The 122,555-nt window shown below is 41.7% G+C and overlaps 2 protein-coding genes across 4 annotated transcripts; both read left to right on the top strand.

The window, feature by feature from the left end:
* The first annotated feature begins 4,700 nt into the window (after positions 1–4,700).
* On the top strand, positions 4,701–49,547 carry PIK3AP1 (phosphoinositide-3-kinase adaptor protein 1). Of its 2 annotated transcripts, XM_074874752.1 has the most exons (17): positions 4,701–4,831; positions 10,722–11,138; positions 26,276–26,424; positions 27,246–27,390; positions 28,892–29,034; positions 30,166–30,298; positions 31,052–31,248; positions 33,515–33,704; positions 39,837–39,932; positions 41,367–41,546; positions 42,347–42,409; positions 43,381–43,586; positions 44,844–44,916; positions 45,258–45,413; positions 47,155–47,225; positions 47,412–47,521; positions 48,604–49,547. In XM_074874752.1, exons 1-17 carry the CDS (start codon positions 4,819–4,821, stop codon positions 48,656–48,658), a joined length of 2,397 nt encoding a protein of 798 aa, XP_074730853.1. In that variant the 5' UTR covers positions 4,701–4,818; the 3' UTR covers positions 48,659–49,547. The 2 variants fall into 2 exon arrangements, with proteins under 2 accessions (XP_074730853.1, XP_074730854.1); XM_074874753.1 differs by lacking the exons at positions 4,701–4,831; positions 10,722–11,138 and adding an exon at positions 22,951–23,063.
* A 4,445-nt stretch (positions 49,548–53,992) lies between these two features.
* On the top strand, positions 53,993–107,068 carry TM9SF3 (transmembrane 9 superfamily member 3). 2 transcript variants are annotated; one of them, XM_074874770.1, is made up of 15 exons: positions 53,993–54,202; positions 63,827–64,022; positions 73,037–73,159; positions 77,573–77,733; positions 80,519–80,596; positions 81,559–81,690; positions 82,187–82,353; positions 85,048–85,142; positions 87,100–87,230; positions 96,591–96,730; positions 98,314–98,382; positions 98,476–98,622; positions 99,052–99,135; positions 99,244–99,320; positions 103,821–107,068. In XM_074874770.1, exons 1-15 carry the CDS (start codon positions 53,993–53,995, stop codon positions 103,886–103,888), a joined length of 1,878 nt encoding a protein of 625 aa, XP_074730871.1. In that variant the 3' UTR covers positions 103,889–107,068. The 2 variants fall into 2 exon arrangements, with proteins under 2 accessions (XP_074730871.1, XP_074730872.1); XM_074874771.1 differs by lacking the exon at positions 53,993–54,202 and adding an exon at positions 54,560–54,690.
* Positions 107,069–122,555: the final 15,487 nt, after the last annotated feature.

The following is a 122,555-nucleotide window of genomic DNA, read 5'->3' as shown; positions in this document are numbered from 1 at the left end:
CGCCGCGGCTGGGCTAAGGCAACAGGCGGGGCGGAAGGTGCTTGTGGTGCAGAGGCAGGTTTAGGGCCCACAGCGGAGAGGAGGTGGGAACCCGGGACAGTTTCTGCAAGGAGACTTAGGACATATGACGGTTGGAGGGGGAAGACTTCAGTCCGCTTAAACTCTTCTCCCCCTTCGCCCCCCATCAGTCTACTCATAGTTGTAATCCATTTTAAGTATGATCACTGAAAGGAGAATGGTAGGGACCAGAAGAAGCCAGGCTGCTCCATAGAGGAGAACAAACTGGTAGCTGTAGGCAACCTGAGTGCTGTCAGTGACCTCACCGACAGGGTGCAGGCTCACATAGCTTAAACATGGTAGGGAGAGCCAGATGTTGGCAACAAGATTCACTGGCAGTCCCGAGAAAGGTGAGCTATGAGTCAGGTCTAGCGAGAATCTATTCGGGAGCAAAGGAGAATGGTGCCAGAGGAAGGGCTAGGGTAAAAGTAACACTGTGGGTCTAAAGGGACCAGAGAGGGTCAGAGAGGGAAGGGACAGTAAGGTTACTTACAACAGAAGTCTGAAGGCCCTCAGTGAGGTAGGGTCAGAGATCAGGCTTAAAACAAGCATACCTATGAAATAGGATAGACAAGTACTGGAGGCCCAGGCCTGAGCTTAAATAGAGCTCCTGAGCCTATGGGCAAAGGGTGGGTGTGGAAGCCCCGGGTGAGGCTGCTGAGGACAAGCATGGCCTGTTAGTGTACTCAGGATCCTGATAAGGAGGAGATTTCATTCAGCTGTTGTATATTGGAGCGGCTTTAAATTAGTCATTTCTCCACTGAACTTTGTGAAATAGAGGATTTGCTCTGATGGATGTAGTGCTCTCTGTTCTTGTTGTCTTTGTGATGGGGCTTTTAAAAAATTGTCTTCAATGGAGTGTACTATAAAGCCTATAAGGGTAAAGAAAGAAGAGAGTCCTGTGCTAAAAGTCCTGAGTTAGGGCTGCTAGGGTCAAACAAGCAGCTGCAGTAGTAGGTAGGTAGTGTTATGCTCTTTACGTTTCCACTACCTAGCCCTCTGTTCTTAACCATCTCCAAATACAGCTGTGCCCTGCAGTGCAGGGGTTCTGTTCCCCTTGTGTGCAGTTAGGTAGTGCTTGCTGAACACCCCTGTGGGCAGGCTCTGTGCCCAGCAGAGCTCGCCTGTTACTGCTGTCTCTGGAAGGTGCCACGTTTGCACTGCTGGGGAAATAAAAGCAGCTCTTGTAGTGGTAGACTGTACTGTAAGATTCTGTCATTTTATACAGGTGCTGTTGCCTGTAGTGTAGAAAAGGCACGTCCAGCTGAGGGCTTGTTAAATATGTGTACTTTGTTTTCAGATGCCCCTGGTCTGCCCTGCCTCTGTTATGTGTGGAATAACTCAGGGCTGCATTGCAGAAAGGAAACTGTTTCCAGGAACCAGTATTTCTCTCAGTTCTTGTAGCTTCCATCCACAGTAAGCTACATCTGCAAGCTTCATCTGCAAAGCTCAGCATAAGTTCTGTGCTTTTGTCTGCGTAAGAAAGGAAGAGACGCAGCCATTGCTGGTAAACCATCCTTATTTTAAGTCCTGCTGTCTGAAGTAACTGCTGTGAGGAACCAGGGAAATTACTAGCTGTGTTTGCTTCACTGGCTCACTTTGCTTCTCACCCGATTAGTAAGCATCTCCCTCTCGTGCCAGGCCTTTGCTAGTTAGGTCTGTTCCCAGATGCTGTGTGACTGCTGCTCTTCAGAGGTGTGTGGCTGTCTAGGTGTGTTCCCCTGTGTTGTGCCTGCAACTGTCCAGATGACCTGGTAGGGCAGTAACCGTGCAAGGAAAGCTATTTCATTCTTGTATTCCCCAAGGCAGTAGTGGGAAATCCTGGAATCTAAAAACCAAGCAAATTGCAACTGTTTTATGCTACTGCTTGTGAATTCCTTTGCTCCCTTCACCTACTCGTCAGGTCTTTTCAGTCCTTCCCCTTGGCTGGTGTATCTCTTTGGGTAAAGCTGCAGGGAGAGCTGTTCACCTCAGAGCATTCCTGTCAGAGTTCTGTGGTTTTCCCATTCTTTTTATGTCCAAGAAAAGTGAAGAGAGATGGCATGGGTATTCAAACACTTACTGAATCCTTTCCTTGTTACCCCTCAAAAGTACCTAGCAAAAAAGCAATGGCTCCAGAAGGAGCAATCTAGTCCTTCTCTTTGGACAGGGATAAGACAGACCCTTGAGAATAATGCTGCAAATACAACTGTGTTCACATGCTGCAGTGAATTGAAGGGAGGAATGTTGACTTGTAAAGTCAATTTTGAGCCAGGGAGGATGAAAGGCGCTCTCTATTTTGTTCTTAATTCATTACAAGCTAACTCCCTTCGGCCAGCCTAATGTTCAAGGGTGTGAAGGGGCTTTTGCCTCAATTTGTCATCTAAGTTTTTAGGTGGAGGGTGCTGTAAAGGTTGCTGAAACAACATGCTAGCAGTTATTTTACTTAAGCTTCTTTGGGGAGGCACATTAATTTAACTTTAGTGACTTAGGAAGTTTAAACCCTAAAGAGGTTTCCTGTGGGCTTTGCATTGATTAAATAAAATACATAGTGTGCTAAGTGACACTGCTACATATGGAGAAGCCCCATGGGTTCCCACAAAGCAGGAAGCTGACTCTGCTAGCCCTTTGATATTGCAAGGCTTTAAAAAAAAAGAATTTAAAAGCTCATTCCAAGGAGCATGTTGAAATCCTCATCTAACATCAGAGAGATGATTTTGTTTTTAACTTTTTATTCTGAACGTTAGAAGATAAACAGCTTTACAAGGGAAATAATGTGGAAAAATCATTATAAAATCATATATGTGGTTATCCATCTGTTTTACTAGTTCTTAATATATGTGTATTGTTCCATAATAGTCAAAGAATTTGGCTAGAGACTCTAGTTTCCAGCTAGTGAATTTTTGTCCCTCACATAAATCCCAATTAGATTCTATATTTGCATGCTTCTCCAGCGCCCAGGTGGTTTTTATTCTATTGTACATTTTTCAGGATGATTCCAATGGGAAAGTGCTGGTTTCTTCTCTGCATACCTGGAGTTTCTCATAAAGCTGTATCATCAGGAAGTCTTTTTTTATCCTACTACTTTATTATTGTGGGAGCAAACACTGTGTTTTTGGAAGACAGGCTGTGGCACACAGTTTGTAAGCTTAAAGTCAGTTTTGGGAAAAGAAAGGTTTGGAGGTAACAGGAGAGTTTGATAGGAGTTGATTAGTAGGGAACAGTTGGTTCCTTATTGTTTGTAACCAGCTCTGTTCTAACTCTTAAGTGTTTGTGACATTAAGTAAGCTGCACACAGAATGTCCTCTGACTGCTTGGGAGTGACTGTCCTGACTGGGAAACCAGCTGTACGGAGTTTGCTTTTGCTTTGCGACAGACTTCACTGGTTCTCAGCAAAGATGTTTCTGAATGCAAATCAGTGCAAGTTTGCAAAAGAATCGACTTATTTAGGCAGAATCTGTTGCTTTGTCTTCAGAGACAAAATTAAATTGAGTCCTACTGTCTGAACTCCGGCAGTGTCCTTCCACTGCTTATTTTCTCTGTACTCAAACATGAGCGTAGTCATATGGAATCTGGTAAACTGAGGTTAAAAGACAGCATCTTCTAGAGGAAAACACAGAACATGAAGTGGCTTCATTCCATGTGGAACAACTTGTTTTTCCCCAAGGGAAAAATAAAACTCCTTGCTCGTGGAAGACAGAAGTCGAAGCCTAAGTTAGGGGTGTGCACAAAGCAGGTCTCGCTTGTTCTCCACAACCGTTGCTCTAAGTGATTAAGGATGTGGAGTTTCTGTATCACCATAACGCATCACCTTTCCTCATTGTAGCGCTCTTTTCCCCGGCCTCCTATGGAATACGAGATTGGAGCCAGCTGGAAAAGGGAATGGCCCTCCTAGGGCAGGAGAATCCCGCTGTTACCGAAAATCCAGAATAAAGAACTTATCAACACCAATTTGATGCAGATAAGCAGACACTTCTTTATTGACGGCCGGGCGCGCAGGGGAGTATTCTCACCAACAACGCGCGCCAAGCACTGAAATCACTCATCTTATATAGAACTTTTCATATACAATTTCCAAGGACACAGTTTCATACACAAACACAATTCCCAAGGACACAGTTTCATACACAAACACAGTTTCCTTGGCAAGTACTTGTAAGCTGTTACGGTTGTTTCCCCAAGTTTCTATTAATCCTAGACTTTGACAACTACTTGTATTCTCCTGGTCCTATCTATATATTATAAATCAACTTGCAGATCAGTTTGTATTTGGTTACTTAGGTTCCAAACGTTTCTACTAAATGATTATGACCAATCTCTTCGGCCTTGGTATGGGACTGTATAGGTGACTCTAAAGCAGCAATTGGTTGCCAACACAAACCACAACAAAAATTTTACTAAATATTTCTTATGATTTTATATTTCTATTAAATCAAACACAATTTCTTCTACTTATTGGTAAATCAATAACACCGCCGCGTACCTGGAAGGCGATGCGGGGCCGAACGCAGCCGCCCTGTGCCGGGCGCTGCCGAGGGCGTCGCGGGCCGCCCCCCGCGCCGCCGCTGCCGAGCGCCCTCCCGTCCCGGCCAGGCCGCCCCTCGCTGCCGAGCGCCGTCCCGCCCCGGGCAGGCGGGCGGTGGCGGGGCGGGAGGCGGGGCCGGGCGGCGGGACGGAGCGCCCGGACGGGGTCGAGGAAGTGGCCGCGGGAGGGACACGCCGCTCCGCTCCGCCGGCGATGTGAGGGAAGGGGAGCAGCCCCCTCCCCGCCAGCCCCGGTCCATGGCGGCCTCCGGTAGGTGCCGCGGCTGCTCGCCCCGGGAGCCGGGGGCAGCGGCGGGGGCAGGCTGGGGCCGGGCGGGCGCTGTTCCCCACTCAGCCCGGCGAGCCCAGGCTCTCCGCGGCAGCCCAGCCCGGCAGCGAGCTGTCCCGCGTGTTTGGTGCCGGTAAGCGGGGAGGCAGCGGAGCGCGGCTCCCTGCCCGCGGCTCCCTGCCCGCGGCTCCCTGCCCGCGGCTCCCTGCCCGCGGCTCCCTGCCCGCGGCTCCCTGCCCGCGGCTCCCTGCCCGCTCCCGCCTGCGGGCCGGTGCTGCTGCGCCGCTCTGCTCGCCCCTGGCGCGCCGCTGCTGGGGAAAGGAGAAGGAGGGTCCCTTCCCCGAGGTGAGGGGAGCCCCGGGGCTCTTCAGAGCAGCGCTGGCTCCTCTGTTCGCAGCCAGGTTGCTGAGCTTTCTGACTTTTCTTGCTTGAGCTCAGGGCAGGTGCTGGCAGAGCTCTCCCGTGTCTTGAGCGCGCTTCGGGTTGGCAGCTCAGCTAGCTCTGAGGGAGGGTATTCTGTGGAGAAATCTGTCCCTGCTCAGCCTTTACCACCTAGATGTTTTTCTGTGATGTTTTGTAGGGAAGTCAGTTCTTCCTAAATACTGCTTTATCCCCCTGTATTTGCATACTTCCTTTTTGGCTATGACTTGATGCCCCTTGCCACAGTGGCAGAGGATCACAAATCAAACTGAGCTAGGTTGCCATCAATGAAAATGTTACAGCTAATGTATATGCAGGCTGGTTAGAATAGAGCTGGGAACTCCAGGGGGAGAGGGGTTTAGCCCATATTGTGTAAGTCTTGCTAGTGCCCAATTTGCAAGTTCCCCTCCCTGCAGGGAAGTATACGTGTTTTATCTAAAAAAGGAAAAACGTGCCATTTTCAGGGTGTGAAGTAACGTTAGTGTTTCACTGAGCGTATCTCCTTGTGATGTAAAAATAAGCTAAACGGAGGCCTCAGGGGACTCGTGGGCAAAACTACTTTTCTCCTTATAAACAGAAGGTGATTTCACAGACACTCTTAAAAGTAAAACAACTTTAGGTTCACATATCATAATGCAAATCTATTGTTCCTATCACTGAAATTTGGTTCACAAAACTTATCTACTTTGATTCTATTTCCTCTTGCTTGTCTGCAGCACTTTAAATAAAGCAAACGTTTTCTTATTCCGAAGTGAGAGGTCTCACTAGGATGTTAATAATTATTGCATGTGATCACTGTTACTTTGTTATGCATTCCAGCTGGGCAAAGAATGCATTCGTTTCCTCATACATCACTTAAATACACACACTTCAGACACTGAAATATGAAAAGTGCTGAGGACTTCTGTTAATGGCTCACCAGCAGCTTCTAACACCTCTTAGAAGCACTCTGTCTTTTAAGAACTTGATTATTGAGACACCTTGGGTTGGGTTTCATTTATATCATAGGCAATTGTCTTTCAGAGGAAGTGAATCCCCCTCTATGAAGGATTGGTGTTTTAGATTGCCATATTTGTGTGTCCTCCATACACACAAATCCCAAAGTAAACTGAGAACAGGCTATGTAGCACTTTTTCATTTAGTCAGAATTTGAGGTGGGTTTGATCTAGCAGATGAAAATAGATCTGCTTGCTACTGCATATGGTCATCTGAGTTCGAGTAAAGGATTTGTCAGTCAGCTTTTTACCCAGTTTGTGGACAATGAGAAGTCATGATCTACTTAGGGATGTGAAAGATGACACAGGAAAGCTGTGTATTAGTAGAGGTCCTGAATTTTCTTTATGGGACCCACAAGAACAATAGAAAATTATTTATGATCTGTAAACTGAAAAAGGTCAAACCTTTTGGCTTGTAGAATGAAATAATAGGTAATAATAGTTGACAACATCTGATTCAAATTTGGGAAGTGTTAAGTGGGAAAGATGTAGTCTTACCCAGAGCTGATATGCCAGCTTCTCGCAGTATTCTTTCCCCATTTCACTGGTAATCAGAACCTTACAATATGGCCATAAGCGACTATCCCATGTTTGCTCTGAACTCAGAGACTGTCACCTCACTATTCCCAAACATGGTCCAAAGATGAGCCTGATTTGTTTGCTTCTCAGAGAGGGACTATGAAGGCATGATATACTCTATCACTATAGGATACTTTTATTTTCTTGCCATGGGTCTTGTGTGATTTTGACAGAATTGCTTCATCCACTTCCATTCTGCATTCACTTTATAAGCTAGGGAAAGCTTTGTATCATGTTCTGTCTCCATGCTATTTAGTCTGTGGGCCTTCCACCTGAATTAAAGGTCTTAGGCATTTCTACAGTACTAGTTTGTAAACTCATCAGTCTTTTATCATTGCTGTATAATGGAGTGTGCAACTAAGCACTGATGAGACAGAGCTGGAAAGGAGTCCAAAGGTTATGGTTTATCATTGCAAACTGCAACAGAACCGCACCTGGATGTATTTCTATGAAATAAATAGCTCAACATGACCTGCAATATTATTTATAGTGCTGACATTTTGTAAACAGAGGCAAAAGTGACTTTTACACCCTAAGTTTAGGAATGCAAAAATGAGGTATTTTTAAAATTTAAACTAGATTACACTTGAGAGTGTGAGAGGTTTTTGGAACGGTCGGCTGGCACAAATCTTTCTTCATCTTGCTATTGCTTACACTGTTCATATCTTTTGTACTTGAACTGAAGGCTTCCTTGTGTTTGTTTTTCCAAAACCAGCCTGTCAAATGCATTGTCACGGCATCCATCTAAGGTCAGGGTTTATAGAAATAAAATGTGTGGTGTTCACCTAGGGATTTTCTTATATGTGCACAATGTAAGGCAGAGTATACATTGTGCTTTAAAGTGTGCTCTGTGAGTTTTTCTGTAACTGATGTGTGAAGAGTTGGGGGAAAAACACCCCGAAACATTCTGTATTCTCCATTTATTACGCTTTTCCCTGAGGACTGGACAGTAGTTGGTGCTGCAAAGGGAGGTATTTGGTTAGAAAAATAATAGCACGATCCAGGAAAGTGAATCTTGTGTCATCCACCTTTTAAAAGGGAATGTTGCAATTGAAACTATTTCTAGATTTTTGTTTTCTTTGGGACAGTCCCATTGCTGACTTAAGCTTATTTAGCCCTTCAAGACCCACTTCCAGTATTTTTGCTTATGAACATAGAGAGTTTCCTTGGCTCTAAAAGTGGAGTCAGTAACTTTATATCTCAGTTCTCCTTTTAAATGCATTGTTCCTCAGTTTATCATAGAAGTGTAAAAGGCTACAGGAGTTGAGGTAAGAGGGCCTGAGGAGAGCTGGCCCAGCTCTGTTAAGGGGAATGCCGTGCTGGTAGAGCAGTGCTATCTAGCGAATCAGTACCTTTTCTAAACACTAGGTGAAGTTCCCTCCTACTGGGTGCAGAGGCTACACTGCTCTGGGTGATGTTGTCTCTGGGAATATAAATGCTGACAGGGAACTTGCAGAGAGGCTGTCAAGTTTGTGGTTTTTGCCTACGTATCGGAGAAGGGAGGCTTCTTGGATACTTAGTGCCCCTACAGGCAATGCATGTTTAAAATCAATGGCTCCCCCACCCTCTGTCCTTTCCAAGCACAGCTGCTTCCTTTCATTGAAAGACTGGAGAGGGGCCTGTTTGCTAACAGGTTGAGTTACAGAAGCTGTGCTCTTTTTAAAAATGCATGGTAGGATTAGGTGTTCTGTTTTACGGAACATTAAAATGCCCTGGAAGCTGCTGCCACTTTTCCCAGAGTCCAGAGGTGGGACTTCTCCCAGAGAGTGCCAAGGTAGGACTTTAGGAGCCCTGGGCACACCTCAGAGAGTCGCTGCAGTGTCTCTCCGATCTGATGAGCTTGGGCTCAGCTGGCTGTGCTGCGTGCGTGGGCTCTGTTCTTGGCAGACAGTTGTGCTGCCCTTTCCCACTGTATTGCATGTAAATCAACACGTGGCACTGGAAGCAGAAGTCTCTGGTACTCCTCCCTTTCTAGAATAAAACAACTGACCTCCTGAATTCTGCATGGTTTTCCTGTTTCTGCTCATGTGATTCTGTCATCTTTGTCAGGTGGTGTTCAGCCAGAAGCAATATTTTGGTGATAGTGGTGTTCTCACTGGTGTGAAAGCCATCTTTTTTCACAGTAGTTCTGCACTCTTAGCTTAAAGGTCCCAAGGCTTTGGGTCTGTTTGTCTGCTTTATGAGTTTGCTGGATCCCCTCCATGGAGAATGCTGTCTCCTACAGTTTCCTACCTGCAGCCTCCATCTGGGGTTCAGGAGCTGTATTCACACAGAAACATGCAGCCGTCCTAGTGAATGCTGCTGAACTGCAGTGTCTGTGTTCTCCATGGCTAGGACATCATCCTTTCACTGCTAGAGACTTTTCATTTATGCAGGTAACTATAACGCTATTGGTTGAGTACAGAGCTCATCTCTGCACTTCTCAACTCTACGACTTCTGCTCAACTGCAGTTTAAAGTTGGTCATTATATGGTTTAGAGCTGGGGTACCGTAGCCCAGACATCATTTCAGCCTTCATTTCTTAATTAAGGTCTGGGGAAGGTGAGAGAATGGAGTCTTTGGCGGCTGTTGAATTTTAATGAGATGACTGCAAAACCATCCTGTTCAATTCTGGTAAATTCACTCTCTTCAGATGCTCTTTTTGATGTGCCAAATTTTAGGCATTGCCTTCTACTTTAATTAGAAAAATCTGCTTTTGTTTGCTTGCTTCTGGATGGAGATGGGCTGCAATGTTGACACTTTTGAAGAGTCAAACTGGAGTTAGAGGAAGACAATTTACTAATAAGATTTGAAATGCACAGCACTGAAATTTACCATGGGACCAGAGCCGTAATCCTCGAATTTGGGTAAACTTCTTCACAGGTTAATGAAGATTAAATTTAGATTTGGTGGGAGACCATTGCATCATGTGATACTGGTTCAATTTGCATGTGATCTTCTTTGCAAGCTGGAAACAGTTTTAAAAGTGTTTTCATTCCAGAGCCCAGAAATACAGGTGTGTAGGTAGGAGCTGTCTCTAGAGAATTATAGAGTAAGTCACCTTTGGTGAGCGTATTTTGGGCTGTGTTATGGCCACCACTATTGTATTAGTTCTTTCCCTCTGAAGAGAGAGGCTTTGTCGTGCCAAAATGGTTGTGAAACCTTTGTATGACAGTGCTGGGGGAAGGACCCTTAACACAGGCTTGCAAACTCTCTGAAGCCTGAATGATAGAATTGCTGTGCTGCAAGCACTGGGGCTGGTGTACCCTTCAGTTGCAGGCATACTTAGCAGGCAGTTTACTTTCTGGTGCAATGAGAGCAAATGTCTAACACCATGGAAGACATAGTGACTTCCTGTAAGCGTTGTGGGACCTCATTTAAATAAAGGCCTTTCTTGTTTTACGTGTGCTATGTTTAGTGTATACTCTGCTTAAGCATGTAATGATCTGCAGTTGTGTTGCAGAGACCCTGTAGTTGCCTAAAATTATTTCACTTCACGTGCAAAGGTGAGCTCCCCTTTTCAAGCTAGTTTGTTTTGGAGGTCAGGTTTTTATGGGTTTTTTTCCTATCAACATGTTTTAAATCTGTAAATCTCCACATGTGGTTTGTTTCACTTGAAACTGCTTAGGAAATCCCCTTCTTCATAGGAAGGTTTTTGAGAATGAAAAAACTACTTGAATTTTAGTGGGGTAAGTGCAAGAGGAGTTCAGCCGCCCTTAGAACTGCTCTGTGGCTTGTGAACACCTCACTTTGGATATATCTACCATTCTTGTGAAGTGCTTTGGAGCTTCTGACATGAATTATAGGGACAGCCCTGTGGGTTTTTTGCTGCAAAGCTGTGGGTCAGTTCTTGCTTTGAATTTAATCCTCCTCCCTGTGATCATCTTGCACCTGTACAGAAACCCCTGGAGGATATGATGTGCTGATTGTGTACGCAAGTGACGCCACTGAATGGTGTCAGTATCTCCAGAACCTCTTCCTCTTTACTCGGCATGTTCGAAAGCATCGGATTCTGAGCTACCAGCTGGAAGGCGAGTCTGCCATCTCCCACCAGGAGCTGGACCTGTTCAACAGAAGTCGGAGCATCATCCTTTTGCTATCTGCTGAGCTGGTGCAGAGTTTTTATCTCCCTCCTGTCCTGCAGAGCCTTCAGGAAGCTTTATGGCCCCCGTGCAAAGTAGTGAAGCTGTTCTGCGGTGTCACGGACTGTGATGACTATGTGACCTTTTTCAAGGATTGGTCTCAGTGGCAGGAACTCACAAATGATGATGAGCCTGATGCTTACCTTGCAGCTGTCAAGAAGGCGATTTCAGAAGGTAAGGTAGCAGCTGTGGAGTTGTGCTTCTCGGTGAGGAGTTGGAGGAGGAAGATGCGTGATATTGTTTATCCTTATTTTAACATTGGTAACATGTTTTACTGAAATAGAAAACTAAAGCGAATTGCACAACCCTTGTAAACTAGGAAGTTTTGCAAGCCAATTTTTCTATGCCTGGTCAATTGGTCCCTAATTCATGATAGATTACCAGTGACTCATAGAGAACTTCTGAATTTGGAGGTTATCTTAGGTGCCTGGTTTTGAATGCAAATCAAAAATAAAAACTGAATATCTTTAACGTTCTGCCTGTAAATATTGTGCCCTGCATAAAGTTTGCATCTCCCTTTCAAACACCCCTAAAACATTTTGGTTTCCTGATGGATAACCTAGGGCTAAGGTAGCCTGGCTCCTTTGCTTTCAGTCTGGAAGAAGAGAGAGAACAGTGGCTGAGCTTTTATACTCTGAAAAATAAAACTGACCAGAGATTAAACTAGTTTTTCTGACACTTTCTGGCAAGAGTAAAAGTTTAGTGACTGTTTTCCTCCAAACCTCACAGCACCAATGTTTTATTGATTTTTAAATATGATATTCAAACTTAGGGAGGTTTAAACAACATCTCTCTGGATTACTGGTGTTAATGGTTTTACTTAGCACGTCTCAAGGACTGTCAGAGTTATTTTAGGCTGGAGTAGGAGTAAGTTCTGGTGTAGCTGGAGAGTGTGTGAGAGTACAAAAGGATGCCAATCCTGAAATCTCTTCCCAGCGCCAGCTCTTGCTAGTCTCTTCTGACTTGCTGCATTCTGAGTGCACAAAGCACAACATGGGGGAGAAGAAAGACTCCTGCTTCCTGGTCTGCGGGTGGAGCAGGAAGCGCCAGTGTCTCTGTCCTTCATTAGATGGACTTGCTGTAGTGGGAGGTTTCGCATAGCCAGGTGGATCCCTACTAGTGAGAGGCTTTCATCCATCTTGCTTGTTTTGGGCACATTAAAAATCTAAGAGAATTTGAGGTGGAGGGAAGGAGACAGGCGTGGGAATGGGTCAGCTAGAAACCACTCTATCAACTGCTTCTCTCTCTAGAGAGAGAAGCTGTGTTTGTCAAAGGGAAGCACCCAAAGTCTGATTTTTATGCTGGGAAAGCATATCTGTTGGCAGTGGTGCACTGAATGCAGAGCCTTGTTAACTAAAGAGCAGCCTCCATTCTCTTTGATGTTGGATACAGTCAGTGGATTGTATTAAGCTGACCTGGCTCTCTTCCTCCACTTGAACAAGTGGCTCTCCACAGGTGAGCTAGCTCTCTCTGCATACAGCTGGCTGCCCCTTGGCACTCTGGGGGCTGTGCCTGGGGCTTGGGTACTGGATCTTCCCAGCACTTCTCAGAACCCACTCTGTGAGAGGGCAGAGGTGAGTCATGCCGGTAGCGCTATGCTGTCTGAGCAGCCAGGGAAGTACGGCTTGTCTGCCTTGCTGTTTAGTGAGCTAGCTGCCATACATCTATGGCAAAACTTCTTTGGGGTAAGGTACTACAGTCTGACTTTTCACAGTTGGACGTAGAGTCCTTCTGCAGCGGTGTCATTGCTGCTGAAAGTTAGCATGTGCTGATAAAACCTGTGCTTCAGCTTTATGTAAATGGTGTTTTGAAAGGGAGATTGTGCTTTGGATTTTTGTTGTTACTACATAACAAAAAAATCCACTTATTTTCTGTTTTCTCACTTGAACTTCAGCATACATTGGTCTCAAACTGACTGCAGTATATCTTGAAAATATTTGACTGAGAGAAAAAATGAGATAAAACCAAACTCTTTGCTGTGGAGTCTGCTGTAGCATTTTCCAAATTGTTTGGTACACAAAGATTCAGAATTTCTGGACTTCTGTTACTGTTATGGGAGCCCTACATGATGTGAGCTGTCAGCTGCATGCAAGAGTTATGTCAGGCTGTTTCTTTGTGTACATCAAAGCAGTTGCCAAGGTAAGCCATCTGCTGTCACTCTGACTTGTGAAGGGAGAACTTACTTAAGATATGCTGGTTTCATGGCAAAAGTATTTGGATGAATGTATCAGATCCTACCTCTGTGTGGGAATAAAATTACTAGGTGACCCCTTCCATAGTGTGATTCTACAGACCAAGGTTTGTGAATGGCCTCAAATGCAAATGTTCTGATGCTTCCTCTGAAGAGAAGACAACCCCAGGTGTACATAGTTCCCTTTTTGGGTGAAACTGTGAAAACTTTCTTCTTGGTTGGTAATAAAAAATTAGCATCTGCTTTATAGTTTGCTTGCAGCTAACCCCAGCATGAGAACTTAAAGAGTGTTTGTGACAGCAGACCTCTCCCATAAACACAGCCTGCGCTCTTCTCCCAGGACTTCATTTTTAGAATTTTAGATGAAGGCTTTGAAGTCAGGAGCTCTTAGAAGGTCTCAGTTAAGTCCATTCTCTACAGCAGACTGTGAACGTTTCCTAAGGCAGCTCTCAATTCCTACAGCACTTAGCAGAGAAAGTTTATGCCCATATTTGAAATTACTTGCCCGGGTGTATTCCCCTGAGAAGTACTTCTCTCGACACTCATTCACCAGTACTTCTAACAGCAGTGTCAGCACACATTGAAAAATGAAGCCTGATGCAAGAGTGACTGAGCTTCAGCTTCCTTACAGCTGAATCCTGAGCTAGTGGAGCATATGACACAGGACATGGTGAGGGCAAATACCTTTCCAGAGCCTTCACACTGGCCCTGCTCAGGCTATGCTGTTGCCTCTAGTGCAGCTGTTAGGCTGTGGTTTTAGTGCATCATGGGAACATGACACCCCCAGACATCACACGCTGAAAGCTATTTTAAATTTTATTAGTTTAGTACAAATTCAGAAATGAGGAAGCACACATCTAGCCTTGTTGAGAACTGTGTGCTGACACTGACTCTTGCTCTCTTGTAAATCGGGCATTTTTACTTCTACAGTTTCTCAGTCCTGGCAACCTGTGGAGGGCATGAAGGTTTCTGTTTGCAGACACTCTGTTATCTGTGGGGAAGTTTTTCAGGCTATGCAATAACTGTGCTAAGGACCTGGAAATGCTCAGGATGGCACTGTACAAGCCAGCTCAGGGCGACAGGGTATAGTCACCAGTCAGGGTGCAGTGACCAGCCTGCTACTTAAGCCCTGCTTAAGGGCTACTTAAGCCCTACTTAAGTCTGGCTTGTGATACTACACCATGCTGTGCTGTGTGCACTGGGCAGCTGGGATTCTGTGCCACACAGCTGGAGTCAGCAACCTTTCTCTTCCTCCTGTGTCCTCAAAGCTCAGTTGACATCTGTTTTGTATTATGCACATTTCAACTTCTCCAGTTTATTTCAGCCCCTACCTATGGTATCCTCAAAATTTTCAAATTTTCTGCTCTAAAAGTTGATGTTTCAAAAGCATTTACTAATTAATCAATGTCTTTGAACTTTCTATACCCAAGTTAACTCTTGCAGGGAAAAAAACAAGGAAGTTGACATCTGCCTGGGATTGCTAAGGTGATAAGTGAATGTAACAGCAGCTGTGAACTGTGCTGTTGAAGGACAAGTGTAGCCTTGGCTGAACAGAGCTCTCATGCAATGAAATGGACACCAAAGAAAGATCAGTACCAGCAAACTTCTTGCAAAATAGGAGGGTCAGAAGTAGGTGTAAGGAAATATGTGGTAAATATGGAGGACAGTGGGCAGTTAGAAGGAAGATGAGAATTTTGCTGGAGCCTTGTAGATGAGGAAGAGCTGGACTGTTACTCCACCTAGTGAGGGGCTCATCAAGAGATGCCAGAGACCAAGAAAGTGAGCTTCTGTTGGGAGGGAAATGACATAACAGAAACCGCATAAGCTGTTATTCTCCCTTCTGTACATGTCAAGGAATTGAATTAACTCCCTGGCTTTCTTCTGTTGCACTGGTGAAACCATGAGTGAAACTTGAGAGCATATCACAGAATCGTTCAGGTTGGAAGGAACCTCTTGAGATCATCTAGTCCAACCTCCCTCCTTAAGCATGGTCAGATCAAGCAGGTTGCCTAAGACCATGTCCAGTGAGGTTTTGAATTTCTCTGCAGGTGGAGACTCCACAACCTCTTTAAGCAACCCGTTCCAGTGTTTGACCACCCTCAAAGTAATCAAGTGTTTTCCTGTGTTCAGATGGAATTTCATGTGTTTTGGCTTGTGCCCATTGCCTCTTGTCCTGTCAGTGGGCACTATGAAGAAGAGTCTGGCTCCTTTTTCATTCCATCCCATCAGGTAAACATTGATAAGATCTCCCTAAGTCTTCTTTTCTCCAGGCTGAAGTTCCACCTCTTGCAGCCTCTCCTCGTATGGAAGATGCTGTGATCCCCTAATCATATTTGTGGTCCTGTGCTGGACTCAAGCTGTAAAGATAAAGTAACGTTGGAATAGGCTACTCAGAGTTTGAAGTCAGATTGGACAGATGCATAAGATGTTTTCAAGTGTGTCTCAACCCAGTGGGGTAAAGTGGTAGTATGCGGGAGATTCCTTTCAGCCTGACACTTCTGTCATTACTTGATTGCTAACTTTTGGTCATCACTGCCATTTAGGGCTAGAGTCCTAAATTCACAATGAATTTTTAAGTTTGGCAGGAGCTTCTCCTGTTACTTTGAGGGTAAATGATAAATGATCTGTTCAGTGATGCTACATGAATTCCTATTTATTATGTATCTTGAGATTTTCTGCCAAAAGGCAGGTTTTTCCTGGAGTAGATGGCCAATAGTCTTTCTGTGGAAGGGTGTCAGAGTTTGTTCACTTGATTGTTCAGACAAGTTTGATATTAGGCCTTGATGCACTTATGACCTTCTGCTTTACTGTGTAACTATTTCAGGACACAAGAACAATGAAATTCCGTGTTATCTGGTGTGTTACCCTTATACTCAAGATGTCCTGAGGAACGACAAAGCAAATATCATAACTTAGAAGAGTAGTCTGTGGCTTTTGTGAATAAATTTGAACACTCTTTCCTTTCTTTCCACCCCCCCTTAAATGTATGTTAACTCACATTGAATACTTTTAAGGGCAACTTTTCAGTAGAAACCACAGAAGCCCCAGACAGTAACAAAGCTGCACACTTCAGCATAGGACAGTGGTAATCTTATCTCAGGTGCCTACTACAATTCATTGAGGTGAGGGTGAGGGTGCTTTGTACTGTACAGTGGCATTGGAAACTATTCCTCTGACAGTAGCAGCTACTGTATCTGTTGTGCTTTGTCTGTTTCTGGCAGGTAGCACTTCAGTCAGGACTACTCTGTCAGCCTCACACTGAGACTTGCAGTAGTGGAGGGGATGCTATAAACTGAGAACTGCAACCTCCCTCTGCACAGGTCTATTCTGTCCTGAATGAGAACATGTTCCTACAGGAGGGAGCGCTGTTGTGTGATTTCCAGTGCCTGTGAAGTTTGCTGTTGCGTGTGGAGGCAAAACAAGACCTGAATGCTATAGCATTCTTCCCTGTGCTGCTTGTTAAATCTCATAAAGCATGGCCATTGAGGAGCATTGGATTCAGAAAGTAATCCTGCTAGAAAGAGGCATGACATGGCCAAGTACTTTATGGGAAAGTTGTGCCACCCCCTTAAAGGATACATCCTGGAAATAAAGCAGCCAAAAAGAGTTCTGTGAGTTAATTTGACATCCTTGGTCATCTTCTTAGAGAAGGATCATGAAGCTCTGTCAGACCAATGTCTTTATGAAACTACCTCCTTAATCTTTGGCCTTACAGTGAATGGTGCTTTGGGACCTGTTATATTGCTAGAGAGCTAATACTATATCTCTGAGGCTCCAGCTTGTGAGCGAACCCCAGTTCATGCAGCTCTAACTTACTGTGATGTTCCCCTAGCCCTGCTGGAATCTCTTTACTTGTCTGTAGGAGATTCTAGCATTGTATTTTCCTCACCACCTGATCTCTTCAAGCCCTCATATTGTAGTCCCACATCCTCACAATGTTCCTGAAGAGTTTCCAGTCCCATGCATGCAATTGCCACTCTCTGCAAGATCCATTTTGGCCCTTAGGAAGTTCTAGAAACTGCAGATTGGATGTGAATGCATGTGCTGAGTTTGTGATCTCTGCTTGCATCTTCAGAGTCTGTTTGGATATCAGAAGCAAGCTAGAGGTATGAAGGGACATGAATCGATGTACAGACCTAAAGGGACAGAGAAGTGTGGAGCTGGGGACCATTTGATGTTTACTTCTGGCTCTCAGTGCTCTGTGGAGGAATATGTTGAGTAGTCCTATCTCAGAGAATTACATCCAGCATTTATTTCTGCCAGTGTATTGGAGTGGCCTTGAAGACATGAGGTAGCATGATTATCTGCTGTACTGCAGTCCTCCCTCAATCCTTTTTTCTTTCCCTCTTTGAAGAGGTAAAATTAAGTGAATTCTTAAAACTGTGTTTTTCTCTGTTATATTGTGTTGAAATAGAAGATATGCTTCTTTGACCCTGCTCTTTGGAGAGGAACAGGTGAGGTATTAGTCAGCCCTCTGGGTGCAAGGAGAGCCTGCTTCGTTATATGGGAGCTCTGCAGCCTGTTTGGTTCTCACTGCCTGTCAAGGAGAGGAAACTCTGATGCTCTTGCACAGGAGTTAAGGTTGAAAGAACATCCTTGCAGATGCTAGTATGGTTATAAATGACTGATGCTGGAAACGCAGAGACTTCAGAGAGCTGGTTAAAGCAATCAGAGAAACCTTAGCTAAGTCCCCAAGTGATATTGAGATGAATGTCCTTATCCATCTGTAGCAAACAGGACTAAGCAGTTGAAATAGTCTTCCCAGCTGCAGGATGGATGCATTGTGTGTCATCAGAGTGCTTTATAAAGTCCCAGTTTACACCCATTAAAAGCATTATCATGGCTCATCTTTCATGACAGTATGAGATTCAAGCAGTGCTAGCATAGGTGCACACTAGCTTTCTAGACAGAGACAATGAAATGATAGCCTGGACCTAGTAAAGTACAGAAACTGGTGTGGTTAGGAAGCGTTGGGCTATAATAGACTTCATGCACATCACACATAGTAATCCTATTTCTCTGTAGTTTATATTTCTGATGAAGCAGCCCCACAGGTTGCTTTAAGGTAGTGACTAAGCCTAATTCAAAGTATCTGCCAATGTGAATTGTAAGACTTTAGAACACCTGCTTAAAATAAGAGCCCAGTGACCATCACTGATGGCTTCCTCCAAGTTTGGAACCACTGAAGTAATTTCTGCACAATCTTTGCAGAAGTATGTGGTCAAACCAAAGGTGCTTTACAGAGCAGGTCTGAAAAGATGTGTGGGGCAGACTTCAGGTTGTTTCAAAGACCTTTGTTGTGCACTTGGACAGTTGTTTTGCTTCTAGGGTTGCATTTTGTAGAATTTTTATGACTGTTATTACCACAGAAAAATGTCAATGCATTTTCCAAAAGTGACTTGAAAATAACAGTGGATCTTGAGTTTCCCAGGGCAAAGTTTTATCGGTGGCATAGGCTGACCTTAGCATGGACTGCTGCAAAAGAGAGTGGTCTGCCTCATTCTTCACCTTTCGTCTGGCTGGATGATCTGGTGTGGTGTTGGACTGCAACGGTGATATTCCAAGAGAGACTATCTGAAGGAAGAGGGAGGCAAGACTGCTGTTTCAGTAGTAATGTGTCCTTAGATCTACTGAAGCCACTTGTAGAACCATGCCCTCAGTCAAACAGTGATCTACTGGTGGGATGTTTGCGAAGTGTCTACCCAGCTCTCTTAGGTGGAATTCCAGATTTGTGGGCTTTTTTGTGGATAGCCTATTCTGTCATGCAAGTTCTATGCCTTGTGCTTAAATTGAAGCAAGGAGTTACTGCAAGAGGGGAGATAGCCAAGTTGGATGTTCATGTTTCTTGCATGTGGTTGCTCAGGAAGACTTGAATCAGTGACAGATGTAATGTGATTCTTGGCACCCGCAAAAATCGTCAGCCATGCATATACTTTTTCAGTATGTGTGGTTTCCTCCTGGCACAGGTTGTTGAAGTGAACTATTCCAGCCCCTCTTCCTTGAGATTTTCGCCATGTGTACAGTGTCTGTTGTCTGGGCGGCCAGAACTCTGCATCTTCCTCAGAAGCTCTTTCCCATCTCTGTCCTGCTCCCTTGCACCCCAGCTAGTTCTTTAGGTTTATACACTTAATCCTGTCACAAGTTGACCACTAGGCCTGTGGGACCCTCAGGCTGTGAGCTCAAAGAATTATAATGAGTTGGCTTGCAGTTTCTGAACCACAATAGCCAGACATGCTTTTAGCTTGAGGCACGCATAGTGTGTACGTGTTTGCTTGAACCTTAGTGAAAGAACTACAAGCTAAGTACTCTTTGCATTTCTAGCACCCTCTAGACATTGTCACATAAACTCTGTTATCTCTGTGTTATAAGGCGAACTCTGCATTTCACTCCTGAACTGACAGCTACTATCTTTGCAGTAGGTATGAGTGAAATGTATAAATGTTACTCATCATCTTGAAGTTCAGGGACTGGCAGCTTAGTTTACACCCCCGTTGTCAGCTGCTGAAGCAGAGATCCTGGTCCGGCATTGCACTGATGCAGCCAAACACGTGCTCTTTTCCACTGGTTCTGCTGCATGGGCCATAGCCTCTGGTGAAAATGAAGACAAGAAGGGGAAAGAGGGCTGTGATGGGTGGAGTTGTATTTTAAACTGCTATAGCCCTTTCTGTTGTGAACATCTGCCCCCAGACAAATGAACAGATTTTTAAATTTTTTTTTTTTTTTTGCAGCTCAGCAGACTCATTAACATAGGATAACTCTCCGGAGTGAGGTGTGCGTTTGAGCTGAAACAGTCTTTTCTGGACAAGTAACAGCGCTGTAGGGACAGTGTTGGTACTCATGTGCTTTGTTAGGTAATGGAAGAAGACATTTCTTCTCCAGGACTGTGCAAGGTCATCTAATGAGGTTTCTAAGAGCAGAATCTGGCACAATCTCAGAACAGTATTCTGAGAGGTCTGTATTTGGGGGACGTCTGTCTGTTACTGGGGTTGGAGGGAAACCGTGCTGGATTCAGACTGCGTGCTTTCCCTGAGGTCTTGCATGTTGCAGCTGTAAGAGTCACTGATATCTCAGGTGCATCCAGTTCTTCACATTAAAGGTCCTGCTCTCAGCTCAGGGCAGCTAGTGAATGAATGAGAGCTGTAAGTTTGAAAGAATTTTGCAGGTGGTCACAAATTGCAATTTCCTCTTTAATCTGTGATAGGATTACTGAGTGTTGTCTTGTCATGCTGGGGAAATTGCTGAGCTTCTGTGAAACTTTCCCATGCTTAGATCTTTGTGAATGGTGTCTTGATGCAACCTGTAGCATTACAGAGGAAGAGTGTACCTTCCTGAGCTACTGAGGACTGCAGACCAGTGATCCCAAACTGAACTATTAGAGCCTAGCCAGCATCATCTGCAGTCAAGGCAGAGGAGGCTGAGGAGCGTTGCTGGGGCAGATGAAGTGTGTTAAGCAGTTTCCCAGCTGTTACCTGTGTGGCACTGTATCCATGACAAGAATTCCAGAGGCGTGTTAATCCAGTTCCCATTTCCATCTGCTGCTATGCAGGAAGGAATTTCCATCTGGAATTCCTACCTGCACTTCTGCACATCAGGAAATGTCATGTGAGGTGCAATGGTTATATGCATCAGTCTGATCACAGTTGCTTCACAGCTGGCTTTGCCTCCTCAGTCCCATTTTGCATCTGACGTTAATAATGAGTGCCAGGAATAATTAAAAGCTGAGCCCAGCCCAAGCAGCCAATTGGAAGTTACTGGTGACATTTGTCCCGAAACTGGAATATTTCCCACAAGAAGGTACCTTTGATTGTGTGGGTTAGCTTCCTGTTCTCTGCCAATTCCCCATCTGCTTGAGGTTTTTATTTTACCACTCATTTCTAGTGTCTGGTATTTTTTCATATTTTTTTCTTCTTGCTTTCTCTTCTGTGTCCTCTACACTCTTGTGGCTTTTCAGACTTTCCTTTCTTAACCTCACTGTCTCAGAACTATGTGCCAAGTTTCCTGTTCCCATACCATACTGATCCCAAGTATGGTATTTATTGGCCACTTTCCCATCCCTACCTTCCAGTATTTACAGGAGTGACATGGAGTTGCCCTTGGCATTGTAAACAACTTTTGGTGACTCGGCTTTCTCCAAATCCTTTTTGTTTCAAAGATGAAATTAAAAAATAACTTGGAAGCAGCATTTGGGAACACTGAACCAAGAAAAGTGAATAGATTCATTCACTTAGGTTAAATTTTCATGAAGATCATGAAAGCCTCTTGCACTCGGCTGCAGTTACATGTCTGTAGTTCTAAAATAGAACGAAGGAAACCCGTTGCCTGAAGTTCGAATGAGATGTGCTTTATAGAGGAACTGTGGAGTAATGTATGTTTTTGAGTATTAAGGATATACATTGTCTTAGTAGGTTACGAAGGTAAACACAACTTACCTTCTGGCTTCTCACAATTTGCTGAAACACTGGTCCTGTCAACAGATCTCTTAATAACCCAGTTGTGTTCTTTATAAGGATACAGCTTCCCTAAGAGATGCACAGGTGTGTGTGCGCACACTGGTTCAAGCAAAACTTGGCATAGTAAAATACAGCTTGTTTTCTTGATGAAGGATGAGAACTAGTTTATTGTAACTTCCAACTTTACAGTACAAATGAAATGTGACCACTTTCTTTGTAGAACTGAAAATCTGGTTTTAGGTGTTATGCTTGTAGATGAGCTGCTTGGGGGTGAGGGGTTTGGAGAGAAAGGGAGATGTCCCATACTTTATTTGTGCTGTATGGACAGTTTTACAAAGTCTTACATTTTCCTGTTTCTTCTTCTCACGTGCTGCTTTTCTGCATGCTTCTCTCCACTCTGTTGAAAGGGGAAATGTTGCTACAGTATAACCTGGTTTTGAGGGATTATCAGAAGATGTTTCACTGCTGAGCGTGTATCTCTTTGGTAAAGCAGGGGCTCTGAGGTTAGCATGATGAAAGGTAACTTCCCCTGCTTTCCCTGACTACTTTTGTCAGTGCTCTGCCTGCTTCTCGCAAATGCAGCTGGAGTTGCTCTGGGAGATTTAATGTCCTTGTTTGCACTTGGGAAGGGAAGCTGGCCAGCTGCAAGCTTTAGGTGATAGCAGGAGCTCTCCTTTGAGGGCCTTCCCCCTTGCTCTGGGTGTACTGAGGTGAAAGACCGAGGCCTTGTGAAAGCTAGTTGTCTAGTCTGGTGAGCTGGTCAATGGATGGGTGGGAAGTGCTCACAGATGCCAGTGAGGGGTTAGTCTGCATATGCAGAACCTATAGGGACAAGCTGTTGCCCAGTCGTGCCATTTGCATTCATATCTGGATGACAGAGTGGTCTGGACAGGCTGCTGACTCCTTCCGAGTGTTCACATATCCTGTGGTGTAAGGGCTGACTTCTGAGAAGCCACAGCTGTCGGCTCCATGCCGATAGCCTGCCAGCTTAGCCACGAGGAAATGGATGACAGAGCAAGCTGCCTGCACTGTACAGCAACAAGTCAAAGTAACTGGCTGTTTCGTATTAGTTTCTAAAGCTGCTAAATGGCTCGTGAAGCCCATGGCCATGCCTGTGTTTTCCCTGGGCTTTTCCCAGGGGTGAGTTTCTGCAGGGCAGCTGTGCGGGGAGCTGGGCAGGGCAGGTGAGAAGGGGCCAGCACAGGGCCGCTCTCTGTAGCTCAGCTACTGACACTTCCTGGAGCGGGGCACATTCTTCAAGGGGAAATGTGGTTGGGTTTCTTGGACCGCATCTCCTCCCCTTGCTGCTATTCTCACAAGTATTTCACAGACTCTCAAGCGTGGCCTGAGGTAGCCTTCGTTTAAAGGGGAACAGAAGGGCCCTCAAGTCAAGGCAGAGCCGTTTATAACCACGAGCTGTTGGCCTGCAGCAGCTGCTCATGGAGAAGCTCAATTCAGGTATTCACTTAACTTTCTAATGAGTCTGTTGATCTCCTCAGTGATGGCCTCTCTAGTCTGGGTATCATTACAATGATGTAATTGCAGAATCTGTATATGCAAATGGATTGTCATTACTCAAGTGTCTTAGTGAGTGGGAAGCCTGATCTAACAACACGTCCCTTTAGAGCATGGATATTATCGAATGTAATGGGATGGTTTCTTCTTCTAGTGCTTGCATGTTCACAAGTCAGTAGCATGTGACTGGAACTTGCAAGATGACCACAGCATCACTTCACTGCTTATGTGGGAAATTGGTAATTTGTAATTTCAGAATTTTCTGACTGAAAAAACAGATGAATAATTCATACCCGAAACTCCGGTGCCTGTTCCGTCAGCTGTTAATCCTGTTACTGATTAACATTGCTTGCTTCTTCCCGTATTACCTAACAGCTCTGTTCTTACATATGACCTCTGGGCAGTCAACTCTGTTACAAGTATGCAGAAGTGCAAGACAGGATCAGGCAATGTCAGAACTTCTTAAAAGCTCAAGTTATTCTTTATCTGCTAATTTGTTTCTCGTGTCAAATAACATCAGTAAACCAGAGAGACTGGGGGCCTTGCTCTCTCCTTTCTCCTCTCTTATCCTTGCTTACTGTAGATGTTGTAGCTGAGATCCAAAGCTTTAGGTTTCATTTTCCTCTGAATGCTTTCATTTTCCTCTGAAATGGACCATCTGTTGGGCCAGTGAGGTACTAATTACCACGCTAATGGTTCCATATTGGGGTGGGGATGATGTCCTTAGTATCAGGATGCTGGCAAGTGTCAGCTCTCATGTGTTGCAGGAACATTAGTGCTTTGCTGTAATTTGGTCATCGTTGGCTCTCTCTTATCTGCAGTGAGCTTAGTCTTTCTGATTTAGTCATGTTGGAAATAATCAACAGAGATTACAGAGACACTATTCTAGTAACAGTTGCCTCTTCTCCTCCCCAAAAGACACGGTGTCTTGCTCTGCATGTGCCAAACACTTGATGTGATAGCTATCATGGAGGGATGTGGGACCAGTGCGTTATTTTCTCCTGTGCAGCTGGGCAGTCTGGCATTCCCAGGTGGGAGTAGTCCACTTTTCCCAAAGAGAAGGGTTCCCAAAACTGTGGTCTGGTTCTTGCAGCTGATGACTTAGGAGAGTATCAATTAAAATATTGAGTTAAGGAATTAAAAACCTCAGTCCATTTTCTGTAATTCTTACTACCACTGTCTGAAAATCCAGAAGATCTCCTTCAGTATATAGCTTTGTGTCAGTGTAGTTTCCTAGTCAAACCTGCAGATCTGTGTTGGTGCAGTGTTAAAATCTATTTGCTAAATTACATGTACTGTTCTAAGTTTGTTTAGGAAATGTCGATGTTAGTGGTGATGCCTTACTTGAACTTTACAAAGCTGCAGATTTTTGGCTCTACTCTTTCTACAGCAAACATTAAAGCAGCAATCTACTTACACTCATGTGAGTAGGCTTACTTGCCATGTGGAGTGATTCACATACTTAGTTAAGCATATGTGCACCACTATTTGTAACAAAAATTTCAGCTGAATGATTCGCTAAAATTATGTGGCTTAAACTGTCTCCTGAAAGCAAAGTTGCATTCATATAATTCATAAAATACCATTTAAATGTATAGAAAATATTAAAAAGAAATAATGTGCATGACAATTTCAAGTATTCTAAGTCGTTGGTAATAATAATAACGAAGTCTAGATTTAAATTCCTGACTGTCTTCCAGCTTCACTGTTTGAAGCTAGCAGGACACGAACTCCTAATAGAAGCCTGCATTAATAACTTTGGCTCTCTTGATTTGTGGAAACTTGAGGCACCCAGAGGTTGGGGGATTCTGAGTAAAATCTGGACTGTTGGCAGCTTCACTGTATGGATGCCACAGGTTAGACAATGCAGTTGGTCACTTAAGTCTTCCTCATCAGGACTGAGCATTTTGAATAGAACATTTCTTACTAAGGTAAAAACTCTGCCAGCCCAAGTCTGATATTTTATCTAGTAAATAATTTATACTGCTCTTTATAAATGTGTTTTACAGTAAGTAGTAAATAACAAATAACTTCCAAAATGTTGTCTTAAATCCTTGACTGCTCCGCAGTTTCCCAAGGTTTGGAAAATTTTGGCCATGGGAGACAGAGTTTTAAGAATTCATGCTAGTCTAACAATGGGAAGTCATTGACTTTCACCCTGTGTTTTGGGAGATAGGAGCAAAAAGGTGTGAATTGTGTGAATCAAGAGGTAGAAACTAGATACAAAAGTGTTCTCTACTGAGTAGATACAAAATTGTCTGTTGTTTCCTTTCTCTATTTGGGGAAAGTATTTCCTGGCAGGGGTAGGAGACCTGTAATCTATTTTAATTCTTGCTAGGTTTTTTTGCAGCCAGTGATCTCAATTCAGTTCGTTTGCTCTTCTGTCAATATCCATGCTGTTACTGGGTAACAGGAATGAGAACATCGTTTTGTACACACACGTTGTTTTGTACACACAGATTGTAAGTTTACTTCTACTCTTGGGTCTGTTTGGGTAGAGTACTGTTATTCTTCAATGCAAAGGCTCCAGTACGCTTCAGTTTCACTCTTGTATAGATACAGGAGCTTATAGGTCTTGCTTGAGGAACAGGATCTCTTCAGACTACTGCCCCATGTTGTATTTTGTTGACACAATAATGAATTTGGGAGGTGGGGTAAGCAACATAAGCAGGATCCAGAAAACTAAAGATACTACTGAAATGAAAGAAAAGTTGGTTTTCTTAATTTACTTTAGGAGAGGAAGACTGAAGGCTGCTGCCCATGCTACAATGTACGCAGAGCGCAGCTGGAGTCAGATGAGTCTAGTTGCCAGTAATTCTTATATTAGACATTAACATACTAATTTTCCTATCTAACATGAGAAGGGGCTATCCATCTCAGCAGAGTGGCGTTGTTTGTTTCATAAGCACATTCAGTGCTACTCCAGCACTTTTGTGTCTTTGTGAATGTTTCCCAGCAATCCTTGTAGGGGAAAAGAAGAGGAAGCTCTGTAGTTTCTCTTTCTTCAACTAGATCCCCTTTTCTGAACATTACTTTGAGAAGAATAGCAAGTTACACCCCACCTCCTCCCTGGTTGTTTCTCAGGATGGATGTGTATGATACACATTTTCAGCAAAGGGGAGTGATGTAACAGGACTCTGTATGCTTTGTTTTAGACTCAGGCTGTGACTCTGTGACTGATACAGAAACAGAAGACGAGAAGAACCCAGTTTACTCCCACAGACTTGCCATGAGTGAAGAACATGGATCATCCAAGAGCACTGGGGACCATCTGGTGGTGCAGCCTGACCGCATACAGTGTGGGGTACTGTATGTCCACTCCTTGGGCTACTTTCTCACTGTAGGCTGGTGCAACCCATTACACTGCTCTGTAATGGACAGCTTTATGGGCCTGGAAATTAGTCCCTAATTCCTTCTCTGACACCTTCCCTTTCAGACCCCTGTCCTCAGTGTCTCTGTTTCATGAGCTTGGTTTCCTAGGCCCAGAAATAGCTTGGTAACATGCAGTGCCCAGTGTTATCTAGGCTGCAATGTCACTTATTGGCAGATAGTCTCATTAACATAGCTGCTTGTCTTGTGTGCTGCGAGGCAGGTTCACACTCTTGACTTCCCATCTTCCATTGTGGTGAGATTTAGGGGAGTAAGGTAATTTCAATGAACCAATTAACTCCACAGCCTGGATGTAGTCTAATATGACAGTTCTGGTGCATGTCCTGCAAGTGACTCCAAAGAGCTTGGATCATGGCTTCCTGTCTGAAAACCTGCATTTCTTAGTATGACATCCCCTCAGATGGAAAAAGTCTAAGCTTCTTCCTTTGTTCTGTTTAGAATGGGGCTGTGTTGCTTGAGGGAAGAGACTGATAGATAGTTGAAACTAAGTCATTTTATAAATCTGCAGTTTATCAGCTTAATGCATGTATCTATGCTGGTGCAGGCTGTAACAGAAGCCACCTACCCAGTTACTCCATGACTGGAAGATGCTCTGAAAACTGTTCAGGACCATGAAAATGGCAGATGATAATTTATGTGTTAGTTGCAATGGCAGCAAAATCCCTAGAAAAGGGACTTAACAAAGTAAGTGTTCTTACGTTGTGAACATGCATGTTGTAATGCTTTTTCTCTTAGGTGCAGACAACAGTTTATATTATCATGAAATGCAAGCTCGATGGTGAAGTGAAAACTGAAGTTGAATTCTCTCCAGAGAATGCGTCGTCTGTGCGTGTTCTGGCTGAGATGGAGAACGAGTACACAATCTCTGTGGAGGCTCCAAGTAAGCTGGGCTGAGATATTCCCCCGCCACAAATTGCTTCCTTTCTATCTCAACCTGCCTGTCCTGAGAAGTGCCAGAGAGATAAAGGTAAAGGTTGTGATGCAGGAAAACCTGAGGCCAGGAAACCTTGAACTTGCATTCTCATCTGTGATACTTTTGTGATGAGGAACCGAGATAGACTGCTGCTTGGGGACTCTGTTTTCCCCTCAGCAGCGGCAGGGTTGCAGTGTGGAAACACCTTACTGGGAGTTCTGAGAGCAGATTGCAGCTTGTAAAGCGCTTTGAACTTAACTGTGTGTTAAAACGACCACCACATTAGCGTTGGCAGGGCACCAAGAGAGGGTAAGTGCCAGTAAATAATTGCATGACTATAACAGCATGTGCTCAATGTGTGATGATCTCTCTGTGAACAGTGGCTTCCCTTTTAATTTAGATATGTTCTGTCACTCTAGATATTTACATTTACAAACCTTGGTTGTCTAAACTTTAGGTTCACTAAACTTTAGGGGCAAGATTTTGGAGCCTTACAGATTGATAGTAGTTTCCCAGCATGACTTTATTTAGTCTACTTTGGTCTGTCCTCTTGAAGATTCATTGTGCCAGCTCTGAGAATAGTCTAATAGTCATTATAGCAACTTCTGTAAAGTCAGTGAGGTGGATTGATTTCAAGAAGGTGACATCACCCACACAAAAATGTTCAACTTAATCTGTCTTAAATCAAGATTTGTAATTTAAACATGGACCTGGAAACTACCTTGCACTTTGAATTATAACCATGACCTTCACACTGATGGAGTGTACAACTATGTAAGCTCTGCAGTTTGTAACAGTAAAAGGAATATATTTTTAAGTCCTTTCATGTATGACTAACTATTTCATAATTTCCTGAGTTGTTTAACAACCAAGCATATATACAGGGAAAGATTAATTTCAGTAGGATTCAAAATATTTGTGTTTGAAAGTTCAGACCTATGCACACTGGACAAAGAAGATCCCAAGGTGCGGGTAGGAGATAAATCCTGTGCATGGGTAAAGTTGCAAAGCTGTAATTCTTTTAAGTTGATTTTGTTCAGAGACTAGTGAGGCTGACAGGGGTTGCAAAATCCCTAATGACTTTTCTGGTTTCTCTTCCCTTCTTCCCCAGCTCTCATATTTTATGGCATGGTTTAGAGACTGCTCCAGAGAAAGACAGAGTGGAGAGATGTGAGGCTTTCTAGTTTGAGGTGGTGTACTTTTAACATTAGTGGTCCAGACTACTGTTAGCAGAGGATCTATCAGGTCACAGGTGATGTGCATTGACATAGCTATAAAGAAGGTAGTTCCAAAGTACTTTCCTATCTAGTGTTCAGACCAACATCATCTCCTTTTTTTCATGACTTCATGGTTTTGGTGTCCAGCTGGCAGTATCTCCAAACTCCTCCCTCCTATCCTCAGGGTATTTGATTCAGACTCATTCCCATTGTTTATTCATAACGGTGATTTATTCTCTTTCTTTTCAAAGATTTAACCTCCGGGACAGTGCCTCTGCAGATATATTCAGGGGACTTGATGGTGGGAGAAACAAGCATCGTCTATCATACCGACATGGAGGAAATCAGCCGTCTGTTGGCTAATGCAGCCAACCCAGTACAGTTCATGTGCCAGGTAGTGACTCTAGCAAACAGCTGCTTTGGAAACCAGCTCTTTCAGAGGCTAGACAAGTGGACATAAGCAAAAGTGCTTGTTGTGAAGTAGCTCTTCTGAATGAAGAAATGCAAAGTTATTTAGGAATTTTCACGTAACCTTGACATCCCCTTTTAGTGAAAGCATGGATGCTTTTTCTGTTTCTGGAGCAAATAGCTGGCTAAGGTGACTCAGGGTATCCAACTAACACATGCAGTCAATCAATACTCACATTTAGACCTTGACGTCTTGAAAAGATTGGGATGACAGAACTTGATATAACAGAAAGTACCATAATGAAATAAATTGTTTGGAAATTTGTACCTAAGGGTTCTTGGAAAACATGTGAAAAGGTAGCAAAGATTCATACTAGCTGAATGAAGTAATGTAAAATTTGTTTATTCTTAGCACTTATTTCTTTAAAGTCACTCCTCAGTTCTCATATCATATTTTGCACAGTTGAGATATCTGAACACTATTAAGGGGTAAAGCTTGCCCAAGCAAGTTCTCCAGATGTGTTGTCTTTGCTGCCTGCCTGCATGTCCCTGATCAGCCACGTGTAGTGGAAGCCTACAGAGTAGTGGTGTTAGTCACCAGCATACCTGGGGCAGGGGAGACTGTCTTTCCCTTTCTTTTTAGTTGAAGTTGTGGAGCCGTTGGTACTGGGCTGTACCTCTACTTGGGGAATAGGCCTGCTTCCCAGTCTTTGGCTAAGAACCAGTCCAAAAGCCAAACCCAGTGTATACTCAAAGCAATTCAAAATGGACTAGCTCATACTTAGAGCAGGAGTGGCACTTCATTGGAACAGTTTCAGAAGTAAGATTATACCTGTCAAGGAAGTAGGAAGTAACAGTTTTCTGTGCTTTCAGTTGCATAAGTGACTTTGTTATTGTACTCTGTCTTGTGGAGTGTATGGTTCTCATCTGCTCAGATTAATGGTGCTCTGTTTCTGGACCAGGAAGCTATTCATGTTCTTTGCTTGACTTGAACACTGCTACCTTCAGTGTTTATGCCTACTGTTTTTTCATATGTGCTAAATAAACACCTTATAAATCTCACCTAAACTGAATCTCCAGACTCCCCTGAGCAAAATCACTTTCCCTTTATCTCTAGGCCTTTAAAATTGTGCCATACAGCATAGAAGCACTGGACAAACTGTTGACTGAGTCACTCAAGAAGAACATTCCTGCCAGTGGCTTACATCTGTTTGGAATCAACCAGCTGGAAGAAGAAGATATGACAACAAGTAAGTTGAAAGATTTTTGTTTTCTTTTTAAACTTCATCTGTATCAGTTTTTTTACCTTGGAGCGCCTTAAAACTGCAGTGTGTGGTACCTGCAGTGTGTGGCACCTGGTTGTCTCAAAAATCTTGGATCTCAGCTAGGAAGCTAAATTTCTGATGATGCCTGTAGAAGGGGGATTGCTGTTTTGGTTGGGTGAGCCTTTTTTTATTATATGCATCAGTCTCACTTCCTTGCACTGTGACAGATGCAGCTATGAAAACAGCTTGAAACACAACAAAAGTGAAAAAAATGATGCTCCCCAAAATGTCTCTTTTATTTGCTCCCTTGTTCTTCTCCCAGTCCCATGTGGCATTTCTCCCCAGCCCAGTCCTTTTCCACCACCCCTATGACTCTGCTCTAAGGTGCACAGTGGGCACTCAGCGGTTGGATTGGTGTGGCACCAAGACATGGTTGCCTTACAGCAGCTGGATCCTACTGGAATGATGATCTAAGAGGTCCTTGCAAACCTGTATCCTACATACATTAAGCTGTTACAGTGCCTGATAATCCAGTAAAGGTCATAGGACTTCAGCCTGGATATGTGCTAGATACCTCAGTTAATTTGTGCAGAGTTAGTTCTGTTTTGAAACTGTATATATACTTTTCAGGGCTTTCACACCTGCTTTGATCTGTGTGTTTGCTAGGAATTTTGTTTCTCACTGGCTCTTTTGCTGCTAGAGACAAGCTTAGATTCTAACAGGCTCCTGTTCTCACAGATCAGAGGGATGAGGAGTTGCCAACACTTCTTCACTTTTCTGCAAGATATGGGCTGAAGAACCTCACCGCCTTGCTGCTTACATGCCCTGGAGCACTGCAGGCCTACAGTGTAGCCAACAAATATGGCCACTATCCGAACACCATAGCAGAAAAGCATGGCTTTAAGGACCTCCGCCAATTCATTGATGAATATGTGGTAAGAGGAAGCAGCAGTCCTGCATTGTCCCACAGCAGGTGTGGGCAGTTGCACCAAGCTTGGCACTTAATGTGGGAGCAGGACTGATGGGGTAATAAAGGGTGCAATGTGGAGTGGTAGGGTGTAGAAGACAGACATTCAGCCACACTGAAAGCTTCCAGGCTGGAGGGCTGGGTACATCTCTGGAGTTGGGGGAGTTCTTGGAGCTTTTGCACAGAGCAAATAAGATGGAAGCAGAGACTGCCATGCTGGGTTTCCTTATCCATCCATCTAATGAAGTTTCTGCAGGGATGTGGTTGGTACCTGGGGTACTCTTCTAACCTCTCATCTTGCAAAAACTATAGCCCCTTCATCCCACTTACTTTGGGGAGTAATACGGGAGCAGAATAAGTTTGGGAAGGTACAATCTGAGGTGCTCTCTGAGTAGTCGTACTACAGTCTGGATTGCTTATTAGCTCATTCCCAGATGATCTGTGTAGTCTGCCTGTTCCACTTGAAATCCATTTCTTCCTGCATTAGGATAGCTGTCTGTTCCCTACTTGTTCTCTCTGGTAGCCCAATTCATAATTCAGTTCTCTTTGAGTTAACGCCATCCCCAGAAGAGGACTCTGATTTTTCCAGATTATGACATGGACCTGACTCCATCTTCACCAGGCCGTTGTTTCTGTGGGGTCCTTTGGTGTGCATGGGGTTTATCCTTTCTTTTCTGTTTGAGTTGTTGCCAGCCTGTATGCTTCAAAATAACAAGCAGCTCCTTGACTCAGATCATGTGAATTCTTGAGCAGATTTTATTTGCCTTTACTGTCTGTTGAAAAGTTGTGTGTAACTGTCCCTAACAGTTGTCTGAATGGTGGGTGATAGATCTGCCAGCCTTAGTGTGGTTCTGCCAGACAATTACAGTAGTGTTTAAGCCCTATTTAGGAGGCATGGGTGGTTCTTAGACTTGTGGGTTGCTTCTTGACATAAGCATGAATTTAGGGTTCCATATTAGAGCTAAATAAAGGTAATTCCCTGTTCTGAGATCAGGAGGGCTGCAGGAACTGTAAATTGTGTTATTAAAATCTTTGGATTGGGGTAGGTGGGAGATGCTTAGGAAGTCCTTCCAACCTCTTATTGCAGTACTGTGCTCCTCCCATGTCCTCTCTACCGGCACAGTGACAGAGCTGTGTTAACAGTAGGTCCTGTTTACTGACCATCAAGCTATCTGTGCAGCTTAATACCAGAGCACACAAATTATTTGCACCAGTGTGTTAACTGCAAGGTAGCGACTTGAAGCACTACTAGTATGGATATCTGAAAATCCCAGTGAACCCCTTTACTCACCTAATTTTCTCTCTGGCAAAAGTTGCTCTGCACCTCCCATAAGCATCACAAGAGCAACCTGCCTGGCCCATTTTAACTGTGGAGGGAAGCATGTGTAGACAGTTTTGACATACATGCCCTGTGGATTGAAGGCCCATGAGGTGGCGGTTGTGGATGGAAGAATATCTTTTAATATGGCAAGATAGTTAAGATGGCAGTGCTTGTGACATAGTGGGAACTTGGGGAGGAGGCTGGGATGGAGCTTTATATTTTGCTCCCTTGTGTGGTTTGGTGAAGATCTGCACCACACACACCCCCCATCCTCCCCACCCCATGTTGCAAATATGTGCAAAAGAGTTCTGCTGTCCTGTGAGTCGAAAGTTGCCTGTATTACATGAACAGCTGCCTGTTATGAGGTTTCCTGTTAATCTCACAGAAAAGGGTCTATGCACTCCCACTCTGGGTGTTAACGTGCTGCTGCTAATGCCAAGAAACTGAAACTGAATCTACACCAAAGCTAAAACTTTGCTTTTTGCAAGTGCTCCACATGCAGCAAGCTTTCCCCCTATGGTCAGCCACGCTTACCCCAGAATAGCCTTTGACAAGCATTTGTATTTTTAGGATGAGCTTTGCTTATGTTGTAGGAGTTTGCAGACATCAGGTAGGACATGAAATTGAGGTGGTGAGAGGCTGTAATGACTATTCAGAATGTGTCAGCACCAACTTGTTTCACCTTCATTACCTATTACAACACAGATCTTGAAGGCTGGGCCCAGACAGCTGTAGTGGGAATTTAATTCCTCTGAGAAGCCTTAGTCTTTGGGAGTGGGCTGCTTTTAGAAGGGTTTTTTTCCATCAGTGATGGGAGAATGAGATATCTTTTGCTTGCTTTGATTCTCCAAATCCTTTATTTAAACGAGGCTTGAATGTTTGGGGTTTTTTTCTTGCCCTCCTTCCTCTCCAGGAAACAGCAGATATGCTGAAGAGTCACATTAAAGAAGAGCTGATGCAAGGCGAGGAGGATGAGGCTGTTTATGAGTCCATGGCTCATCTGTCCACTGATCTGTTGATGAAATGTTCCTTGAATCCTGGCTCCGATGAAGAGCTTTATGAATCCATGGCTGGATTTGTACCTGGTGCCCCAGAAGATCTTTGTATGTATATTCATAGAATCGTAGGATGGTGTGGGTTGGAAGGGACGTCTAAAGGTCAGCTAGTCCAACCCCCCTGCAATGAGCAGAGATCTCTTCAACTAGACCAGGTTGTTCAGAGTCCCCACCCAAGAGGCCTAAGCTGATCTGTATCTCTTATACATAGTAGTGCCTCAGTTGATTTTCAGAGTAAGGGCTGGTTATAGTTTTTCTGCTCTCACCACAAGGAAACCATGCTCCAATTCTGATAGTGACTGGCTGATAAAACTGCTCTAAATCTTTCTTTGTTTGCCAGTATACAAGATCAAGAGCTGTTTCCTCAGTGCACTGAGGACTCCCTGAACCCTGAGCAAGTGAATTAGCATTTGGAAGAGGGCAAATTTTCTACCATGTCCTGCTTCTCCCTCCTGAAAGCTAGGGAGGTAGGAACACTCTGACTTACAGACACTGTTGGAAAAGAACACTATGTAAAATGTGATTTTACTAACAACTGGGAAACTGAAAAACAAGAGCTGAGCTTCTACCTCAACAGCTTGACAACAAAAGAAAGTGAACATCTAGAAATATGTGTACTGAAGAGATTATAATTAACAAATCATTGTTCTAATCCACTTGGTTTATTGCTAAAAATATAGAGCTAATTCTGATAAATATGCAAATGTTTAGCTTTTCACCCTTCCATTAATATTCAGTGAGGCCGATTGCAAATAATCAAGTTAAGTACCTATGTTAAGCAATTGTAAATTTGCTGTACTTATCTGCCTATTTTGTCTGGCTTCATCCCACTGATATATTTTATGATTCCCATGATGAGCAGAGAATCTAGCTTATTACAGTTTAAGTACCTGCATAAGTACTTCTAGTGTTTCTGCAGTTTTAAGTGTGCTGCCTCAGGAGAAAAGCTTTCTTACTGAAACACTTTTGCTTATAGACTGTATCTGTCCTGGGCTGGTTTTCTCCTCTTTTAGATTAAACGACATTATAAAACACATTTTTATTGATTATGGAGTCCAGAAGACATTGTTGGTTCTCTGCCTGAAATCATAAAGCCTTCTCTCTGAAGTTTTGTTTGGCTGCTGTAGCAATAGTTTTGCTACCAAAACCAGGATTTTTCTGCCTTCAGGTGGAGATAAGTAGTAAGGCCGGTTCGACTCCTAAGGAACAAAGCTGCTGTTGTTTGCAGTAATGGGGTGGGAGTTTCTAGATGTTTGGAAGCTCTGCCTGCAATCAGTGCACCTCTGAATGGGGTTGATTGACTAAGTCTGTGGAGGGGGAAAAAAGATGCTTAAAGCCACTAAGTCCAACTTGTCTTCTTCCACTCCTGAAATGTCCAGATCTCCCAGAAACTATGCAGGCGGATATTCCTTTCTTTCATGGGTGCAAATCAAGCTCCCTGTAATTTACCACTTTCGAACCGGACTCTGAAAAGCCTCTCTGAAAATATTCTTAGATTCATTCAGATTTAGATCAGAATTGTTTCCTATCAAGAAAACCATTTGCCAGCCTTGCAGACTGTTGGTGGAAGAACTAATTGTTTTAAGGTGCTTTTTACTTTTTCCCTGCTGAAGATCACCACCTCCCTCAGCCTCAGTTGCTTGTGTGTGTGTTCACTTGCATGTTTCTGTCAAACAAACCACATTAAGGGGAACAGTTCAAGTACACCGGTTTTCCTGCCCTCACTCTGATTGACAGATCTCGGGAGGGAGTTTGGCTGGTGTTTTGGATGAATACATGGAACAGAGCCTGCCTGGCTGACAGGCATGGAGATGAAGAGCTAGGATAGGTTGCCATGGGATGATAAAGGTTGCACATTTAATGCCTAAGTCAGGCTGCTTTCCTTAAGCCTCCTCAGTTGCAAAGGCCCAGCAGGCATATGTCCTTTAGGGGAAGATTCTGCAAGCACAGCTACATCAGCAGGGTGGCAGAGGTCTTTGGGATCAGCACCAGAAAGTTCTAGGGGTTTGCAAATGTGCTGCAGGCTCTGCAGGGCTAGTAGGACTAGAAATATCAAAATCCAAGCTGTCCCTAAAGTAGGTACTTATGATTCCTTTACTGAAAAGCAGAGCTGAATGACTCTGTGTTTTAAAATGTTTTCTTCATTGGTGAGTCGCTGTATATGGCTTATCTGTAATACCTCAGCGAGGAATAAGGGTGTGTTTCCTGCACTCTCTGGAGTTCTCCTAGTGTATTGCTCCTGCACACAGATGTCCATTACCTTTCACTTGGGAGTCTTTTACTGAAAGTCTCTGTTTTTCTTATGTAGTCTGTTAGTCTTTGCCTGAAGCATATTTACAGCTTGTCTGAACAGTGCTTAAAATCTACCTGTATCGTAATGGGTAAGATTAAATTGGCACAATGCTCGACACTGAAATAGATAAATAGATCCTCTCAAAGTGAAGGTGTTTCAATATTATTTAGAATACCAGCACACAGGCAAACTCTCACTGAAATTAGTGGGAGTGCTGACTGGTTTGTAACTGCCACCACAAATAAAGGCTTCAAGCTTTTGTACTGACTTAAAGGTTTGTGAAGATGAAAAACTCCCTAGGAAATCATAATCAATGTCTACTGAGGTACTTTCTCTAGGTCAGAGTAGCCCTTATGTGAGTGGTTACGGCTGTGGTATAGAGGACAATACCTGGGCTATTTTAAGTGTAGCCATACTGTGGCAGCATGCCCATTTATTGTGATCAAGATGTGCTTCCACCACAGTTTTTCAGAGACTGATCAAAGGAACGTTAGATACCACAGCGTCAATTTGTCTGGCAGGAACTGGTTTGAGAATAAGGTAATGCAGGACTGAAGCCATTGTAATGAGTTAAAACTAGTAGCAAATACTTGAATACCGGCGTGGTCTGTTCTTGTATTCTTCATCCCACTTGTGATTTTTCAATGCATTTTTATGTGTTGTTTTTTTTTCTCTCTGCATTTGATCCTGGGGAAACATTTACAGAGACAGTGCAGAACCTGTGCAAGGGCCCAGTTTTGCTTAAACTGATGCTGTGTGAGAGTTGCACACACCTGTGTTGTTAGTTGTCCCTTTAGGTTTTGAGATAAATAATGGAACTAAAAAGAAATGGAAAAGGTTTTGTTCATCTACAGAACACTGCCTCCCCTTCTGCTGGTGGGGAGTGTTCTTTCCAAGGTAGGTCTTAAAGCCCTGAGCAATGTAGATCATAAAGTACTCCTAACTAAATCAGTGGGAACTTACTAGCTCCTGCTGTTACCTTGTTTGCTGTCTTTTAATAATGAGATTGAATTGCCTTATTTAATTTCTTATCATTAATCTAATTGTTCCCACTTCAGAAGAGCACTTCCCTCTTACTACACTTTTCAAATACCTGTAAAGTCAAACATAATTTTCCAGAATATGCTTCGGGTTGGTGCTGGTTGCAGGTAGGTGTCATTTAGCTGAGTCACACACTGTAACAGCAGCTGAATAGCGAAAAGGTAGAGTTAACTCCATCATATCAGTCTGGTAGTATGAACTACAGCATCTGATAAAGTGCTTTGCTTTTTCTGCTTTTCTTTCACCAGCACCTCCTGCTGATTTTTGCAAAACAGAGTATTTTGAGTAGGCTGGAGTTGTGTGCAGGAGAGGCTCTGAGAGCAAAGACCCTTAAAAGTGCTGAAAACTCATTTGGTATGTGTGAAGATTAAACTGCCTGGTTTGTGTGTGTGTGTTATTACCCTGTTTTACGTGGGGAAAGAGTAAAGATGTATTTCCTCTGTCCAAGGTCAGACAGTGGCAGGGGCCAAGTGCTGGTGAAACAAGTCCGAACTCTTAGCACTGTTTCCATATCTATGAACTGTGTGGACACTCAGATCCTAGATAGTGTGAGTTTCATGCAGAGGTTTAATCCTTTATCCTAGAGAGTTTCAGCTGACTAAAATCTATTGTCCTGTAGTTTGCAGACCTCCAACACCTAAAGAGTAGATGTAGTTCACATATAAATAAGTTGTGATGCCCTTATTCTATTATTTTGCATATCCTCTCCCTCCTCCACCATTTTTATTCTCTTGAAACCAAGTTTTCAACACTGTCCTCATTGTTTTTTGTTTTTTCCTTAGTTAATGCAAGAAACAGCAGCCTCTTTGTAATCCTTGAGCAAACTGAGAGAATTGTGCACAAAAATATGACTACTCATAAAGTTCTGAGTTGTGATTTATGCCAACACATTGAAGCCTTTCTCTTGCATAGGCCAGGTTGGATGAGGCTTTGAGCAACCTTATCTAGTGGAAGGTGTCCCTGCTTATGGCAAGGGAATTGGAACCTAAAGGTGGTCTTTAAGGTCCCTTCCAACCCAGCCTATTCTATGATCCATGTGCAGGAATACCTGGCATCCAGTGTTTGCAAATGTTTATAAAGGGGGAAGGATGTTATTACTTCCTAAAGGGTGCCCACGCATGGATATTTTAGCTGTTGTGAAGGATCTGTAGGTCATCACTTGTCTTCTGTATGTCTGTCTGTTCACAGGTTGGTTGAGCTCCCTTCTGAAGCCTTGAACTTTTTCCAGTTAAACTCTCTTCAATTTTGGTACATGGGTGAGATGTTAGGTCTCATCTGTATGCAAGACAGGCCCATGTGCAAGAGGGTAGTGAGGTGGCAATCATGTCTTCTAAGGAGAACTAATTAGTCGATGAATTTAACTACATTGACTATGTGATAGAAAATGAACTCTGCAGTACCCTGTTGCACTGCTGGTTTAGTAATCCTGCAGAGCACAACCAAAACTGGGAAGATACTGTTTCCTCCACAGAGAATGAAAGGAACTTTGCACACCTGTCACATTCTGTTCTGCCCCCAAATCCATAACGTAATGGCTTTCCTCTGGGCCTGTATTTGCTACAGGTTAATTTCTAAAAGCTAAGTTAAAAATAATCAAGGTGGCTGCAAGGTGGAAAAATCGCTCTACAGAAAAATGCAGGTCTGTAGTGATGAGTCTTTAGGATGCTCAGATGTCAAATCTGTGCTTTCATGTAGTGCAGCGATACTTAAGTGAACATTATATTAGGTTGGTGGTGAGCAGATTAGCTCCAGCAGCATGCAACTTGGCATAGACTACAGAGCTCTTGAGAAGATGCTGGTGTGTGGTTAGTCCACACAGCATGCAGTATTACTGTGGCTATGCCGGAGGTATCCCTGTGAGGTTAAAGCTAGGTTGGGTGCATTCACAGGACTGTCAGTGGGTCCTTTGACAATTATTTTTTAAAAAACCCCCACAACATTCTAACAAAGCAAAATCTTGCTAGCATATTCTTAGCCCTTTCTCATGATTTCCTCAGCTTTGCAAGAAGAAAGTAAGAAAGGTCAGCATATATTAAAAAGACATTTATTGAGAAATATTTCGTATTCTTTCATGTAACCCAAACCATCAAGTTTACATAATAAAAGATATTTCACAATACGCTTCAACAATTCACCTGTATCAATAAGCCTCAACAATTCATTTATATCACTCTTGTTTTTAATATCATTAGGACCATGGTTATCTAACATTTTATTTTAGTTTTAGGATTAGTTTTAGGGTTACAATGAGGTTGACCCTTTTTTTAAAATCAGAATTCTTCATGTCAAAACACCAACTTAAATTATCTTGCTGTTTACTGTAACTCCTTTCTCAATACTAAATGGTCATCTGACCCTCTAAACATCTTCCAGTCCAACTAATTAACTCAGCCAGCTATTTTGACTTTTATCTAAACAAACACTATCTTCTGTGTTGTGGGCAAATTGTCCTTAATGTCTTGTTTTGCCAAGTCACAGAGTTTCCACTCAGTTTGGCGTCTCAGGAGCGCTATGCAGAGGCCAAAACCTTCACCTGGCCAACATACTCTCACTAATAGCTAATCTTTAGTGCCTGCTTGAAGCCTTGTCAGAACTTCTGAATAAGTAGTTAGTCACCTTCAAGCATAACCATCAGGTAGCTGGTAAAAATTTGTGCAGAGTGTAACATAGCAACTTGGGAGCCTTTTTTGAGTCAAGTGTCTTGTCAGTTGCCTGGCTTCCTCTTTGATTTTCACTATAAACGAAAGGTCCAGTCAGAAATATCACATCATTTTATTCCATTATATTACATTGTTCCAAGTGTTTAAAGGCCTAATCAACAGGTTCATCTTTCTGATTTTTTTCAGATGTAGAGATGCTTCAGTCCAAACCAGACACTCCAGTTGACACAGATGAAGTTTCTCTAACTACAAAAGACTCAATGCTCCGCAAGTTTTTAGAAGGTGAGACCTGTTTGGAGAAGGGGGATGGCCGTAGCACAGTTAAAGCAATTAAATGGAACTTGAGATTTCTCCTTGATCTGTTAAGGATAGGTTAGTCCACACTGTTTGACATGGACAGCTTTGCCTTAGTGAGTACAAACAAGGCACAACAGAAAAGGCAGCTTGTGAGGTGATTTCACATATGCGGTTAGTTTCTTATGAAAGAGGAGGAGAGATTTCTAGTTCCAGTCCCTGCCTACCAGTGAATGCAAGCTGGTATCTATTCAGGAATGGCTGTCTTCAGTCCTTATCTTAGTGATGGAAATTAATTCTGTTGTCCTGATGTGGGTGCAGGCTCCCCTCATGAGCAGAGGCTGAGCATAAAGTAAAACAGCACAAGCTAGTGATGAATTTTAATGTAGATGCTTTATTCAAAAGTCCATCCATTGAAAACAGCAGCCTGGAAAGAGGAAAAGAACTGCTGGCTCCCAAACCTGACCTATGCTCTGCCTCTTCAGTGCTCCCTCTGCCTTCTCTGACCAAAGCCAGACCTTAACTCTGTGCTATCCCCACTGAGCATGATTGGTTTGTTCAAGCCTTTTCCTGACTCACCAGGTTCCATGGGATACAGGCTCACTTTTTGTGGGTGACCCAGCTGGAGTCAGAGCAAGATTAAATCTGGGGTTCTTAACATCTTGTTCTGTTCTCCCTGCCACACAGGTGCTCTGGCAGTCCCATTGCATTGACTCAACCAGGTGTTACAACATCACTGAAGGAAAGTCAGTCCAGTGGTTAGGGTATTCACTTGTGACTTGGTAACAGAATAGGGAGTTAGTCCAGGAGCTCTTAATTCTTTTTACTAGCATGCAGACAGAGGGAAACTAGCTTTTAAATCAGGTATGACAGCATTTGATGATTTTGCAGTCATGTTAGGAGTGAGACTAGAATGGAGATGATGAGGTAGTATAATGGTAGCTGGGCTCGTTAAGTAGATGTGTACCCAGTTCTCTCTGAGACGTGTTGGTCTGAGATCAAATATATTGTTAGTTGATGGCGATTGCTCATTTCAGACAGAGGAATAATTCTCTGTAGTATTTTGTAGACCACCACAAGTAGCTTTTGGAAACCAGTGCTCTGTTTGATTTGTTAACTGTTATAATGTGTTAATTAACTTGAATTAATTGAATGAACTTGAGTTCTTAAAAACAGTTATGATATTTTCCACTACGGTTTCTTCACCAAAACAGATGGTACAAGCTTAGTGGCAAACACTTACATGCTACTAGATATTAATGACTTTATCAAGTCCTGTCTTGAAGGGCTTTGGCACTTTAAGTCACTGCAAAACTGTGAGATGGCCATCTTGGTAAGAATGTGGGACATAGTGCATCTGGAGGGATCCAGTGTTTGGTGAAGTGGCAGGTTGTTTTTCTTACAAGCTCTACTCTGTTGTAGGTGGTAGCATGGATATGCCGGACTCAGAAGAAGGAGTTTACCAGCAGTGTGGAGAAGATGTATACTACTCAGTGGAACAAGATACTTTTCCACAGGAAATGGCTAGCAGACCTCCAGTTCCTGTTCCAAGACCAGAATCCAGCTCTCCACAGCCAGACAATGAGTTATACATCTCCAAAAGTGAGTTGGGTACCAGGCCCTAAACTGTAGACTAGTCAACTGTAGAATGGCCTTGATATGGGCTCCAGTTGCTGAATAAATGCCAAGAAAATCTACACGTTTTTGAGACCCCTGGATTACTTGACTCTGAAGCTGAATTACCTTTGGGATCCAACTTCAGATCTGTTCTTCATTTTCCGCCTACTCTGAAAATGTGGGGATGTTGTATCATGAGGTCTTGGCCTGAGCTTGCTGTTAATAAAAGCAGTAGGATGACAGATCACCCCCAAATGGTATAAACAAATTCAACTAGGAAAGATCCTGATATAAGGACACAATCAAGCTAGTAAATTGAGACATTACTGCTCTGTAATGATATAATTGATTCAGTAGCATTTGTATAGGACATGATTCTATACCTCACTACCTCCCTCTGAGGTGGGGTTTAATTGAAATTGAAGAAAATTGTGTCTTAGTTTGCTAGGGAGTTTTGGAAATCTTGATTATATTTCACAAACATTCTAACAAGAACTACAGTAACATGTAGGAGAGTAATGTCAGTGGCTCCTCCTTCCCCCCATGGCAGGGCTGTGGGGAAAGCATGTCCAGATTTCTCTTAGAGGTGGCTGAGCTAAATTCTTCGAGGTCAATAGAAGGGGAGTTCTACTGTACAACTCCTTATCTTGTTTTCTTCAGTGGACTTAGTAGGGTAACAGAAGCTATAATGCAGTGCAGAATTGTGTATGCTTCCCATATTCATCCTTGCTATTTCTGTCTTCATGAGATGCATTTTTAGTATCTAAAGAGTGTTTGTTTTACAGTTTTTGCACAGAAAGCTCAAAGACCTGAGAATCTCTATGTCCCTAGAGGAAAGGTTAAGAAAGGTAAGTCAGAAGTTCACCCTGAAAATCTTTCCTATAATCCAAAAGCGAATCTGCTGAGGTAGCTTTATTTGTGTGAAATGTGACAGAGTAGTCTGTTTTGCAAGGCTCTGAGGATAATAGTCTTATATGAGTGACCCAACCTTTCTGACCTTTTATAACAGCAGAGTGTGGAGGGTGTACCCTTTTGTCATATACTGTACATATCCCCTGTCTTTGAGTTTATCCTCCATCAGGTTCATGATGATCATTGAAGTCCTTTTTCATGTTGTGACCCATATTATTTCATGGAGTTGATGTCCCACTTTTGATCTTCTGCATACAGCCACTGCCTGTTGATCATTATTTCCTGGGATTTAACCTTTAGTGAACTGCTTGCCATAGATCTGCACACTTCCAAAACTGTGCCCTTATTCTTTCACTTCTTATCCTGTGCACTGTAAGAGTCCAGGAACCACATCTGAGCTTTGATCTCATGTGTCAGGAACTCCTCTTTATGTTGCAAATGAGTTACAAAGAGTAGTTACATCAGTAGGATGAGTTTTTACCTTTCTGTTTCTGGAGTTACACGGCACTGATTACCTAGGAAGAATCTAGCTTTGTGACTGCCAAGGTGAAAGCTCTGTTTTGTGGATTGCTGAGGAGAGAGAGATTTTTGCAGTGAGGAAGCAGAGCACTTTAAGGAGTACATTTTGTGCTGTTCACTTAAATAATATTTTTAAGAACAGAGATTATCCCTGCACACAAGGCTACCTCAGCTGTGCTTTTAGCCCTGACAAATAGCAGGATGGCATAAGGACAAAACACTCTTCTGGTTAGGGGAACATTCAGTCTGTAATACTGATTTTTTTTTTTTGGTTTTTTTTTTTTTTTTGCATCTCTGCTATATCAGGGGTGCTTGAGTTTCTTTGTATTCAGTGATGAGGGCAGATGCCACAATTTCAATAATATTTTTGGTGTTCTTCTCTCTTCAGAGACAATAGTCAGACCTGTAAGGGACCCATCTCAATCAAGCATATATGATCCATTTGCTGGAATGAAAACCCCAGGTCAACGGCAGCTGATTACATTACAGGAGCAAGTGAAAATGGGCATGCTCACTGTTGATGAAGCTGTACTTCATTTTAAGGAGTGGCAGCTGAACCAGAAAAAGAGATCAGAATCTTTCCGGTTCCAGCAGGTACAGGCTTATTCCACTGTTTAAGAAATACAGCTGTCTCTCTAGGTATATATCACAAGCTGTTCAGTGTGGGTACACTTCTTTCCTGGTTGGAGCAGGAAGACTGCTAACAGTCCCCCAGCTAGCAGAGTTCTCTCCTGACACAGAGGTGCTGTTCCTGTGCAGCAGCAAGCAGATAGCTATTTTACGGATCTGTTTGTCTGGCAGTGGTATTGTTAGTTTTTGGAGATCTGTACACTGGAATTGGGCCAAATACAGTTGGCTAAATTACCTTTCTAGAGGTCACCTAGCACCTACCTGCTGGCAGGGGACTTCTGTGATGAATATTTAGCTTGTCAGTTCTCATCCATTTCAGATCAGTGAAGACTCAGTGTCGCAGCTGGTGTATTGGCTTTAAAGTCCTATCCTGTAGATGGTCTGATCCCACCCTGGGTGTTTGATGGCTCCAGGAATACCTGTTCTTTGCAGCTGGACAAGGTCTAGCAACAGTCATTAGTGAAAGCACAGTGTTTGGTTGGCTTAGCTGATTTGAGGGAGTCATTGTGTTGGCAGCAGCAAGATAATGACGGGTGGAACAAGCAGTCATAGTCCATTCTCAAGTTAGAGTGGGGCTCCCTCTTTAAAACCACTGCCTGCTTCTTTTGAAACCTTTTGTTCATGCTGTGGCAGCCTGCTCTCACCCCTGAGGTGCTGGTCTCCAGTGTGTGATGCTGTTTTGGGAGCTGTCAGAACAGAACCAAGTCTCAATGGAGACTTTGCTCCCAGTTACATTCCCAGGTGTCCCCTCTTGCTTCAGTGGGGACATCCTGAATTCTTGCTGAATTGTTCCTCAAACTCTGGGATGCGGGGCAGCCTCCTCTGTCCCTGCAGTCAGAATTATCCGTTCATTAGTATAGAAAGGACTGTGCAGTTACTTGATCATGGGTCTTGTTTCCATGCCAGTGTCACAGTGGGAACAGAAAATAGAGGGAGTTCTAAACCAAATGTGCTGCTTATCTGCAACAGACAGTGAGTCTGTGAATTTGACCTTAACATACACTATGAACATCTGAAAAAACTTGGCTTCTGAAAGGCACATGTGGATTTCTGAAGGGAATAGATTAAAACCTGTTGACATGGTTTGGACTTCAGTCAGGTCTAGTAGGCTTTGTTACAGCTTAGTTGCAAAGTGAGCTGAAATATATTGGTATTGTCAGAAAGCTGCTCATCCTCCTCTGTCCAAAACCCTGACAAAAGAATATCTTGTGATGTTTCTAGGAAAATCTGAAGCGGCTACGAGACAGCATAACCAGGAGACAAATGGAGAAGCAAAAAAAAGACAAAAGTGCAGGTAACAGTCTCTGATTCTGACATTCTCTGTTAATGAAGCAGCTAACAATATTAGTAGGCTCTTCTGGCAGAAATGTCTCTGTGTGTATTGTAGTTATGTGATATTTTAATATTCACATCTGTGTGCCTGTTGGCTAAAACATAGGGAAGTTGCTTTACTCCTCAATTTCCCAGACTGAGGAAAGGATGCCCACATCTGTGGAGTGAATCTTGATTTATTCATGTACAGTTATGATTGCCCTTATGTGATTGTGTTTAACTTTGTTCTTGGGTGCAAAGCTGTCTCTCGGAGGCTATACTTTATGGCATAGACCCTTCTGAGCTGTTTGTTTTCCCTTCCAGATTTGGAAATTACAGTACCCATTCGACATTCTCATAATACTTCGGGGAAGCCAGAATGTGGAATATATGAATACACCCCCAGGAAAAACGTTTTCCCACCAAAAAGGGAGTTTAAGCGAGGAGACTGGAAAACAGAAAGCACATCCAGCACAACAAGTAAGCAAACCCTGAGTGTCACCCTCTCTACAGGAAAGCTGGATGGAAAACACTTTGTCCAGCCTGACTCTGAAGTCAGTTCAGGGGACAGGACTTCTGTTCCTGAATCCCAGTACTGACACCGCCACCCCAAACCCTGCGTGCCTCAGGCTGGCTGTTCTCAAAACTGTAAAAGCAGCTCTAGGTACATCAGATGTTTGGGCATCTTGTGTCTGCATCTCTGCAGAAGGAGAACCTGAAAGCTGAAAGATTCCCTTGAGCCTTCTCAGGGAAGACGTATCACCTGTCTTCAGTTCTTAAAAGTAGATGTCAGCTGCTCTCGTAGAAAAAAGGATGCTCCCTTGCTGTGACTCTCAGCAGGCCACATGCTCTTCTGCTCTGAAGGGCACAGTTATATTGCAGACTGGGATCCAGTCTCTATATGTCATTTACCAATCTCTACATATCTACAGTATCAACTGCTGTAGATAAAGGACAGCATTTTTCATTATTAACTGGGGAACTTCTTGAGTGATTTGGACAGTCTGCACATTTTTGCTATCGTTGGTTTTTATTAGCTTTAATTTGTGCAAATTAAATCTCTGCATTCTTGCTGTTACTGCAGACTGAGCAATTCTTTTAGAAACCATTAAGATCATTTTGGTCTTCTGAAAGGAAAACTGAGTCCCGGTGAGGTTACTACCTTTGTGGCTTTTGGCAAGATATAGCTGGTACACAGCCAGAGTGGGTGCCAGAGGCAGCTCACTGAGCCAGTAACTTGCATATAAAAAGTTGTGAGAGCAATGTTAACGAGCCTGCAGAGTTCACTGTGTGCAGATTGGCTCTCTTTCCCATGGCATGATTGTGAGAACGGACCCTAACACACTATTTAGCACTCTTAAGTGCTACTGTTTGTACCACCTGATAATGAATGTTACCTCACCAAGGCTAGGGAGGGACTGCATCTTATGAGAAAACCTCTCTAGCCTCCATTTCAGCGTATAGGTTTCTGAACATTCGTGTTCCAGTATTGCATAGCCCTATAGAACATTATGTATTTATGACTGAAACCAGCCATAGCAGTGTAGGATAAGTTTGTAAGTTGCTGTCACCTTCAGAGATGGCATGACTGATTGCAAAAACATTCCCTACTCTGAGTCCATGAAAGTTAAATGGGTTTGCATAAATGGTTGCTGAAGGTTGTTTGAACAAACTTGTCATTTTTAGCTGTGAAATAGCCTAGGAAGCATTCCTGTGATGAGTAAGGATTGTTGTGAGAGGATGTGAATAACCTCTCAAGCAGCCAGTTACTCCAGGAATGAATGTGTGACAGTGCTCAGAGCCATCTACCTCCACGCAGTTGTTAAGGACATAGGGACTGATAATTTAAATTTATATAAATGTTGGGTGTGTAACACTTTGAAAATATTTACCTGACTTGACAGCTGATATTGGCACTGGATCCTTTCAATTAAATTATGGTTGTGAGTATTTAACCAGAAGCCTGGACCTAGACAGGGTAGAAATCTGCTAGAAAGAAAGCAAAACTGAATGGTTTGGCCCTGTGGTCTGTGTTATATGAAATGCCATTGTTTGGATCCTGAACATGTGAAAAATAACAGTGGAAATAAATTAATCTAAATAAACATTAAATGATGTGTGCAAGAGGTAAGCATGAGGTTAGGAGTCCTGAGTTAGTGATTTGCAGTTAAATCACCAGGATTTAGTAATAAGTTCGTTTTCTCTTGCTTACTCACTCCAGGTAGTGCAAGTAACCGCTCCAGTACTCGGAGCATATTGAGTGTCAGCAGTGGGATGGAAGGCGACAGTGAGGTAAGCTCTCACCTCTGCTATATACTGGTCCACTGTTCTTAAGTATACGGCTTTCTTTTCATGCAAACGAAAAGGAGCTCAGGGATGGCATTGCATTTGCAGAAATGGCAAAATGGCACCTTCTGTTGTTGAAGCTAACAAGAACCAAATTCTGCTGGTCTGTAACCTCTTTTCTTCATTTTGTAGGACAATGAAGTCCCAGAAACAACTAGAAGTCGCAGCCCAGTTGCCCACCAAGCAGAGAGGCTGCCTTTCCCAGAAAGGCCTCCCAGAGTGCCTCCTCGAGGTGCAAGCAGGTAAAAGTAAAATGCAGCTCAAACATGAGCTTTCAGTGAATCAACGTGGAAGCCTTGGACAGAAAGCAAGGGCAGGAAGCCAATGTACCTTTCAACAAAATCTACCAGACTATTATCTATAAACACACACTGTTAGGAATTGTAAGATGCTTGTTTCTCACCTGTAATACTTAGTGGAATTGTTTTCCTAGTTGGTAACATGCCTATTGCAAGGCTGTTACTGTGGTTCACCCACTGCAAGGGGCAGTGCTATTGAAGCACACAACACTTGCCATAATAAGACTGACCCAGGTGGCGTAACATCCTGCCACTGGCAGAGATTTAGTACCCAATCCTCCTGAGAAGATCGTCTTGGAAAATACAAAGTGTAGTGCAGAGGGAATTCCCTTTTGGCATCCCCTTGAACTTTTTTGCTTTTTACAAATTTTAGATCTCTCCAAAGCACACTTGTTTACATGTATGATTGGCCTCAAAGTAAGAACTGCACTGGTTTTATCAAAGATATTGAGGGGTTTTGCTTTGATTTAATCAGACCACCACAATCTTAAGTAACTTGTGAACATTCCTTTAGTCCAACCAGTCTATAAAGTCCAGACCATAGGAGCTTATCTAAGTACAGATGCTAACAAAATTCTCCAACTCTTAAAATATTAATTAGTAATGTGTGAGTGCAGTAAGTTCTGTATGTTGTCTTGGCTCTGGCAAGAATATAGATAGAATTTATCTGTAGTTAGTTTGAAAAAAAAATTTTGAGTCTTTTGATCTCTTCCTATTGCTCTTCATCTAATTTTCAGGAGAAAGCTACTATACTATCAAAGTTTTACTTCAACCAAGTATCATAGCATCTCTTTCCAGTAATAGTAGAATTATTGCAGCTGAAGAGCAGAAGAAATATCCTGGACAGGAACAGGGCTCTGGCACATTGGCATCTGCTCTGTTGCTGAATCACTGATAGCATATTTTTCTTCTTGTATGACTATTGTTTGTACAGGATTCTTAGATACGATGTTATTGCATGCAATGTGTTGTTCCAGAACTCTATTTAGAATTTTTTTTAATGCATATGTATTCTCTTTTTATAGGCCTGTAAGCTGTGAAAGCTTTTATCCTCCACCTGTGCCCCCAAGAGGTCGCTGAATTTCTCAACATCTGTGGAATATGAGATTTTTCTGTTTGTATGTGTGTTTGTACAGATATTTTTGGGTTGTCTTAAATTATTTATGAGTGGGAGACAAATGTTTTCTTCCCCTTCCTCCTCCCTAAAGCTCTGGTGACTTTTCCCGTGATTTTCACTGAAACTTCTTGGCCTTCCGTAACTTTTTTGCTTGGAAGAATTTTGGTGCTTTGGGACTTCAAGAAAAAGTATCATGGTTGGGAAGGAGAACACTGATGTGTGTCTTAGCAGCCCTGCACCAACATGAAGTTTCCCTTTGACCAAGAAAGAACACGTGTCCTTTTAGAAACTAAATCCTGATAAGCATTGTTACCAAAACCCTCAATACAACCAACCTACAAGGGCTTGACTGGAAAACATGCTTCAAAAAGTAAGGAAAATAAGTTGTTTGAAGAACACTCATTACAGCAGGAGCAGGTGAAGGTACTGCTGTTTGGTATAACATTTTGGGTATGGACATACTGATCTTTCAGGTCAGTAGAATCTCCCTCCAGCAATCATTAAACAATGGGAGGATGAGAAGTTTTCTTTATTCAAGAATGTATTTTGCATACAGCCTTGAAAATGGCTTTCCCTTTCCCCTTCACTCCCTGAAGAGGACAGACATTAACAAGGTGTTGAGTGTGCTGCATTTACCGTGAAAATTCCCAAGACATCTGGTAAGGGACCTGCTGTATCACAAAACAACTGTACTTAAACCGTTTTTGGGGAGTGGGTGGGCATGTTGTTACTTGAAATGACACGACTGACCTCTCAAATTAGAGGAAGGAATTGGCCGCAATGCTGTTTCTGTATCTCTTACATGTTTCACTATAGAAGCAATATAAAGGCGTTTCACTTCATGCTCTGGAATAGTATAGCAAGTCTCCAATTATAAATGCACACACCTCACAAATACCAGCTGTGTAGTTGGCCCGCTGCAGTGGAAACAGGCAGCCTGGGGGCTGGACTCTTCTTGCTCTATTCTTCCTTTCTAGCAATGTGAATCTGCAACAGCTGTATCCAGCCTTTTTTCTGCCTGAGGGCTTACAAATTTAAGGAGAGCTTCCTGGTTTGGCTCTCTGTGTACCAAATGTAGAAAGCATGTAAAGCAGACTTGAATGATCGAAGTGATGCCATCCAGAGGGACCTGGACAGGCTTGAGAGGTGGGCCCATGTAAACTTCATGAAGTTCAACAAGGCCAAGTGCAAGGTCCTGCACATGGGTCAGTGCAATCCCAAGCACAGATACAGGCTGGGCGAGGAGTGGATTGAGAGCAGCCCCACCCGCAGAGAAGGACTTGGGGGTACTAGTGGATGGAAAAATGACTGTGAGCCAGCAATGTGTGCTCACAGCCCAGAAAGCCAACCATGTCCTGGGCTGCATCAAGAGAAGTGTGGCCAGCAGGTCGAGGGAGGGGATTCTCCCCCTCCACTCTGCTGTCATGAGACCCTACCTGCAGTGCTGTGTCCAACTCTGGGGTCCCCAACATAAGAAGGACAGAGACCTGTTGAAGCAGGTCCAGAGGAGGGACATGAAGATGATCGGGGGCTGCAGCCACCTCACTTATGAGGACAGGCTGAGAGAGTTGGGGTTGTTCAGCCTGGAGAAGAGCAGGCTCAGGGGAGACCTTATAGCGGCCTTCCAGTACTTAAAGGGGGCTACAGGAAAGATGGGGAGGGACTCTTTATCAGGGAGTGTAGTGACAGGGTTAGGGGTAACGATTTTAAACTGAAAGGGGGTAGATTGGATAGAAGGAAGAAATTCTTTACTGTGAGGGTGGTGAGACACTGGAACAGGTTGCCCAGAGAAGTTGTGGCTGCCCCCTCCCTGGCAGTGTTCAAGGCCAGTTTGGACGGGGCTTTGAGCAACCTGATCTAGTGGAAGGTGTCCCTGCCCATAGCAGAGGGGTTGAAACTATATGATCTTTAAGGTCCCTTCCAACCCAAACAAGTCTATGATTCTTCCAGGTCTTGCAATTTTCTGTGCATATCCTGGCCCTTGGGGGACAAGTGTAGGGGTCTGGTTGTCCATGAGTGATGCAGATGGGAATTCTGCAAGGTAACATTCAGGGTAGAGAATTCAGCATCGTTACTTACTTGGTTTTCAAGCCCTCTTCCAGCCCTGAGGGAGACACAGATACATCTGTATCTGGTGATCCCTCAGGTACAGGTAGGACAAGTAAAGCTTCTGTTCCCTCATGTATGCTCCCCTTAATCTGTAAGCGAGCAGGTGATAGAGTTGTAGCTCCTTTCCCTTTCAGGGTGGCAAAGCCAATGTGCAGAGCTGCAGGAGTGACAGACGGCAACTGTGACTCAGCCAGCACTGAATGAAGGTGGAGAAGCCCCTGATGCTCTCAGGCATATAGGCATAAACTAAATATTATCAACTCATTAAACTGATAGGGTATGACTCCACATGCAGTTCATATAGCCTCTCCTTTTGATGATAGAGGGATGCAGGTGTTGTGCTGCAGGCCTATAGCTACAGAGGTGACCTTTTTTTATCTTTTTTTTTTTTTCTTCTTTTTTAAAGGACTTCAGTGCCTTTCCCAATAACTTTGGCACTAAAGGCTCTCACTGACACTTTGCTCTTTGTTCACAGTAGCCAGGGGAATGGTGAGGTGGGAGCTGCCTTCCTGTGCTGCTCTTGGAACAGAACAAAGTTCCCAGCACTATCAGTCAAATTGAAAGCAGGGAAGGGAATTTTGGTGCTGAAATGAGGAAAATGGTAGCATGGATAAGTGAAGGAAACAGGGATAAAAGAAATAAAAGGGGAAATTCAACAGCTTGTCTTCAGCTGTCACACATGCTTTGGTTTGCACACAGCTCCCTGGTTTTGCTTAAAAGTTCCCCATCTCCTTAGTGCTGGCTGCAGCTGTGCTCCAGAGCTTGGAGCTGTGATGTGGTAAAAGGGATTTATCTGCTTCCACATCTGCCAGGCACAACATAAGGTAGAAATGTAGGATGTGGGGAAAACTGTAACAAGGCAGGAAGAGAAGAGCAAAATATGAAAGTGTGTCATGCAGAAGATTTCCTTTCACAGCTGTTGGACTGAAGCAGCCCAGGGATCCATCTTCCCCAGCTAATTTTTAATTCCACACTCCCTGCATGCAATAGCCAAATGTCTTCTGTGGGAGGACTTTATCTGAACTGTATCTGAGCATTTGCCTTTGCACAATCCTAATAACATGGCTGCAAACTGGGATTTTTATTGCTAGTACTGCAGTTAGATGGTTTATATCTGAATTGCTGACAAGTAGTTCATAAGTAGCCTTTCAGTCCCTCTCCTGTTGGCAGCTTAGATACTTCCTTAGTCTGACCTGACCTGTCATACAAAAACAATGCTAGTGGGGCTCTGGTTTGGAGGAGAGCTGGGATAGGTGGGGCTGAGAAATAAATGCAGTTTGTTCAGGCCCCTTCTGTACTGTGTAGGGGGAGAAATTTGAAGATGCAACTGTAGTCTCAGGCATTCCAATCTTACTTTCTTTTTGTAACTTCTCCTGGATTAGTTAGGGATCTCACTGACCAGCAATCACAGCAAAACTGTCACCCTATCAAGGAGAAAAGGAACAGCACTAACATGGCTTTACTGTTAAATGTAGGTGAGCAATTGGCATGCAGGCATGACTTCCAAGTATCTTGCAGGCCAGCAGAGATGCACCTTCGTGGCCGCAAAAATGTGTGTTCCACATTGGTTTCACTTAATTGCTTTAAGCCTCTTATGGCTCAATGTATGGAGTCATTGAATCCGTAGACTCCATTTGTGCTGGCGAGCATGTGGTGTGTATTTGCTTCCACCCAGGATAAGAAGTGCACTAAAACTGAAGCTCAGAAGAGACCGGAGAAGAAAACTGCATGCAACCAGATTGTTCATTACTCAAGAATATGCTTGGGGGGGTAGAGTGGGAATGAGTGGGAATGAATTTCTGCTGAACATTAGAGCTCAAGGACTGAACAGATGATAAAATTGCTGGTAAAAGTAAATGGCGTGGCCACCTGTAGGGGCATCAACCCATACACCAAGCTCAAGTGGCAGCTGGCTGGCCCAGGGAAAGTGTTTGCTCTTTGTACAGCATGCCACACAAAACCCGCTGCAGCAGATGGCTCTGGCTGGCCCTGTTGTTGACCGAGAGACTTAAGTACTGAATAAACTGAAGATGCTGAAGCCTTCCCTCTCTGTCTCTCAAGGATAAGCTACTGTTTTGGACTGAGATGCAACAACTAGAAAGAAACATATGGTGTTATCAAAGCTGTCCAGTTTGTCTTTTTTTTTTTTTTTTTTTTTAAATATGAACAGGGCTTTTGGATGGGTTTTGACAATTATCTTCTCTCTACAGGGACCTTGTGTCTACTGAACTAGGCAGGAGATTGCAAACATACTACCTGGAAAAGGCTTCATATAAATGTAGCTTGCTAACATATGTTTGGGGAGGGTCGATTCAATGCGTAAGACCACAAGGACCAAAAGTTTTTAGTATAGGTATGGTGGTCAGTGGTAAACAGGGAAATTTGTTTTCACATTATTCCTGCAAAGCATGGGTGGCGTGTGATGGCATGGAGCAGCTCCTTGCATTCAGCTCATGTCCTTCACTGTCTATTTATGTGTTGGCTTGTGCAATATTTGGTAAGATGGTATAGCCCCTATTTTTTAATATTATGCCTGATAGCCTTTGAAAATTGTTTATGTATTTGTTCAGGTTAAAAATTGTCTGATCAATGAACATTTAATTCTATGAGCATTTTGGCTAGGTTTTTTTGACTTTGGACTTCTAGCTTGACAGTTCCAAGTTCACAACAGAGGCTTTATCTGACAGAAGCTTACTGTCCGGTAGGTTTGGGTGCCACTGTGCCGCCCCAGTACCTTCCGCCAGACAGGGGTGGCCTTTTGCACTTCAGTGCTCATGAGTTTCTTCTGCTTGTGCAAGTGGTGTGGAAAACGGGGCCACTTATTTTTGCGGGTACTTGCCTACAGCCCTATGTCACGTTGTTCTCAAATAATTTTAGACTATTTCATTGATATGATTTTATGAATTATAAAACAATTCCATCAATTAAAAAATAACTGAGCTTCAACACGCTCACGCTGAAAGCCGCAGTGTCCTAAAGGGCCGCGGTGCCGGGCATTTCAGGTCCCGGCTGCCCGCCCTTTGTTCCCGCGGCCCCACCTGCCGCCCTCCGCGGGGGAAGCCCCGAGGGCGAAGCTGGGTCCCCCTTCCCCGTGGCGGCGGCCGGGCCCCGTGCAGCGCTCCGGCGCTCGGTTTGGCTCCTGGCGGCCGCCGTAGACGCCGCGCTTCGCGCTTCCGGTGTGCGGCCGGATGACGTGGCCGGGCGGAGCGGAAGTGGCGTCGCAGGTCGGCGTTGGCGGCGGGGCGCGGGCCGGCTCCGCGGCGGGGCCTGCTGCGTGCGCGGGGACGCCGAGGCCCGAGATGGCGGCGCCCGGGCTGCAGCTCTGCGCGGCCGCCGCGCTGCTCCTCCTCCTCCTGTGCCTGCCGCTGCGCGCCCGCGCCGACGAGCACGAGCATACGGTGAGGCGGGTCCCGGCCTCCCCCGGGGGCGCCGCGGCGCTCGGGCCGAAGCCCTAGCCTCCCCGCCCGCGGGCCCTGCTGCCGCCGAGGGGCGGGGGGGTGCCCGCCGCGGCCTGGAGAGCGCGGCCCGCCGGGCGGGCGGGGCCGAGCGGAGTGGGGAGCTACGGGCCGCGGCCTTGGGGGAAGCGGGCGCGGCGGGCGGCGGCCGCCCTGGCGGCAAGCGGGTGGCTCCCGCCCCGCGGGGCTTCCTTCTCGTTCTCTCCGCTGCTCGGGTTATTCTGACCGCGCGGGCCGAGTTTATACGGGATGAGGTCCTGTTCTCTTTAATTCGGTGTGAGCGGGACGCTCGGGTGCGGGCTGCCGGCGTTTTCTGATCCGGTTTGGACATCCTTGTGCTAGCCGTTAGCGTGGCAGCCGTGCGGCCGGGTGCGGTAGCGCTAACTACCGTGCGTCCCACCTTTTCCTGGAGCAGATAAAGGCCTCGGCAGGTATGCGTGCTTTGTTTAAAGAGGGCTGCCTTGCTGTTTGACTTGCCCTCTGAGGGAATTGTCTTTTCTTCCGGGAGGGTGTTTGCTTCCGAACAACAGCCCGAGCCGCTGCGCGGTTCGGCGCTGCCTGCGCGGTGACAGCCCCGTGGGGACACGCTGCAGCGTGACAGCTCGCTTCTGGGAGAGGGAGGCACAGCGCGGCTCTGGGCTGAGCCCTGAGAGCGGGACAGGGGGCTCTCGGACTTGGGACAGTGGCACGGACGCCTAAGAAAAACGGATGCATAAAACACCCCTGACTCGAGTGCTCACTTATTGGTATGAGAATAGTTTTTCTAAAACGCTTACAATATCATTCGAAAAGAATCTCTAGGAAGTAAGTACCAGCACTTCATCAGTTTCCGATTTTGCATCGGAGTATTGTTTCCCGTGGCTTTGGGTGTGGGAGGGTGGAAGTCTGTGTGGTGAGCTGAGATGTGATTTTGGAACAAGACTTTGCTGAAAACCATCCCTGTTTCCTCACAAGTGGTGTGGCTTAGAGTGTGGCTGTGATTAAACACAGTGTCTGTCTGTCAGAACTTTTGTGCTCTTGGGTAGCCTGGCTCAGTTTCTTAACATCACTTTCTTTAGGTGTAGCATTGTAAGCTTAATGAGTGTTTTTAATAAAACAGATAAATAGCATTGATAGTTTTTGTATAAGCAGTAGTTAATTAGTTGCCTAGTTCCATGCAATTGTGAGACTTGAAAACTGTTTAGGATTGTCTTTATTTTTAAAAGGTAGTGGGATTTATCAGTGCTGCAGTTAACAACAGAAAAGCTAATACTGAATACTCTCAAGGAGCAGATATTCTTTGAGCTAGCTTAGGTCCCAGTTTTGTTGCTGAACCTGTGCTTTAGGATCACATTTCTGCTGAGGTGAGATGGTTTTCGGCATAGCGCTGTGTTTATTTTAAAGGCTGTTTGACTTGAGGGATTCCTACTTTTTCATTTAATATTGGTAGTCTTCTGGGAAAAAAAAGAATTTCATAAAGCTGTCATTGAATTTATTTTTGAGCTCTTCCTTCAAAAGTGAATTCTGATGGGTTTTACATCTTCTGAATGATTACTTAAACAATTCCTAATGGAAATCACAGAGTCCTTTTGAAGGCTTGTTTTTTCATCTAAATTACTCAACTCTTGAAGATTATAACTCTGTCGCTTGTTTTAGTATTCTCGTTCACACGGTGTCCAGTTTAGTAACATCATGTGATAGGTTAGGAATAGTTGATGTAGGAAGACCGTTACCTTTTTTTGGAAGGCTGTCTCCTTGCTTAGATATTTTGATACTTTAATATTGGACAGGAGGTTGGAGTGGAAACATTAATAGCATGAATGAAACATGAACAGGGTTTTGTAGTAGTACACTAATTTTGAGATTAAGAACCTGAAGGACATGTTTCCTAAATACTGCATTTTAATGAATTTCAGTTTGAATATGATTGCAGTTGGACAATTAATCTTTTCTATAACCAAAGTGTTTTATTACATTTTGGAGACTCTGCTTGCTTTTGGGGAAGTGGAGGGGAAATAGTAATATACTGATTCAGGACTCGGTAACTTCAAAATGTAAATTTTCACTAACTTTAAGACTTGAGTCCTATTGGTAGTACACCATTATGCGTTGCCATTTCCTTACTAATGCTTTAGAGTGCTATTTCTTGTGCCTAAGCACTTGTTCATGTCTAGGTGAAGGTGTGTCGTTACATCTTGCCACAGTTTACTTCTAACTGCCTCTGTACAGGGCCTTATCTGTATTGACCATGCTGAACATTTAGAAGTACTGACTTAAGTATTTAATGCTCTGTGTTAGTGGGTTAATTTTTAAATTCCTTTACTGTTGCTGTAATACATAACAGTATATGATATTATTATAGCACATGATACGCATGTGTGCTATCATATGTATTTTTTTGTATTAATATAAATTGGCTGTTAATGTTTTGTATGTGTCCTTTATTTTATAACTGTAGGACTGCATAAGCAAATATAGAAGGTAATTGCGAGAGGACTCTGCATGAAGCTCTAGGACTATAAGTGCTAGTGTTTCTGGAGAAACTAGGTATGAATAGCTTAATTGGATCAACAGCCAAATCCTGTATCTTAAATTTGAATTAGTCTTTAAAAACAGTGTCTGTATTTCTTTAGGGGAAGAGTACTGTAAATACAATTATAAGATAAAGACTTGGGTATTTAAAATCAATAGTAAGTAAGAGAAATTGGCATTTGACATGGCATTTAAAATCTATTATCAAAAGACAGTGCAGCAGCGTAACTTCAGACCTCAATGGAACAATTTATCAGAAGCTAACTGAAAACTTACCTGCTGATGCTTTAATTTATTTTCATGCTTCAGAGTGTGTCATGTACCTGCTTTTTGCCTGTATTCCGATAGTTGCACCATCTTTTGACAGTTGGCCTTTTACTTGTGGAAGTGATAGTATAGATGAGATATTGGTGGCCTTATCACAATATCTGCTGATCCTGCAGAAGCAAGGTTGGTGGGCTTCTGCCTGGCCTTTGCTTTCACATCTTCTGTTGCTAGACTTGGAGCTGATGATAAATAGTCAAACCATTAAAAGATTCTGAAATATCCTGGGGTTCTTGTTGCGGGTGAATGGTCTAAGGAGTAGGTAGCATTTTAATTTTAACACTGCTTCAATTTAATTATCAGTGCTCTGTAAGCATGGAAGTACATGACAAACACTGAAAAATAAACAAAACCCAGCCTATACTGTGTAGAAAAATTCCTAATTTATAATGATTGAGAAAAGCATTTTTGTTTGACTTGCAGCTTGATAAAGTATGCTAAAGCCTTGAGCCTGTAAAGCTTGTTTAAAATTAATACATAAAATGATGACATTTGTATAATATCTGTAAATTGTCAGTTAGAGAAACACTGTAGAAGACATTTCAGTGCATGTAAAATACCTCTTTGCATACAAAGTTGTGTGCAGGCGAGCAGCCTGATTCCTCTTTGAAGTTCTCGGGGTTCCATTTTGAAGAGGTGAAATAAATGTCACAGAAGCAGGACGTGGTGTGCCTGAGCAAACTTGTGCATCTAGGAAGTGTCACAGTAAAAGGACTGCTTGTGCAGTCTGTACAGTTCTAGTCACGCTTTGGTGAGGCCTACAATTCAGAAAGAAATGAAGAGATGTTACATGAAATAACCTGCTGTATCTGAAGGAGACCATGAGGCTGAAATCTGCAGTTTAATAGACTATGGATGTTAGCAGCAAACATTGAGTATTATCACAGTGCTTGATAGAGTATCTGTAAGATACGGGGGACTAGAAGCCTGGGATATTACTTGTCAGTTGAGTCTTACTTGCTGCCTCTCATTTCCTGTCCTGCTTCTGCAGCTTTGCTCTCCAGCAACAAATAGTGTTGGTCCTTTTTCCCCTGAAAGATGTGCTGGTGTTCAAGGAACTGCATTGTGGAAAGACATACTCCAAACTTCAGCTTGAGAAAAGGAGTAACATTGCATATGTTCTGAAATAAGCTATCTTGATTTGAATTTATTTTGCTGATTCATCACATAAGATTTGGTAGTTGTAATCCTTTCTGTGCCTGTCACTTTTTGCAAAGTGCTTTCATGGTTTAAAAAAGAATGTCAACAACCTGCTAGTCTCATATCCTTTTCTGCAACCTGTCATATACTGACTTAATCTAGCTTTAATTGTTTTATAGAATAAATAGTTTATTTCTAGGGCTACCATGTTAATTTCTGTGGTTGTGTAAAGGGAACATTAAATTGCTTTTCACATCATGAGTGCCCTATTTGGTAACAGGAAAGATATATATATATATGTACTGCGTTGAAGATAGTCTCAGCACTGCTATGCTTGAATAGTTTTTTAACCATACAGACGTATGGAGATTGTCTTTGCATTAAGCCACCTGAGTTTTCAGTAATTGTATTGTCACGGAAGAAGCCCATGCTTGGCCAGATCAAATTGCTCAGGGTTCACGCCAGTTTAATATTCTGTAGGGGGCCACAATGGTAGGGTTGACTTATTGCTGGTATAGATGGGTTTAACGTGATTTTTAGCTTGGACATACACAATGTCTCTGTAGCCCAATGCTCTGAACAAGCAGTGTGACTGTATTGTGCTGCTTTGGAACAGATGTCCCCAGCTGTGATGAGGGTTGTAACCGATACGTGGGTTGCACATGAGGTGCAGGTTGGTCCTCCATCACCTGGGTGGCAATTACAGAAAAAAGTTTCTGAAGGGTTGCCTCCCATTAATCAGATTGTACCAGCATACTGTAGGTAATTTATGTTGCTGCTGAGACTTGTTCAGGATGCCCCTCTGGTTTTGCACAGTTGAAATAAATCATTGTATATTCCATATAGTTACTGAAATTACCAAGCTAATATTAAGCTTAGTGCAGAAAAAGGTGTAAAGCCAAACTTGCTATGCTTGTAGAATGAGTACTACTTTTTTTTTCATAAATTACAGTAAATAAAAGGTATTTAAAACTGTGTTTTGTAGTCTTCTCTCATATTTGGAAGTAGTGAACTCGGTGAGTTCTGGCACCATTACCAAGTTGTTAAATGCTTGTGCCTGTGAATTTAATGAGGATCTCTGAGCTATATGCAGTGTATTGTGCCTTCATATGAACCAAAACTGGAAGAGCTTGCTGAGATATACCAGGGTAGAGACTGCAGCATCTTTGTTGACCTTATTTGCCTGGTCAGTTACTATGTTCTTAATAGGACACTGGTGTCCATCTTCTGGCATGTGAAAAGCTGCCATTCCACCGTCTTAATTCTGTGCAAACAGGTCAGGAAAGAGAATGAAGAACAAAAAAGAATTTCTGAAATAGCAGTACTTCAGTACAGCAAGTAAGTCCTTCATGTTAGGAAGATGTTTGGCACTTGTTTTCATAAGGGATGAAGATAAAATTGCATTGACTCATAAGTGTAACTCTAGATACTAGATTTATGTCACTCAAGCTATCTGGAGTCTACTCATTATTTTTGCTTCAAATTATTTTACCGTTTGACATTATTTCATTACTACTTGCCCTGTTGCAAGCCTCAATAGTTTAGATACGGCTGTAATAGGAATACATTTGTTTCTTTTCTAAAAGTCCTAGAGCAGTGATGGGTCAAATAATGACTCAGGACCCTTATCATATGTGGAATGAGAGCAAGAAATTTTTATTTAGATCTTTTACGATGACAGCTGTTATTGGTGAATTTAACTAGTTGGGTGTGTGATGTGGATATTCTTGCACATTGTAGTCAACTTCCTCTTTTGTTTGTTCTGTACCTGTATTGATAGGGGGTTCTTAATACTTTTTTAATGTTTTCTGGGATCTGGTGGAATCTCCAGTGAGTCAAAGTATTTTGCTTGCTGATTATGTAGCAGAAGATAAGGAAACTGTCACACTTACAGTTGGTTATGCAAGTTTTATATTGCTGTGTAACAATTTTTGAAAGAGACCATTGGACTGTTCACATTCTGTCTTACTGCATGTTGGCTTTGACTGTGAGTTACTGCGACTTGCCTGCTAAGGTTACCAGAAGGCAACAAGATTTTGATTTGCTCTGTTGTGTTCAGAGCTCAGAGGGTACATTTGAACAGTTCCTCATCAGAACAGTAAAAATAAGAATTCAGGGTTGTTCTGTTTTGTCATTTTGTCCAGTGTGTCTAAGGCTGATCAGTTCCTGATGAAATGAGAATAGTTTCTTTAATATGTTCTTTCTGCTAAGAATTAAAGGTGGTGCTATGGAGCTGAAATGTTTTTCCTGTTTTCTGTGGCTCCAAGTTCTCCACAGTTTGCATAAGACTCCACATACACTGAAAGAAGATATAAAAGAGCGTGACAGTAGTTGAAATTACTGCTAGACTGACAGTGAATGTGCTGACCAAAATCTGACTGGTACTGATAGAGAGTATCTGAGTGCTGTGGCTCCCTTGGAACCTGGGCTTTATTTTATGTTATCTCTCTGGTAGTGTGATGTTTTTTCTGGAAGGTATGTTGTATGTTAGCCTTCTGCAAACCTAGAAGTCATCATATAAAGGTGACAGAACAGTCCTACAATATACTCTAGTTCTTTGTCTTGCCTAAATAAGAATTGCTTTTCTCTAATGTGTTCACACTGTTACTTGTTATAGATGTTTTGATATTGTGAAGGCAGTAATGAAAAAGGAAAAAAAAGACAACCAACTCCAAAATCCAAACCACCACAAACTTGAACTCTTTGATAGCACTGAGTTCTCGCCACCAAATTACGCTACCTCTACAGTAAGATTATAAGGATGAGATATATCATGACAGGGAAACGTATTTAAACATGAAAGCTCATCCTTATAACTGAGAATGAGCAAAACACAACAAATGTAGGGAGAAGAAAATCTGAGTTTCTCCTAGACACCCCCCACCCTACCTCAAATTCAGGCTGAAGTTGCTTAAGATGGGTTTCTTACTACAGCTCTCTTAAGTTTGGGAGGGCACTAGGAGCACCTGATGGGCTGCAAATTGTGGTGGCTAGGGACTTGCTGATTGTGAGTGAGGTGTAGCCTGGGATGGCTGAAGTGCCCTGTTCATTTATGTAGCAGTCCTGAGCAGACTTCTCTTGTGCTGTTCAGGAATGGTTGTGAGAAAGGAGGAAGTAATAAATGTAGACTGAATTCTTTGCTTATGTTGATTTGGTCCCTCTTGTCTCCAGAGCAGACTGATGGCATCTTGAAGTCATTGTGGGAAAAACTTGCAGGCCCTTAAGGACAGCTAAGTATCATGTGGATAAGAGACAAGCAAAGACCAAATCTGTTATTGTAGATGTTATTACAATGTATCTACATTATTAGATCAGAAAATGTAGCAAGATTTTGAATAACATGTTAACAAGTTGCTTTTTGTCACTTGAGGGGGATTTGGTATAGTTCCAAAAATGCCAGAGGTCCCAACTCAGGATGAAGCAGGTCAGAAACAAGAAGCTAAGTGGTCAGTGCTTGCTTTATTCAGGCACTGGCAAAGATGAATTCAGAGACCTAAGGATGTTGTCATATTCTATTACTGAAGGTTGAACAGAGACATAGCTCAGTTCACATGTAAGCAGTTGCATTACAAGGAGTAATGCTATAGTGGGCTCTTGACAAGTTAAGGCCATTTTGAGAAAGGGCTGAAAATACGTTCTGCAGCTGTTAGAGGAAGAAACAGAAGATGTGCTAGGCATAACAGACTAGGAAGAGCACGGACCAACTTGTCCGTTGCTACATTGGCAAGAGCTAGAGATGGTATCGTAGTGCAGATTCCACTATCTGCTTTTGCTGCTGAGGGGGCTGGAACTGTGATTTTTCTTTCTTTCTTCCTTCTTTCTCAACTTTTTTTGAGGATGTACTGGTATAATCTTTCTGGTTGCTGGCAGAGAGCAGGAATGTCTACTTTCTCTTGCTGTGTTGTTTACTCTTTCTTTGCTCCTTCGTTGACATTCTTTACCCGTCAAATGTTCCAAAGTGTGTGCCCTGCATATGGCTAGGTTTGGGAAGCTGTTAAGTGTTTGTTCTCTGCTGCAGCTCAGAATGAAATTAGTAAGATATTTAAAGTTTCTTGTTGGAGATCGTTCACATAAGAGGTTGAAATTACCCTTGTGCATCTTTGTAAACAAAAAAAGATGAGGCTTGTAATTGAGATGACATGTTAGTATAAAGGTATTAAATTATTTCCCAAAGCATGTTTGTTTAAATCCTTGAGTTTAACTTTTAAACACCTCATCGAAGACTTTATTGCATTCCACATGTAGCTAATTATTTCTGAGTTAACCTGTTGGTATACCTGTGGTTATTCAGAATAAATTGTGTTGAAGAACCTTTGTTCATTTGTTTAAAAGGGAGATGCGGAGCTGTATTCAGTATTTCAGCTGTGCGCTATGAAATAGTTATGGCTAATTAACATTTGACTTTTTTTTTCCTCTCAATGTGGTCTGTGTTTTCATACTGGTCTTAAAGTCCAGAAGAATAAAGTATTATATATAAAAAAAAAAAAAAAATCAGGATCTATATGGTGATTGTGCTTGCAGGTGTGTACAGTTATAAGTAGGGATTTTTTTTCTACCTTAAAAGTTACATCACTGTCCCTCCTAATCTGTTGAAATTATAGTAGGTGAAGCAGTGTCAGGTGAGAGGCTTTGTAGTAACCAGCAAACCTGATACCTCATCTAGATGCATTCAGATATAGTGCAAGTAATGATTTCAAATCACTTAATTTTCCTGAATTCATGTGGTATTTGAATACTAATAGATGAATGGCTTTAAGGACTTTTTTGTTGTTGAAAAGTTATAAGGGTTTGAAAAAGATTACTGTCTTCTAGCCAAGGAATAAGTTTTCCTGGCTAGCAGTAGCTGTGGAAAGTGAAGCGTGGATGTTCCCAGAAAGAGTTTCATGGCAGCCACCAGATTCCTTGCTGGTTGGTTTTTTCACTGTGAGAATGTTGGAAATGCATCATAATACAATCCTTCTGTCTGACTTTGTCTCTTGGCTACTGTAGGTATGCCACAGTTTAATTTTAGTGCTTCCTGTGAGACATTGTGCTCTTCTGGGAATTTTGAATGTAACTTATACCATTACAAAAATTAAAAGGAGTTGCATTTTGGGAAAATACAGTATACCTGTCACCATGGGTAGATTGCCTGATTTATTTGCTATGATCTTGTTTAACAAGATCTGGGTCTGGTATTTCCTTTCTCTTGGTGGACATAAGTAGAGTTTTGCTTTTAACTGATGTGTGTTTCCACAAAATTTGTTAAAACTTATTTATTTTTGAGACTTCTGCTTTTTGCCACTTCTGCTCTCTGCATCTTCTGCTTCTCTATTAAATTTGAATGAATCCCCCTTTTCTGATACTTCAGTGATAGGATCTAAGAAAATATATGATCAACTAAGCTTTTTTTTTTCTTGGTAGGAAAGCAGGCTGAAAATCTTGTCCTAGAATCCCTGCCACCCAAAAGACAAAAATACTCAACTGTCTTTAAATGTAACTGTTGCCTGTGATTGAACAATGCTGTCTTGCTAGTTAATATGAATGAGAGAGTTTCTTTAATATTTTTATTCTGCTGGGCGGCTTATCTAACTCAATAACTTTATCTTTCAGTACCAAGATAAAGAGGAAGTTGTTTTATGGATGAATACAGTAGGACCCTACCACAATCGCCAAGAAACATACAAATACTTCTCTCTTCCTTTCTGTGTGGGATCAAAAAAAAGCATCAGCCATTACCATGAAACCCTAGGAGAAGCACTTCAAGGAGTTGAATTGGAATTTAGTGGTCTTGACATCAAATTTAAAGGTAAGCAATTGAAGGTGCATTTAGTCACTTTAAAAAAAAACCCACAAACCCTTAAAATGTGATTTTTGAACTAGAAGAACTGAAGGTTTGCTGCTGCTAGCCACTGAGTGTGTTTTGTATTGCTGCTTGAAGCGCCCTGCAAGGTTGTCTACTACCATTGGCTTTTCAGTTTACAGTACAGTTTTCATCTATGTGCCTGTTGAGGAAGATGCTTGCAGAAGATACATGCTTCTGATGTAACTGATTACATTTTATAAAGTAAAACTAAGCTTTCTGCCTATGAATGATTAATATTTACTTTAATAATAATACTTAATAATTAAAATTCTGGTATTACCAATTCTGAATATGTAATTTTTTCCTATGGTGTTGAATACCTGCAGACTCTCTGCAGTTGCAAAGGAGTAGCAAGGGCTCAACATCGCAAAGTTCTACCTTAACACAGAGTTAATTATTGTATCCTTCTGGTTACTGTCTAGCTTGACGTACCTTTGACAAATACTTTTATATTATTGGCTCTAACTTATCGTATGCCAGTCAGGATGGAGCAATCTGTTTTTTTCTCTGTTGTTTCCTGCCCTCTCCCTCTTCCCATACTGTTCCAGAGATGACATTTAACTTCTCTTGCAAATACATTTCTTGACATTAAGTGCTGAGTCTTCTATTGCATAATTTTTCTGTGTGTGTTCTTTGGTACCCAGAGTCCTTTCAGATATCTGTAACTGGTAGTTGCAGAGCTTCAAATAATAACAGATTCTTTTTGTCGGTATTGAATTTTAACATTTGTATATTTCATTCATTTTGGGGTTTTGTGTATATGTTTTGTTTTTTCCCCTAGAGAGCTACACTTTGTTGCATCACCAGTGCTTAACTAGATGGAGAACTTAAGCATAGTATCTCATCTGAGCATTTGCAATCAGATGGGACTTAGTTTCTGCAAGTTAAAAAAGTTTTAACCAGAACTGGATATCTGCAAAATAAGAGACCTGATGATGTTTTTGTTATAAGTAGGATACGTGGAATAAAAGATTAAAAGTTTGTTAAAACCACAAATTCTTCATAAATTTTTAAGTTGCATAGGGGATAGCATCTCTGCATTAAAGGAATTTGGAGTTGAATCTTTCCTTTTAAGAGAGGAACTATACCTGCACAAACACTGGAAAACAATCCTATTACTGGTTTGCAAGACTTGTAGCCTGCTGAATATATTATTCAGTATGGGAGAAATCGTTTTCCTGTCAAACCTCATAGAATATGCTCAGAAACTCAAAATAGAACAGAGAAGGCAACTGGCAGCAATTCAATATGTCTGTGAAGAATAAGTAAAACTTCTGATGTCAGAATATCATAAATATTTATTTTTGCAACCAGTTATATGTGTAATTTTTACTTCCTTTAATTGCCACATCTTTATAAAGAGACTTATTCCAGTGACAAGTGTACTCTCTAGATGCAGCACCAAATTGTAAAGACTGGAAGGTTTGTGAGTTAATGTTTACTGTTATGAAGCATCCTATTCCCAGATTAGTTTTCTGAAGATTATCCACAGTTAATTAATCCCCCTATCATATAAAACTTTTGCTAGATCAAGTCTTTCATTTTGTGACTGGGAGTACTGAGCAGATGGTGCTGTTCTGTAGCGCTCTCTTCAGCACTTCTGTCCTGCACCTGCCCTTTTCCTTGTTGACCGTGGAGGTAGTAATTTAGTAATCTGTTTTATAGTGGAAGTGTTTAGATGTATCAAGGAAAGGGGAGGGAATGAACTGGCTCTACATCAGGAACTGGCTGAAATGCTTGAAAAATTTTCTGCTTTAGGGGTCCAAAAAAGCTAGAGCCTCTGTTGTACAGTGGTCAGGCTGGTTTAGATTTGTAAGGCATGTTCATTTTTTTCCCGAAATAACAGATGAGGTAGATGAAACTTTCGGTTTATCTTTTGCCTCCTCTTGTGACCACTTTATAGTCAGTAGTCCAACATAGTTTAGCTTTCCAGAGTATTTTCTGCCATTTCTGAGGGAAGTATGCAGAAGCAGAGCATTGGACAAATCCATTCTGTGAATACACTCTCAAATATGTCTGTAAAATACTCTAAAACTGGAGAAATTAATGGGTTTCTGTTTCAGCAATTCTTTAACACTTAGAAAAAAGATACTTAACATCTGTTTTCTTAAACAAAAATAAATACAACTTGGATAATACTGAACCTCCAGATCCTCAATATGTAGGAACTGTTACCATTGCTGTTTGGTTAAGAGAAGTCTTTTGGATTTCATAACCACAGGAAGCCAAAAGCATGCTGGGCTAATGTGAATTCAGAATGGTGGAAAAGTGCTGTGTTTTTTGTACTTTGTGATTGTTTTGCTTTTGATTATGTTTTGTTATGATTATTAGTTACCTGTTGTCTTCCGTAGTTCTTTACAACAGGTAAATCTGTTTTCCTTAAGTCTCATTTTGCTTTCAGGTTATGAATTTCAGATTCTGATTTACACCTGCTCGTGCTGATGTTTTGACACAAAAAGCTTCAGATTTTCTCTAAGTATTATTTATTGTGAAAAATTGAATGCAATTTCTTCAGGGTTTATGGTCTGGTCTTCCACTTGTACTAGGTTTTTTGGGTGCTTTTTTGTGTCTCTAATTGTTTTACCAGTGCACGCCAGGTATGTAGTTGCTATATTGGGGTATATTCTTCCAGACAGACTGGGCATGATGTTCAAAACAGGCTTTGAATGGGTACAGAGGAGTAGAGATTTCAAAAAGAATCAGGTGTTTATGACTTGTAAGTGTAAGGATAGATGTACTGGTACATTTCCCAGCAGGTAGGGAATTCCTCTTCATCCATGTCCCTTGTTGCTTTTTAAAAATTAATTTATTATTATTAACACATTGGTGCTCTGTGTAGATTGATAATCTCTATTGGACTTGCAGTGAGTTTGACTCCTAACCAAAGTGGCTGCAGGTCAGATGTTTTCTGTAAAGCAGATGGTACATGGTAGCTGGTTGATGACTAAGTCTGTGTACATGATCTGGGAAGCTGTCCATGTGCACTTCTGGTTTTTTCCTCATACAATCTGTGTCCTCTGGATGAAAGATGAAGACAATAATCTCTTTGCTGTTAGCTGGCATTCAGCAGCTTATATATCAGGAGGTGCTGTAGTATTTCTAGCAGTGGATCCATGAAGTGAAATCTGAATGGGAGTCAACTCTATTTTACTATCTTTAATCTGTTATTAAATAACATTTTTTCCAAATTTCAGACTAGCAAGAATAAATTAATTGTTATTATATCAATAGTTATTAGTACTTATTTAATATAAAATTATGTAAAACTCGTTGAAATCCGAGTCCCCTTGATATACAGGTTTTTAAAGTAAAAAAACAGAGCAAAGGATTGCTTTCTGAGATGTAATTTTTTTTACAGGCTTAAAAGCTGTCATAAAACCAGTACAATTTATATCCAATGCATGTAGGAAAATTTAAATTTCATAGACCGGCTGTTAAAATTTTAGCATTTGTGTAACAATTACTTGCCAGTTTGGTTGTCAAAAAGTGGTGGTAGCTCAGGTTTTTGGGGACTCTTTAATGGTAGATCTTGTTCTTGACTGAAATGTGTTTGCCTTTTTTTTTTTTTTTTTTTTTTTTAGAAAATAAGTGTAACTGTGAACAAGTTACAACTGTATTAGTGAATTTTTTTTTTTTTGGAATGGATAAATTTTATCTTGTTGTGATTGATCTATGCTCCCACCCATGCACCAGTGGTCCAGAAGTTGCTGCAATTAAACTGAGTTGTTGGTGATTTGTGGTGTGTTTTTTCTCTTAAAAAGTAGAAGCTTATGTTTTGGCACCGATAGATTCATATGTTTTTCTTAACAAAAAGATAAAGCTTCAAGGAGTGTTGAGTATCTTAACATCTACAGCTGAAGTAATTAAGAGCTGGTCAGGTACCTTTCAGTAATCATTTAGATGCTTGAATATGCATTTAAATACCTAACCATAGGGACCTACTTTTCAAAATACTGGCCTGACCATCTGAAAGACTTGTACAGATTTTCTTCATGAATATGTGAATCAGATCTAAGTTCTGAGATAGCAGGTAATCATGTTTTTTCCTCGTGTGTGTTTGGGATTATGCAAGACTAACAGTTACAGGTATTCTTCCTCTTTAAATGAGTGTTGTAAGAGTTTACAAAATTAAATTAATTTGGATTTTATACTTCTAGATTTTTATCCTCTGGAGTGAGTAAAAGGGAATTAGAATTGTTCTAATAAATTAGCTTCTGCAATAAAAAACAGTTCCTTTCTCAACATAGTTTGACTGGACAGCAGTGGCAGGTAAGTGTGAAACTGCGTGTTGTTCATCATATTCAAAGAATTATTTAGGCTGCAGTTGTCAGTAACTGAAGTACCACAGACTACATAAGTAACACTGTTGGCTGAATCAGTGGACCTTGCCTGTATTTTTGAAACAGAATGAGAAAAATTATGGCTCTATAGAAATGTATTCTTCTGAGAATGGAGGTTTGCACTTGAATGCTTGTAGTGGTGACTGGTGGGGCAAATGTACAGTGTATGCAAGAATCCATGAAGTAGTGTTTCTTTTTGTATTTAAAAATGTGTCATGTGAGAGGCTACCTGTGACCATACAGGGTAGCTGCATTTCCCTTCTGTTACAAGTACAGGCTTGGAGAGGTGTGGCTGGAGAGCTGTCTGGAACAGAAGGATCTGGGGGTTCTAATTGACAAGCAGCTGAACATGAGCCAGCAGTGTGCCCAGGTGGCCAAGAAAGCCAACGGCATCCTGGCTTGTATTAGAAATAGTGTGACCAGCAGAAGTAGGGAGGTAATAGTCCCCCTGTGCTCTGCACTGGTGAGGCCACACCTTGAGTATTGTGTCCAGTTTTGGGCACCTCAATACAAGAGAGATATCGAGGTGCTGGAGCGAGTGCAGAGGAGGGCAACGAAGCTGGTGAAGGGCCTGGAGAACAAATCCTATGAGGAGCGATTGAAGGAGCTGGGACTGTTTAGTTTGAGGAAGAGAAGGCTAAGGGGAGACCTCATCACTCTCTACAACTTCCTGAAAGGACATTGTAGAGAGGTTGGTGCTGGTCTCTTCTCACAGGTAATTAGCTATAGAACAAGAGGGAATGGCTTTAAACTGCAACAGGGGAGGTTCAGACTGGACATTAGGAAAAAATTTTTCCCAGGAAGAGTGGTCAGACAGTGGAATAGGCTGCCCAGGGAGGTGGTGGAGTCACCATCCCTGGATGTGTGTAAGGGTCGTTTGGATGAGAAGTTGGGGGACATGGTGTAGGGAAGAACTTGTAGAGTAGGGCTGATGGTTGGACTTGATGATCCCAAGGGTCTTTTCCAACCTGAATGATTCTGCGTAACGTTATTCTTATATCACAGGTCTCTAATCTGTATAAGTATCTTTGTGAAGAAAGTAATGAATTATTAACATACGCTTGTATTGTAAAATAACTTCTAAGTTTTTGGTTGGCTTAATTCTCTTGTCAAGCTAAATCTAGATTAAGAATGCTTTTTATGTAATATGTCAAGTTCTTTATTCAGGCATTTAAATTGACATCCTCTACGTTACACCTGAGACCTAGTGAATTATTAAATATATTGAACATTGGGATCATAGCAACTTCAATTAAAAAATTAATTTTTGACATTGCCATACAATACCAATTAGAGAAGATGAATTTAAAGGGGAAAAGGCTTTTTAACATACTTGAATTTTGCACTTATTTAGAAATGTTATTAAATGACCATACTTCTAAGTGAGAACTCCTTAGAAGGAATGCAACACCTCTAGAAAATACGACAGTCATTCAGGATGATGTTCAGTGTTGTACTAGGAGATGGTCAGCCATAATGAGGTTCTATATGGTTTGTATGTTTGAATGAAACCCAGTTGATCTGACTGTTCATAGGAAATTTGAAATCTGGCATAACCACACCTGCTTTTGTATTGAGTCTTGCTTTTATGTTTTTTTATATTTGCTTAATGTGCTACTGACATTACTGAATCTGTATCGTATAGCAGATGTTACCTCTTTGGCATCCCTGATGTAGACACAACACAAAACATACCTCTATCTTCACACTCCTCTTGGCTACACACACAACCACAACTTTGATAAGAATTAACATATGCAAAACTTTAGATCTGTGATCTGAGCTGTGATGAAGTAGACTTCAGCTTCCCCAGCCACTGAATGCTGTTCTAAACTACTTTCATTTAATCATTTAACACAGCGGATTTAAGCTTAACCATCTAATCCTGTCCTGTAACTAAATAACAGCTTCAGCATTCTCCATGGCTGGAGAAAGGAGCACTTGTCATCATTCCTTTTGCCTTCATTCAGTTGTTTTAGGGGGATGTGAGAGGAACTGTACTGTGTAGTATGGCTGAGGGTGAAATCACATACTAAATGTAAAGTCATGCCTGTGTTTTGCAAGAATTGAATGAGGTTGTTTCTAATGATTCTGCTGGGGTTTTGTATATGTGCAGTGAAGTAACTCATAATGTAGTTGATTGTATATCTCTGTGCCCTCTTCTGGTATTCTGAATATTGGGAGTAAAGTCCATAAAAATGGATAAAGACAGCTTTTTGGTGGCATCTTGCTTTCTGCAGCCTGGTCAGACATCCGTGCAGTCATTTCACTGCAAATGATGTTTAAAAGTTGGTGGTTTGTTTTTTGTTTGTTTTTTTTTTACAGCAGCAAAAGCCACTGTTTATATCTAGAGTATTAGATGCAGAATGGCGTTTCAGTTAGTAAGAAAACAAAACAAAACCCAACAAAAACAAAGGTGGCAAATTCCAGGGATCTGAAAGCCCATGGAGTAATTTGGTGTTAGATTACAATCTAATACCAGATTTGTCCTGGTTAATAACTGCAAACAAAGGCTTCTGTATTCAGGCTATAAAATGGGAAAGGTCTCTAAAAAGAGCACTTGTAGTTCATGTGACTTTTATTTCGCTAGGAGCACTTGCTCCTATCCCTGTGCTGGTACCGCAGTGTGCGTGGGTGACGTGGGTGTGAACCAGTCAGGAGAGAGCCACTTAAAATCTGCCTGATCCCTGTAGGACTCTTCCAAATCAGGCTTCTGTGCTCCAGCACTAAGTAATGCTTCATTTAACAGCATCTACCAGTTTCTCTCAATTCACAGTGTGTTTTCATTTGACCTCTGTGTTGAACAATCCTTTGTGAGTTAAAAAATTTAACATTAGAAAGGTGTTATCCTTTATTTGAGTATAGTGTGAAACTTCTAGAGAGTGACAATAAAGTCCCAAGTATTTTGGAAAGAATTAATCCCCACTTAGCAATATATCCAGAAGATAGTGATTCTATTTTTTTTTCTTTTAATTAATGTCAAGATGACTCAAAAACATCTGTTACAGTGAAAAAGTGCCAAGCAGAGACTTTTTTTGGGGAATATAGTCCAAAAAGTATAGGATCCAGCTCAGTAGGGGCATAAATGCAAACTGAAGCCTGGATTTATAACTATTTTAGCTGTGGTGCCAAATGTAATGGCTTCTCTTTCCTGAATGTAACAGTATGGGTCCTGAAAATGTAACCCAGTCTTCTTGGGACCCTTGTTGACTTGAATGGTTTTGTTACTATCTTTTTTTTCCCAACAGAAGTTTTATTGTCTAATAAGCCTGAAAAATGAGAATTTTTTTTTAGTGAAAAAATGAAGCTTAGAGTGCATTCATTGGGTCTTGGAAGAAACAAAAATAGAAAATACTAAAGTTTGTTTTCATAAGAAATAGGAGAGAGAGATGCATCCATTCCAGAGTAGCCAGGGGCACTATTTTCTCCAGGGCTATAGGAAATTAATGCAACTATGCAGGTCTGCTTTTGGCTGGTTTTTTACTGTCTTGCTTCACCAGGCTTTGCTTCAGTTTTATTTGACCAGACATACTCTGTATATTCTCATTTTGACAAATTGTCATTATCAGAGAAACAATGTTTTGTGTTGGAAATATTCTACTTGCCAGTGCTCTTTCTGTGCAGATGATTTTTTTTTTTAAGCTTTATATTGAAGTTAGTGTATAAGAGAAAGCTGAATTTTGATACAGATTAGAGCTGTACTTGGGGCACAAATTAATTTTATCTGCTGGAAATGCGTCCTCAATTCCAGTGATGACAAAAAGAGGAGAGAGGGGAAACTGGAATTATTTACATTCACTTTGTTTCACTATTTGCAGAATGAAAACATTTATTAAGAAGCAGATGGGGAGTTTTTGTCTCTAAATCTGTTGCTGCCTGAATTCTTGTAAATATGAGCTCTTCTGTCTTTTTTAACTTGAAAAGGAAACATTAGGGAAGAAGCTGGGATGTGAAAGAATGTCTGCTAACTGCATTACTTACGAATTGTAGATGGGGAAAAATGGCTTTCTGGCTCTTAAGAGGTGGATTTATTTTATTTCCAGATGCAGCCTCTTGTGCATTCTTTGCTTTATTCCTATTTTTGTCTTCTGTCCTTTTTTCCTACTCTTACCCTGATTGCTTTGTTTCTTCCTTTATAGTAGTTTCTTCACAATTTCTGAGAACTTTAAAAAAATCTTAGATTTTACGAACAGTATTCCCAGTCAGTGAGCTTGATGATACTAAAATGGAGAGATGATATCGTACACAGTTTTAGGTATTTGTTAATAATTTCATACCTCTTGGTAAAGTAAAAGAGGTCTCATGGTCTGTCTGGGTAAAGCTGTCATCAGCTAATGGTTCTTAATTTAGTGTGGATGAAGTAGCAGAAGGATACTTTCAAAGCTTTTGTTATCCAGTCTGTTGGAAGCTTCTGCGTGTGGAAGGGTGGATGTACAAAAACAGTCATGTAATTGTTTTAATGGTTCCTTTTCCACATGTCCCTTTTTGTTACCTACTTGAGGATAGCCAAAAGGGGTTAAAGACTCCCTCAGTGTCCATTCCTCCTTTTGCTTGGTTTGCCTTCACTTTTGAGTCAGCTCATTAATAAATCACTAACTGTGCTTTAATTTTTTGCAGATGATGTAATGCAGACTACTTACTGTGAAATTGACTTGGACAAAGGAAGAAGAGATGCATTTGTGTATGCTATCAAAAATCACTATTGGTACCAGATGTATATTGATGACTTGCCGATATGGGGTGAGTGTTACTATGCATGAACAATTTGATTACAACTACAGGGAGTCCTGTGCTAGTGGGTTTCATGGAGTCATTTAATGATTAAGCTTCATTACAAGAATCTCACAAGTATATAGAATTTATGTAACCAAATAAATTGAAGGATTATTGCATTGATAGAACAGTAGGATGGCTTGTACTAGTGAATTACAAAAACAGTGAAAAGCTGTTTTGTTTCTCAAGCACAGATTTCATAATACCAAGTTCTTAGGGTTAAATTCTTTTAAATGTTCAAGTGAGTGGTAATTAGATAGGTCAGATATAATGCCCATGTTAATGTGTTCATGAATAACAACTTTCATAAAACTTCTGCAATGTTTAAACTTTATTTTGCTAGTTCTTGTGCTTATTACTAATACAAGAGCTGTTTCATTTACTTCTATGGTTATTTAGTGGTTTTTAAGTTTTGCATGTGCAGCCTGTGGTTATATGGAGTTTTATTTTACTTGTTCTTATGCAGTTCTTAAAATTGTTCTTGCTGAGTACTCTTAATCTGGGTTTAGAAGTGCTTGTGTCTTGAATAAAAATGTCTGTGTCTTTACTGTCATTGTCTCCTAAACTCTGGTTTTTGTTACTCCCTTGTAATCTGTGATCACATACCTAGTAAAGAGTGCTCTGCAGATTGCACTTTACACTGATAGCAATCAACCAAACCCCCAAACCCTAATCTCCCTGTTGTAGATATAAACTGAAAGGAAATGAAAAGCACCACAAAAGGCTGTTAAGGTAAGGTCTTTGTTGCCTTTCTTCAGTGAAAGAGGTAAAACCGCCCAAAACAAACAAAATCCCACAACACCTACAAAAATACAGTTCAAGCCACATGGCAAAAGTCCTTTGATAGGTAGTATGTATGCTGAATAATGCTACACATCATTCATTCATTCTGACAGAGGGTGGGGGTTTTTTTAGCTCTTACAATTTTAACTCGTTTTAGAAAGTAGCTATCTGACGACCACGAGCCCCAGCCAGAAACACTAGTGCTTTATTTATCTGTTAGTCGGGAAGGTTGTTGCTTTTTAAAAAATGTATCTGTTTTTAAGAGATACCATTATAATGCCTGACAGGAGTATACTCGTATTCATTCTTTTCAGCTGATTTGCTTAGTGGGTGTAACACTTCTGTGGCAGGGCTTGGAGTAGACCCTAATTAATCTATGTGGCCTTTACTTCTTGTGCAGTTGCTGGTAGGCTTTTTAAAAGCATGCGTGAGTGACGGGTGTTGCTACAATATTTTTTTATGCTTTTGGCCTTTCAGCAAAAGATCAATGAATGATTTTCCTAGACTAGTGACAGCTACATAGGCTTTAGACTGTCCAAGGATGATGGGATGCTAAACAGACTTCTTTGGAATCCTGTGTGGCTAGCGAGTCTTGGAGACTTTCTTTTTTAGGACTGATTGTTCTCACCTCAAATACTGAAGCACAAATGTACTTACTAAATCTTCTACACACTAACTAAATTTTATTCTCTCAGCTGAAAAATCTGTTTTACTGCAATTCCAGTGTTTTTAATATCTTTGATAGTATGCTTTGTATGCACAAGAAGTCATTCCTAATGCTATAGTTAACAGCTAGGTATTGTCTTTGTATGATATTAAGAAGCTGGTTTTGGTAGTTGTTTGGAACCAGGGTGTCAAGTTGTGATACTTAATAGAGGACTGCAACATCATAAGTACTGGTAGTAGTATGCAAGGATCAAGTGTGAAAGCAAGCAGTGCTCACGATTTTGGTCTGTTTCTCCTGAGGACTAGGTAAAACTAGCAGGACTGCAGATGGGTCAGTCAATATTAGCCTGGTTTTTATTCCAAAAAATTAATTGGTTCTTGATGGGGGGCTGAGAAAGGAGTGAATACACCTGAACTGATCAGTGTTTATCTGCAAATCTGAACATCTCTTTCTGACCTTTGTGTTCTGAGTACAGTTTAGAAAACTCTGAATATAGGTTATCTGCATTAATTCTGGTTTTGCAGGGTCTCTGTTCAAAAATAGGAATATTTCAGGCTCAGAGTGCTGCCTAAAACTTAAAGCTCTGAGACTTGCTGCTCACTGAACAGTTTTTATTATAAATGTTTCTGTTATGAATATGGCATGAATGATACTGTACGCATGGCTCCTCCAGTTTGTTTGTGTCTTCGACTGTGTTGTATAGACTTGCCTAGTACCATGTAATGTGGTGACAGAGATACTAAGGAAAACTAATATCTTATGATTGAGTGTCATTGCACAGCTGTTAATTTCAGTAACTGTAATGAAAAACATTAGGACTGGTTAAAATACACAGGAGTAAGAAGTTTAGTAGTTTTGATGACATGTCTGAAATACTCTGAATACTGAGAATTTTTTGTTTGTTTTATTAAGATAGTGTCCAGACCTGATTACCCTCAGCCTGCATTAAAAATATCTTGTGCTGAAATGGCTTTCTGTGTGAAGACTATCATGTTGATCCACTTCATTTGGATTACCTTTCCTGAGAACCCTACTAGCCAGCATGTGTTGTATGCGCTGTATCACCCAGTCCACTATTTTTTTCATTGTTGATTTGTGTCTTGGAGCTGAATTAAACCAAAATTCTGTTCCCTAAATGTAAATGGCTAGAGTCATTTTTTTTGTGCTGCCAAAAGGAAGTAAGTGTTCTCTGAAGAGTTTAGAAGAAAAAGGTTCAGATGGTCTTAATGTCTGCTGAGTGTTCCAGGCAACTTCTGTTTAGTTCTGTTCTTAAAGCAGACCACTCACTTCTCTGGGCTCATCCAGATGGATTTGTGGCACTCCTGTCTCCTGGCAAACTTTAGTTCAGTTCATTTTTTATGTTCTTTGTGGTTTTCCACCTTGGTAAGGTAATGGTAGGGCTTACTTATGTCAGTCATGCACAATCATTAATATTTGAAGTTCTTCTTAGGAAGTTCTCAAAATATCCAACAAGGAGTACTCAATTTTCAGTAAAGACTAGGCATAAAATAACTTTTCTTAACTACCGATAACTAAAGGTAATGGCTTCAAACTGCTGTTTGAGGACTTTGGAAGGTTTATACTTTATTTTCTGCCCTGAAAAAGGCAACTAGATCTTCTTAAGTGCATTCAGATAAAATGATTCCATTTTCTATTTTTCCTTGAATTGCTGTTCCACAGTGGAGTGGCTAGGCTTGACTGTCTTTGTTTCAGGACATCTCCCTAAGTATATGGAACACTGTGTTAGTTCACTCCTTCAGGTAGTGATTGATTAGAATGTCCTTTAAGTAGTTTAGAGGTCTGTATTGTCATGGTTTTGGATACTACCATGGGAACAGATGGTGTGCCAGGTGCTAGGCTGTGTGGCATAGACACAAACTGGCACATCTTTCATGTGGATGGCATATACAAGGCAATCCTGACAGATGAGCATGAGTGAAAAACATGACAGAAAAATACTGCCTTGAAAGTTAAAAAGCACAGGTAATGCACAAGTGCTATTCCTTCATATACCTGCTGCTTCATGGTAACCTGTTCCATATTCTTCACCTACTTGTTCTCCCACTGCCACACCCCCCCCCCTTTGTGTATCTTGAGTGCTGCTGTTATTGTGGCTTTCCATCTTATATGTGATCTTTGGTATGATGGTCTTGTTATTAAAGATGACACTTGTAGCCTGTGAACTTGGTGACTGCTAGACTTGATCTTCCCCCCCCCCCAGCATAATACATTATCTGGAATTTTTCTGTAGTAGATTAGACATTTTGCAGTAATTTATTGAAAAGAATTTAATTGTGGCTAATATGGAGTTCAGTTGAGTTCTGATGCTCCAGCAGCATCTGAGCAGCTTTGCATGTTGCAAGTAGTAAAAATCTCTGAGTAAATGATAACTTTCTGAATTTTTCAGTGGAAGTAACAGAGAGAGTAATCAAAAACTGTTATTATTGGCAAGCATTGAAAGCTTATTTGCAAATGAGGGCAAACAGTATGTGCTGGGGAGTGAACTAATGAGGAATACAGAATGAAAGTAAAATTTTTAAGAGGAAGAAAAGTGAAGGGATAGATGGGAGATGGGAAAATACAGAAGTCTTGGCCAAGTTCTGTTCATGGAAATTAAATCTGTATTCAGCTAGTTGTTTATCTGGTAAGAATTCCAAATAAAACTAGAGGAACTGTTGTTGTGTCTTTTGTTTCTTCTGCAGTGTTTGTGGCTGCATGCTTTTTTCTTTTAATGTCATTACAAAATGCTTCTGGCAGATACCTGTGGATTGAGTTGAAAAGAAGAGAATAAGGTCTGCTTATTCTATTTACTGTAGTTATGTTGCTTTTTTAGCTGGCAAAACTTCTGTAATGAACATTTTTAAAAAGTAGTTACAGAATATTTGAAAAGTATACCTGTAATAGACACTTAACGCTTGTTTCATATACAGGTATTGTTGGAGAAGCAGATGAAAATGGAGAAGATTATTACCTTTGGACTTACAAAAAACTTGAAATTGGTTACAATGGAAATAGAATTGTAGATGTCAATCTGACCAGTGAAGGAAAGGTGAAATTGGTACCCAACACAAAAATCCAGATGTCATATTCGGTAAGTAATTTGGTGATGCATCTGTAATACGTAATTCTAGATGGTGAAATAGCTTAAAAATAGGTGCTAGTATACCTACAACTATGCATTGATACATGAGGCTGTACTAGAGGAAGATGCATCTTCACGCCTTCAAATATTTTTTTTTTCATTACTGCAAAACCTTGATAGGTTTTTTAAGAATAAATGTAAAGTGGTGACTTTTGAAACGCTTCAAACAAACTGAAGCTTCTGTAATGGGCAGAAAAGTGTTTTGATGGGAAAGGAAGATGTCCCAAAAGGTATGGAGGCTAGAAGTATAGAAGTAGGTAATGCATTTTCTTAATGTTTGGAGCGGAGCTCTGACATCTACATCATAGATTTGAATTGGATTCTGAGCTAGGACCAAAACCCACTGTAAGTCTTCATACTTTGCAAGCAGTTAGTATCAAAGCTTATTTTGGTTTTGCAATTCCAGTAGAAATTTGTCTTATATAAATAACCTTATTAGTAAGATTTTCTCTGAAGCCCTCTGTTATTATACTGAATTGCTATGATACAAGGTAATGAATAAACAATGTTTGCTGATCTAATGAATTTATTTATTTGATTTGAATTATTAGTTATTTGATGTTACTTAAATCTGTAATGGTTCACTTATGTTCACTGCATTTATATACTGAAACTAGATCTTAATGCATTGCTTTTCTACAATGTGTTGGCAGTAGGTGTCAGCATAAGATTTTATTTCAGAGGATATTCTTGCCACTATTACATTTGTCTTGTGCCAAATATATGGTATAGTTTGAAGTGCAGATAACTGTTTTTTATACATGCTTTCTAGAATTATGTTTACACTGACCTCCCTATTTCTACTGCAAAATCGATAGTAGAAATTTTCTATTTCAAATTCCAGCAGCGTTGTGAAGTCCATTTGCTCTGTGAATTTTGAGGTGGATGGCACTGAGTAGCTGCCAGTAATGAAAATAACATTAGATGTTCCCTTAAAATGCTTTTTAGTGTACAGAGCTCAAGACTTACCTATTCAGTTCTTTTGGCACCACTGGGCAATTCATTAGGCTGGCTGTGTGTGGTGTTTAATTCACAGATTGTCTCTGGTGGATTTGTTCTAAGCAGTGCTTCTCAGTGGCAGATACTCTAGTGAGAAATGTATCTGCTTAAAACAACGTTGAAAGTTATTAATGTTTTGAGCTACTAATCTTGAGTAAGGTTGTAGTTTGAACTGAAGAACAATAATATACCTCAAAGTGAGTAGTACTTGAGTCTTGAGGGTTTTAATCTGTCTCAGGAGTGTGATGAGTGATAGGGGTATTCAATCTATATTTATATGCTCTCTTCTCATCTGTTGAAAAGGATAGATCCTTGTCATGTATTTTTAAAAGATATGCACAAGGGGGATGCATTTGTTTCAGGATCACTAAAAATCTGGATATTTCCTGATTTTTGGCATGCTTTTGGAAAAATTTAGTGTAGATTTGTATTTAATTTCTGAAATTGCATTTAAAAATTAAGAATCAAGCAACCTTGCAAAAATTCTGAAAAATACTGTGCTACCATATTAGCACCATATAGTTCATTAGTGTGATTGTATCTTCCAAATCCAAAGCAGTCCTCTGTGCAGCTAGTGGAGTAACTGATAGCAGTAATATGCTGTTACGCTGTGATAGTATAGCCATAAATGCATACTTTTCCAGCTCCAGCTGGTTTCGGAGTTATTTATTGGCAGTTGAAGTGTCTATATTGCAGAATCCTGTGGTCTTACAGATTTTAGACTGAAGCTTTTAGTTTGTAGCTTTTAAAATTTTAATATGTCTCTTTTAGGGTCCAGCTTGATCCCTTTTATCCAGTTCCCTTCCAGCCAGCTTTGTATCTCAGTTTATGTCCTTTTCTTTCCTATTGGCATTTGTTTTAAATCTGCTCTTTTATCTTCTCATTTCCCTCACTTCTGCTAGACTGCATCCTTTTTCTTGGGCACTGTACTCAGTGAATTTACGTACAGATGATTTCACTGAATACCAGTTTCAGTGCATGGTAGCAAAACAGATCGCAGCTGCTGTTGGGGGAGCAGAAATAGAGGGTGTTGTCATCACTCAACACTGGTGATGTTCTCCACAAGCCTCTTTTCATACAACGCAGGACATGGAAATGTTGAGGAAAGCGAGTGTGCTGTCAGCAGAAAAACATCTTTGGAAAAATTCCACTGCTTTCTAGCATGTTGTTCTTGAACATATTTAAACATGCTTTCTTTCTCTGACCTTTGTTCTGAAACCTTGGGCAACTTTGGGAGAGTTGTTCAAAGGCATTGCCTCCTTGTTCTATGAGTATCTGTTGTGGGGAAAAAAAATAAATCTTTGAACTATCTGACAAAACTGAAAAATAGGATCATGTGATAGATTTTGGTTTTGGCACCTTCAGTATGAGTATCTTTATGAGCTCCTTCTATAATCATGAAAAGGGTTTGTTGTATTTGACAACTAGAAGTTAGCATCTTTGGTTAGCCTTGCAGAGGCAGTGAGAGCTGAGGCAGTGAAGACTGAGTCTTCCTTGTTCTTAACCATAAGCACAGACAAGATTAGATCCATGCGGCAAGGTGGTTGATGTTCATTCTATGTCTAACCTGTAGATATGAGTCTTTAAGAACATTGGTCCATTGTTTTTATCAAAACCTAGATTCATATTGAAGAAAACATCTGAAGTAGATTTCTAAAATGTGTTTTGGGTTTCTGCATTTGAGTATAGCTGAACGTATAATGAGCTTTTCAAACGTAAATTTTTCTCCCTTTAGGTGAAATGGAAGAAATCAGATGTGAAGTTTGAAGACAGATTTGACAAGTATCTTGACCCATCTTTCTTTCAGCACAGAGTATGTATTGTTCTAAGACTATCTTACAAAATATTGCTTTGAAATGGTTGCTTTAGTTCAGAAAATGTCATGGAATTTTTGGATGACATCTTTTGAATTTTTGTATATCCTAGGTGTTCTGTGGGACAACGAAACCGGCATATCTAGGACTGTAGGTTTTAAGTGATAGTTCTGTTGCTCAAATAGGATGGCTCCAGTTTTTTAGTATGCTTCAGTAAATGTGCAGGCAAGCTTCAAGCTTGCAGCAAATAACGAGGCAGTTCAAGAAAATAGATTCACACGATCAGAATCAATGAAATTTCAGGTACACAACTGTGTTGCTTGTAAGCTGAATAATGGCAATTGGTCATAGGTACACTTTTTACTGAAGTAAATGGAAAGCAGAAAGCATTAGCCTAAACCAGTTGGTGATAGCAGTTGTGATGGTTTAAATCTGTGGTTGTGATCTCCTTATGGGTAGTATACTGAGCTACACTACCTTCTGAAATTAGAAGGTTTGGATTCTGCTTGAAGCTTGATGAAAACCAGAAGGTGTGCTTGTCAGAGGCAAAATAAGGCTGCTGCACATACTGGTCCCGTGCAAAGCAATGGTTTCTTTGGATTTTTGGCTGTGTTTCTTTTACTACTTAAACCTCTTCTCTAGGAAGGCAGCAGTACATCATGCTGCCTTTCCTTTACCAAGGGAGCCTGTGCAGCCAGTTGTTTGAACGTTGCTGGTGCTTAAGCAAGCTGTGATAACTTTGTCATGAGCAAGCTTGGCTGTTGAAAAGCTTTATGTATGGTGTTTCACAGGCCAGTTTTAGTGGGACTTTCTACTAGTGTAGTGTTACTTACAATACGGGTTTATTGTTACTTAGCTAGTGCTGACAATCTGTCCTGCTAGGCAGTGATTTATCCTTATTGGAACAATTTTGAAACACATTTACAGCTCTAAACCTTAGGGATGTGTTTTCTTTTTGTAGATTCACTGGTTTTCAATTTTCAATTCTTTTATGATGGTGATCTTTCTGGTTGGCCTAGTGTCTATGATATTAATGAGAACTTTGCGAAAAGATTATGCAAGATACAGCAAGGAGGAAGAAATGGATGATATGGTAAGATCTGCATTTGTGCTTTTTAAAATCTTTTTATACATTCATTGTGTTAGCAGCTCTGAATGGCTTTCTTCAATTGAACAGAAAACTGCCTTATGTGTGTCTGGTTTTGTTTATAACATGCTCCTAGGTTGCAACTCAGAATTCTGTCTGTAGTCACTGTGTTAATGTTCACATCCACACTTCGGTTAAATGAGGTCCATTCTGAGTGTGTAATTAGAAGCCTGTGTATACTCCTAAACACTTCAGAAGATTTTTAGGGACAGGGAGGAAATCTGATAGATTTTACTGCATCATACATTCAGGTAGTAATTTTTGTTGTCTTGATAAGCATCTGAAAAGTAAACTTTTCTGCTAGATTTGATGCATTCAGGAGAGAAGACATACTTGCACTTAAAGTTGCTTTAATAAGTCAAACCTTTAATTTATGCCTAGCTGGTGTGTTTGTCATTAATTGTCATGACTAGACTTAAAATTTTGTTGTTGTTGTTCCTAGGACAGAGATCTAGGTGATGAGTATGGGTGGAAGCAGGTCCATGGAGATGTTTTTAGACCATCCAGTCATCCTCTAATATTTTCATCGCTTATTGGTTCTGGTTGTCAGATTTTTGCTGTGTCTCTTATAGTCATTGTTGTTGCAATGATAGAAGATTTATACACAGAGTAAGTATAATTGTGCCATGCCTTCCGCGTATAAATGCTTGAATGAACAAAATAATTACAAAAATGAATGTTCTAACTGGCCTGGAAAAAAGTGTTTGAGAATCTTTAGGTCTTGGTCTAGATCAGATGTAATATTCAGGACTCTTTTAATGAAACTTTGTCCTACTCTTATCATGTGAGTTGGTCTTTTAATTTTACTCTTTTATTGCTTGCTTCTTACATGATTTATTATGAAACTAGTTTGTTGTTCTGCAGCATCATGGGTAGATTATATGGGAAATAAATGTTAAAAGGTACATATTTCACTCCTGGTTTTGCCTGGAGTGACAAGATACTGCTATATTTCTTACCCTGTTTTCTGTGCCATGTCATGTAAAGACTGAAGTAGGAGTGTGCTGTGTTGTGGATAGTCCTGTTTACTGCGGACTATGCATTAAGCCAATCTTATCCACAAGTCTTCTCAGGAATGGAGATTTAATTTCTTAAGTTCTTTCAAACCGATACTACTCAGCCTGTGTTGCAGGTAGAACCTCCAGCAATAGGTGGGCTGTGGTCCTGACTGGAGAGAGTTCATGTAGAACAAACAAATAGTACTCAAGTTTAAATTTAACACATCACTTCCAGTTCACGTAGTTATCTTCATTTACCTTTTATCTGTTTGAGATTTTGAGATTTTTGGTGTCCTGAATGGACTGATCTGTTTCTGTAGTGGTCATGTTTTGGATACTGGGGGGAATTTTCTTTTTTACAAGTGCTTTGTTTTAAGCAGTGACTAAAATTGCAAATCTCTGTTCTGTTTTCCCTTGAATATCACCTGTAACTTGATTTTAACGAGTTGTAATACTTCAATGTGCCACTAGAGGGAACTCTTGTTTTTTAATTTAGCTGCCTTTCAAAAGCCACTCTAGTACCAGTATCATGACATATTTTCATTTTTCGTATGGTGTTATTCCCTCCTTGTGCCCCATGGTTACATTTCTGGATACACTTACACGTTCTTAATTATACAGCATGTCAGCCCTTTAAGGGAGGGAATGAAACCATTTCAGAATGTTTATGCACTGTAGGGAAGATGTAAGTTATAGCAATTGTAAAATGTGTCAGAACAGTAATTTAAAAAAATATATGTGCACTTAGTCTTTTATTGCAATAGGCCTTTATATCACTTTCAAAGTGAATTTAATTCTGGGTGTGTAACGGAACAATTGACCAAATCTGGTGCAGACAGTTCTTACATTTAAGAAAATAGTGATGTGAGTGAAAAAGGCTGTAAACCAGAATTATGAGAATGATTGCCTGTCAGTGTTCTTCGGGTCTGTTAAAACTCTTAGGGATCATGCAGCTGATGCCAACTAAAAATCTCTCAGTGAAATTTAGTTGTGTCAGCTATTAATTTATTAATACTGGTTTGTGTTTTGAGAAGCTTTCCCATTAGAATATTTGAAATGTAAGTGAGCTCAAGAGTAGCAAATTTTGAGATGACTTTAGGTTAATGTCTTCTGATCATTTTACAGGTATCATACAGATTTACATGTGTCACTTCAGACTATGCATGGTCTTCTGGGGTTTTGCATGTGTTTCTAAATAGTCTTAAGTTAGAAGTGTTAAAATTGGTTTCTGTCTAACCAGTAGCTTGCTAAAATGGAACTATTGCTTATTTTTTTTAAGAAGCAAATGTTAGCATAATGCTCCTTTAGTGTGTGTGACCAACAGGTATATTTGCTTAGTTCAATCTATGCCATGCAGTCATGGAAGCTGGTTGTACTAAAGATTACTACTTTGAGTAGGGCAGGCATCCAGTACTGGTTCATCAAAACCTAAAATGCCAGTAGTCTGAAATTTCTCAGAACAACTAATTTGAAGAACGTACAGCAAGCTGGCTGAAAACCTACTGCCTTTTGCTATCAAAGAGTAGCAGAGGGACATGGGGAAACAGCTCTATTCATGAATATAATTTATATCTTGCTATTCTTAGACGTGATTTTTAAAAATGTATTTGGAGATGGCCTTTGTGATTTAAAATTATTAGCTTTGCCTGTAAAATTTCAGAAAAATTATACCAAAATGAACACTTCAACATTTAATGAGGTGATAATTTAAAAATGACTGAACTCTTCTGATTGGACCACTCCATGCTGATTTGTGGCTTCATTATAGTATTTATAATTTCTAAATCCAGTTTTCTAATTTTCTGTAAGATGAACACTTTTGATCTTAAAAGTTAATTTCTGAGGGATGGCAGAAACATCACTCACAATCTTATTATATTTTTGTTAATACTGGCCTTTATATTAAGTAAAGAGGACCGTTTATTTGCAATAGTTGGATCTTACACTTAATTTAAGTCACGAAAATAGTTCAGTTCTTCATACACAAGGTACTCATATCCAAATGTCAGTGCATTTTGATCTGAGGTAAGTTTTTGTACTCCAGTGAAAATAAATGCATGTTAGAAAATAATGTACTATGTCAGAACTCTTTTTCTCCCAGATTGAATTAGACTTGACCAGAAGCTTTGGATACAAACAGTTCTCATTCTTATGCAAATTTTACAATTTAAGCACTTTTACATTTTTACATTACCTAAAAATATTAAATAACGGCTTCTGCTAAATGTACATATTTTACTGTAATCTTTTGCTCTAAAACTGTTTGCTTTTCTGTTTCATTTACCAAAAAAATCACTTCTTGTAGGAGAGGATCAATGCTTAGTACAGCTATATTTGTTTATGCTGCAACATCGCCAGTGAATGGATATTTTGGAGGAAGCCTTTATGCTAGACAAGGAGGTAAAGTGTTTTCATGTTTCAGCATTTTCATTACATTATTAAATGGAGAAGTTGTTATTTTCTGATTTGCACCAACATAGAAATGTCCTCATAGAGTTAGGTCATTCAGATGGAATCCATTAAATTCTTAATAAACAGAAAATATTTTGAGTATATTTAACTATCATCTTATTTCCTATTCAGTATTGGCTGCATTTTCTAACTAAAGATAGCTGAAGTCTTTTGTTAATTTAAAAGTAATAAGAGCTAAAGAACTGTTAATGGTTGCATCTTATGAATTGCTTGTTATACTGTTGTATATAATTTTTTGTTTCATGGCATCCAGAGAGTATAATAGTCTCTCCCTTTTCTGTAACATGCTGTTAAACAGCTCACATCATTTTCTCCAGGTGACTCCTACATAGCCCTCCTCTATAGGTACCCGGGCGGTTATGTTTACTAACACGGAAAGGATGAGTATACAGTACTTACTAGACCATTAATTGTTGATGGGGAAAACCGTTTATAGCATCTTTTAAAGAAGGTTATTCTACTTTACAGTATGTGTTCTGCTTTATACTTAGCAAATTCAAAATGGGTATCAGTAGAGAGCAGAAGCCCAATAAAATTGACGTAACAGATTTGGACAGGCTGTCTTCAAGTGCTCCCCACTATGCATCTGAGTTATGACCAATTACATCCTTGCAGTCCACTAGCTTCATCCATTCCCTATGCTGCAATAAAAGAGTAATCAATATCTATTATTTTCTGCAGTGCTTTAGAAAAAATAATTCTGGTAAGTTCGCAAAAGAAAATCTGTATCTTTTTAGCACAACATACTTGTTAGTATTCAGTCTCAACTGCACTCTAATCTACTTGAGTTTGGAGTTTAGGTGTTTCTTTTCATGTGGCTAGTGTATAAACCTAGTGATTGGTAGAAAAACAGATGTAGGTAAATTGGTGTTGCTGTTCTAAAATGTACCATGCTGTATAATTGGGCCAAATTTGCTTTTTTTTCTACAGATCAAACATGTTTCAACTCCTGAAATGCTGATTATGTTGGCTCATGATGAAAATACATATGATGGTCTTGAAAAGCATATGTTAGTTTTCTGACTTTTATTTAGTGAAAATTACAGATGCATCTATGGTGTATTAAATTTAAGTATAGACAGTAGTTAAGAGCATAGAAAGTAAAGGGAATATGGACAGAGAAAATTCTTAAGGTATTGCCCAAGAGGGTTTTTTTGAGCTCCTCGGGGAGCTCTAAACTTGGTAATAACTGCTAACAAGTGTTGCTGTTCCCTTTATGCCTAGGGTTTAGAAATCAGTTTCCTTCTACCTTTTCTGCTGTTGAAGATGTCTGAGTTCAATTTTGCTATATATTAAATGCCAGGGATAGCCAGTTCCTTAATACATCCTGAGTGTATGGAGTCAGCCTAGTTAGGTCAAGACAACCCGGAGCAGGTGCTGCCTGAAAGCAGCTGTAATGCTGAGTTGTCCTGGGAGCAGTGCTGAGCTCTTGTATGCTCTCAGGGTGTGAGCAGGCTCTGCACAGAGCTGGCTCTGCTATCTCTGTCTCTGCTAATCTGCAGCTTCCATATACACTTATGTTTCATAGCCTGTTTTCTTTGGCCAGTTTAGTCAGCGTATGCTGTTCTTCAGCTGAAATATTCTCATGCTGTATCCCTTTTTCCTGCCTTTTTACCTGGAAATATTCTTGCACTGTATCCCTTTTCCTGTGTTTTCATCTGCCCTAATAAATTGATTAATGTGCTGCATTTTGAGAGTTGCCAGGAGTCAGATGAAACTGTTAGGTGACTCTTGGGTCTTGTATTGATGTAGTATGTTGTTACTTATTTCTTTCACCTTTTGGGGGGAGAAATAGTCCAACCCCCAAATTCTGGAGAGCTTGCTGATAACTTTTTATACAAAATACACTATCTCACCAGTCCCGGTGGAATGTCCCTTCTTACAGGAAGGCGATGGATAAAGCAGATGTTTATCGGCGCCTTCCTTATTCCAGCAATGGTGTGTGGAACTGCCTTCTTCATTAACTTCATTGCCATCTATTATCATGCTTCAAGAGCTATACCCTTTGGAACAATGGTGAGTCATTTTACGGGAGAATTTAAACACTATGGTAGACACAGGAAAACGATGTTTTAGTCTAAATACAATTGTGAGTCATAGCTTTAGCTTCCTAGTCAGAAATTTATTCTGGGAGGGCTTTAAGGTGCTTCGAGTATAATTTGTTTTAATCACAATAGAAACAGCTGCTGGATTCCAACTACAGCCTCCTCTGCTTAAAATGATACTTGTGCTTTGTATTCAAGCTTAGTGTTATAACAACATGGGAAGTTAGCAACTTGAATTTTCTTCTGGATGGCCAACACAAACTGGTTATAAGCTAAAATGCAATACAGAAGCATTCCAAGTGAAAGCTACTTCCAAATCATTGCAGTCAAGCAGAAAAAAATAGAAATAAAAGATCAGGCAACAATATGAGATGAGGCGTCCTGAGGAGATCTGGCTTTATGAAAATGAATCACTGTTTTCACTTTGTGAAGTGGTATTTAGTATCCAGTTATGATCTTATGTCTGTATTAACCATGTCACTTGAAAAACAATGCTGGTTGGATTACTTTCTTATTTAATTTTGATAACTTTTCTTGTTTCTTGTGGCTTTTGTCAGGATTTTGTTTTGTTGTCATGGCCCTTTCAACCAACCTCAAATAACCTTGTGAATACAATGTAGGAAATAACTGCTTGGCACTTTGGCAGAATATCCATTTGAGTTTGCAAGGAGTATTTGAGAGCAGAATTTTTTGAAATATGCACCATAAAGTTGTTTTTTCTAATTTTGTGTAGTAGCACTGTTAACTTTAAAAAATGTCTTAATACAGGAAGGCTTGTTTTCATTTCAATATCTGTAGCAAATCTTGGGATTTAACATTTTTTTATAGCTTCCTTCTTTGCATATCAGTTTTTGTGATAGATTAAATTGTTCAATCTATTCAGAGATGTTTGAGTAGCCTTGAATTTCTTCTTAGTTTAAATCTACCACAAAATGAAGCTTAGTCTGACAAGTTCTGTGTTATAAATCATATTCTTTGGGATATAAACAAATTCAGTATGTAACTGAAAATACTTCTTAGGAACACACTGTTAATGAATTAATGCGAAAGAAATCATAAATGGTAATAAAGAGACAATTCTCAGTTTCAGGCAAAGGCTTTCAATAATTTTTTACTGATGGAGAAGTTGTTACTTTACATGTACATGACTGGTTCTAGTCACCTCCTTATTAGCAGTATTTTCAATGCATGCCTAAATACCAACTTTTTACATTGAATTTATTGTATATATAGTATTGAGCTAAACATATTTATAAACTGTTCACTTGATTTTTTTTTTTTGTTTTCTTCTTCAAGAAATTGGATGAAAATTCTATCTTTGGATATGTTTGTATTAGTTGGTCAGTGCCCCAAAGGAATATTGTATTGGTTTTTCTTTCCTAAGCTAGCAATCATATACAATACTGTCATAAAAGTTTACAACGTTGATCTTTGATATGTGCAATGAGGCTCTGTTTTACCGCTGAGCAAGCAGTTATGATATCACATTTCTTGCTTGTATTCCCATTTGGAGGTCAGGAATGCTGAGGAAGGGATTTCCACCTGTGCTAAAGTTTGTCTTGTAAATCTGTTCAACTGATTTGTATTTTAAGATCATGGAAACATGTACATGAGCAAATGGGAATATAAATCTTCAGGGGTCACTTAATCAGGATGTTAGGACTCTTTATGTGTAGCAATTTTAATGATCTCAAGGTTTTATGAAAGTGTTTGAATCATTATGACTGCAGCAATAAAACTTCAGTGGAGTTAGCGGACTTTTAGTAGGAGCGGGTTATGAATCGGAAACTTCATCAGAATAAGTAACGCTCTAATGACTTCAAATCAACTAATGAAGCTGGTTTGTAGAAGGAAATGAAAATTGTTTGAAATTACCATGTTATGCTTCAGGTTGAAGTCCCCGGGAAGCCCTCTGGCTTTATGGATAAGATACCTTTGTGTCTTTCCACCTTTGTTTTCAATGTAGAGAAGCTTCCAGAATTCTCTAGTGCAAACTTGCTGCTGCTGTTTTCTTGGGGAAATAAAATCTCTGCCATCTAAATGTACTAGGACACAGAAATTACTTCCTTTACCCTCGCACCTCTTGAAACCACCCTCCTTTATTTAAATTGCTGGCAAGAATTACCACCTCTTCTTGACTACTGTAAATCTGGAAAAAGCAGTTGCTGAAAAGTCTGAGCTAAAAGATTGTTAAGAGACCATGCTTAAATATGACGTCCTGTGCTTTGCCTGTTTTGCATTGCCACTTTCCAGTGAACTGCTAGGTAGTCTCCTCTCTGTGACTTAATTCCTCCCTCCAAACAGATTTTTCTATGGAATGAAGGTGAGGGCAGCTCATAGTGGCAAAGGCAAGACATCCAAGCTAATGCACAATTAGTGCATCTTTGATCTACCTGGAATCTGCTCTTCTACATTTTGTGTTGAAATGCTCAAATTAATCAGGCTCTTCAGGACCTTCATACACCTCTCTGTCATTGCAGTCCATTTTGAACTTCAAAGTTTCATTCACCTTGTATAATTCACTCCCACTGTCTGGGATCTCCTTGAAGATGTGGTGGGGACTGGGAAGGTCCAAAGCTCGTTTCTGAAATCATTCTTCAGTCTTGGGACTCTGCCTTTAGCCCTTTTGGATATACATCCAAGCTGTCTTACCTATACTGTGACAAACCTTTTGTACTGAAATACGCCATGAGCCTGCACAAAGGCTTAATCTCTTCCCTGGGATATCTTTCAGCTGCCCTAACCTTCAAAATGCAATGGCGAATGTGACAGATTTTATTCAAATATGAGAGCTCTTTAAAACTTAATGGTTTAAAGCTTTCAACTCCCTAATCATATGAAGGAGACATAGAAGTCGTCTTTTCTTCTCTCATCTCTTCACCTTTATAGAAATACAGTGGGTACTGTTCAATTATTTGTTCTTTTAGAGCCCAAATTTGATTTTTTTGGGGATGTTTTGTTTATTGTATCCTATTACTGGTGAACATAGAGGAGTTCTGAAGGTGTTAAACACCTTGACCTACCTTCTGTTGATACTTGAGTCTTTTCGGTGTATTTGTCAATCATCTTTCTATTTTGTTGCATTTGAATTATATGTAAAATATGGAGCATGGAACAATTAAAAAGAATTTTAAATATTGACAAGTGACCTCTCGATATACATCTGAGTAGCGTGGTGGTAGTTCTGTGCAGAAATACGTAGTAATGCTGAATTTCTACAGAGTACAACATGATTGAATTTGAAGGGACCATCTTAATTCTGGCATTTCATAAGTTGTGACTGCTTATGTTGTTCTCTGTGTGATACATAATTTAAAGATTTCCATTAAGGCTACCATGTCTAATATAATATTCTGACTGCAGAATCCATGCAGCTTCTATTAAACTGTTTAAGATGTACCATTTTTGTTTTGTTTGAGCAATAGTTTCCTGTGCAGCTAATGTTTCCAGTATACATTTTTAACAATTTAAATAAGGTTGCACAGACTGATTGAGACCCTAGTGCTTGCATCTTTTATACCTTGTTTAAACTAGAAAAAAGTATTTCCTCCAACAGATAGCTTAATCCAGGCTGCAGCCATCCCTCTGACAGCTTTAAGTTGTTATGTGTATTGGCTGCTGCTGAAAAAGGAGGACCCGGTAGCACCAAAAATTTTCATACCCAGGTAAGAAAATACACCTGGCTAAAAGTAGAAAAAAATATAGTTATGTACATTCAGCAAGGGTGCTTCCTCAGATTGCTTGAAAGTGACTGTGGAACCCTTGGCCAAAAACCTCATTTTTGCTGAAAATAGACACAACTTAATGCTTCTGCCTAAATTTTCAACAGTTCAATTTATTACCCAAAGCAGCACCCTAGATTAACAATTTAGCTGGAATAAAATTAGTAACACTTTATTTTGAAGCCTTCTATTCTTTTCTTGTTCTATATAATGTTTGGCCAGATGATGCGCAGAAAACCGTTTCACTGTACAGGTTCAGTAACCCCTATATGGGGGGGTGAATAGTCTCATGACTGAGAGTGCAGTTTTGGTAGCTGACAGGAAGGATCAAGCTGCTGCTTTGACAGTTAATTTTTATTGCTTTTCTCCCTTGTGCATTAAGCAGTCAAGGCACCATAGCCTGCCAGTAGCTGTTTAATATTAGATATGCTCATAAAAATTTTAATTATCACCTTTGAATGAAGTTTAATCTACAGTTGTCAGAAAATATGAAACACATGGCACTGGAACATAAATTATATTCCTCTTGACAATGTTTCCTTTCAAATAAGGAAAACTGAATTCTGCATATTCAGTCAAGGGCAGTAGAATATTCTTTCCCCATCAAAACAAAAAGGGGTTAGAAAGAATACAGGCTTGGTGAGGTTGACAGTCTCTTCTATGGCAACTAAAACCTACAAACCATGTGATTATATAAGATATTTTATACAACAAAAATGCAACAGTCAAAATGAAATAAGTATGTTTTAATGTACTGGCTTGGTAGAAAAACTCATGTAATTTGTCTTCAGTAACACGGATTATGGAGAATGTGTATGGAAAACTGGATTTGTAGATGTAGTAGATTGGCCCATCCGCATAATTTGTGTTTTCCGAATTGGTAGTTAAAACTGTTCTCTGAATTTCTCTTGGCTGATGTTACAGTAATACTTCTCTTAAGACTCATGAAGACCTAACTTTATCTCTGCCTGTCATGCAAGAGCTATTACTGGGGTTTGGTTTTTTTTAGTATGTTACCAGTGACCTCTGTAGGGAGGTGCTTCTGTGGGAGGGCAGAGCATGTATGTGTGTTGATCCTGCCTTGCTTTCCTCTTACCATCTGTGATGGTGAAATGGAGGCCAGTAAGTGCCTGAGCTGCTTTCGCCATTGTAATCTCATTCTCTGAAACCTTTGAGGCAGAAATCTTGTAACTTCTCTCTTTCAGTTAAGACACTTGTGTACCCCAGTGCCCTGTGTTTGCTTCAGTTTGGATTTGAACTCTCTAGGTTTAGACATTGCCCAGCCTGCATCATCACTGCCCTTGTCATCTGTGGCAACAGGCACTGCCTGTTCAGTTTGGGAGGGAGACAGTGTCTTCACCTCAGATCTGAAATTAAGAGGAACATGCCTGAAAAAGCAGAAGCTAGAAAAGCCAGCTATCTCCAGAGAATACTATTACTGCCAAGAATGAAGAAAATAATTTTCAGCAGGCATCAATCTGAGCAGGTAGACTACCTTGGAGTCAGGCAGCAAGTCGAAAGCAAGAAAGAAGATGCTACTGAGGTCAGCACAGTGTGTTCTGATTCTAACCAGTACTGGTTGTGTTGGTCAACCTACTAAGACCAGCAGGTTGCTGTCACTAGCGTGGGGTTATCTCAGAAGAAAGAACATTCACATCTTTATCAACTCGGACAGCTTATCAGAGGCAGGTGGAAGTGGGAAGCATTCCTGACCCTGTACTATGGTCCATCCTTGCTTGCTTAGTTGGACCTTCTGCAGAATTATCTCAGATAATTTTAGACTCCTGAATGGCTCCAGGAAACAAGGAAAAAATTGTATTTCAGTTGTAGCTGTCCTCAGAACATAGCATAGCATTAAGACAGGTAATTCATTGTTCAACAAAATGTTGACTTTACCTAATGCTGCTTACTAGATTTCACTGAGGATGCTGGCTGTTCTGTCTGAAATCAGTTCATTTTTCAAGCCAAATGCTTAATAGAATGGAAAGTGTTACACCATTATCAGTCATGCTTTGACTGCTCTGATAACGAAACCGTGAGCACTCAGATTTTCTGATGGATGCCAATTACAAGTGTACTGGGGACAGGTTGGCAGTACTTACTGAAGCCATTATTCAAGGAATCTTGGTCTGTCTCAGCCTGTTTTATGCAGATAAACATTTTAGATTTCAAAGCTGCTGCTGAGTCAGTCTCCCAGACAACACAACAGCCAAGCCCTACTGGAAAAAGTTGGGCCTTCTCCTTGCCCACCTGATTTGAAGTCATTCAGCTCTGCAGTTGGTGTCACTAGAATGAGATGCTACTGACTGCCTTTTTTCATCGATGAGTTTGCCAGCTAATCAGTAATTAGTCCTGGATGTTCCTTGTTTGGTTCCTTGTCCAAGGTTATATTCTTTCCATGTGGATTCCCTATGGTAGATGTGTTTTGCAAGATAGACAATTACAAGCTATTAAGTTTTGTTGCAGGTGAGCTTGGAACCCAAGGCTGTTCGGAGACAGTCGCTTTCTGCAGTAAAGCAGTGGATTTACTTTCTACCACTATCCCCAGTCAGTGGTAATTTCCAAGATCAAGAAATGAAGCTACAGACATCTTGATAACTGTGCTATAAAAGACAGTTGTGGTTGGATAAGCAGTACAGATGCCCTTTCATGCTGCCTGTGTCTGAGCTTTCTGCCTCAGTATCTGCCAGAGCACCACAGAGCACCATGGGCAGGGGCCACCCAACACACCTGGTGGTCCTTTGCAGGCAGAGCAGAGCAAGCTCTTCCTGCAAATAGAAATAAGTTTCAATATGGTCAGCTTGGAAATTCTTTGGATCCTGTCCAGGCCTTAATTCTTGAATGGCTCTTCTACCCACTGTACCTCAAGCAAGCTGGGCTTTTTTGGTCAGAATTTTAGTAAATGTAGCACTCAAGGTGATCTTCTTTAACGTTTTCAATACTTCTTGACATTTTTCTCTGAAAATTCTTGTCTGCTCATTCTTTTAGACTGAGCAGTTCTCAAGGGCAGGATCTGCGTCTATTAAGGGAGTGCGTTGTATACTTCTCCTGTAATTTATTCTTAGGCAACCTCAGTGTCCTGCTTAAGACACTATGCTTGCTTACTTGTGTTTTCAAGTAATGGAAGAAGATAAATGGGAGATACTAAATATGTATTAATTGTGTAGAATCTGCTTTATTTTTGGCAAGTATAAATGCTACCTATTTTTTCCTTATTGTAGTGGTTTGAACCCAGAGGGCAACTGAGCACCACGCAGCCTTCACTCGGGGTGGCGGGGGGGGGGGAGGAATGGGTGTGGGTGTGGTGTCACTCACCTATTAATGGTCACAGGCAAAAGACAGGCTCGTTGGGGGAAGAAAAAGGATGTCACTTTAATCAAAACACTAACGATAATTACATTTATCAAACAGAATGGGACAGTGAGAAGCGTTACCATATCTTAAAAAAAAAAACCAACCCTCCCCCCACTCGTCCCTTCTTCCCGGGCTCAGTTTGTTCCCAATATTTCTACCTCCTCCCCCAGCGGCACAGGGGCAGGGGAGGGGCTGGTCGGTGCAGTCAGTCCGCTGGTGCTTCCTCCAGGGCATGGAGAAGCACTTTTCTGCATTCTTCCCTCTGCTCCACGTGGCATCCCTCCCACGGGAGACAGTCCTCCACGAAGTTTCTGTGGCGTGAATCCTCCCCACAGGATGCATTCTTCTCTGCTTCTCTGGTGGCCTCCATGGGTGGCAGAGGGAAGGAGGGGGGCGGCCCTGCCCTCCCACCACAGGATACAGGAAGGGTCTCTGCTCTGGCACACGTTCCCCGCCATCCTCCTCCTTCCTTTCACTGACCTCGGTATTCCCATAGGTGTCCTTCTTGTAACTTGTCCTCAAAGTCCCCAACCCTCTCTCAGGTTTCGCTTCTTAATGTGTTATTGCAGAGGTGTGGCCACCTTCACTAATTGACTCGGCCTTGGCCAGAGGTGGGTCTGACTTGGAGCTGGGGGAGCTTTTGAGAAGCTTCTCACAGGGGCCACTGCTATAGCCCCCTCACCCTCCCACACTACCAAAAACTCTGCCCCACAAACCCCATTTATTTACCACCAAAGCTTCATATTTTAGTGGCTCGTGATGCAGTTCTTTAATAATCTCAAAGATATACAGAGCAGTCTGGACAGTGCTTCTGCTTGTTGACCACCAGTTTGGTGTACTGTACCCCTTCTGTGAAGCATGAAGGCTTGCTCTATCCAACTCCAGACAACGTTTTCTGTTCACATCTGGCCTAGGCTAGTAATGATATACAAGTCAGTAATAGAGGGATAACCTTTTGACAGATGTTGCCTTAAACTGGTGTGATTGACTTAATGCTAAGTTTGTATTGAGCTGATGTAGTGCAGTTTCTCATCTCATGAAGCCTAGCAGTTCTTGCTTTTCAGCTGCTTGCAGTAGATTTCTGTAAATATAACATATGTGAACAGCCTTTATTTATCCTGGAGTAAGTGCTTCTTAAACAAGTCAGTGTGTGGTTCTTAGATCTGGTCCTCTGTTCATTGTTTTGGATTAATCTGCTGCCATGGACTTTGTGTGCTGATGGAGTGAAAGAGGAATATAGCTTCTTTGCTCAGGAAGCACCAGGTTGTACGCAGAGCCTCAGGCAACAGTGCTTTTAAAAGACAGTATTTTCATATGTTTGCATAGAGACTGTCACAGAGTCAATATTCAGGACTATGGTTATTGCATTACAGGCAACTGTTCTGTCTTTAATTATCAGTATCAAAAAGTTAAACTGTCTATTGCTAATCCATTGTGTGCCAAAGAGTTAGGAGTAGAGAATGTCTTGTTAAACATTTGAAATTTTCCTGTTTTGGAAGATAAAAATATGTTGCCTTCAAGGAACAGCAAAAGTAGAGTTACATACATATACTGGAAAAAAGATGACTCATGGTAAAATTTTAGGGAGGCTGTTTCATTAAAAAGAGCTGGAACGTTGGTTTGACTTTGCTGCATTGTGCATAAACCTAATCTCTATATTTAAGTAGGGCCATTGTGCTTCTAAATTGCGTATCTGTGCATGCCAGTGGTTACTTGTGTCTTTGGCAGTCTGTGTTATTAATTACCTTGTGGATAATAGAGAAAATTGAACCCAAAATTTTGATTGGTAGTATTTTGACATAGCTTTGCAATTCTTCTCTGGGTTTCTTATTTGGATTGGATTAAAAATTTTGTACCCAGCACTTGTAACTTCGTGTGCAACTGCCTAACTGCTAAATGTTCATTCCCAGGGATAGCACGCTCCGCAAAAGTTTGCGAAGCTGACAAAATTTTCTGTGATGAAGTACCATGAAGATTTCAATTTCTTTCCTGTGCAATGTTTTGAGTATAATGATTAGATGGTTCTGTTGTCTCAACTGATGCAAGAAAATATACTTAATAATGTTTATTAGGAAGTTTCTCAGGAAATAAGTACTTCCATTTGATAAAATACATGTATGTTGACTAATGCTTCAGAACTAGGAGTATGATTCTACAGCAATAACTACTAAGGACTAATATATACAGAGTGGGTTAGTTATCTTTTGCCATTTTATATCTGATTTTTAAAATTATTATTTATTTTTTGCTTACAGGTGGCAGTGTGCTGCATTTGTTTCTTTGTCATTCTTCCATTGAACCTTGTTGGTACAATTCTTGGCCGAAATCTGTCAGGACAGCCTAATTTTCCATGTCGTGTCAATGCAGTGCCTCGTCCAATACCAGAGAAAAAATGGTAAAGACAAGCATGAGTATTAACTAGAAGTATTCATTTCAGTATGTTTAAAATTACTTTTCAGGTGTGATCGTTAAAATTTTTTCTGAAATAACTTTTTTTAAAAAAAAAAATGAGTTGTGTCTAGAACAGCAGCTCTACTGACATTTCCTTAATATGATTTTTCTGTTGAATTAAAACACCATGGTTAATAGTTGCATCAGATTTTACAGTCCTGGATCACAGATTCACGTTTGGCCTGAAATGGTCTTTAGTCTCTTGTGTAAAAAGGATGGTCCTAACCCAATTGTTGTATTAGGTATCTTGAAACTAAACCTTTCTTCTTTAGTTAGTGCCTCTTACAGATTTAGGATTGAATGTGCCTTGGAGGCAGACCTGTTCTTGTTGATAGTCTCCATGTACAAGCTGAGACGTATTTGCAGGGTGATGGTGGGGAGAAGCTTGCAATGCTGTTCCCAATTTTGCACTTTTGTTGATGGCACAAAGCCTAGAACATTCCAGATGTATGGTTTGAATTGTGAATAAGCCTTGCATTATTTTTGAAGTGAATGTAAAGGGGTGCCTAGTCTCAAAAAGTAGACTTAGTTTTTTTGGAAAATCATGAATGCAGTCTTTTTTGCCTATTAATTTAATTCTGAGATGGAAGCAGCAAGCTATGGAAATGAAAATATCCTCAGAGGATTTTTTAATAGATTTTTATTGCTTTCCCTGTTCAGAGGAATGGAACAGGCAAAGTGAAGGGGGCACTGAGACATGTACACCCATGATATCTAGGAAGTGCAGCACACTTAGTCTCTTCTTAGTGGTGGGTTGTGCAGTTCAGATGCTAGGATTTGATTTATAGTGTGACCTGTATCTTGGGGATCTGATGGATTTTTATGGATCAGCCTGACAGATAAAAAGAAATAAGATACTTCTCTTGAAGATGATGAAATTGCACACCATCAACTTAGACAAGTCTCCCTATAAATAATAAAAGAAACTGCAAATTAAATCACTGGTTACTAGGTAGATTCGGTGTCATTGCAAGTACTGCAGAGAGGTCACCTTTAGTAAGTGACAGTATCATCGACAGGTAGCTGAGTATTCATTTTTGGCCATATGCTCATGACTCAGTATAGCATTAAAAATAAACACTGGTTCTTAATTATATAACCATCACCCTGCAAAATTTTCTTTGCGCTTTTTGCTGTATTTGTAGGCATCAACAGTGCTGAGTTTTCCCTGCCTTCATTCGAGGGTAGTGGATGCTATGGGGCTTGATTGCTTAGGCCCTTTTTGGGCGAAAGAGATTCTTTCTGTAGCCTTTAAGGCTGCTTAGATGCCTAACCTTATGCCTGTAGGTGATAGGCATGAGCCTTATGTTTTGTTTCAGCATTCCCCAAGACTAACTCCTCCTTCTATCCATACACATGACATCTTTGGGGGAATCTTCTTTCTAATATGCTGGTCTGAGGCAAAAATGTTCTTAGCATGCCTTTTAAATAATTCTCTGTGCTATGTTAATTATCTGGTTATATGTCTCAATACACTTATAAATGAAGGATTAAAATTGTCCCTAAACTAACCTTAATATCTCTCAGGTTCATGGAACCAGCTGTTATTGTTTGCCTAGGTGGAATCCTCCCTTTTGGATCAATTTTTATTGAAATGTGAGTATGTCAGCTATTTGCCAATTTGATTAAAAATTATAATAATTTAAGTTCAATTACAATACATCAGCATATTCTGTTTACTCTCTTCAGGTATTTCATTTTTACTTCATTCTGGGCTTACAAGATCTACTATGTTTATGGCTTTATGATGTTGGTTCTGGTTATCCTCTGCATTGTGACAGTTTGTGTGACTATCGTTTGTACATATTTCCTGCTAAATGCAGAGGATTACAGGTGGTAAGTGTTGCATTATTTTCATAGTTAACCAGATTGTGGGAGTTTTCTAGAAAAGTAATGTTTCTTCAGTCTAGATGGGTCTTTTCAAAGTGTCCCATGTCCAGATTTTAGCTGTAGGGAATAAAACCAGTTCTTGGATCCTTTCTGTACAGGAGCTTTCTGTGTGTATGTGCATCTGTGTATGCCTGTATGTACATATGAAAAAAAAGTATATCAAGGCACACAGGCATATGAAGTCAGATCATCACCTGGTATCAGTGGTAGCTGTTGCCATAGAAGCTTCTGTCACAGCAGACAACATGTAGATGTTGTTAAGTAAGTCTGTAGAATCAGTACGCTTTATTTTCAGGGTAAGGTTTTAGTGCATTGTGCATATTCTTGGGAAGCCTTTTGGTTAGATATATGATGGACATGCATGTTTGCTTTCAGGCAATGGACAAGCTTTCTTTCTGCGGCATCAACTGCGATTTATGTTTACATGTACTCCTTTTACTACTACTTTTTCAAGACAAAGTAAGTGTAGTTTTCTTGCTTCAGTATCAGGTTACCATATTGCCAAATAAGTTTACTGATAAAAACTGAGGAAAATACCTAGCATAAATTCCTATCTTTCTTTTTCAGGATGTATGGCTTGTTTCAAACATCATTTTACTTTGGTTATATGGCAGTATTTAGCACAGCTTTGGGAATAATGTGTGGTAAGTTTCAAATATATTGACAGTTTTCTGTCAGAATTTTTCAGACTGTCATGTTCCTGATTTTAGCTCTGTGGTTTTGGTGGTGGAGTGTGTATGTCTGCAAGATCTGCTCAAAAAAGCTTACAATCTTTAAAAAGAATCTTAGGGTTCTCTGCTTATACTTGGTTCCTACCTAATATAGGAGATTTCTGTGGATTGTGTCTTCTGATAGGAAGATAATTTATGTACTGTGCAGAGCATTTCACCTTCAGGGCAAGCTTGAAGGACTCAATACTGGGCAAGAAATTCTGCAAAATAAAGTCCAAATTAAGTTGAGTTCATGCTAATATTTTGTTTTGGAGTTTTTACTGTTGCACCAAGACAAGGAGTTAGGTATACCCATTGAGGCAGCAATGGTATCACAATTCTGATGACACCACCATCTGTATCTTGTGGCATGTATATATGAGGGTGACCAGAACAGAAAGGACTGAAACTTCAGGATAACACTTGAGAAATAAGTATTGGAATATTCACATGAGAGTGCTCCTCTGTGCAGCTGAAATTCTGTGCTTTTTAAGCTACTCTTTTGACAGATATTTAGAGAAAAACATAGTTCTTGACATGGAGGTCCTCTGATAAAGTCAAATATATTTGTTCACCTGTTAGCTTTATTTTTATCCTTTGCTTTATGACTTTCAGAAAGTGCTACTTGCTTCTTTTGCACTTTTGTATGATGTTATTATTTGCTTTTTATGTGTGATCCTTGTTTAATACTTTCCTTCTTAGCAGTGGATGAATAGTCCTGTAGACTCTAGTGGAAGGATTTATTTGAATTAGATATTTGAGACACGTGATGTCTTACAGGAACTTCACTTTCTGTAAAGTATACATTTCTTGATATCCCAAGAGAGTGGGTAATTTCACAATGCTTTTTAAAAAGGGGAGGGAAATAATCTCTTAACTGCTGAGTACCTGTTCCCCTTTTCTTTCACACAATCTAATCTTGCTTCATCAGGTTCTTGGCACATTACAAGACTTCCCTGCTGTTCTGGTAGTCTTGCAGCCATTTTTTTTTTCCTTTAATAGGCTTATGCTTTTCAGCTCTAATCTTTTCTTTTTAAAGTGCTCAGGCTGGTATTGATTAAAATGTCTATGATGCAGAAGCCAAACTTGCCCACCAGTTTCTGTAATTAAAGTGTTTTTTAAAACATGGAAAAGGAAGATTGTCAAATGCTTTCTCATCATGGTAGGACACTACTTGATGGGATATAAGAGTGAAATCCAAATGTATTCAAAATCAGAAAATACTTTAACACTTTAAACTTTATTTCCACAGCTCTATTGAGATTTCTTAAGTGTGTTGGAAGAGAAGCTGTGAGATTCCTTTTTACTGAGAACTCCCATTTGCAGCATGTGGAGGGAAGAAAAAAATTCCCTTGTCAAAAAGCATTTGTCTAGGGAACTTGCTGCCATTGAGGTCTAACAAAGACATTTGTGTTAAAGAATTGTGCAGTGTGCGTGCTACTGACTGTACATCTCCTGTGAAAAGTGTGCAGAACTGTGCTTTGGAGGCTCATGCGAATGGGCGTGTTCAGCGTCTCACAGTTGGATGAGAGACAAACTAATTTGGATCCAAAGCAGCCACAGGGAAACTCTGTAGGCTTGTATCATCCAACTCTGGTTTTAGTGCCCCTGACAATGCCTAGGAAACTCAAATCCCACATGTAGTGGGATGCTTTGATCCACAAAGTCTGCTGCCCTCTGCAGAGCATCTCAGTTCTGGGACTGGACAGTAGGGAGCCCATGAGAACTTCCAGACCTTTTCAGCTCCTCATGTTTCCCTCTTAGTGACAGAAAAGAATAAAACTTATTCCCCAGCTCAGTGGATGGCTTAGGACCTAGGTAGTATAGAAAGGCCTCTTGCAATACCACACTTCAGCATCCAGATAAATACTGTAAGTATGATTGAAGGGCTTTTAAAAAAAAAATAAATCTGTGTTTACAAAGTCACAACTGTCGTGTTAATTGGTTTGAAGTAATAGGTGGGAATTAAGTTTTCTGTTTTGTGTTTGCTCTTTCTCACTATTTTAATTTTTCTCTTTATTTAAAAGCTTGTTGTTCTGCTGAAATATGCTTGCAGTCTATTTCTGCTAAACCTACATAGGCCATAAGCAAGTTATAAATATAATCTGATAAGGTGTTTAATAAATAAATCATTCCCTTTACTATGGATTTTTTTACTCAAATGAGCCAACTGTCCAGCATTTGTTTCAGGAAGACATTCTTTAGTAGTCATTGTCTAGGGTTTCCCCCTCCCTGCCCCATGTTTTATTCAATGCCCATGAAATAGCCTTGAGGCTTAACCCCTGCCTTGGGTATTGGCCATTAGTGGCCTTCATGGATAAGGCTCCTGTGATTCAGAATAGGTTATGATTTGTTTATGGGGTTGAGAGCTTGAGGTGTCATGTGACTGCCACTCTCTACTCCTCCCCCTCACTTCCATCTCATGCACGCATTCTCTAGATCCCAAGTGAAACACAATGCTTTGCTCTCCCAAATCTCCCTGATATGTCATCCCATCACTAGAGAAACACTCAAAGAACAAGTTCTGGAATGTATCTGAGTTTAGCAACTAAAATGGGCATTGGATCTGTTGGCAGTGTCTGCTTGAACAGGCAAAATATGATGAGTCTTAAAATGGGAGTCCAGTGCCATGATTTTGTCCATTTACTGCATAAGACAAGTTTCTACAGAAGACTCTGTTTGTGCTCCTGTATGACTCCAAGCTCACATTGCCTCCTCTGAACAGCCCGTGCTTGGGTCTGTCGGAATGCTGTACTGGTCTCTCTTTGAACTGCCAGGCCTTCCCTCTGCTGCATCCTCAGCACACTTAATGCTTGCAAGCAACAACCTGATCTTCTGTCTGCTGTATTTGTTTTAATCAAACTCTGTTTTGTCCAAGTTAGTAATACAAATCCCTCATTTGCTGGCCAGTGGAAGGGTTGTCATGATATTTATACAGTTTGAAATGCTGTGCAGCACAGGGGCTGACTCCACATGCTCTTTACTGCTCTGATAGCATTGGAACAATGCATCAGGTTTGCCTTGCACAGATTTCCTGATTAGATATGAATGTGGGGCTTTGGGGGGTCTAAAAACCAAAATTTTGTGAGCTTAATGGCTGACCTCATGAATTATCCAGTCGGTTCCCAGGATTTAAAGAACTGTCCAGGTTCTGAATAACTCTGGTCAGCAATGCTAGCAGCAGGTCTGTATGACCTTAATTTCTAAAGGCAAAAACAACTTTGTTTTTATTGGAAAATGAAGTCTTGGCAGAAGACTTAGCGTTGGTTAGGCTTTTGTATATAACACATCTTGTGCAAGTCTGGTGCATCCCAGATCACCGAAAATGTTGTTTCATGCTTTGTTCTGGGCTTTTCTGTATTGTTTTGGGGAAGCAAAAATATCTTTTCTGTTTAGAGTCTGTTCTCTACTGAGCATCCAAACATTTGATGTTAGGAGTTCTCTGTAGTGAGTTACAGGCTCTGATTTCTCTGTCCTTTTCTTCCAATATTTTATGATGTGTTATTCTGGCAATCTGATAGCAGTTGTCTACAATTCTTGCTTGATTTTCAACTTCACTTCTAACCTGACAATTAGCCAAATTGACTTCCACAAGATTGATTTACTCTCATTTTGCTTGGAAGAGGTGAAGGTATCCCTTTGGATATTGTAAGACAACAGTATTTACTGAGTCTGGCAAACCTGAGGTTCTGGGTTTGACCAGGTAGGTTGCTGAATCTCTTTCTGAGAAGAGGTCTTGGACCAGTGCATTGCTTTTATTTTTCTAGATGTCCTTAGTCCTGCAGTATTTTGGGTTTAGCACAAACTGTTGCCCCTATCAGAAACCCAGTGACCTGTTCTTTTGTTACTGCTGTGACAATGCATACTCTGCTCATGACTCTTACTAATTTGAAAACCACAGGTTGCAATTTCCTTTAACTACTAACTGCTACTAGTTTAATCTCTTTGTACAGACCTCCTTGGAGTTTAAGACTCCTGGGATGGGGATCTATTATTATTTGTGCCTTGTGGGAAGGAAAAAGCCATCTGCCAATAAAACACTCATCCAGAAGGCATGTAACTTATAATAAAAACCCGCCCTCCCATCCACCTTCCCTGCAGAGTGGGTGATTGTATGTTTTTTACCCTCTGTTCAGAAAAAGGGACCCAGTTATTGGCAGCAGTAGGGGGTTGCTATATTTATCGGGGCCAAGTGAGCATGGCCTCTTGGTAAGATGGCTTAATGGATTTAGATTGCTAGACTTAAGGGAGTTCTTGCCAGACGTTCACTGGGAGCATGGATAATTAGAGTTTGAGAACAAGAATTGCAGGTAAATAATTTTCTGTGTGCAGAGTGCATACTTTATGTGACTTTCTCTGTTTAAGTATGTGTGTTTTATACTGCTGGCTTATTTTGATGATCAGCTCTAACAGTGTTTTCGGTTTGTTTTGCAGGAGCTATTGGTTACATGGGAACAAGTGCCTTTGTTCGTAAAATCTACACTAATGTGAAAATTGACTAAGGAAATAAGAAAATTGAACTATGGATCAGTTCCTGTTTTCATGGGGATGAACTTGCACAACAAAAAGCGCGAGAAGAGATTTGGGTTTTAACACTGGGCACTATATGGGTCTCCATTTTGTGGATGGCTTAAAGTAACATCTATTTCATTGATCCTAGGTTCTTACTGACTGCTTTCTCCAACTGTTCACAGCAAATGCTTGGATTATATGCAGTAGGCATTACTACAGTACGTGGCTAATCTTCCCCAAAACAAAAAACAAAAAACCTAGCTCATTAAAGATGAATAGACTAGCTCTCTTCAGTGAAGAGGACAAACGGTTTATTTAAAGCATTTGTTCCATTCAATAAAAAGAGGGAAACTTGGCTGCTAAAACTACTTGATTAGTAGTCTTCCTGGTACTTAACATTTCTAAATTATGTAAAAATGCTGTTCCAGAAAGATTACTCTTCTGATTTTTACTGCCATTGCCAGGATAGGAGGTATGTTTTATATTTTGACTCCAGGTGCTTTTTGGTTTATTTGCGATATCAACTATACCCTACACTCATTTGTTTAAAAAATAATTTAAAATATATAAAAAACCCATATGCATGTAATATATCAGCTATTGTTCTAGTTGGACCAACTTCCCTTTATTTATCTTTAAAGTAATATCCAGCTACATCTTAAATCCATCCAAAGAAAATACAGTCTGAAGACGGGATGTGTTCTCTGCAATGCAATTTACTGTACAGTTAGAAAGCAAAATGTTAAATGAAGAGGATTGTTTGTTTTTTAATAAACACTCTGAGGTCTAGATTAAAACAAAACCAACATTTTAACTGAATGTCTAAAGTGATTCTCCTTTTTTCCAAGTTAGTCTTGCTTTTTTTTTTTGTTTGGGTTTAAATGAAGATTTTCCTTTAGACATTATACAAGGGGTAATAAATGTATATAACATTAAATAATGTAACTTAGGTGTAGATCCCAAATGTATTTGGATGTACAGATTTACTACAGAGTACTTTTCTGATGATTCGGTGTAAAAATGTGTGAATTTGGGTGGCTTTTTACATCTTGCCTGCCATTGCATGAAAAGTTGGGGTTTCTTCACGATGTGTGTATGTCATGCTTTTCTGTTCTATTTCCTTTCTCAAGGTCTTACAGGAATTAAATTTGTAATTTAGAGCATTTTAATTTTTGTTAATCCTATCTGGACACTTGTGTAACATCAAAAGCACAGTTGCTTTAGAGTGTTCAGAAAACTAAAATAAACTTTTCAGACAAAAATGTTCTGATTGTGAAAATAGATGAGTTTGCAGTTGAAAATGTTTGAAAAGGCAATACTGCTGAACACCAGTTTCTGTATACAATATTAGTGTGGTTTTCAAATATCAAAACCCCATGCTTTAAATTCAGAATTTGCTTACAACTGTATTGTACAATACAGCTCCAAAGTGGATGACCAGCCCAAAAAGATTCTTCTTGGCTGAACTGTTTGTGGAGAAATCTGTTTTGTGATCCACCTAGTGTACTGAGAAAAGTGGGGGTAAGCGTGGACTGAAATAAATGAGCAAATAAAGGTTAAGTCTTTCTAAGATGACTGTTAATTATGCACTGTATTTAGCTAGAAATATCCTGAATGTGTTTGTGACAGATTTGAGAGCCAGTTGGCTTGATGATTTTTTTTTTTTTCAGGCATCTGCCACATAGGGATGTTTTCATCAGCGGGGCTGTCTGAAATAGAGCACCTGCCATGGAGAAGGCAACTTCCTGAATTTAAAAAACGAGCACAGTATTTGTATTGATTAGCACTGTATTGTCTCTATATAAAAAGCACTGATCGTGCAGTAGCCACAGTGAGAAACAACCATGCTTTGGCAGGGTTGTGTTGGAGGTTGGGAGAACCGGACTGATAGGTAATAGTGAGAAGCAATGCATCCTGCTGTACGTGGCTTCTGAAAAGTATTTGAGCTTTCAGCTCTGATTTCCCTGGCCAGTCTCAACCAATCTGTCAGAAAATAATTAAGTTTTGCTTCACGTGAATGGTTGGTGTCTGTAGCTGAACACTCTGCTGTTTAACAGAAGATAATTTTTTTTTTTAAAGTACAGGCTGATTTTAAGATGAGCTTATAAACTGGGTCAACAGTTAGTTTTCCTTTTTTCCAAAACATGGAGACTTAGAGCAAAGAATGGGTTTTGTACTAGTTCTTGCTAGTGCATACAGGTGTGGGAAGCCCTCTTTTCATCCATGTTCTTCTAAATCTGAAGTGAGAAGCCATTATCTCCACACAATAAACACATTAAGTACTCTGCTGAGATACAAGTTTTTTAAAGGGAATATTTTGATAATGGGTCTGTTTCTCTATTTAGAGCACTGCTATGTGATTAGTCTATCAGAAATGTCACTAAACGGTTGTGAATTTCATTTAATCACTTTTTAATGCCACAGAATGGTGGGCTGCCTACTTGCTTTCTCTATCCTCTGGCATTATTAGATTTCGCATATCCAGATAGGACTATATAGCTTTTGAAGTGACATTGAAAAGATACTTACTGCACAGGCATTGCTTTTGTTTCTGCAAGCACGTTCCTCTGGAGAAGTACTGTGTTTAAATAATAGACATTTTTATACTTCCACCCTAGCACGTGAGTAAGTTGGGGGTTTGCTTTGTTTTCCCCCTTCCCTTTGGTTTCTGAAGGAGTGCAAAATGTGACCAGTTTTCAATAGCTTGTCTTTATGGTTGCTATTTGGGGCAAGGCTATTTATTTGCCCCCCCGCCCCCCGAAACTGTGGGTATAGCTTGAACCATCTTGCTTAATAGAATTCGGAAGCTCTGCTTAGATGATGTAGTCCTTCCTCTTTTATGGAAGAAATAAAGAGCTTACAGCCAACACTCCTCTTTCCATGGTTGTTTCTTAGGATTTCTGGTTCTTGAATTCAACCTTTTGGTAACTCTTCAGTTGGCCGCCCAGTGCTTCTCTTCCCACTTCTGGTACAGAGGCCAGAGAATTGGGTAAATAGTTGTGTAGCAATAGCCAATCTTGATCAAGTGTTTTAGATAAATACAATTGTAAATATTTTCAGTTGAGGCAGAGTGAATATAGAAAGCATCTCTGGTACTTCATGTATGAAAAGTGGTGAACGCTGGATTGGAGATAATGGAGACTGCAAATAAACATTTTGTTATGCTCTCTTTTTGATGTCTGAATGTTTTGAAGCAACAGTGTCTGTTAATTCCTCTCCAGAATTACATTCCAAAGTATGTAAAAGGCACACGATTAAGTTGTTTTCTGTGTGCTAGTCTAGGTGTATTTCTTTAACAAGTTTCAGGTTAAAAAAACTAAAAACCAAATACTTTTTACACTTCTGATGCTAAAACTGGGTAAAATTGATAGCACATTCTTATCACTGTCATTACTGCAGAGGTAACACAAATGAGACATTTTGCTCTGGTTTCAGCATGACCAGCATCTAGCCAAATTTGCCCAATGAAGTATATATACACAGCTTCACTGAAGACAGCAAAATTACATAACTGACTGCATCAGCAATTTTTCCACTGGAATGTGTCTGAAAAGCATAAGCTCAGGAAAAAAACAAGTCTCCAGTCTGTGGACAAGTGAACTTGAATAGTTGGAGCTAGAGTTAAGGGGTCCTCTTGTCTTGAATTAATTCTTAACTCTGCAGCTTGTGGTTCACTTTGAGTTGGAGCTGTAGGTTGGAGAAGGATTCCATTTTTGGATCCCTTGGATCTTTTCTACCTAATGCACTATGGTAGCGGCAGCCTTGCAATGGCTATTAGCACTGAAGTCACGAAAGCCACGGCTATTGTTGGACTTCTGTTAGAATAAAGCCACGCTTCAAAATTTTGAAGCAGCAGATATATGGCTTGCATTCTTCAGGAGCATCTTTTCTCAAAAAAAAAAAAAAAGTTTTGGTTCCATTTGTTTTGCAAAGCCTTGTGAAGGAACACTTGCTTTTTTGCTAAATAGCTTCAGTGAGAATCTCTGAGGAGGCATCTGCATGCAAGTTCTGCAAGTAATTACATCGCTCTCAGTTTTATCCGGGAGGTGCTTTTTCAGTTGGGGAGGGGCCTGTTACAGTATTTAATTTTATAACTAGTTCTGTGGTTCTGAAATTTTACTTCAATTTTTTTGGCTATGGCATGGGGGCGGGGAGGGAAAGATGGGAGAACCCATGAATCTGGAAGGCTTTGTGCAGTTCCAGTAAATTCAAGCAGTTTTTGGAGAGAATCACTTAAAAGGTTAGAAACTCAATTTGGAAAAGTTATTTTATCCGGTGGACTAAGCTATTTCAAAGGCAGGCCTCTGGAGACAAGTTTGCTGTTATGGTATTGTTGCCCTAAGCCCCATACCAGTTATGGTCTTTTTTTTTTTTATCTGTGTATTCGATATGGTGCAAGGCTTTTGCAATAAACCAGAGATTCATCTGTCGTGAGCAAGAGAGGTGGTGTTGCTACCAGCATTTTTGGCTTGTTGATAGGTTAACTTTCTCACCAGTTCCTAATACAATACAGAACAATATGTTGAATGTCTCTGGGGCTTCTACCATGCTGAGGCTTCCTTTCTTATGAAAACCAAGCCCATAGGAACTTCCCTCACATTCAAGGAAGATGATCTTCAAGAGCTTGGGCTTGGAGCATTCCAAAACATAACTATACAAGTTCATACTTATCCTTCAATTGGCATCACATGACTACAGCATTCCAGAAAATACATGCATTTTTAGAATTGGGAGTTTTATGTGCAATAAACAAAATACCTGTTTTTACAGAACTGTTACTTTAGGGTTTTCTCTTCTAATATTGTGAGACATGCTTACCCGTATGATGCAGTAGTTAACCTTGATGGATTCCAGTTCATCAAAGCACAGACCTAAGCCCTGTAAACTTGAAATGCTATGCTGGGTCTGGGCCAAATAGTCCAGTCTAGTTCCATCTAACAAGCTGACCAACCTAGAAAAACATGCTACAGTTAGGCACCACACTGAATTATTTTTTTTCTGAACGCTCTGTGTTACAAGCTTTTACTTGGTTTCTGAAAAGTTTTGAGAGCTATAATAACTAATTCTTTCTGAGAAGCTTCCAAACATGGCTGAGAACGTCATGTGACACTGAACTCAAGGAAGATTTTGTGGCTGTTCGTTCTTATTTCCCAAAGGTTTGTCTTGGGAATTTTTGAGTTGTATGATGTTTTAGAGCACTAGACAAGGCATGGTGGTTTTCTGGGCTACTAGAGTTGTAATGCTTTCTTTGAGTTCATTTAATGCTATTTTTTAACTCTGAAACACTAGTCTTCCTTTGGCCATATCACTGTTCTGGACTGAGAAAAATGGATTATGTTATTAGCTTAGGGTGAGACTTTTCTTGCTTTGCTACAGAGGAGTAGCTACAAGGCTGGGGAGCAAGGATTTCTCTTTGTTTCCCTTCTAATGTCTGGCCAGAAGTTGACAGGTGAATTGGTGAACATTGCCTCCTTTTTGTTTTAAAGAGGCATCTGATTTACAGAGACGGACACCCATTTGTCTGCAAGAATTTGAGAGTTCTATAATAAAGTGTTGAAGAGATGCTATTGGGTTACTTAAGTTCTGCATTTGGACTCCGCAGAAACATTTTTAGTGATTTGAATTGCTTAGCTGAAAGTTGATTTTTGTTGAGAATTTTTTTTTCTGTTTATCTTGCTACCAGAAAGTGATCAAATACCCACCTTTGTCTGAATCTGAAATGTACCACTTTTATGTATAGCAAAATAAATAATGAAAAAGGAAATCACTATACCTGGTTTTAGCGATCTAAAGAGAGACATTTGAGATGAACCTGTTTTAAAGTATTGCTTGCCTAACAAAAGGAAATACCTGCATCTTCTGTGCTATAGCCAGGTGTGTGATTTGAAGACGTTACTACAGATAAATTGTGTATAGAAATCCTGTGCAGAAACTGTAATTGGGAAACCTCTCTAAGGCAATGCTCTGTGAAGCAGCATCTCTGCTTTTTTGAAAGATTCATTAAATTCTACCCACTGCTGTGAAACAGCCTAAACTCAGGTAGCATATGCTACCAGCCTCTGTAAAGGATGCCTGAGGGTGAACAGGTAAATGCAACTATCCCATCTTCATCTCATAGCAGAGGCTTGGAGAAATGTTTGTACTTTCCCAGATCCATCCCTTTGGGGAAAGAGAAAAAAATAATTTAAGACAGATTTTTTCCTATGGCAAAAAATACTTTAGAAAGACCAGTGAATCCACCTGTCAGAATTTTGAACTGACAGATCCCATGCCCTCCTGCTTAACTTTGCCGCAGAGATCACCAAAACCATCAGCTTTGCTCAATGCTTTCCAAGAACAACTGACTCCTGTATGAACCCTGAAAATGGATTTTAAGAGAAGTAATGAAACATCAGTTTGACATGCCTCAGCTTGGGAACCAGTGGTCAAGCCAAAATTCGTACTTCCAGATAAGACACATTTCTCTCCCTGCCTCCCACAGCTTGTCCCTGACTACAGCTCAGAAACACCCCAAAAGTAGCTTGTTTTTCCTCACACAGTTCAAGGATTGCAGTAATGATGGGAAAAAATGTTTGGTGCTTTTTTTAGATGGGATGACTTAAAATCCTGTCTGCTGCTACTTTGTTGAACAAAAAGAAATTTTCTAACCATGGGTTACTTGCTCCTATCTTCCCAAAGTGTCACTGCATGTGTATAACAGAGCTATGTTGTTTGATGTATGTTGGGTTGTTAATGCACAGGTGAATGTGCCTGTGGCTGCAGTGAGCACCTTTAATGATTACTTTTCGGTAGTGAATCATTTAAACTTATGAGAGGTATTTCCTAGGCACTAATGCAATAAACTTGATAAAAAAAAGAATGACTCCCAACCTACTGCAGGAGCAACTAAAATGAGTGATGGAAGGAAGAGAGAGCAGGGTCAACATCCATTTTATCACCTGGATTTGTCAATGACAGTGGTTAAGCTGATGAAGAAGGGATTCCTTAAGGGGGGTCAACTCCAGGAGTGATAAGGGGAGTTGAGAGCAACAGGCTGCTAGATAAAACCAGATGGAGAAAATGGGCAAGAGGAGGTGGGGAAAGTGAGCAGGCTTCATCAGGTGGGAAGCCTGTAATGATACCAACAGAGTAAATGAGCCTTTGATAGAGTATCATGAAGCAGAGGGAGGATGATGGCTCTGCAGAGCACCCAGTGGCGTGTGGCACATCGAGTTACACCTGTAGCAGGGGTTATTTCCTACCAAAAAAAGAAACAATGAAATAAGTTTAAGCAGAAATGAGGGGTACTGGAAATGCAGGGGGAAGAGGAAAGAGAATGCTCTGGGTTCAGAAGGGTGTGCTCCAGCTCTCCAGGGCTCCATCTGCCCTTGTAGTGGTGATGTACATGGAGGAAGAATTATCTTGGGGAGCTTTGGTTTGGGGACCTAAGACCAGGAAAGGAAATCTCTGCTTGTAAACCTGGAGACAGCTGAGTCGTCAGCAGTGGGACAGACTCCAAGGGAGTGGTGCCTCAGTTATTTTGTTAGTAGATTTGATAGACCCAAGTGTTGACAAGAGGGAAGAAGCAGGTCTTGCAGAAGAACTAACAAACTTGTATGTGTGAGTTTTGGCCTCGGGACATGTTGTGTGCAGAGATACTACATCAGCGTTAAGTAGATCCCATGTAGCTTTGCTCATAGATGCTGTTTGGAAAGAGCTGTGTGCATTCTTGCTCAGCGAGGCTTGAAAAGATGGTGGATTTTGTTGGGCAGGAGGGGATTCTGCAAAGGAAAAGGCTGCCTTTGACAGCAATGGATATAGATTGTTTTCAGATAGTTAACTGTTGGTATCATGAGTTGCACTGCCAGTGTGAAACTTCACTGACTGTTTTAACAGCTCAGATGAAAAAGAGACTTTCACAGGGCTTTTTATATTCCTTATTTGCACTGATGTGGCACCTGCCAATCAAGATGACATGAACCAATCTAAACACCAGGTAGCAGTCATTACTCTGTTGGATCTAGTCACCTTACTAACTTTATTCTGATGGGTGTTAGTCTACATTCCTCTTCAAAAACCTACAGTGATGGAAACTCCCTTGGTTGTTCATGGCAATCTGCTTCCCTGTTTTACTGCTAGAAAGCTTGCCTGAAACCTAAGTCTTCAATGATCCAGCTGATGCTTATTCTTCCTTTACGTATTTGAAGAGGGCTATTGTCTTTTCCTCTGTCCTCCATGCTGGTCTCGGTTCAGGTCTTTCAGAGTTATACCTAAAGCCCCTTGTAATCCTATGGTAAGATGGTGAGAGCAAGATTCTTCTATGCCCGTGAGGCCTCAAGTGCTAGACTGGTTTCCAAAATTACCATTCCTTTCGTTGTTTCTGTTCAGGACACTCCATCAGTGGATGGGTCAGCTGCACTTCAAACCTTCACGAGTTTGGTACTCATTTAGGCCTCCTGTTCAGGGTGCCTGTATTCTCCAGGCTTGCCCTCAACAGGTGGATTTGGTGTTACAGCCCCAGTTTAGTGACCATCAGAAGGGCAGAGAGTTTGGAATGAGCATCCTCAGGGAAAGCAAATGACCAGACAGCTGTTTTGCTATCCAGCATTAGAAGTAAGTCCTAGTGACAACCTTGACTTGTCCACTGAAATGTGTTCTTGTTATTCCTGTTTTCACCTCATTTTGCCAAGATTGGTACAGCAAAGGGGTGCTTCACTCTTCCAGTGGAAATCTGAGACCTTTCCCATGCATGCTTTCTCTTCCTACCCTGTGAGCGACAGTGCCTGGAGTAGCCTGGGACTTTCCCTCATGGGTGACCCAGATTCCCCCACCTGCTGATCCCTGTCCTTCAGGTTTCTCCTCTGATCCTCTGGGACCTTCTTGGAAGCACAAAGTAGAGGAAACACAGTGTGTCTTCTGCTCAGCTATTGCCAGAACCGCTGATGTTAAAGGCTGAATGCAGGTCTTGGGCATTAGCATGGACCAGCTGCAGTGTTTGGGCCACAGAAATAAATGGCCAGTTTGCTCCATCTCGCATCCCAGTTCAAAAGACAAGAAGAAAGATTCTGAGGTGGATACCTGACTGCCGTCGCCTTGATTATAGCCCCCAGAAAATGCAGATTAGACAGAAAAACGCTGGTGTTAGAAGTTTTCCTTGGGGTATTTCTCATGCAGAGGGTGGGGTCGCGTCCATCATGTGCACAAAAACATACTATAAAGATTTTTTGAGTGCCCTTACTGTAACGTCTTGTACCTTGCTGGTAGTTGTTTACATGACGTTGTTTTTTTATCTTTCTTGACCTCTCCCCACTCAGTAGCTATGCAGGCCATGTCTCCTCAGTGCTGTGTGTTACAGAAGATAGTTGGAGAACATGATGCTTGGGCTGGAAAGTGGGTTCACTTGTGCCAGCCTCCCCTTCCTGCAGGAGGGAGTCTCCTCCACGCTCCCCAGCCAGCTGTTTGTCTTTACCCAATGGGCTTTTCACCAGTTGTAGAAAACTCTAGTGCATTCAATCAGCAGAGCTTTTGACCATGGTCTTCATGCCAGGATTTGATGCAGCCTTTTTGGACTCCCTGAAGGTTTGGAGAGGATATTAACTTCCTGACTTTTATCTTTTCTGGGAAGCCAATATTAAATGGGGGATGGAGGGGAGGGGCAGGAACAGTCTGCAGTAGCCTGCTGTTGTGGTTTAAACCCGGCTGGCAGCCAAGCACCACGCAGCCGCTCACTCACCCTCCCCCACCCAGGGGGTGTGGGGAGAGAATCGGAGGGGTAAAGGTAAGGAGACTTGTAAGCTGAGATAAAAACAGTTTAATAATTGAAATAAACTAGACTAATAATAATAGTAATAATAATAGAAAATACAAATGGGTAATGCACAATGTGATTGCTCACCACCTGCGGAGCGATGCCCAGCCTGTTCCTGGCTAGCAATCCCAGAGAAGAGAAGATCCCAAAAACTGCAATCTTGGAAGCAGGAGCCCCTGCTTCCCAGTTAACCCTCATTTATATACTGAACACGATGTTACATGTTATGGAATATTTCATTGGCCAATTTGGTCCAGTGCTCTGGCTGTGCTCCCTCCCAGCTTCTTGTGCACCTGCACACTAGCAGGACACGGGAAGTTGAAAAGTCCTTGATTTCTTAGCAACAACTGAAAACATCAGTGTATTATCAACATTCTTTTCATACCAAATCCCATACTGAATCCAAAACACAGCACTATTCTAGATACTAAGAAGAAAAATTAGCTCTATCCCAGCCGAAACCAGGACACCTGCGTTGCCGCTGAGGAGATGCCCGAATCTTTGTTGTGCCTTTTTATGCTCAGGTATCATTTGTTGCTGTAGACTAGAAGTGACAAATTTATGGCGAGCTGGTGGCAAGCCACCATCTGTTGGAGTGAAGGGAAGGTTTGGAGCCGGTGCTGTAATGGGAAACACTGCTCCTAACGGGTAACACTTGCTGTGGGAGCTTGGAAGCAAGCAGCTGAAGGAGAAAAGAATCACAGAATCATTCAGGTTGGAAAAGACCCTTGGGATCATCAAGTCCAACCATCAGCCCTACTCTACAAGTTCTTCCCTACACCATGTCCCCCAGCATCTCATCTAAACGACCCTTAAACACATCCAGGGATGGTGACTCCACCACCTCCCTGGGCAGCCTATTCCACTGTCTGACCACTCTTCCTGGGAAAAATTTTTTCCTAATGTCCAGTCTGAACCGCCCCAAATCTAAAGAGTTATGGCGCAGGGAGATTGTTCACCCCAAGACCCCCCCCCACCCCCCCAGGAGCTTGTCAGCTCTCTGCTCCCCGCTATACCGTCTCTGCCTAAGGCTGCGGCTCTTGAGCGCTGTGAAGACCAGCTGAGCGACCCGTTAACTGTCGCCGCAGCCTCGGCAACCCGGGTTGGATTCCCAAGCGAAAGCAACCGGGCCGGCCCTTGCGAGGCGCCTCTTCGGCACCCACTGAGATGGGGGGGGTGGGGGGCTTTGGACATCTGCCCTTTCCCTGCCGGCACTGGGTGAACAGCCGGGCACTGCTAAAAAAGCGGGTGAGACGGGGGGGGGGGGGGGGGGGGGGACGGACACACGCGCTTCTCCCCCGCCCCCGACGGACCCCCGCAGCCCCGCCCGGCCCGGGGCGCGGGGACCCGCGCCCCGGGCCGGGCGGGGCTGCGGGGGTCCGTCGGGGGCGGGGCAGAAGCGCGGGCGCTGACATGATTGGCTGCCCGTGCCTTGAGTGACAGCGGCGGCGCCCCCTCCGCCTCCCGCCGCGGCGGGGCTGCTGGCGCCGCGCAGTGCCCGCAGCCCGGGCAGCCGTGCCGCCCTCACCGCCGCGATGGGCCGCGGGGCCGCCCCGTTCCGCCGCTTGCTGCTATCGCTGCTGCTGCTTCTGCCCGCCGCGGGGACGGGCGGATGGGGAGTCGCCTTAACGGCGGGGGAACTGGAGCCGGCGGAGGAGCTGATGGAGTACCGCGACCCTTGCAAAGCCGGTAGGGGAGCGGGCGGGCTGCAACTCCCGGAGAAGTTTGCAAGCACGGCGGTGGCGGACAGGTGGCCCCTGCGAAGCGCTCCCCGGTACCCCGCTGCCGCCCGGCACCGCGCCGCGGGACCGGCCCCGGGCTCACCTGGACGCGACGGGAGCCCTCCCCACGTCACCCCCCTTCCCGGCGGGCTGGGAGCCGCCTCGGCATCCCGCTGCCCTCCCAAAGCCCAGCGGGCACCCGGCGAACTCCGCCGCCGCTCCCCGTCCCGCCGCTTCGGGAGGTTTCTGGTTGCCCCCCAGCCCTGCGGCGCCGCTGCCCCCGTTACCTGCAGGCTGCAGCCCCGGTAGGAGGCTACGCTTGGGTTGTTGGGTTTTTTGTAAAAAAAAAAAATCCCCCTGTCTCTCCATCTCTGCGCTCACCCACCTGTTATCCGCCCCTCCCACGCGAGATCTCTGCAAAGCCAGAGGAATGCCCAGCGGTGCTTTAAAATTTGGTGTCGGGGTTCCCCCCCCCCCCCCCCCCCCCCCGTAAGCTTTTCTGTGCATTTTTGCAGCCGGATGGCAGCTGTTTCAGCTTGTCCGGGGGCTGTCCGGCCGGCAGCGGCAGTGCGTACCGGGAGGCAGGAGCACGGCGCGTCGCGGGCGGCCGGTGCCCGCGGCGCTCAGCGCTGGCGTAGGGGCTCTCCCGGGGCGACCGGCCCCGGGCACCAACCGAGCGTCCCGGAGTATCCAGATACTTTCTGGTTGCCTGTGTGCAAGTTACCGCGTCCTCTCCAGGAAGCTTCCAGCTGCCCCCTCCATCCCTGTTTCAGGAGTTTTTCGTTCCCGTGTTAGACTGCACTCAGTCGTTTCTGAGCTCGCTGTAACCCTTCTTAACCGCTTGATTTCTCCAAGAGCTTCTGTCATCCCTGATATCTTAACTCGAAGGGAGTATGAACTCAGGTTTTCTCTTTGGAAAACTGGGCGGTACTCGACGTGACTGTTGGCTCCTTTCGGTTCCAGCTATCAGCGAATGTTGCCGTCTTGTGAATTGCTTCTCTCCTGGGAAATTGTGGATCGATACCTTGTTAGTCTTGTTCCATTTACAGATAACTTTGTGCAACGTCCTATTTTCTTAATACTGTAGGAATCGAAAAAAGGAAGGAGTTTCTTTGTGTGTGGTGTTCTTGGTCTTTCTCTGAGCTGTTCCTCAGTGTCCCTTGGTGATAGCTTCCCTTGTTATCAGCTCTCCCCTGACTGCTTTTAGGGGACTTGTAGCGGTATCTGCTCACATAGCCGAGCTCTGTCAAGGCAATGTCTATCAGAGCCCTCTGTCTTGTACAGCAAGTTGTTTAACTGGCCTTGTATGTGGGCTGTGAGTGGTGGATTTTACTCCAAAATTCAACTCAGTCTTCTTCTCTCCACAGAGTATTTTTTGCACAAAACATTCCCTTGATCAGTGAGTCATTTGTGATTTGATATCTGGTTTGGTGGGATTTTTAAAATCCTCTTTAATCAATATTGACCCAGCCCAGCCAAACATGCTTTACTGTATTTGAGTCTACTTCTAAATGGCAACGAATTCGTCTTTCTTCTTTCCAGTGAAACTAATTTTTAGTGATACGGCTGTGGTTCAGACCTGGAGAGCAGCAGGTACAGTGCTTTGGCCTTCATGTCTGAAAATGTATTGTCCTTGCTTTCTCCTCAAGAGTATGGCATCATCTCCAGCGTGCCTCACTTCACTTGGGACTGTTGGGTATTACTGTCAGGTCAAGTACACAGAGGATGAGGAATGCTCCTTTAAGGACCCCATAGAGAACATTTGCTTTAATTGACCTACCTACATCAAACAGGGAACCTGTGGCAGAAAAGGAAAAAAAAAATTATTTCCCCAAACTGCCATTTACCTGCCTTTGCTGTAAGACCCTTTCTTTCTCCTGCAGTCCCCCCATCTTCCAGGCTCTCTACCTCTCACTTCTGCACATACACAGAGAAGAGCCTGGACTGCCAACAGCAGCCTCCCTTTGTTGTACATCCTCACCTCCTCTCCTAGTGGGCAGAAAAACCTTATGAGTGTTATTCCTCTCAATTCACTCAGGATCAATCACAGAAATGATCTTTATGTTCTGACTTCTCAGTGTTTGCCTCTAATACTTTTCCAGTGTCTTCTTTCCGATAGAAGGGAAGGAGTGAACAAAACCTCTGGAGGTCACACAGTCCTTTTCTGGAACCCAGGACCAGGCTGGTGTTTCTGACAGTGCTGGCACACACCTGTCTCTGGGAGGCTGTCAGGCAGCCTAGCCCAGCATGGCTTTGGCTTTCCTGTTGTCTGATCTGAGGCTCCAGTAGTGCAGTTTAAGTCTGCCTTTCTCACCCAGTCTGCGTGGGTGTGGAGGACAGTACAGTGCCTTCTGCTTTGCTGCAGCCTTTTTCACTGGTGAGCAGTTACTGGCTTCCTCAAGTTTTGGTCGTCTTTTCTGTAGAAGGTAGAGACTGAGGCTCTTTCAGTCTGTCCCGGCTGGCTGTGCTTCCAGGCGCTCTGATCCAGTTTCTCTTCATGTGGGCTGTATCAACCTAAAGTGCAGAACAAGGCAGTCGCTACATGCCATGTACCTATCCCTGTGCACTGAATGGCTCCAGTTTTTAAGGTCAGCTCCAAAACAAAGCAAGCAGGACTTGTACCACATGGACCCATGTTAGACCCTGCCTCTCCTCCTCCCCCTGCCTTGCATTCACAGCCTTCTTCCTCTTCCAGTACTAGACCATCAACACAGCTAGGCAGGTGTTCACTGCTGCAGACGCCATCCCAAAGGGTTAGTTCAGCCAAGATTAATGAGTGGAGAGATCTGTTTCTGCAAGTGAGATGAGGTGAAGACGCCTCTAATGGACTTGCCTCTCCAAGATGGGCTATGTCAGGGCTGCTGCCTAATGCCTGTATAGAAAGTCTATCGTGCTCTGTTTCTGATGTGCTATAGCAGTGACAAGTTGTCTCAACTTCCTTGGGCCTGAGTTCCTCCACTGGTGGGACAGCGTCAGTATTTGTCTAGAATGTCTGGTGAGAGGGCAACGATTGCAGACCTACAGAGAAAAGCTCAGGTGCCTGGTATGTTTTGTGAGGAAAAGTTTTTGATGGTCTGTGGAAACAGAGCTGTCACTTTGTGGCTTGTGGTAATGTTTCCACTGGTGCTGTAGGCACAGGCTCCTGTGCGTGGTCTTGTGGCTGCATATTGTATGCAGGCTCTTGGCCCATTGTGAAGACAAACTGCTGCTCCACTTACGTGTTTTCTAAAGCTGTTAAAACTATAGTGCTTTACTTCTTTTTTGCTGCAGGCTAATGGCTGTGACCCAGAGGCCGTGATGGATTTAGATCTGGCAGGTTACAAAGTGAAAGTTTGCCAGTTCCTCACCCCTGCAGCTCATGCCCTGAGGTTGAGTGCAGACTGTTGATGGTTGATCTGCTAGACTGGGAGTGAAAAGCCTGGCACACGCTCCTCTCTGTTGCATTAGTTAAGGGTGTAATAATCTCCAGCAGCAAGGCAGGAGGGACAGCACAGGGCAGCAACCTCTTAAATCACTGCAACTACTGAGCTACTGGTATAAACACGTGCCCAGTTACCAGGGCTCAGCTGATGGGCCATAACTCCACTGCTGCTCAACATCTTAACTCCAGCCATCCAGGATTTCCTTTTCCCAATCTGTGGCTGCTTTCCTGCCTTTTTGATATGGTAGAAGAACAGGGCAAAATGCTTGAATGTCTGATAAAGAGGCAGTTGAGGCACTGTCGGTTTGAGTTGCCAGGGGAGGTGACAGTGCTGACTCTGCTGGGTGGGTTTTGCTGAGTCTTGCGGCAGGTCACTGGAGCTATTCAGAGGGAATGGTACAAAGGTTCTTACCCAGACCTGCTCTGTTATAGATGGAAAAATGTAAGCCTGACATGTGCTTTGGATAGATCTGCTGCTCAGAGGGTCCAGCTAAGGAGACCCAGGCCAGGGTGCAGGTCTGAGTGAGGCTGCCTGACGGAGGATGGCTGAACTGTGGATGCCTGGTAAACAAGTGCATCCTTCTGGGGCTCTGCAGTCAAACTGGAACCAAAGGAATTAAATAGGCTGTAATTTGTTCTGGTAGTTATTTCGGTGCAAGCTTATATGAACTTTAATTTGAGGTGAAGAGCAGAATCTCTGAGGTTCAAAGTGACCTCTGGAGATGATATAGTCTAACTTAAGTCAGCAAGGGGAGGTGGGAGACATAAATAGGAAGGAGAGCTGGGCACTGAATAACTTGTCCCCTGGATGTTTACAGGCTGGATGACCCCTTCCCTCCAGCAGCAAGCCTGTGATGAGGCTCTTTTCCACCTGCCAAATCAGCAGGTGAGGAGAAAAAGCTGTGGTTTGGTCTCAGCATCTTGGTTCCTGGATACTTTGGCTCCTAGTATGGTGCCTCCTGCCCTTTGTGAGCTGGAGGTGCAGTGTCCAGTCCCAAGGCCTGGCATTTCCCTCAGTAGCTCGTCTTCCAGGGTGGCGTCCACTGAGGGTGTCCTGTGTTGGAGTCCCCTGTTTCTGTCTGCTCTGGCTAGGCAGTTTATTCTTATGTGACATGTCCTGTCTGTAGGCTGACCGAGTCCAGACATGGGCCAACCTGCAAGTCTTGTCTCCCAGGCCAAACAGGTGATGCAGTGTTTCTCTGTGCAGGCGTTTGCGTTAGGAGACAGGCAGATCTGCCTGCCTAGCCATGTGCTCCTGAGGCAGAGGACAAAAGTGTCCAGGGCTCCTGCTGCCTGTGTGTGTCTTGAGTACCCTTCAGGAGGGTTTGCAATGCTGAGGAGAGCCAGACTGAGGAGGAATTGCATATAGGTACAAATGAGCCTTGCAAGCAAGTTCAGCTTCTTTCCCTGAGACTCTGATCAGAGAAATGGCTTTTGCTCAGTGCTTCTGAGCAAGGCAGAGCCTGGCATGGGGAGGCCGCAGAACAGGAGCGGGGCTCTGGCAGGGAGCTAGCACCTGGAAAGTGAGTTAGTCCCTATGGATTTTGTGGAGTGCTTGGGATGTGAGCTCAGAAGGGGAAGGATGAGGCAAGAGGTGTGAGGGGGCACCGTTAGGGCACTGAGCAGTAGTCCCATCTCCCGTTTCTTTATCACTAGAAAAGTTGTTAGAGAAGCAGTTGGCAATGATAGTGCAGCTTTTCTTGCCAAACCACTGCTCCTTCAAGTGTGGATGCTCCTTGCCCAGTTGCAGGGTACCACTGTGCATCCCTGATCCTGCTCCACCTGCTGATTTGATCTACCAGCTTCTAAATGCCCCACGCCAGAGGTCTCACACCCTGCATGCTGTCCTGAGAGAAGCTCTCACAGAGAGACCTAAATTGTGCTTAACTGTCGTTCTGTTCCTCCTAGCTCTCTCTCTGTATAGGCACAGAGCCTTTTGTTCTGGAGGCAGCAAATTTTGTTTGGGTTGTGGTGCAAACATCTGAAATCTGGTGCAGACATTTCTGTGGGCAGCTGAGGAACTTGCTGTTAGGAACTGAAAACCTTGAGGAGGTAATCGAATGAGAAAGGGGAGAGAGGATCTGTAAAGTCCAGGTCACTTGAATATTGCTCACGTTTCGAGTGGGATGCAGATGCTGTTTTTTCTGTTGGAAGCACAGATCCAACATCTTAGCAGGGCAGCTTGAAAACTCTTTGCAGGCTGTGCTGTGGATCTGGCCCAATCAGCTCTTGATGAGGGCCTTCCTGCAATCTCACAAGTTGTCTTGTTTGGTTTGGCAATGGCAGGAGCATTGGCAGAGCACGTGCCAACCTGCCCTTTGCTTGGCAATCCCAGATTCCTGTGGAGGAATCTCATTTGCATCATACGGATTTTCCATAGAGCTTTGAAGCCTCTGGGCTGGTGTGGAAAGCCTGAGTGAGCTGCAGTGCAGCTGTGGTGAAGGTACCAGTGCCTCTGGCGTGGGGCTCCAAGTTGCAGAAGATGGTGGTGGGAGCCAATGGCAGTCAGTATGGTGGTGGCAGTGCTGGGAACTGAATCCGGGTCTCCTGACATTAGAAGCCACATGGGCTTCCAGAAAAGAAGGTTTCTTTCCTCCTTTCTTTGCCACCAATGCTTATGTGTGTGCTTTGAGTCTGGTACATAACCCAGTCCGTGGATTCCTTGATGCTGATGCAAACATTTATAGGGGAAGAAGAAAGCTCTCACCAGCAATCATTGCCCTTATGTTTTTCCCTGGTAGGTTTCAGGAAGGGTTAAAAGTTCAAGGAGGAAGTTGACTGAGTCTTTTTGGGTGGTCTGGGAAAGAATGAGAGAACAGACTATTCAGTCTTTAATTTACCCGCTTTGGGGAGGTGACAGCAGTTATAGAATGGAAAACAGGTGGGTAAGGAGTGCTGGAGACTTTATATGCATTCAGAGATGCAGCCGTTTATTGCCGTTTGCTGTTGAGGAGGCTGTATTTTGCAGTGAGGTAGAGCTGCAGCAGAAGCTTCCTCTTCAAAGGGAAAGTTTAAGGTGTCTTTTACTATAATCCTAGCCAAGCACAAGCTAATGGCTGTGGCTTAAAGAAAAAATAACCCCCAACCATTTTCTTGCAGCTGAGATGCAGGTGAAGAAGCCATTGTCCTGTGGAATTTGAGACCAAAACATTATGATCACTGGGAAAAGAAGCACTTGAGATCCAGGTCTGAAGTCTTCCAGTGTTTAGCTGTCTACTTGGGACCTGACAAAAGCATGCTTGATCTTTGACACTTCTTGGGGTGTGTTGGATCTGCTTGTCCTGCATGAGATGTAACACTCAGTGCTATACCTACGCCTTGGGATTTAGCAATGGACAGGACAAGAGATGGGCAAATTTAGGACAGGGGGCTTTTTTTTTTTTTTCTCCTTAAAGAAGCCTGGTAGGGTGGGGAAGAGGTTCTTGGAGTTGTCATGGATACTTCTCTGCAAAGACCTTGCAGAGCTTTTATTGAACTTTGTAGTCTGGGTGCAGTTCACAGGTGTATGCCCTTGACCATAGCCAGCACAGGTTCGATCAATCACTAATTTGTTCCTCAGGTGTTGTGTGGCATAAGATTAGTAAGTCACAGAGCCCCAGACAAAGGCATTTAGAAATTGAGCTACAAGTCTTTCAGGCTTGAAAAGTCAGCAAAACCAAAGATTTTTGTTCAAGGCACTTTGCACTTGTGCAATTATATTCTACCTTTGCAGTTGTGCTGGGAGTTTT

Source organism: Strix uralensis, chromosome 7 (genome assembly GCF_047716275.1).
Source record: "Strix uralensis isolate ZFMK-TIS-50842 chromosome 7, bStrUra1, whole genome shotgun sequence".
Taxonomy (NCBI): domain Eukaryota; kingdom Metazoa; phylum Chordata; class Aves; order Strigiformes; family Strigidae; genus Strix; species Strix uralensis.
The sequence above is the reverse complement of the archived record's forward strand: the minus strand, read 5'-3'. Positions and strand labels throughout refer to the sequence as shown.

Bases quoted from the DNA above. Each gene is read 5' to 3' on its own strand.
- PIK3AP1 (XM_074874752.1), top strand. The intron at 42,410-43,380 runs GTAAGTCAGAAG...TTCTCTCTTCAG, and splicing joins TAGAGGAAAGGTTAAGAAAG to AGACAATAGTCAGACCTGTA. The intron at 47,226-47,411 runs GTAAGCTCTCAC...TTCATTTTGTAG, and splicing joins GGATGGAAGGCGACAGTGAG to GACAATGAAGTCCCAGAAAC.
- TM9SF3 (XM_074874770.1), top strand. From the start codon at position 53,993: ATGACGTGGCCGGGCGGAGCGGAAGTGGCGTCGCAGGTCGGCGTTGGC. The intron at 54,203-63,826 runs GTGAGGCGGGTC...TTTATCTTTCAG, and splicing joins CCGACGAGCACGAGCATACG to TACCAAGATAAAGAGGAAGT. The intron at 98,383-98,475 runs GTGAGTATGTCA...TACTCTCTTCAG, and splicing joins GGATCAATTTTTATTGAAAT to GTATTTCATTTTTACTTCAT.